General features: G+C 39.9%; 2 protein-coding genes across 2 annotated transcripts; both read left to right on the top strand.

Annotated features, from left to right (window-relative positions):
• Window positions 1–52,800: 52,800 nt before the first annotated feature.
• On the top strand, window positions 52,801–121,508 carry srrm4 (serine/arginine repetitive matrix 4). The gene is made up of 13 exons (XM_069139218.1): window positions 52,801–53,703; window positions 96,381–96,515; window positions 107,844–107,927; window positions 108,071–108,151; window positions 108,240–108,266; window positions 108,501–108,551; window positions 110,885–110,968; window positions 111,831–111,996; window positions 115,116–115,438; window positions 115,657–115,851; window positions 116,004–116,105; window positions 116,228–116,383; window positions 118,159–121,508. The coding sequence occupies exons 1-13, from the start codon at window positions 53,495–53,497 to the stop codon at window positions 118,415–118,417; spliced, it is 1,872 nt and encodes a 623-aa protein (XP_068995319.1). The 5' UTR covers window positions 52,801–53,494; the 3' UTR covers window positions 118,418–121,508.
• A 178-nt stretch (window positions 121,509–121,686) lies between these two features.
• Window positions 121,687–133,764, top strand: hspb8 (heat shock protein b8). The gene is made up of 3 exons (XM_069139219.1): window positions 121,687–122,339; window positions 125,455–125,518; window positions 132,121–133,764. Exons 1-3 carry the CDS (start codon window positions 121,931–121,933, stop codon window positions 132,293–132,295), a joined length of 648 nt encoding a protein of 215 aa, XP_068995320.1. The 5' UTR covers window positions 121,687–121,930; the 3' UTR covers window positions 132,296–133,764.
• Window positions 133,765–144,179: the final 10,415 nt, after the last annotated feature.

The raw sequence follows: 144,179 nt of genomic DNA, 5'->3' as shown, positions 1-144,179 counted from the left end.
AAGACTACGTTTTTGTTGTTGTGTTTTTTTCTTTTTATATTTGTCTTCTGCACTTCAGGGCTGCTCATTTTTGTGGTTGTGTCTTCTATTTGTTGTTGTGTTTTGCACCTCGGTGCCACCGTAAATAACACTCTACTTGGAATTATTTATCTGAAATCATACACACACAAAAGAAAATCCATATTTGTATTCGGTCATATTTATTATTTAATTCTCCTGTCATTTCCTGTCATTTCCTGTTCAAAACAACTATGACATTTATGGCTGATTTATTTTAAAATAAATTTTGCATTTAATTTAGTTTTGTTTTTGAAGAAAGTAAAATGTATGCAATACATCATTAAACAAAATCTGTAGTTATGATATACACTTGCATTAATAACCAAAAATAAATATATTACTTTTAATGGGTGGAGCACAATAATGGTGGGTGCTCATTTCAATCACATGAAGGTGGCTTCATAATCAAAATGGAGATGCTCCCCTCTGTTGGTCATGAGTCCTACGCATTTTATGAAATTAGGGATTATTATCACAAGTAGGAAGTATTTGTCAGATGATCACATGCACTCCAAAGCAACCGACCATATTGTTACAGTACAAAATAAGTGTCTATACTTGCCATATTACACCCTTTTGTGTAACCCCAGATGTGAGCTGTCAATCAGAGGACTGCAGGGTGAATGGGGGATCAAAAGGTCTGTGCCAGATGTGTCACAGCTGACAGACATGTCAATTTTTTCACATTTTGAAATAAGAATACACATGTGGTGCTGCTGGATGCTCTTTGAACGGTAACTCCACTGTATTTTTATTACATGCATACACTAACAGATAACGAAAATGAAAATGTTACTGATTCCCATTTCTTTCTTTCACACTTGCTCTCAAAGCCTCCAATCTAATTTGTGTATTCACTTATGCAGCGGTATTTGCATTAAAAGCTTTTTTCCTATTCCTTTTGAAAATGGAAATAGAAAATTCCAGCACCAGATGATGTGTACGCTACATGAAGGTAATTTTCGCTTGAGCTCTTGTGACTGTTTTCATGACACTCCAAGCTGCAGGGGATAATGAAATGAGGGAAGAGTTGAAGTGAAAATTAGTACAAAACCTTAAACTACACAATTTTTCAAGTACATTATTTCACCTCCAGCCTCTCACCTTGAATGTGTTTGTATTGTATAAATATGTGTGAATGTATCTTTCACTGCACTTGGTGTAGTGGACATGGACGGTTAGCGGGTGGCTGTGGTCAGCCATTAAAAAAGAAGCCCAGTGACCAGAACCACAAGAACCAAGAACCAAGAAGGTTACTCTGAAGCCTTGAGTTTGGACTTTGGCTTTTGCCAACTTGCTATTTTGGAGCCAGAAATGACCGTATTTGGACAAGCTGGTAAGGAGCAGGCAGTGCATTTAATTCAATATGCCCGCCCACCTACAGCAAAAACATGACTGCACCCCAGTCCTGTCAATCAGAGACACTCATACCGCTTTTTGGGGATCAATATCTAATCAATGATGGAATCATTTTCAGATGGACCACCAGAAAATAAGAAAAGTGACTTTTAAGGCACTTCCACATTGGCCTTATGTTTTAGACATGGCATCCACTTTAATGTGTTTGTTACTGTATATCAGAACAAGTTTCATTGTTATTCCCAACCCCCTGGTTACTATGACTGTGGACATAAAATATATCATGAAAGGAAAATAAACATGGAACTACAGAGAACAAGGGCAGAAAAATACTTACATAATACAGGTTAAATAACTTCAAGTCAAGTCAGATTCAAACATAGGTGCCAAAAGCTTCTTGACATTTTTTTTCCCCTTCTACATATGTTTAACAGAAAGAGCAATTCAACATTTATGTATATAATATTTGGTCATGATTATGATGTTTGCAAAAAAAAAAAAATTCTTTCAAAGTTACTCCTGAACATAAAGAAATCAACATTTACACATTTGGATCTCAATACAATAAACAATACTGGTTACATAAATGGCAATTATCTACATCAAATTTGAATCTTTCTCTAATTAAGTCATCAATCACTGTAAGGCAGAGTGGTCAGTTCTGACTGTGAAGTGGAGGCCCCCAAAATAATATTTGAAATGCTGAATGGCGCTGACTACCGCAAGCAGCTCCTCCCTGGTGACTTCGGGGTCTCATCCTAATGGACTGTGCATTAGGGATGACGATATGTTTTTCAGGGCCAATCAACGACACCGATAAACCGATATTTGAAACCGATATATATTTGCAGTAAAAATAAAAACATTTATGTCAAAATTTTGAATAACAAATTCTAACACAAAACTTAATTCAAACGAGTTTAAATAAATACATGTTGCCTCTATGTAATCTTATTATGAAGCCATATTGCAATTGGTGCTATTCATTGTCCCCTCTCTGTTCTGCTGCGCAGTGTCTGTGTGCGACAACTCTGCCCTTCATGATACACAGCAAACAGAAGAGCAGCACCACAGAAATTAGTGCAACTTTCAATGACAGAAAAATGCATGAGCGACCCTCAGACTGAGCTGAAATGAAGCGGGAGCACAGTGATTAAGTAAATACCACAATATCTTGTTTGGTTCTGGCGGGGCAGGAGGTCCCGTCGGCAGGGCTGCCCTCCCCAACAATGATAGGAGAGACACGGGATAATAAGTCACTACGGTGTGTGACCAACTTTAATGAAACACGTGTGTCATAAAACTGTTAAAAAGAGAAAGCAAATATGACATGATTGTGGTGTTTTTGCAACTTAGGCGTAGAGGACTGTGGTGTTTTCAACGTCTGCCGTGTCTACTGTCTTAACTTTGAAACACGGTCCTCTGAGCTGCTGAAGACTTCTCTGACACTGAAGCGAAGTGAGCTTCTCCTGTGACAGAGAAGTTCTCAGCGTTGATTGGCTATTACTCATGAGGTGTAACCAATCAGATAAAGTTGTGGGCGGGACATTGCTCAACACCACAGGGTGGTGTGTACAGACTGAGATGCTGCATCAGAGGCAATGCAGCACATTTGTTATTAATTGTAATACTTTTTTTTTTTCATCGGCGATTGAATAAAAAGAAGACTGATAATTGGAAAAATGCTCAATATCGGCTCAGATAATCGGCCGGGCCGATAATCGGTGGAGGCCTACTGTGCATCCCCAGGGTCTATGTCCTGCTGTATAAGGTCGGTCTGGCCTACACCAACTTCTGACAGTGAAAAACAGTCCTTGAATTCCAGCAGGAGTCGCCACAGCAGGTCTCAACTTGGCTGCCGTGACAACTGGATGACATGTCCATCAGGAAAAGTGAGAGTCCCTTTCTTAGTGTTAATCACACAGTCGAGTACCCCGAGGACCTTCAGCGAACCGACTTCTTTCCCACACCCAAGGTCACTAGTGCCTCTCCCAGCATGGGGGCCCGCTCTCCGGTGACAGTCTGGAGTTTCACTGTCGTGGGGAAAATGGTTGACTTATGTCTCACCACATCTGGTCCCACCAAGGTAGCTGAAGAGCCTGTGTCCACCAGGGCAGAGCAGTATCCATCCTCAACAGTCACAGGGGCATGCCAGCAGTCTCCTATCCAGGTCCAGAATTACTAATTGCTCCATCTGACCGTCTAAATCACCTCCTGCAGGAAGAGCTCCCTGTTGGTGTGCTGTGCTGCTTTTTTGCCAAGAAGGCATCGGGTCGCAGTGCCAAGGTTCCGCACCGTCCCAATCATGCGGCCCCAAGTCGTTTCCCTGATTCCCTCGAGTGTGCTTCACATCACAGACTGCAAGCATCGAATGGACCTGAGCCTGTGTTTCCTCCAGGCTGTCTGTCAGGGCTTCCTAGATATGCCTTATGCAGCACCTTTTCAATATTCTCAGTGAAGGTATTGTACAGCTCGTCATTTTTCTGCTGAAGTTTGCTGAATTTCAGATCCAGCACTTTGTAATCTAATTCCAGTTCTTTCAGCTCCTTTTTTTTTTTTTTCATCTTTTTACAGGGATCTGTTTTTTTCCGGGAAATATTGAAGGTTCCTCTCAATTTCAGCATCTTCCTTATTGACTTTTAAGCTCAGTGGGAGGTTTGTTGTCGTGCAAAACTCCTCGAGTCCTTTTACTTTCAGATTTTGTTTACCTTCATGTCTTCCTGTCTACCACAATTGCTTTCATTTTCTTATGAAGCTTGGTCACTTATTGTTTCTGCTCTTTCTGCATCCCCTCAGTGGAGACTAAAGGTCTGCTTCCAACTCAGAGATGGTTCTCTCTGACTCAAAGCATGATGGCAAACATAGTGCCAAAGCTGATACACTATTAATTGTAAAAGAAAACAAAGACCAACAACAGTTCAACTGTTTCACCATTTTGAGTGAAACTGTGATTGTGCTGTTACAATTCCTGGTTGTTTTGTTCTGTGCAGCACTTCTCTATTTTCTCATATTTATTTTTTAATATTTGCAGCGCATGTCTTTATGCCATATATTCATTGTTAAATTAGTGAACGTGTTCATTTGCTTTGTTCAACTTATTTAAATTTATTTCTACCATGCGCGTTATTAAGGTAGTGAAGATGTCTTCTATGTTGTGTGCGACTGTAGCCTTCCTTCTACAGACGACTTCAGATGGTGTGTGTGTACAGTACAGGAGGGTAATTTTCACTTGAACTCTTCTGACTGATTTCATGACTCCAAACTGCAGTGGACAATGACACGAGGCAGAGAGTTGAGGTGAGAATTAGGACAAAACCTTAAACCATAAAATCTTCCAGGCACTATATTTTGCCTTTCAGCATCTCACAATGACCGTGTTTGTGTGTGCGTATTGTATAAATGTGTGTAACTGCACAATTATCCACTGGACTCGCTATGGGGCTCTGGTCAGCCATTGATAAGGAAGCCCAGTGACAAGAACGGCATGCCACTTGTAGATAAAATGTAAAGGACAAAGAAAGAGAAAAAAAAGGGAAGGCTAAAAGACACAGATTTTGCAACCACGGCTACTCTGTCTCAGCCAAATCAAGGTTACAGCACGCAAGAGCAGACACATTTCCAGACACTGTAACAGGATTAGTTTCACTGCAGAGTTTAATGCTGCTTTGTGTGTGTTGCAGCGCGTGTTTGCCTGAAACTGAGAACGCAACCATTCCCGAATGCTCAAACAAACATACTCAATGCAATCGCATGACGCATCATACAACTATATGTGCTCTCATTTTTAAGTAATCACTAATTTGATTCTAATATGTGCTTTTACAAGTCATTTCATACACTGTGTTGGTTGATATGAGAAAAAAAAAAAAAACATAGAGGTAAATGCCACATTACCATTTCTTGCCACGCATTGATTTGGCTGTTACCTCCTCTGGCTCGGCTGGGACAGATCCAGACCGCTGGCAAAGAGCTAAACACATCTGCAGCGTCAGAGCAGATTAGAACAGTCTGGAAATTAATCATAACATACCTGGAAGAAATCTAGACTTAGAAAAGACATTTAAGTAATTCAGAGTTCTGAAGAAATAAACATTAGTTTTGCACTGGCTCCTGATAGTTTACGTGTGTGTGTGTGTGTGTGTGTGTGTGTGTGTGTGTGTGTGTGTGTGTGTGTGTGTGTGTGTGTGTGTGTGTGAGAGAGAGAGTTGTCATTCACAGCAATAGAACCGACTTCTACAAAGCATTGCTTTACAGCTTGGGTTTAGAGTTTGTGTGAGAATTATTTTGAGATTTAGGTATAAAGATCAGTTGAACAAGTGAAGAGTTTCCTAAACACATTGACATTTGTGCTTTTTACAATACCGATATGAGTAGTTAGTCATAATGTGCTTTTGTCTTTATGTTTCTGACCAGCACACACACACACACACACACACACACACACCATCTAGGTTACAAATTCTCTACCAAAGCTGTAAAAAAAATGTTTACCTTCTTGTCAAAGCTGGATGACACTTCTGGAACATCTGTGTTCCTGTTCAGCAGCATCACCTCATTTTCACAGAAGAATTCATCCCACGGTTGTGTATCTCTGTAATGCTGATGATATGCTTGTGAAGCAAAACTGACTGATGGTAACGTCGTGCTTGACTTGGGCACCTGTCAACAGCAGCATTTCACACCATTGATCAAGGATGGTAAAGTATTTGGGATTTTAAAGACCACCGGTGAAGCACAGAGGGAGAAAAAGCAGAGATATTAAAGCTTCACAACTTAGGAAACTTCGGAGTGAGGACTATAAATTCGACCAGTGCTTGCACATAGCCCCGCCAAACCAATACAGAGCAGCATATCACCAGGAGGAATGCAACCCCTCACAAATATCTTTGATCCCTCCTGCTGCCTCCCTTTTCCTCCCCAACACATCACTCAACCACCACCACTCTCAGACACTTATCACTCCTTGAATACTGTGTAAAGCTAACTGTTTACAGTGTATCTGCTCCATGCTGTTGTCAAGTTTGTCTCCTTCAAGTGATTTGCCAAGTTAGAGCCAGCATTATGTTTTTCAGTAGCCTACATTACAAATCGTTTCATTAACTTTATACAATTATCTGCCTTCATCAGCTAATGATAGCCAACGTCAGCATTAACAGATGTTCACATACCAGTCCTAGTAAATCTTGCGAGTTCTGCATCAAGCTTCATTCCTTCACTTATCAATCTCCTGTGATGGGAAGCAACACCTAAGTTAACTCAAACGTGGTTTCTTTCCAGGAGCGGTTGGTGCTGGTAATAATAGTGTTGGTTTTCCAGGACCTTCAGTCATCATTGCATTTACTGTAACATTCACTAACAACCTGTCGTTAAATGGTCTAACTGTGAGAATTACCCTCAACATGATTAACAGGAGGAGAACACGCCCTCTGTGCAGCGCTACTTCTTTACTCTCTCAATTTGGACTGAGGGGACACTGGATGTCACTGTGACTCGCCCTTGTGGCACAGTGTGGTATTACGAAATGGGAAGGGTGAGGGCTGGCTGGTTGGCATCGTAACCATAGATATCTCTATGATGCAGTACAAGGACTTTGGCATGATGTAAAAACATTTTTTTTCACATTCTGCAGATCATTTTTGTGGATTTTTGCATGTTTTAAAGACAAATACTTCATGTTGTCCCTTTTTAAGAGCAACTGAAATGGATCTTTTGAAAAGTTGATGCACAATTTTACAAGTTTAATGATTCAGAAATTTAGATGATATCAGTAGGAGTTGTGAGCAGTACTCTTGAAAATGCTTTGTTTCTTTAACAACACGTCATATTACGACATATAATGGACACAATGTGCAGCAGTAGGTGGTATTTAGTCTGAACAGTTGTGATTTAGTGAGTTGGTCTTTTTGCTAGTTTTACCTTGACCAATTTTTCATCAATGTGAATTATTGGGTTTGGGCAGGTTGCAAAAGTGTTGGCTCTTTTTAGACTGGGGTTTTATGTTTCCAGAGATATAATGAAGTTCTGTATAGGATGTCTAAACAAGCTCATTCTCAATGCTAGGAAGTCAAGTACTACCTTTTTGTCAAAGTTGTCACAGATATACACACAAGATGGCCACTGGCATTGGTGCCGTGACCACCCAATCCAACGAAGGAAGTGAGGTTACAGAGTATAATACATGACAAAGTACACGTAGCCAGGAGGTGGGGGTTGTTTCATGGATCAAACACAGGACTTTCACCCAGGAGGAAAGTGTGCGAGTCTGAGAGAAAGCAAGAGTTAACATTGAGTCATTTTGAGTACCTTAAGTAAATTTATGAGACATATTTAATGCACATAATGTACTTAATGTAACCTAACTTGCATGTTCTTATTATTTAGCTTATTATAACCAAAAGTATGATCTCTAAATAAACCTGATTAAGTAGTTTTGGTGCCTAAACCAAACAACATACCTAACCAAACATAAACATGTGTTTTTGAGGCGGGTAAAGACGTTGTTATAAATATACTCTAATTGTTACTGTAGTGTACACACACACACACACACACACACACACACACACACACACACACACACACACACACACACACACACACATATATGTGTATTTCAAAATTTTTACTTTATATTCTTTCACTTTAATTCACTGCATTCTCCAACTTGCAAGTTGCTCTTTAAACCTCCTTGTAATTCAGCAGATTCAAGTGACAACACCCTCATTTTGTTTATTCACTGAGGAGGCACCAGAGGACGGTGCCTCTGCAACATTAAGACTCTAAATCATATTTTGAAGGTAATAAGACGTGATAGAGATCAAATATAAAATCTTTTAAAGTGTGTAGGGAAGCAGTCCAGGCAGTGATTTTCTTTCTCTCCCCTCGTATTTCCAGGCAGCCAGCAGGGCTGATTAGGATTTGACTTGAGAGATACGGAGGTCCTGTCAGACAAGGTGGTAGAAAGCGCAGGAGGCCTTATCTTTTTTGGAAGAACTCCTGTCAAAGATACAACTAACTTGCTCCCACACTTATTCACTTTAAGAGTAATCGTTGGCTTTTTCACTCCAGGAGTGCTTCCTTTGCTTAAAAGAAAGTTGCCAATGACATTGTAAGAAAATCTTTTTTTTTTGTCCTTGTTTGCAATATCTTCTTAAGCATGGCAGACATTGCAAAACCCCTTTGAGCTCACAGTGGCAGGTAGAACACGAAGAAGCTAATCTGTATTAGAGGGTGGAAAATACATGTTTTAAAGCAGTGTGAGCTTGAAAACGTGAGAAAATCCTAACATTTCACATATTTCTTCACAATGTGGTGGGATCGGAGTGTGAGCTCTATGACTGATATAGTTTAACAAACAACCTCAACAATTTAAAACATTTAGTAATGCTTAAATCGCACCCACAATAAAAAAAAGTAATGTCTTGGAAAGAGAATTCCCCAAACTGAAAAATAGCAGCATTAGATATTTATAAAAATGCCCAAAACAAGGCTTGTTTTCCTGATAAGGACCTTTTTGGTTGCATCGGTGTTACTTTGACACAAACATCCAATAATCATGTGTCCGGGATTGATTGACTTGCAAAATCGAACCCAGGACCTTCCTGCTGTGCAACGATAGTGCAAACCGCAGTGCACATTCATTCATTCAGCTCAGAGAAATTAATCCAAAGACCAAATATACAGAGTTTAACCCTTTAAGCCTTAGAGGCCCCCAAATGGGGGCCAGGTAGAAGACTTAGCAAAACTATTATTAAAATATGGACATATATACTGATATTTCCACATCTGAACAAATCTTACAAGTGTTCCCCTTTATTATTAAAAATATATTTTTTTTAATATAATTTTTTATTGTGTTTGCAGAGATATATTCTTTTTATTATGGGTATGCAATTTTTGAGCAGAGGCCTAAAAAATAGGTGTGTTTTTAAAATGTTAATATCAGAAGACTAAGTAAACTAGCAATTGCTTTCATTTGGGGTGATGGATTTTTGCTAAAAGTAAATTTTGTTACTTGTCATGAGCTTCTCTTTCTAGCCACCATTCTGTTTTTATCGGTACTGTCACCATCCAATAAAATCACAAAGAAGTGTAAGACAAAAAAAAAAATCCACACAAAGAGTGTGTTTTGTAATGTTTCTGAAAACAACGTAGACAACAATGGTAAATTACAGACTTGATATTTAATTGAAACAGCATCGCAGAACACAATAACACCAAACAAAACAAGAATCTCCAATTGACAAATGACAGTGTTGCAAGAGGACAGTTGAGCCGTATTGGTTTTTGTCTACTTTTGGCAATGCATGTTTTTATTTCTTAGTATCTTGTCAATTCATGGCCTTTGCCAGCCATGTTCCAGAAGAAACATAACAAGAAAAAATGAACTGAGATTCAGAACAAAGTCAATAATTAATGGAGCGGACATGGAAGTAAACTGGTCTCCATTTGACAGTTCTCATGGAAAATATATTGCCTTTGTGATTTCACTAATTATTGTAGCAAAAAAGACAGAATGAGAAAGCCACACGTTCCACTCGTGACAGTCGATCTATACTCCTGTATGAGTTACTGTGTCTTTGGAGGTGGGAGGGGGCTGGATCGATCCGTTTCTGTCCTGTGATTGATTCTAATGTTGACCACCCCGTCAACTTTGCCCTTCACAAGAACAAATTGAGTGTGAAGGGAGTCAGCTCTTGGGTTCCCCTCATGATTCAGCTGAGGGATTCATTTTTAGAGCTTCTGTCATCTATGGTGAAAACATAGTCTAATACAGACAGTCCAGTGGCACTGGACAAGATATTTGCTCATCACTCCCCAAATATCTCTAATCCCATCAACGGAGAGTGATGAGTGTGGATCCTGGATGCAAAACTCTAAATATATTTTGTTGTTGAAATAACTCTGGTGGACTTAACTTGTTTATTAAGTGTTTGCAGCTGACAAAAAAAAAAAATTGGACAAACAAATAAGTGGAACCTATTCAGCCAAACTTTTCTTTCCACAAATTCAAAACAGTTTAATTTACATGAAACGGCACAATGTTTAATTTCTTCTCAGCTACTTCAACCCTTGTTTGTCTAAAAGGACATGTTCACGGCCCCTCAGAGACTTGTCAATTGGACTGCTCTTGTTCTTGTACCCTCAAGAAACAGGATGGTCACTTACTGGTGCCGGCTTCCCACCCCAGTTCCACCAAACTAAATATAAACAGCAGCAAATGCTTTTTACTGTGAGTATGTGCATTCTTATTCTGTAACCAGAGGAAAAACATATAATCAGACACATACACATTGGTTTTTATTCAAAAGAGGCTGAGGGAAACCTCAGAAAGTTGTTTGGACAAGTGGGACATGAGTGTTGTTGAATCGTGTTTCAATATCATTTGATACAACATCTTTAGTAGAACAGTAATGAGAAATCTAGTTGGCAAGCTTTAAGTAAGGTAAGTTTTGAATTAGTTACAGGCTTAAATCCCAAATGTTCGTATTCTACAACAGACTTAGTCTTTCTCCATCCATCATCTTCCGCTTATCCGGGGTCAGGTCGCGGTGGCAGCAGGCCAAGCAAGCTGACCCAGACTTCCCTCTCCCCTGTAACATTTTCCAGCTCAAGCTGGAGGATCCCGAGGCGTTCCCAGGCCAGCCAGCAGATATAATCCCTCCAGCGTGTTCTGGGTCTTCCCCGGGGTCTCCTGCCAGTTGGGCATGCCCAGAAAACCTCCAGAGGGAGGTGCCCAGGAGGCATCCTGATCAGATGATCGAACCACCTCAGCTGACTCCTTTCCTTAGTCTTTCTCAAAATGTTAAAACCTGCATTACGCATTTTCGTTTGAATCCAGTTTCCTCAATAGCTTTGTAAGTGTGAATGTATTACTAAATGACCAGTGTCTCTGCAGCACATTAAGGTCAAAGTGATTAACTTAAAAAAGTTTGTTGAAAACTGAAGAAATTCTTGGGGGTTAAAACTCACTCAAGTATTTGAAATTCACCATCCTGTTATGTTAATTAAGGGCAGAGAGGCATCTTATCTCTGTTTTAATTAACAGGAAAGATTCACAGTTTCTGCTCTGCAAAATTGAACGTATGAGTGTGTATGTGTACTTGTGCAACTATCTTTGTGAGGACCAGTTTTAGTTTTAAACCATCAGAGTGAGGACATTTTGACAGAGTGAGGATATTTTGGCCGTTCAATGGGCTGTTTAATGGTGAATACTTTTAGGGTTAGAGTCAGGGTAAGAGTTGGGGTTTGACACTTAGCTATGATGGTTAAGGGGGGTGAAGGGGCTAGAAAATGCATTGTGTCAATGATTGTCCTCACAAAGATAGCTGTACAAACATTTGTGTGTGTGTGTTATATGTGCCAGTGTGATACCATCATAAAATAGACAATTTGTCCCTTCAGTCCACTTATCTTCCTCTTTCCCCTCAAACCCAGTGGCTGTTTGTGGTGAACGTTCCTACACTATCACATACTGAAGGGGAATATATTAAGAGTTTCACTTTCAAAAAGTCACACATTCAATCAAAAAATGGAGTATCTACTACTTGTTACACATCTTTTCCAATTTTACGTGCACTAGCTGTCTGACAACTGTAATAATATGGATGTTTTTTTTTCTATTCTTTCAATCTGGTTTAATCCTATTCTTTTTTTTTATCTTGTTATCTCAAGATTACACTATGTTGTTATTGAGATAAACACATAATTAACTTAAATGCCTTATCTTAACATAAAGAGATACTATATACATTACATATACATTAGATGAGATGTTTGTTCTGTTAAAAATGCTCTTGGCTTCCGTATTGAACTATTTGAACTGAATCAAAAATTTCTAAGATATTACACTCTATCTGCAAAATGTTCCTATGGTCTTTGTTACTTTAATATACATCCATTTACAAAATAAATTCACAACACAAGAAGTATTTGGCCATGCCAGTGACTGTGTGAGGTTGCATTTTGTACCTATTAGCACTTAGTTTTTCTTTTTCACCTATTGTCTTATTACCATTTGCTATTTAGTACTTAACACAAATTACAGCAGAGGCTGATGAGATTAAAAATCAGGGGTTCAGTTTGACAGACAAACAAATTAGTCTCCATGATACATCATCTGGAGACCATGAATGTCTGTAAAAAAATGTGGTGCCAGTCCACTCAGTGTTTGTTAAGACACTAAATTCTGTAACACAGTTTTTCCTGATTGCAGTGTAATTTTTAGATTGTTTTCAATGGGAGCGCCACGTTTTTTCAAACGTTAGCAGCATGACGAGGCGCTGAGCTTTTATTCTGTGCTAAACGCTGAATATCTGTCTTTTTTTTTCTCATCTCAAAGAGATAAAATGTCCAATTTCGAGTAAAACACTACGCTTTCCACTATCACGTATTGCCCAACTGTCTAATCACAGTGAAGGAGGGAAGAGACAAATGCCACAACGATCCAACATCATATCTTTTCCACTTCTGCACACACCTCAGACAAATGGAGAGATGTTCCTCTGAACTGATGGCCTCCCAGTACCTTATCTTTTCTTGAATTGAAAGGTCTAATTTCTCAGAGCAACACTTCAAACTACTCCTTAACTCAGGCTCTGTCCAACTTAAGTTCTTGAACCAAACAATGGTACTCGCTGAGATGTTTCCTCACACGCAAAATCTTATAAAACCACAAACCATCCTCAGCCCGAAGGGAGAGAGGATGAGTCACTGAGGACGACTGAAGCCTTCCCTTGAATCCCTTCATCCAGAGCAAGTACTCTACTTTACCATCAGTATTTGTTGATAACAAACTATCAGTGGAATTGGGTTCTTGCAACACATAAATGAATCATTACTTCCACTGTTATTCTGTATCATAGCCACCTGCATCTACAAAGCTCTCACAACTGTTTTGAGAAGAGAGCCTGGTGGTTTCAGCTGGGAGACAGGGCCTAAGAGTCTCAGCTTGCACCAAAGCAGGACCTCCCTTTGGTCAAATGCAGCCCCAGTAATACACCTGCGCATTCCCTACTGTGACAAATATAAATATCTTGTGAAAAAGGTCTACAGTATATGCTCTCTACAAGGAAATAATATAGGACATTACATTGATGATTAATTTCTAACTTATTTTAATTTTTTTACTGTTCTTGTTATCATTTAAAGGATTCATTCATCTAGTACGTGTTATTTCTTGTGTGATTAATCAGTTTGTGCTTGCAGTTACTTACTTGATTTCGTCAGTCTTTTAGACCAATCATGGAAGGTATGTCCACTGTACTTATCCCGCCCTCCTGAGTAGCTGGAGGACATCAGTCACTGCACACAGCTCTCTCATGTTTACCATCTTGTTCAGTCTGCGATCACATTACTCCAAAGAAATGAGAGAAGAAAAAGACCCGACGTGGCTGAGCAACACTTCTGTGTTGTTTAGAAGACAGTATTTCTCTTGTAAGTGTCTCTACTGAGAACTGTAAAAACACCACACCATCATTTCGTGGAAGTGAAAAAGGAAGAATCAACCAGATTTCATTTGTTGAGGATGAAACATTTTCATCAGTTGCAGCTTAAGTTTCTGATTCAGTGGGGTGAAAGAACTAATTTTAACTAAACAAATTGTAATTATACATTGTATTTTATCACAGGATAAAACCATTGGGACAAAATGTATTTTTCTGAGGTTATCATTGTCACCAATGATGAGTTTGGTTATACAATTAAACTGAGGCTCATTAATGTTCCCCAAAAGTCAATATTAATTTCCTCTTCAATGATCACCACATGACCTTGCAGGGAGGAAGATTAATCTTCCACCACAGATTGTAACAGGGAAGTTCCCCCTTCTCCCAAAGTCACAACTACAGGTGCATGCAGTAAATACTGCACCTAATACACACAGGACACCTTATGTTTCCTCATATCAGTCAATCTTCTCATTTCGTGGAAATACTTTACGACCGCCGAGAAATAATAGGGATGGCCTCTGTGTTAATTGCATTTTTAGACCCAGAATTAAACAGCAGTTGGAGTCTGAATTAAGTTATTTCCAAGCAGCTACTGTGAGGATTCCTTGTGAATATTAAAAGATGGGGTTGTATAAAGTGGGACACACATGTGATGCATACCACTGGAAAAGGTGGGAGTGGGTGAAGTAAATGGTTCATACTGAGGATGCAAATATTTTCCTGATCTCTCCCTACCTTCAAAAAAGTGGATGTTTTCGTTGTAATTCCATTTTAGAGTAGCTGAAATGCTTTCTTAAAGGGGGATTTTTAAAACAAATGAATGTGATCAGTCATGCATCCTCAATTAATAAAGCTGTGGAAGAATCTTTAATATTTTTATTTCAAAAACACTAATGCAACACACCAGAGGATTTGTCCATATGCGATATGCTTTTAACACGAAAAGTAAACGTTTTCAGGAACTGTTTAATGGCTAAGTCATCACTGTGTTTTTTAAGTAAGTCAGCAAGTCACAAAATGTATATTTGTTTCTTGGAAAATGTAAGAAAAGAAAGCCATGGAATGCAAAAATGAAAGAAAAAAACTGTGAAGTGTTGAATTTAAAGCAGTCAGTAATGGCAGGTCACCAAGAGGGTATTATAAGCTACAAATGCTTTGGTGCTGGTGGGCACACAGGATGTCAAAATAAAAGGGAAGTTGAACCAGCAACATCACAGTTCATAAATCAGCTCAATAATAAGGCTTCGGAGTCATTTGCCACCTGCCGTCCCTGCTTCTGCAAACACATGACCGAGGGGGGATTGCAAAGCAAACTGGGAAATGCTTATTTTCCATTATCTGAGATTTACGCTGGGACAACAGTGAGGCGCTTCTGCCAATTCAACAGGCGCCAAGCCAAGGAAATGTCGTAGTGATAGTTGAAGGCGCAACCAAATGAGAGGATTTCCAAAAAAAAAGCAAAAACTGGTTTCTGAAAAGTCAGGTGGAATGAAAAAGACTTGGCAGAATGAAATATGCTGCAATAAAAAAATGATATTCAGTATGCATTAATGATTATTATAACCATGATTAATACATCTCAAATAATTAAAAAAACTACACATTTGCATAGACATTTCTTCTCGAAAAATGTATTGACGTCGGACTTTAAATGAAGAGTGTTTAAAGAACGTTCTACTTAGTTATCTACCATCAAGTAGAGGCCCTCCACATACAGGTTGTACATTTACTCTGGATGATTAGACATCTGCTCAGTTTGTAGTCAAAGCTATGCCGGGATTCGATAATCCAAACCAAAACAAATCAAATAAATGATTCATGGTGGTGAGACAGCTCCAATAAGATCTCAAAAAACAATAAAGCTTTGAAAAAAAAAATGCTTTCTTTGAGAAGTTCAATTGATGCTTGTGTGGGCATTCATTGCATTAAATCCTGTTAGTATCCTGTGGCTCACCAGTGACCTGAAAGTTCTTCTTACTAAGAAGAAAGCAGCCTTCAGGTCTGGGGACAGGGAGGAGCTCAGGAGAGTGCAGCGCCACCTGAAGGAGAAGATGAGGGAGTGCAAGGACTCCTACAGGAGGAAGCTGGAGGCAAAACTCCAGCAGAACAACGTGAGGGAGGTGTGGACCGGTATGAAGGAGATTACTGGGTTCAAGGGGAGAGAGAGACAACCAGGGGGAACCTGGAGAGGTCCAATGAGCTAAACTGTTTCTTCAACAGGTTTAGTTCACCACCCTCATCTGTCTCCTCCACACCTTACACCTCCCAAACACCTCTGCTGCCTCTCCCCCCCTCCCCCCTCTGCTACCTCCCCCCTTCCCCCTCTGTCCCCCCTGGTGAACTGCATAGAGCCCTCAATCTCAAAGGGCTCTTCCTCCATCGACACCTTGACCCCCCCCATCCCACTCTCTATGACGACTGGCCAGGTTAGGAGACAGCTGGAGAGACTCCACCAGCGCAAGGCTGCAGGCCCTGACGGCATCAGCCCCAGGGTCCTGAAGACCTGCGCCGTCCAGCTGGCTGAGGTCCTGCAACACCTCTTCAACCTGAGCCTGAAGCAGGAGGAAGTCCCGGTGCTGTGGAAGACGTCCTGCCTGGTTCCAGTCCCCAAGAAGACGACTCCATCCGGCCTCAACGACTACCGACCGGTTGCCCTCACATCTCATGTGATGAAGGTGCTGGAGAGGCTGGTCTTGGCCCACCTCAGACCGCTGGTGAAATCTTCACTGGATCCTCTGCAATTTGCGTACCAGCCTCATGTGGGAGTGGACGACACCATCATCTACCTGCTGCAATGAGCTCAGTCTCACCTGGATGGAACCGGTGACTCTGTGAGAATCACTTTCTTTAATTTCTCCAGTGCATTTAACACCATCCAACCACTGCTACTGAGTGAGAAGCTGCGGGTGGTGGGGGTGGACGCGTCCACCGTCTCCTGGATCACTGACTACCTGACAGGCAGACCACAGTTTGTCCGTCTGGGCAGTGTGCTGTCTGATGCGGTGGTCAGTGGTATTGGAGCTCCTCAGGGAACTGTTCTGTCTCCCTTCCTGTTCACCTTATTCACCACTGACTTCCAGTACAACTCAGAGTCCTGCCATCTGCAGAAGTTCTCTGATGACTCTGCAGTGGTCAGGTGTATAAGGGATGGACAGGAGGACGAGTACAGGGCAGTAGTGGAGGACTTTGTGGAGTGGGCGGGAAGGAATCACCTGCTCCTGAACGTAGCCAAGACCAGAGAGATGGTGGTCGACTTCAGGAGGAAGACGACGGCTCCACAACCACTGAGAGTTCTGGGAAAGGAGGTGGACATGGTTGAGGAGTACAAGTACCTGGGTGTGTCCATCGACAACAGACTGAACTGGAAGACCAACATCAACGCTGTCTACAAGAAGGGGATGAGTCGACTCTTTTTCTTGAGGAAACTTCGATCCTTCAATGTGTGCAGCGAGATGTTGGAGATGTTCTACCAGTCTGTTGTGGCCAGTGCATTGTACTTCGCTGGGGTCTGCTGGGGGAGCAGCATTGGAGCTGGAGACACCAACAGACTTAACAAACTGGTTAAGAAGGCCGGCTCCATCATCGGCTACAAACTGGACAGCCTGGAAAAGGTGGTGGAGAGGAGGACGCTGAACAAACTATTATCCATATTGGATAATCCTGTCCACCCTCTCCACCACCTGCTGCAGGGACAGAGGAGCACTTTCTCTAAAAGATTCCTCCAGCTCCGCTGTCACAAGGACAGATACAGGAGATCATTCCTGATACAGGAGATCATTCCTGCCCACTGCAATAAGACTGTACAATAACTCACCTCTGACAAAATCCATCACAGTACAATAACACTGTTGACTGTGTTTCTTGGTTGTTTGTATATAATATATATATATATACAGTATATACTGTATTGTATATACTGTATATACTGTGCATTTTATATTTTATATTTATATTTTATATTTTTTACTGCTATTTTATTGCTTTTCTATTATTCTATTATTATCTTATTGCTTCTGTATGCTGCTGTAGCGAAAAAAAATTCCCCTCGGGGATTAATAAAGTAACTACCTAACCTAACCTAACCTAACCTAGTAGAGGACAGAGAGATAAATCATGCACCAATAAGAATGATAAAAATGTAAGAGGAGAGTGGGAATGTGTGTCTTAGTTGTTAATAGTAGAGTCCTATCTGTAACTAAGGTTTGGTGTATCAGCCACCAACTCTGTTTGTCATGTTTTGTCAATGGATTACCACTTTTTACCTCATTTGTTACACATCACATGAAATATTAATGTATAAAGTAAAATAAGATAATGAATAAGAGTAAAAGATTAATAACATTATGTGTTTACATACCTGTTTTAACTGAATAGCCGGGAGATTCAATAGTTGACTTTGCTCATTTTGGGCCTTATGGCTCTGGATAAATGGATATATTTATGCCACATCCAAAAATAAATAACATATAGTCTTAGCATTATAAATTTACAAGATATATCAAAGTCAAGATATTTGTTTTTAAATTCATATAAATAAAAGAGCTAATTTTAAATGTCCCCTGAGAGAGCTTTTTTCTGATATGTTATTATGTCAATGATACCACTACCTCTGTCAGAGCAGCACTTTAACACACGTTACCTGCATTTTCATTGAAGCACATTTAGCCTGACTCATATACAATCCTTTCCTCGGTGTCAATGAAAACAGCAAACAAACATGATGAAGAAACCAAAGATACCAAAGAAAATTCCCTGAACTGTGATGACTCGGCTGGTCGATAAAGATAGATTAATCAGATTTGGTGTAGCGGTGGAGAAGGAAAGTCACGAATCTAAACCTAAAAGTGAAATCAAAACATTCATGTTGCAGTAATGAACATTACAATTTAGAGAAAACTGCCACCAAAAAAGTGAAAAATCTGTTAGCAGTGTAATTGACAGGAACTAGATCAAATGATTCAGTCTAACAGTTCATTATGGTTGGCAGTTTAACACACTAGTGTGGAGGGGCGTGTTATTGCATGGTTTGTTTTATACAGTCAATAGCCAAGTCCATCATTAATTGAAACCTCATACTTTTAGGTGGTTTATAGTTCCGTATCTTTCACATGTGCACAGCAATATTCTTGCAGGGTTGTCCTTTATTTCAGAATGTCTCTGGGATCATAAGTGCCTAAAAGTAAAAGGACTGGCTCATTAATTTCTGCCTTGCTGTGTGAGGTGTTTGATGAATAGCAGACTATCTGGCATGTGTTCCTGTAAAACTGCACACTTTCCAGACTTGATTCATGTATTGCTGGCCTCAAAGACAAGGCCACAGGATCCATGCAAATGATTATATTTAAGATCTTAAGAAAGCCAGGATGTGAAAAGACGACAGCACACGGATAACTTTCAGCAGACAAAGCATTTGTCTCACAAATGTTTGCTTTTCTTCTCTGTGTGAAGGTGGAACATTTACTGGGAACAGAATATTTCAAAGCCATTATGTGCACCACTTTTGGGAGTTCACTTCATTCACTGCTACCTGTCCTACATATAATACAGAAACCATTAAGGTTTCCAATAAAGAAGCTACACATCCTTTCACATCAACGGCTCACTCTACAGCCAGATAGGAATAACAATATATAACTAGTACACCACGAGGCAGCTACTTTCATAGCTGCAGTCTATTTGTCTGGTTTTGGTGGAGATCTGCAACATTACAGTGTTTCAATACAGAAGCTCTGTGCTGCTTTCACTCCAACATTAAATAAAAGTCTGTTTATTAGAAACTGTGTTCAAAAACACTCGAAGCTGGCTGCAAACTGTCGATACTCTGGAGTCTTTCCATATCCCACTCCACCTGCTTCATGCTGTTCCTGGTCACCTTAGTTCTCTTCCTAATTGCTGTGGTAGAGTAGAGACAGTAGAGACATATCTTATTTGCTATTTTTGTCTTTCCTTGATGACAAAAATCACTTGTTTTGTATTTCAATTATTTCCATTTATCTATTGTGCTTGCCAGTGACATGATATTTAATCAGCACTTGATATTAGATTTGATTGGTCATTTCATATTTTGACTTTGATGCCCCACAAATAGGGATGGGTGAAAAAAAATCATTCATAAAGGAATCACATCTCTTATTTTCTATGATTCTGGATCAATTCACAAAAGCCAAAATGTTTTTCGTAATAACCTTAATACTGTATGTGCCGATGTTTTCTAATAACAAACTAAAAGGCCAATCTCTGCAAAGTGCAGCACACACATGCAAGAGTTGTGTTTATCTAGCAAAAAATTGAATGTTTGGGTGCATTTCTAATTTAATGACTTAGTAATTAAGATAAAGCTTATTGCAACATTGTACCCCATTATTGACATGCATTGGTGGAGTGGAGCAACAAACCCAAGGTCTAACAAAAAAGACCTGACCAACACACATGGCAGCACTTGATTAAATAATTCATTTCACAGTCCATTTTAGACCTGCATTCAGTGTTTTAGAAAATGATGCCATTTTGCAGAAAGGGCAGCTGATTGGAAAAACACAACAGCTTCTATTTTAAAAAACAAAACATTTTTGAAGTGATGCTGGTTGGTGAATCAAACCTTTATTTTATTATTTTCATACAGGAGAAAGATTCTAAATTCATGCAATTAACTTGAATAAATAACGTAATAATGAATGATTCCAATCATTTCTCTCTTAGACAGTGGCCGTCATCATCTAGTCGCTTAACTGTGAGTTATGTTTTGTTTTCACCCCAATGGGAAAAGATCAGGAGTCAATGGTTTGGCACAAAGCACATTGAAGTGAATGCCATAATATAATGAAATGATTCAGGAACAGTTTTAAATTAAGCAATATTCCACGAGAGGGTGTGCTTCAGTGGTGCTTACCGACCGCAGCACTATAATAGTAGTATTGCAATTATACAACAAGTTACCATCTAAATAAAATATGTAATCAAAATGTATTCATATTGTGGGGCAATTCGCTCTCAAAATATACAACTTTTTGTTAATGTGACCGCTGTTTCCATGACAATACATAGGGTATGACTAACAACTGGAAAATTAGTTAAGTCAGTAGTTTATGTAATGTATGAAATGTTAACACTCCAAAAAGTAGGCTGACCCTGAGCAACGTCCCCAGCAACAGAGAGGATTTCTAGTCCGTCTTATTGCTTTCAAGAGATTGTTTCTCAAACTGAAGAAATACAGTACATAGAAACACAAAACTGCTTAGCTCGCTCAATGTTGTTGTAAGTAAGATATCCGCTGAAAAAAAGATATTGATGGAGTCGTGTATTTTTACGATTTTAGCACCGTATCATGTGTTAAAACCAAACTGGTCAAGCAAGCCGCCGCTAGGATTTAAGTGCGCAACTATCTGTGGTTTTATGGTACTGGTGCTCCGAGCGACAAATAAGGACCAAAAGAGACCTGGTTTCACCAAATGGGTCACATGTAAAAGACCTATAACAAGTAAAACAACAATATATTGCATATTATATGAAATTCAATTCTAATTATGAATTGCCATTGAGAAGGCAGAGTGATATTTCTAGTGATGAGCAGCTGTTATGCTGATTCAGTTCCAAATGTACAGTCGACCAAACAGATTGCTGGGTCAGAGCTACTTGTTGTATAATGGGGAATTGTTTCTGACTTAAATTATCACACCAATAATCTGACAGACTGACAAAGATTCCCACTCCTGCCGATGAAGGTTTGTGTCTCAAGTTTGTCAATCAAATTTACTCCTTGTACTTCATTACAGTTTGGAGGAAATCATTGATTTATTTTGCATTATGCCATTATCAGATTCACTTGCTACTAGGTATGTATTAGCTAACACTTGGTTTAAGACCACACAACCAAATAAGTGTTCATCCATGGACTTGAATGTCATAGAGTACAGATTTGTTAGTTTTACATTTAACCTTTCACCTTTTAAAGGGCTATTATAAATATGTATATATAGTTTACTTGTTATGTAAAGTGGTACTATAGAAGTACAAGGCAGTAGTAATAGTGGACTTAATCAGTAAACTTGGCTGAGACATAAATGTTTTGAAATGAATCAATTACAAATTGTAACTGGACTGAAGCCATATAGCATGTTTATTCCTTACTGGTTTACAAAGTGATTTGCGTCTATATCTGTGTTGCTTTACCTTTATTAGAGACCACAAGTCTGGAAGTCTCAACTTTTACTGCTTCAATTTTGACCATTCAGTTTTTCTGTCTCTTCGAAGTCCCCCCACCTCAATGGAAGCTCAGCGCTTTGTCACTGGAGTACTGCTTCACAAAAACCTTATCTTAAAACCTTGCACACTTTGTGTAATCAATGTCAAAGCAAGCAAGTTATCATTTCAGATTATAAATAGGTATAGACTGAGGAACTGAATACATTTATATTAAGAATGAAACAAAATGGCTCATTAAACCAAGGTTAATAATTAAAGTGATTGGCAGTGTTTCAGGCTGTCACCATTAGGAGATGCAAAACCGACTTTAACATCAACACCAGAGAGAGTAATCATGCAGGACTGTGTTAATTGTTATTTTGTTATAGCTATACAAAAAGCTTTTACAGCTGTTTATTGAAAACGGTGTTTTTTTCTTTACAGTCACACAGTGTGATTCTGTGGCCAGTGTTGCAGAGGCTTAATTAGCCAGGTCTTCAGCCGTGGCTGGTTTTGCTCTGGGCTTTGTCCAAGTTTAGCAGAGGTCTGTTGGCAGAGTGAAGTTTCTGGTTGTTTGCCACGAAAAACAGCCAAGCCAGAAATACAGCTGACAAATCAGTCTGAGGATGTGACATTCAAAAAGCATTCAAACTTTCATTACATCTAGCAGTAAGTAAAGAGTAATAAAAAACATATTTTGTATTTGCTTTGAGCAATATTATATTTTCTCTCTGATCTTTCTTTTAAATATTTGCTTTGACTGATTTGTGTCTAATGAAAATGTGACTTATTTTATGACACTGAAGCTGAAACAAATTGTTAATCAGTTGATCAACAGAAAATGAAACTGCATCCAATTAATATTTTAAGTCACTAAAAAATACACAACAGTCTTTGTTAGTTGTGATTTTAGTTGGTACAAATCACTGTTAAATTAAATGATGCAGGAGAAGATGACAAAAGAGAGAATTATAGTTATCAGTTCTACAAGTTGCCAATAAATAGAAGAGCAGTTATAGATCAATTTAACCTCAGAATAAATGACAGCATATATTCTTCCTTGGTTCTGCAGAGTAATAACCAGCACAATATACAACAACAAATATCATAGCTTTTGTTGTATGTGCTTTGCTTCCCCCTCAGCTCATTCTAAAATGTGCTGAGTGCCTGGGACAAGAATATTTATATGCACACTATTATTATGTATGAGAAGAATAGGCACCCTGCTAGTCTTCGGTATCTGTATTTAGAGCTCAAGTTTTGCAATTATATGGGATTGAAATAAGCAGTGCAGTCTTTTTTTTAAAACTACTGAGGCACTGAGGGAGGTGGAAGTAATTTATGTACACTGGAATTATTTTAAAAGTATTGGATATTTGAAAGGTATTGGCCGGACGAACAGTGTCATGGGCACTCTTCAAGTAATATTGCTTCAGGCTGTAAGCTGCATCCATCAAGTGCCTGAATGTAGGAGAGTACAAGGGCTCCAAATGCTGTAAGAGGGATGGGACAAAACTTTGTGAAGTCACGTTCCTCTGCAGAGCTTCAGCATGTGACCCAGTGAGGTGCAATTAATAGACCTATACCTACAGTATATACATGTGAAATTATCATGTTGTTTACGAGCAATGAGTTCCAATACCTGGTTCAAGTTTAAATCTGGTTGCTTGTCTGCATTATCTGATTCATTTAGCTTTAATGCTAATGAGTCTCATAAAACCTTTTCTTGCTTCTCACTCCTTTTCATCAGCAAACAACAAAAACAGCTTTACATTTTTGGCAGACTCTTCTCATCTCACGTTAAAAGGATACCATCAGAGGTAGGTGATTATTGTTAATACTGGAATGGCTGAAATCAAAAGTTGGTCTGCTCTCTGGTTAGAGTGCCCCTGAGGTAAAAACTTTACTGTTTGAGATGACTTGTGTTGTGATTTGGAGCTATAGAAATAAAATTGAACTGAATTGAATGTGCTCTCTGCAGCTGGTGTTTGTATTCAGTGAGTCTCCCATAAACCGTACATATCTCCACAGCACTCTGCCAGTGCTGGAGAATGGTCTGGCTGCACCCATATATCATTCTATTGAGGAAAAAAAACACTCTGGTTTGTTTGTATTTCTTCAAACCAACCACATTCCTCTCTTGGGGGGTACGGTGGTGTCGCCTCACAGCAAGACAGTTCTGGGTTAGAATCTCGGCGCTGTGGAGTTTGCATGTTCTCCCTGTACCTGCATTACCTAACAGGTGAATGAAAGCGTGTCTGATTGTCTGTCTGTGCCGTCCCTGTGATTGGACAGGCGACTTGTACCTCGCCTTCACCCAAAAGCAGCCCCATCATGATCCGGTTCAGGATACAGCAGGTATTAATCATAGATGGATGGACAGCCATCTTGGGAGGCAGCAAGATCGTCTATTCAAAAGGGCGTCGTGAGGAAACTTTGGTGGAACATTTGCATGTAGGAAGGCGAGCCATGGCAATAACATCACAAACTATACTGAAAAGAACCAACCATCTTATTGCAAGGCTATGTCTAAACGTGACATTTTCATCATGTTGGTGGCTCTTTAAAGGCGTTGTTGTTGTTGTTGTTGTTGTTTCCCATCTCAATGGGAATTTTGAAACCACAGATAGCAGAGGGGGAAGATCGTGTTGACTGAAATAGCTGGCCTGCAGCAGGTACTCATGTTTTTTAAGTAGGCTACAAATAGTGAAAATATTGCTTCATTTCTTAAGAGATTTTTTTTTTCTAACCATAAACTGAAAATCGTTGGGTTTTCAACTTTTGACTGTTTACAATAGTGCAGACCAGCGCTGTCACAATCAATAATTTTTTTTGGACAAATAGTGAAGGATAGTTGCGCTTGACAGTTTGATTATATTTTTCTGTTCATTCTAATTCGATTGTTGGCTTTTTGCTGCAAAACACACAAATCATCTCCTCCAAGTTATCGAACTCTCCTAACTCATGGATTAAAAGCAAAATGTTTCCACATGACGCAAACACAGTGCTGTAGTGTTTGACTTCATGATGTTCATGTCCACAGATACCCATTAAAATACAATTGGTTAAGAAGAAAATCAATGTTAAGTGCCTCAAGATAAACAGTTGGTGACAGTGGCACTCCAGTCATGTTCCATGAAACCACAGCAGAACAAGGAGAGTCAGGGTTGGTGGGGGTGGTGACATCATCAAAAGAGCGCCAGTGAAACCTGAAACGGTGAATTGCGTCCACTACACACAGCTCTTGGCTGTAATATGTTTTTACAGCATTGCCAGCTCTGATTCCCTGACAGCACGAACGTGTGATAGTCTGAAGTCTGTAAGGGCAAGGCAGATTGTACTTATTAATAATCTATTTCTATTCTTGAAAGAAAGTGGTCTCTGTGTAATCCTCTGTCACTTTCAAGGTATATTTCTGACATCAAACCTACCGTTTATTGTTTGTTTGTTGCAAGACATCAGTATACATCCTGTAAAAGTATTTATATCGTTGCCTTGGATTCAAACCGAATGAAAAGCAGTTAACAACAGAGCTATCCATCAGTGGAGAAAAACTCAAAAACAGCTCAAAAACACTCCAATTGCTCCATGCCCTCAGAGAACTGGGAGGCAATCTAAAGCTAATTATAATGAACAGCGTGCAACAATGGCATTAGAGTGGTGTTTTTTCTGGGAGCTACAGCATATCATTAATCCCATGGCAACCGATGCAGAGTCAATGTGAGGCTAAGCAGGTCCCCACTTGTGTCTCTGAATCCGTCGCCTCACAGCAGTCGTCACATCATGGCACAATGAACAAGTAAAGAGTTTTTTAAATTCGCACCAACAATACAGTACTGCTGGAAAAAAAATACCAATCATTTGGCCTTGAAGTGGAACAGAATTTTAAGTTTCACTTTTTAACTTCTGTCTCCTCCTGCCAGCAATAAAAAAAATAAAAAAAATCCTTTCAACACATGCTTAGGCTACATCATAGTACTTCACGGCTAGTGTTAGTGGTAGTGTAAAGTGCTGTAAAACTGAATAAAATGTGTATAAATGAAACCCCCGCAAAATTACTCTATTCAGAATTGGATCCAAAAGATGTGTGCAGAAAGTCAAAGAGTCCCAATTGAAGTTAGCATAGGGCTAAACTTGAAGTTTCAAACTCGGGCTCTGCCCGTAGAGCATTCCCAGTATGCATTTAACTGGCCAGCACAGGAATGTCTCACCAGACACCACATTTAAAAACTCTGCACACTGTAAAATACAAAAGGATTTAACTGGTAGGATTAATCAGCATTGTGTCACATTCCCCAAATTTGTTTTGGTCATGAATATAGTTCATGAGTGCAGGTCTGTTGTATGAGTCATGGACAAATAATCTGCTTTTCCACACACATTTCTACACAAATATTCTTTCCCCCATATGACTTCGATGTGCAGGGCTTACAAGGCTTTTTTTGTGTTCAGTTTTGCATTTGTATCTGCATTAATGTTTTGTCATTACAAGTCATTGAAAAATTCTCTCAATGAATACAGCAACCCAAAACATACATGTTGGCATCGAACATCAAGACAAACACTGTTATTTTCTACCAATTTCTGACAGCAGGTGCCTTTTGTCCAAATGTTTGTAAAGTTATTTTGAGTTTCAAATTAAGTGTGTAGAGTTGAAACCGGGATTAGCATTCATTTGATTGGCTGATTTTGTGATCACACTAACAATGTGGAATCAGTAACTTTATGTGCTCCTGCATTTTCCTGCGGTTCATATCACTTAATAGTAGTGTTGGTTTATCACTGGCAAAGTTTTCCAGGCAAGAGACCATTGTGATCATCATAAGCATGCCATGAACATGAAATATTTAATTCACTGAATTAAAGTACGTTGTAGTTTTAAAATCATAAACAACTGTTTCGCAAAGTGAGTTCTGCAGTTTATCATTTATTATGTTTTATTGTTTATATGATAAATTAAAAGCTGTATGTTCTGACATCATTGGTCCGTTTATCATCAGTTTATTCACTCCCACTACTCCGCTCCTCCTCCGCTCTCTTCACTGGTTACCAGTAGCTGCCCGCATCCGTTTCAAAACATTGGTACTTGCGTACCGTGCTGTGAACAGATCAGGTCCAGTCTACATCCAGGACATGGTCCAACATTACATCCCAGCCTGCTCCCTCCGCTCTGCTTCTACCAATCGGCTTGTTGCTCCCTCACTGCGAGATAAACACTCTACAAAATCACGACTGTTTGCTGTCCTGGCTCCTAAATGGTGGAATGAGCTCCCCAATGATATCAGGACAGCAGAAAGTCTGTACATCTTCTGCCGCAAACTAAAAACACACCTCTTCCGACTTTACCTTGAACAGGAAAAAAAAGTAGCACTTTTGTAGCACTTAAAATGGCACTTACTGATAGCATTTTGTAGTTTGGCTTTCTTGAAGAAATTGTATTTTCTTGATTCTTGTTGTTCTGGGTTTTGTACCCTCATGGTTGAAATGCACTTATTGTAAGTCGCTTTGGATAAAAGCGTCACCTAAATGAAATGTAAATGTAAAAATGTGTATATAAATAACAGAAGTGCAGCAAAAACAAAGGGACTTTTTGAAAAAGAAATTATGCATTTAACTTGGTTATCAGGATTTTGTTTACACTATGTTCCAAATTATCTAAATTAACTCACTAGATTACTGCAGCAGTTCACTGTGATCACAATTCACACTGCTGTTATATATATGTAACTGATCATGTTTTTTATAAAATCAACCAATTAGAACTGTTCATAAAAAAATGGCAAGACAGAAGAAGAAGAAGAAAGAAAAGACAATTTTGATGAAACACAGGAAGTAGCTGCATAACACTACAAAATATCACTTCCATCTATCATAGCACTGACAGAACGGCCGGGGATTTGTTGGGACACATTAGGTACATACACATTGAAGCATGTCATGTTGCTCTAAAAAAAAAAAAAAGCAGCCTGCACTCTTCCTTTCTCCCATCAACTTCACTGGATCATTAAAGCCTACTTTCCTCAAGCATGAGGAGTAAAAGAAAAACCTTAATCATCATTATACATGTTTGTTTGTCTCCCCCAGCTGGTAAGTACCTCCAATGTGAGAGTTAATGAGGCAGAATGATATCAGAAGTAACGATTCCACTTCATGGTAATTTTTAAAGCTGGTGATGGATTGGATTCCTTTGAAATGTTCCTATTATTTAGTCCACCTTGTGTTAATGTTACGTGTAAAAGAGGGCACTTCTGGTGATTAAAGAGAGAGTTCGAGGATATTCATGTCATAAATGTTTCATACAGTTATTTAGAGTTCGGGAGGAATTGGGTGTTGTGGGTGGTGGGTAGTTATTTGACTAAAGAAATATGTATTTAAACATGAATTTGGACTAATATAATGATAACATTTATCTAAAAAATATATGAATCACAAAACATTAGTAAACAAAACCTTATCGTGAATGGATTTGAGCAGTCAGTCAGTTTTATCTAGCAGCAAGTTGTAGGGACAAAATACAATTGATAACATTTTTTTTTTTTCAAGGACAATAATGGTATTAAAAACCCTGTAACTACACCTTTGCTTTCGCCAGGATGTTCAAATCAATGAGTATGTAAATAGTCCCCGCCTCTATCTCTACCCATACCTTCACTATTTAATCTGGGAGCTCAATGATATGGAAAGCCCTACACTGCAAGGTAACAGGACTGGTTCTTTAGGTATGTGATGTATGAAATCCCGTTTGTCTAAATCCATCTTTTTGAGACTGTCCTTGGTGCATTGCAGTTCCAAAGCGGAAGTGCTCAGCTATGGTGTCAATGATGATGTCTTCTAGCATATCAAAGGGACCTTGTGGGCATTTTATACAACTAAAGGAGGGTCTTTAATGACACAAAAACACACACACACACACACACACACACACACACACACACACACACACACACACACACACACACACACACACCTCCAGTGTCTTTATGATTGGTCGCTCAGAGTTTCAACAAAACTGCGGATAGATGATGTTTATCAAATGTTCAGTGCAGACAAGTTTACAATTTCAGAAACTATACAGTATCTTTTGAAAGTTAATGTGTTTTAGTGTTGCTTTTATAAAGGGGAAATGATTTCAAAGTTTTAATTTGCATCCGAATCTTCCCCCCCTTCTTCTCTGAGGACATAAAACCTAAAAATAAAAGTATATTGCATGAAATGTCCGTGACCATTAACATAAAATGTTAGATTACAAGTATATATTGTTAATTCCAAAATGGCCCAAATTGTCCATGTTTGTGTAAAAAAAAATTAAGTGTCTTTTTAATATATGTAGTTGTGATTTTCAGTTGGGGAGTGATAAAAAGTTCTGGGGCTAATGAAAAATGATGAGCACTTTAATTGCTTCCACAATTTGTTTTATTAAATGACTACAATTGTGTATTTGCTAAGCCTACAGAGAAAAATAGGTCTGTATTTGTAGTTACATTCTCAACAAGTTTTGCTCACTTTATTGTTCAGAAAAATGACTTTTAAACAGGCTAAATGTTAATATGATAATAGATACTGATGCATTACAAATGTAGTATGATGTACAGCAAGAGCCACGCAACTCTATTCCAGCCAATCAGAAGCAGTTGGCATTAGTGCTCGTGAACACGACGGGGAAGAAGAAGTTAGAAGAAGAGATAGGAGGGAAAGGGGACAGTGGGAGAAAGAGGGACGGTAAATAGGATACATGCTAATGTGCCGAATTGAACAACATAATCACGTCATGTCAAGAAGGAAAGAGACCTAAGAAACAGCCAAAGAGGATGAAGTTAGAGGAGCAAAAATAGAAAAAAAAAAAAAAAAAAAAAAAAAAGGCATTAGTTAGGCAAGAATGAAGAGTCAGGATTGGTATCCCAATGGTTGCGACACCTCCGAGTTGAAAGGCATGGATATGGACGCAGAGGTTGCTCTGTTTGACTTTTTTTTTTAAACACACGATTCTACAAAATAAATAAATTCAGTGCAGTGTAGGGAGAGGCAAAAAAAAAACATTGGGTTTATTTGAAGCCTCCACCCAATAATGTTAAAAATGAACAGTTATAGAAAATACAAAGTTTACATGCAGAAATAATATCGCTTAGTAAAATAATATCGCTAAATAAAATAATATCATCAGATAAATTAATAACAGAATATAGGCTACAACAATCACAGCAAAAACAATAGAGTCAAAATAAAAGCAAAGAGAAATGAGTATGGTGATGGATGAAAATATATATGCGGATGTTGCAGTTACGAAACAGAAGTTAAATGTTTTTTTTAAGCACCTTTTCAAGCATTTAATAGAGGAATAGCTTTTTGTCAGATGGGAGAGGCCGTTCCATAATTTGGTACCCCTGTATCAAATTGAAAATTGACCTCTGCAGGTGAGAAATTTAGGGGGATGAAGATCTGAGACTTGATGGGTAGAGTAAGAGTGAACCTGTGAATTTGCTTTAAAGTAAGTCTCAAACTGTTCAGGAATATTTCCTTCATTCAAGTATATTTTATAAATAGAAATACACATTTGAAAAACATTAATATCGTAAATGGCAAGAATCTGCAGTTTCTGAAATACAGGGCGAGATGGACTATGTGAATCTGATCGGGTTGCAATCACAAAACAATTTTGGAGGATCATGAATTTACAGAGGATTGTATGAAAAGTGCTAGCCCAAACTATGTTACAATATGAGAGATAAGGATAAATCAGATTATAATATAGAGTGTGAAGACAGTTTGTGGTGACTAGATGATTAACCTTCCTTATAATACCAATAGATTTATGGTCTGTATGGTCTCTCCAATTCCAATTCTCATCAACAAGGATTCCCAAAAATCTTGCAGACCACACTCGAGGCATCTCGACATACTCTATTATAATTTTAGATGAATCCTTAGAATATGCTTTTTTACCATTGACGATGACAAAAATAGATTGTTTAATATTCAAAAATAGTTTATTTAATCAAAGCCATATAGCGTAGACAGTTAAACCAACATTAGCATCCTTAATCAGTGAACTGAAATTTGAACGAGAGAACGAGGGTTGTCACATTTGCAAACATTATTGGAGAATTGGATATTTGAGACATTTGACAGATCATTAATACAGATAAGGAATAATAATAAGAATAGACCCCTGTGGAACCCCACATAGTAGTCTTTGTTGGAAAAGCAATCCTTTATGCAGACAAACTGTCTTCTGTTGGTGACATAATTTTTTAACCATTTGTATGAAGTGTCATGGAAACCATATTTGTGCAATTCTTCTAGTAGAATATGATGGTTAATGGTATCAAAAGCCTTTGAGAAGTCAATGAAAATACTGCAGGCAAATTCATTTTTATCAAGTTCAGATTGTCAATCAAGTAAACCAGGGCCATGCAGGTAGAGTGATTTTTCCGGAAACCATACTGATATTTATAAAGAATTTAATTGGAATCTTCAATATTGACTTTTTTTTTTACCTATTTAACAAGGAATTGCCATAGTTTTAGATAATTTCATCAATTATGTCACTTATTTATTGGACATCAGTGGGCTTGAATGAAGAGATAATAGGAAAATTACTTGGAATAAAATCCAATGGATTACCATGACAAGCAGGAATTTTGTTTGCTAATTCATAACCAACGACAACAAAACATTCATGAAATTTTTTGAGCTATATCGAATACATTATTCAGATAATTCCCACCATCATAAAAGCCGGATGATAACTCTGGGGTAGGCTTTTCCCTTTGCAGCAACTAATATATTATCTTCCATGTGGTTTTGATATCTTTTGAACGCTGACATATTTCTTTTTTGCAGCTCTAATGGAATGAATATATGTATTTCCATAAGATTTATACACACCATGGGTAAGAGGAGTAGGAGTAGAGACATATTTTCTGTAAAAAAAAAATGTCTCAATTGTTTCAGTAAATCAGCTGTAAACTAGGGCCTTTCAAAGTCTTGATTGTCTTTCTTGGTCAAAGTAACAATTGGAAAACAGTCATTAAAGCTAGAACTAATAACTTTAATAAAATTTTGATTAACAAATCAAAAATTTTTCCTCAAAAAGGAAAAACCATAGAAAACACCAACAATAACATTCTTACCACTAGAGACACCAAAGAGCCCTTCAAAGACAGACTCCACCTGACCCCTACCTGGCTTCAGAGAGATCATCCCTAATTTTAAATTCATAGTCATCATGGATAAACAGAGTTACTCCGCCTCCAGATCTATTCTGTTTTACACAGTGGACCAAATTGTGCTTAGGTAATTCAATGATTTCTTTAGAGACCTCTGTTAGCCATGTTTCTGAGAAAGCAATAACAGAAGATTAGGGTTGGGGTTAGGGTGTGTTTGAGTGAAGATAAATAATGGATACATTTATCATAGCTGCTAGGAAGACTTGTATACAGATGAAAGGTGGAAAAAACATTAGGAGGAATAGAAACACATAGGTCATTAAACTAAGATTCATTAAGATAACTACAAAGATTAGATGCATCAAATGATGAATACATATTTTGTAAGAGTCAATTATAGAGGGATCAAAGGGGTTAAAGGTCTGGTCTATATAATCCGATTTTTTTGTGATCATAGTGTGAGTAAAAAATATGAGTGTGGCGTGAAAATAAAACTGTCTCGATTGCTAGTGCTGGAGGTTAAAGCGTTGGTCTTCCTTTGTTGTGGTGGGTTTTGAGGAAGTGGATGAATAATAAGTTTGTCGTATCTCAAATATGTGATATCACGTCTCTCATGAGCTGCCTTCATCGCTGGGAGCAGTTCTTTCTGCTTTTGCCGGATAGCTTCGGGGAAGTCCTCATTGATAAAGATACCTGAGCCTTTCAGGTTTTTAACTTTATCCAGAACAGCAAGTTTGTGCTTCAACTGCAGAAATCTGACTCCAATGGGTTGGGGCTTTTCTGATGCTGTTGTTGACTTTCCAGTCTTATGTGTCCAGTCCAGCTCTATTTTCAAATGATCCAGTCGTAGTTTTTCACTGAATAATTTCAAATAGTTGGTGAGGCTCTTCTTACTTCAATCAGCAACAGAGTTTTTGAGTATTGTGCAGGATTCCTCAGATTATTGTTTTTGTATGGTATAAAAACACATTCATAGTGTGATAATGACAATATTCCGGCTTATTGAAGTAATGAAGACATATCTCTACACAGCGTAATACTATGATGTGTGTTACGTGTGCAACTAACACACAGCAACAACAAGTGTGATGGAAAATAGCTCCTTAGAGGAGTAGATTCAAAAAGGAGAATAAGTTAGAAGTAGTCTGGTTACAGATCAACAACGACCAAACCACAGAACTAGATTTGACTGAATATTTGATTTGATATTTCCCTGTTGTTTGGATTGACTTGTCTAACTCCTCAGCTCTCAGCATGCATAAAGAGCATCTCCACAACACCATCATTTGTAATAGTACAGTGGAACGTGCCATTCAAACTTTCGAGCAAGGCCACAATTTTCCCACATTCGTCCATGTATGTGTTCAGAAAACAATTTGCATTACAAGCAGGACCATCATTCCTGTGTAATACTGTTTATCTCTGCGTATTGATTATCTTTATACTACAGTGCCTCTTGCTTTTCAGCATCAACAAAATTGCTCTTCAGAATTATAAATCTTCAGATTTAGGAAAAACAATCAGACAAACAAAATCAATCTGTCATCTGCAACATTTTGTGAGTTTATTAAAAACAGAGGCAGCATATGTATTGTTTTTCAGCTTTTACTCAACATTGTGTATTGTAAAAGCATGAAGCATTGGAAGAAAATTGGTTAGCACACTAGTATTTTATAAAGTTGCCCTAAAGACCTGTCTTCTACAAAGTTTGTGCACCTCACTTTCTGTGTAGATTAATGATGATAACTGTATGTGTAGTATCTAAATCATCAGAAAAGGAAGTTGGAAGTTAATGTGAGGTACTTACATTCACACTGCACATTCTTCTTTTATGAATACTAGTTTAAATGTGGAAGTGGCTTATGTCAGGTTTATGCACGTACACGCTATCGATACATTTAACTTCAGGTCTCCATCTAAAATTGTATAAAATTGTCTGCCTGCATTAATCAACTATGCGGCACAAGAGCAAGTGATATAATGTCAAAACAATAGTAATGCAGAGAATGTTAGACATGTTGGCGGTGCTAGGAATGCTTCTGTATATCAAATTAGACAAGTAGATAACTGGCATCAGTCAGTTCTCTAAATCTGATGCACCTCTTAGGCCTTAGCATCGTTTTTGTAGTCTGGAGGGGAGCTGGTAGAGAATTTGCTGAACCATATCCTTCAATGCTCGCACCGCTCTGTTTTGCATGAATGAGGTATAATGCACTTGTACACAAAGTAATAAATCCTGCCTTTTAAGTGGTGCTTGAAGCAAAATAAAATACATTTTCCATCATAGACATTTCTCAAATCAAATATTATGAAGCAGGAAACCAACTTAACTCTGCTGGAGAACACCAGTGGGCACCCAAATCACATTTTTCCCAAGATATAGTGATAGGCACAATGTTGGTACGTTCTGTCAAGCAGACCAGCGATTAGTCATGTATAGCGGGTAAAGGCCATTTGAGTATAAAAGAACCAAACACCTCATTGCCCATGATGCATTTCAATGAGAAACCACACATAAAAGCAATTTGCCTTCAAATTATTTTTCTTATGGGGGCTGTCTTCTGTGAGAGTCCTCTCCCATTGAGTTCTTCTGCCATAAGAGCTCCATTACAATGATTTAGTCTGAATAGAACGAGAGTGCGCTTAAATGAGAGTGCGCACACACACAGATGCACACATCAGAACATACTCATGCCTCAGGCCAAGACAACCATCAATTAGAGTGGGTTCAGTCAAGTCATCATCATCCTCCTCTTTTCTTTTTTTCCTCTTAGTGCACAAAACTGGCACAATATGGACTCTCAACCCCTCTGAGCGCCTCAAATCTGGAACACTTGCATAAGAGTTTATTTTGTAGGCACGTAAGCAAAAATAAATCCCAGAATCAGTGAGGATATTGGGAGTGGATCTTGTTTTATGTCAAGCAGGGAAGGTGTGAAAGTCAGAAGGGTATTTTGGGGAGCAAAGACTGTCAGAATGAAGCTGAGGCCATCAGATCGTTCTCGTCTGCTGGATTCACTTGTGCTTTGTACCGCCGCTGTTCGCTGTCCTGGAGACGATGGCTGCTGTGCTCATCAGGGAGCTACCTTGTGCTGTCAGATGTCATCTCAGGAGGATGTTTGGCATGGCGCACACATACACACACCCTCTGCCCTCCCATAGCTGTATCTGATTTCAAGACCGATTTATTGTTTAAAAGCTGATGTACTACTGTGATTTGAATCTAAAGGTTATTTCTAAGTGATGTGTTATTTTGATTTAGAACATTTCAGCCTCTATTAGTCAGTGCAGGACACTGTAGATGTTGCAGTAGAATGTGAGGCTATACAAAAGTCAAGGCTGCACTGTAATGTGAGTACTACAGTGGGGTCCAAAAGTCTGAGACCATTTGTGTAGCTCCTTCTGAATTTCAGAAAAAGTAACGTGAATTTTAGAATATCTTAACATTTGGTATGCCTCCCATTTACTTTAAAGATGGGAAGCACCATAGCCTGTATGGACTCCATAAGTTAAAGTGGATAACCCGCGTCGTATATACATGATTCAATGTTTTCCAAGAGCCACTTGTGATGTCAGGATGCAGGAGTGCCACGCACTACCCACTTAAAAGCATTCAGTCTGGTCATGATTTAACAGAAAAAGCCACCTTGACAACAAAGTTCATATGTAAAATGTCTCAAATTAGGTTCATGTAATGGCTAACCCAGAAATAGTGCTGAATATTGTATACCTTCATTTTACATAACTTCTTGTGTTTTCCAAATTCTCAAACTTCAATTATTTCCAGGTGTACATGTTGACATATGTTTGATGTGGTCACAGACTCTTGGACCACACTGCATGCTAGCAGTGACATTTATGATCCCCAGAGGATGAAAGCTATTGACTTTGGTAACTTTTGTCTTGCCGCCATGAGAATGACATTTTGGTTTAGAGTAAGTTTAATAAAAATGGGCTGTTAGATGGATTGGCACGACACAATTACAAACATATAAATAAACTTTAACAATCCCTTTACTTCTTTAGTACTTTAGTACTATGTTAAAATTCCCATCCGTACTTTGTGTTTAGAACTAATGAGAAAATGCTAACGTGTAACCTGTTTAACTGGGTTTTTGACCTGTAGTGGTGCTAAGGAGCAGTTTATTTATATTCATTCATATTTATGAACACTTTCAAGAGTTACACTTATTTCTACTTTACCACTCATCTGTCACTGAACTACAACATTTTTTTAAATCAAACAAATGCAGGGTTGCACGTTAGTATGTACTGTCAAGGCAGGAAGCAATAGTGGAAAAATATACACAAAAAAGCAGCTTTGCAAACTTTTTATGATGAACAAAATTCATTCAGTGTGTTTGTTTGACCTCAAGGCTCCACACTGTGTTTTGATAGTAACAGTGAATGCGAACAAAACTTATGTTTACCATAAACCTTTACAGGGCACCTTTTTGACATGATCAATAAGATAATCATTTACAAATTGTCATGTTAACATTGTCTTTGTAGAGCATGTTAGCAGGTTGAGTTTTGGAGCAAGTTTTAGCCTCATGGAGCACACTATTTTCCCCACGCTTAACTTTCTTAGCCCCAGTAATACAGGTTGTTTTTAGTGGTGGAAAAGGGAGAAGTGACACACAAGTCATATTATATACCACACAGTTTATCATATTGATTTTTCTCCATTTAACTCATTTTAATTTATTAATTTAATTTAATTTTTAGTCTGCAGTTCATCCCAGATTTGTATTGGATTACATTATACTGAAAGGTGTTTTTTTAATACTTTCTGCTGTTTACTACCATTGATATTCTGCACTTGATGTTTTTTTTCTTAAAGCTTTACCACTTTCTGTGATTTGCAGCCATATAAGGAGTACAGCCTATTACTATAATGTCGATCTGCTTTCTCTGAGATTTAAACAGAAAGATCAATAAGGCTTTTGTGCCTGTCTGTCAAGTAGAGATGGAGCGAGGACATGGTTACAATAGCTTTCCACAAAAACTGCAAGTGGGGAGAAGCAGCAAACCTGGCTCTATCCAGCATTTGAAAAAAAAAAATTACCAACACATACTTTAACTTTCTGGTTCAATCCACCAGCAAAGAAAAATGCAAAAATTTAAATTTGTGATTTTGTTGTAGTCTGGTTCAGTTGTAGTTTCAGTCTTCACTGTGGTTTTAGTCTGGAAATCCTGAAGTCCAACATCGTTCCAACAATGGCAGGTTTGGTAGAGTTTTGGGACACAAGATGTAATACAAGGTGTGATCAATAGGCTCAAAGACTGCTGCTTGTGCGCGTGCATGGAGCACAGCACCGTGATGTGCACGGAGCAGGTGAAAGATAGAACCCTAATAAGTAACTGGTACAAATTCGGTCGCTTAATCGTCATCAGTTCCTCATGTTTTTGTGGGAAGTGGACCGAGTGCATCTGCGATTTCTTCATGGACATGACCAGAGGACGCATTCTGGAAATCCGCAATGGAAACCCTCACAATGCTTCAGGGGGGCGGCAATGAAGCAACGAGCCTGGAGAGGTATTTTGAGTTAATATTCGCGTATCCCAGGGGCGGAACGTCGCTGTCGAAAACTGAAAAAGGCTTATCAGGTCAGGCGCGCAACCAGGTGGGTTTTCTGTCTCATTCGCGGGGCTACGCACCGTGAATTTCTCCCCAGGAGGGTCACACTGTCACCACCGAGCTCTACTGAGACAGTGGGTGGCATCTGAGGAAATACGATGAGTGCAAATGAGCTAAACTGTGTCGCGATGGCATTTGGGTTCTTCACAATGACAACCCCAATAATGTGTCACAAACTTTGATGCGCACTCTCTGCTCAAGTTTTAGGTGTGTAAAACCATCGCAGACGCACCCGTTGTTGTATTCAGTTGCATGACTGCAGTGGGCGCTACAGTAGTCACATTCAAGCAGTCCTTATGCACCAGTGATGGTTGATAATAAGACTACATCAGGCTAGAACAGTGAATAAATTCCTTTTCTTAGAGCTCTAAACCAAAATGCATCCCATCAAAAAATTGTCTTTGTCCCGCACTGAGCCGTGCCCTTCCTGAACAACCTGTTTTGTAAGTGAATCCACTGATGGACTCTTCTTGCTCCAGGGTCAGAGCAGCAGCCATATTGATTTTGCTGTTTATAAAGACAGTGGCAAACAGGGCAGACTCTGAATGCCAACAGGAGTGACTTGAAAAAGACGTGGCCTAGGGGTATTTCTCTTTTTCCCTGTCGTTGCCTGCCATTCTGCTTACCTTGAATGCATTTCACTCTCTCTGCCTTTCTCAGTGTTCTCACCATCTCTGTCACTTTTCTGTCTGGGTCTTTGTCTTTATCTTCCAGCCCCATATTTTGTACTACATGGATGAGTAATTTCAAAGAAGATAAACACGAATTATGACGAGATGACAAACACAGCTGTTACAAAACTGACTTGTATTAAAGACGGTGTTTGTCGTGGGAAATGCTCTGCCATCCCGCTATGGATTTCTCTGACAAGTTGATAAGTAATGCAATTAAATGAACTGCATGCTGCAGAACAGGGATTATTTATTCACAGCTAAAGCTCATTAAATATTTGTTACAAAGGCTCCCTCTGAGTCTTTTTATGGCATGTGTGTTTCATTTTATCTCGGTTATGTGAATTCCTGAGGGTAATAGGCAGTATATAACATATAGTAAGATATGTATAGTGTGTGTTTGAGTGTCATTGAAAAGAGGCAGATTCGGACAAACGCAATACTCTTGCCCCACCCCCCCCAAAAAAACTAAATTAACTCAAAAAACCCAACTGTCATAGGGAGGGGAGACGCAAAATCATTTAAAATTCCTTGTTACGAATTTGCCTCCCATTTCATATTTGTTCTAATTAATTTTTGGGAAAAAGTGACAGCCCTAATACAGTATATGCATACATTCTTACACTGGCTACTGTATAATTTTTGTCTGTGTTTTTTACATTTTTGTCTTTTTAGAACGGCCCTCACTTCAAACCTCCAACATTGCATGTGTGCGTCTAAAGGATCAGCCAAGTGTGGTGACCTGGGACTTCAACAACACAAGTGGTTCCCCAGCCAATGTCAAAAATAACATAGGCGGTCATATTGGATGGAAAATCTTATATGGAAATCACTCTTTGAAGAATTTGGCAACAAAATTTTGGAGTGATCCAGTGATATCATCCGTGGGCAGAGACAGTAGGTGGTCTTCCAATAGGTCCTGAGGACGCATTGCGTTTCCACTGCTAAACGAACTTGGCCACAAGTGTCCCAGACCCCCTCTGAATCTGAATCCGTCCTGAGCAGATCCGATCTCAATGCACCTGGAATTTTGCCGGCCCGTTGTGATCCAATCTGGCCAGGAGGCATGTTGATACAAGGTGGAAACGGGGGTATCGCTCTCCCCCTTTCTCTCCCTCTTTCTCACACACACACACACACGCACACACACACACACACACACACACACACACACACACACAAGGGATGGGCATTTTGAGTAAAAATCTAAAAAATCCTTGTCAATATTTGCGGGAAACTATTTGACTTTAATTCAAAGACTCTCTAACTCTTATATTGGTTTTCAATATGTATCAGTTAATCCTTACACCTCTGTTAAGTATTATTGTGTTTCATTTGATGAAAACACCTGTTATTGGTGAACTGATAGTTGTGGATTTCATTAACTAAATCAGCAGGAAATGATGACCTTAATATTCAGAGTGCTCCACTTTCCTGCAACGTAACAAAAGTACTTGCAGCGCTGTGAGTAATAGAGACTTCGCCGTGTCACAGCAGGTCCTCTTGGGGCAGCAGGAAGTCTCACTCTGCAAATGAACATCAGAAACGTGGCATTGCCTACCGCCTTCACTTAACTACCAACTGTATTTATAGATAAAGGAGGTGCTGGAGGGCAGCACTACAAGTTGAGAGTAGCAACAATTGCATCAGCCGGATGTTTGCCATCAGTCAAATTAGTTTTCAGTGTACTTTATGCCAACCAGTAGCTTACATACATACATAGCAACAAATTGAATTCAATGAGACCTCGCTGCTTTCTTTTTTTCTAGATTATTATTTATAGACTGCAAGTATCCCGTAATAAATGCATGTGTTCAACAAGGACATATAGATTAATCAGACGAAGTCAGTGAACTTGATAAATAGGGATTTAACTATGGACCAGTTCAAAAGTAGCTGCTAAATATGCAAAAAATTCCCACCACACAGAGACGCAATTCTGCTGGAAGTCCTTCCTTTCTGGTTGAGCTTCACAACATGACTGCTGGCCTCTCAGATGGCAGCTTAGTCTATGAGATGACCCTCAGCTCATCTTTAGGGGCTCCGTGTAATGTTCCACCTCCTGGTGCAACAATCACCACAGATGAACATTATTCTGTATCCTCTGGGCCCATAAAAACCAGATTAGCTACGTCGTCCCCCAACCCTGCGGTTTGTTAATCCTGATGGAGACTCCTAATTTAATTTGGCAAGCGGGTGTCCTCTTACCCTTGTCCCGTGCAGCTGGGTGTCTCCTTCACACGGTCATCCCTGACCTCCTCTTCACCTGCCTGGCTGACTTACACTGTGCTGAGTCAGACAATAAAATATCTGCACATCTGTTATGTCATACCTTAATAATGTACATTTTTTGATGAAATTTCCATTTTCTATTGTGAGTACTGCAATTAAAAGTAGTTTCACTCTCTTACTAAATGATGACAGCTGTAAGTGTGCATGGCGAGGACAAAAAACTGTTGTGAGCCCACCTGAAAGACCTCACCTTTTTCATTAAACACATGATATGTGGGGTTCATACCAAAGTCATTTACTTGCTGATATTGGCACTAAGAAATAAAAAAAAAATTATAATATAGCTTTAAATCCTCAAACGGTCATATCCTTCCAATAGCTGCAGGGAGACAGAAGTTGTTGCTTATCAGGGGAGTAATATGTATTGATCAATGATAAAATGTATGCAAATATCCATCATACAAGGAGGGGAGATAATACTATTACAAAAAAAAAAACAGGCTTCCTGAGCTGTTTTATTGAACTCTTTTGGCAAAATGCTGCTCTGGTTGCATGTTTTTAAATTGTGCAAATCATTTTGTTTGACACAAGCGAGTTCAGAATAATGTTCATATCAGCCACAATAAACAACCTTTCTACTTTTAACTCTTGGTGTCCTCCTTTCTCCTGTTTGTTCTTTGGTTAAAGTACTAAAAAAAAAAATTCAATTAAGCTCCAAGTTTCAATGGTGACAGCCAACAGTGCAATGTAAAGTCAGGTTAGGTGTGAGAGATTATCTATATTTCATCTGTGCATCTAGAGGGAAGAAGAAGAGCTATAAGCTATGGCATGATGAGTAATTACTTTGGGACACTGACTGCTTTTCTGATTTTTTTTTTTCCAATATCTCTAAAACGGAGGCGTTTTAAACATGTATCCTTCCCTTTCTCTGTCAGTGCTGACAGCGTGTTGGGAATTCATTTACTTTCTGCATAAGAGCAGGATTGAGTGAAGCAGCATATCCCACTACATTTCCAGTCAGTCTGCACTGATTTTCTATGAAGCTAAATCAGTCATCAGTATAGGAGTGCTGTTATTTGTCTGTGTTTGGATGCTGCAGAACACTGTTCATTTTAACAAACAACAGCACGAGCTCCCTGAGCTTCTGCTTTCATTGTGCAGCAGTGTCGGTGTTTGAAACCTTCCTCTTTGTTAAGTCTAGGTTTATCGGACAGCCTCCTCACACCCTGGCCCCCTGGTGCCACATCCCACAAGAGTCAGACCAGGTCTATTTACTTTCAGGTACTTGGGGGAGGATCAAAATGTCATTTCCATGGAAGTCATTCCAAACGTGCAACAGCCTGAAAATGAAATATCTTATCAGGTTTGAGCAGCCTGAGCCAAAGCACCTAGAATTTGGGGTTTATATGTTAATGAGGGGATTCTGAGTAAACCATTAAACCTATCAGAGAGCCTGTGTCTTTGTTGGCAGCCATCCCACAGCACAGTAATAGTGCATGCTTTGCTTTCTTCTCTTGGTCTTACTTTAAAAAGTCATTGGTGGTTTATAATTGAAAACGAAGCCACCGAGTTTTATGAAAAGTAGATTTATTTTAGGTCTGTCAAACTTTTCAAAACTCTGGCAGAGTCATGTTGAGATGAAGGACCACCTTTACAATTGTTATGCATTTATTAACTGAAAAAATAATTCCATTATCAGTGTTGTGAACTAGGGCGGTCAGCCAGCCATATAGACAACTTGTGGTCAGGCCCTGGATCTGCAGTCTGCAACACTCAAACTGAGTTACAATTTGAACACTGACATTGACAAATACACATAACCCTTGGAATATAATGAAATCCATTTACTCAAGCACCTCATCATGTTTTATCATTTAAACTACACTGCAATTGAGAGACAAATGTTGTATTTGTTCCATTATTACATGTATCTATTTTAATTATTTGTGACTTCACATATTCATATTTATGCAAAATTTGATAAACAAATTAAGATTTATTTTTATAGTCTAAGATTAGCAAAGGCTTTTTTGAAGGGAAATGATATACTGCTGCTATCAAGCAAAAATCTGCCCCACCTTGACCAGTTAACAGTGATGTACCCCCCCCCCCCCCCCGATATATTTCACTAATATAATATACTGTATATTATTCTGAAATGGCTACTTCAGTATGCGATGCTACATTAAGTTACAGGGCACTTCCTCCATCACTAAGGACGCTCTGATGAAGCAGAAATAAGTGGGCCACAGATCCACTTTTTATTGATGTACACCACTTTTTGAACAACAGTTCTGTCTGCTACGAACAAAACAGAAAGAGAAAGCTGTTCAAAGTGTTTTAGCTTTTTGAGACTTGTTTTGAAAAAATACAGGAATAAAACAACATTTCTTGTGGAGATTGGTTTGCTAGAGTCCACAGTTACCCAGATAATTTATTGACGTGTGGATGTTGCAGAACTACACAAACAATAACATCTGTGAGCTTGCAATTGTCTGAATCATTTAAACTTACTAATATTTAATAATAGTAAGAATTATTAATAGCCATGTAATGATGGTCCATAACATTTTGATTGTTTACTACCTAATTCTTTCAGTCTTTGACTATAAAAAAAAAAACAACTATAATTCATTTTTACATTTCTATTTATCCCAAACTGTTTGTAGTTGTTCCCCTCTAGATTTGAGGCCGTCCTTCCAGGCATGGTATTTGTCCTTTTTAGTATTTTTATGGCACAGTTACCTATTTTATGTAAACAATATGCCTTTTTAATTTACTGCAACTTAATTCAGTGTCATCCAGTTTACCTCAGTTTGACATCTTTTGTGCGTTTTAACCTCAGAAAGAAATATGACAAAAAGTCATGCTGGTACAAATTGAGTTAAGATGTGGACTTCGTAAGGCAACAATCTTTCCTGGGTAGATTCTCAACTTCTGCAATCAAAACAGTTAAAATAAAGGTGAAAGTGTGCAGAAAGATTTAATTAATCATTCTGTGATTACGCAATGAATCAAAAAAATTAGGAAAACAGAAAATATTTAACATAAGGACTGCACATTTTGTCTTCAGGACTCATAAAATTAAATAAATGGAGTTCATGGCTCTGAATGAAGTTTACGTTTACTTCATAAACTTGTGATTTAAAAAAAATTGTACCAATACAGAAAATAGTACAGCCAAGACATGTTACTGTCACATCTCCTTCAAAGTGTAGAAAAAAGCTTGTCTGTCTGTCCTGAATGCTGTGGTGACAGCTCATCCCCAGATAATACCAGCAGTTGATTTCTCTTGAAGTTCTGTGGAGGTGTGAATCATGAAAGTGACAATGAAAAAGGAATGAACAATACCATGAAAATAGACACTGCTCGGGTTTTGAAAGAAGTGTGAAGTTTTGCTTTACTGCTTTTTTTTGCTTTTTTTTAAATTACGCAAAAGTGGCACAAAAACAATCGTATTGACTTGATCTCTCATTGGTAAAGAGAAAGAAACATTACATTTCTGAACAATTTGCCTTTTCTCTTTCTTGTTGAAAAGATTTGAGATTTAGAAAATAAAATCCATAGAGATGAATCCATCTGCTCTAACAACTGCAATTACTGTCAGCTCGAGATGTGAAAAACCATCCAGCTCTGCCGATAGGTTTTCATGTATTGCCTCTGCTTCTTTCTTTTTTTTTTAATCCATCTCATTTGTGATTTACTTTGACTGGATACACTTAATGCTTAGTTGTGTATCCGCTAACCCAGAAAATTACAGAGGGCAGTTCAGTTGCTCTGTTAAAAGGCTTCAAGTTGTTGGTGATTGAGAGCTGGATGCAAAGAGACTCAATCAGTAATTGAGGATTTATTGATGAAATGTCTTAAGCATGGAAATATTAAGTACCAATTATGATGAATCGTGCAAAGTCTCTTAGACTTATGGTGTGTTGTGTAAAACTTTAAAACCAATAACTGTCATCAGGTGAAATTTTCTCCATGAAAACACCAAGGCTAAAGCATGAAATGATGTTTTTCATCAAATCAATGTCTTTTTTTTCAGGTTTGTGTCCTTCCATATAAAACCACTACCAGCAAAAGCACTTCATAAAGATGCTCAGCAGGAGGGAGTCCAACCCACTGCCCTCGGCTCAGCCCTGCAATGTAACCTCGACTTCATCTCAGGGCAGAAACGGCTGTTTGATATTCCCGACCATAAATGAAACATATTCTGTGTTTTGTGGGAGCGACTCGTCTGTGCCCTCTGGTTTCATCTGAAAATACCTGTGCGCCATCTTTATGCAAAGCACACTGTTGAAGCAGCCACTTATCATTAAGTGGCTGGCGTTGTTATACATTAAGGTTTCATGTTATCAGTTAATATATGCATTATTAATCCAGACGAGGTACAGCACTGTGTCTGCATGCATACATATTAGAAAGCAGAGATATTAATTCCCAACCACGCCTACAACTCTTCATCAGGGGGAAGTGAAGTTAACATGACAATGTTGTCAGTATACAGTGTGTGAAAACTTTTGTTAATGACACCTTGTTCACTGGGAATGTCGATGTATTTTAAACCTGGCTCACCCTGAATTGAAACAAAACAGATCCTCACATGTAGAAATGAGCAGATTTATTTCAAGTTTGCAATCAGCATGTATAAATGACACATTTCACACTATGTCATGAAAACTTTAATTCCAAATTGTTGCCAAAATTCTGAAAATGTGATAATACACGTTTTTCTATACGTAGTGCAGGTGGCTGATCAGTGATGGAGATATTGGACAATATGGACAAAAACAACACATGCAATAGCAGTGGCAAATGCATCAACAGGTCTGCTGTGACATGGGGAAAAAAAATCCACAAGGAGTCATGTATGGATATATATTGCATCAAATCTTACAAAGATTTATAAAGAGTATTAAAAGAAAAACAATTCTTCTTTTTAATAAAATGTGTTATTGATTGTGGAATTTTTTGTGATATCTGTACTTATTACCAAACTTATTGTACAGCAAAATCCCTATTTGATATTAAGCATGATTTTATCTATGAACTGCAAAATATGTGTGACAGACATCTTTGCCGTCACTGTGGGTTCTATCGGCTGAACGCACCACGCTCCACCAAAATACGATGTTCCAATTTGTTTATTCCACACAAACGATCACTTTTAACTCTGGTGCTCTCCTGCCAGGCATTCGAGCACATGCAACACAACCTGTCCGCAGCCAGCCAACCAGCCTTCCTTTCCGTGTCCCTCGGAGTGAGAGAGCTGGTGTCTTGCTACTTGGGTTTTTAAGGGAAGAGAGGGACAATCAGTCATTGATTTCAGCTGGGGCTAATTAAGCCTCTTCCAGGCACCTTTCCCTGAACCACTCCCCCAATCAGTCCCTCCTGCAGCTGAGCCAAACCACGCCCCGCCACCACAATATGGTTTGTCTTGTGAAGTCCATCTTAAAATCAGTGCATGACTTCAGGGTACCAGTTTACATTGGTCCTTTGGTGTGAATATATTGGTTTAGAGATGCTCCGTTGGGAAATGTTCCCAGCATCCTACTGGGAAAAGACCTTGGGTTAATTTTGAAACTATTTGGGGAGCTTTTAACAAATCAGCAGTACAGCTGCACCACTGCAGCTACATTTAGAAAAAAGTGCTCAACTTCAGCGTCATCTCACTGACCCACTAACACTGGTCGCTGATTGGTCCGCCCTTTAGAGTGTCAGAGCAAACGTTAATGCGAAGAGGGTTTCCAGACTGGAATGAAAGAAGAAAACTGAAGCTGAGAGCAACAGTCTGTGAACACCATGCGACTTCGGTCCTGCCATCAGGAAATGAGCTGAAAAAGATGGAGGTTTAACAGACTATCAGGTTGTGTTTCGCTCCAACAGTTGTATTAACTTTATCTTTGCAATATGAAGAACAGGTGCCACAAAAAAAAAAAAATGTCATGATAATTTATATTTATTGACTTAGTTCAAAGTATTACAGAGCAATGATGGGAAGGTTCACCTCGTCTCCCTACTGAAAAGTAGACTTCTGGCATAATGAAGATTAATGACCATACTGACTGATCGGTGTAGAGTTAATATTACAGCTAGCAGAGCTTTTGCAGATGAAATGTCTTTGCGACTGAGCCAAACGTCTGAGCCTGTTCTCATCCCGCTCAATGTTGTCTTTATTATCTGTCTCTGATTTGTATGTCCATGTTCCTAACAAAATCCTACATTTCTGAGGTATTGCCCATCAGTATAGATGATGATTATGTTCACTTCCCTAATACAAAAGTGTAGATGCACTCTAATGTCATCTCTTCTCACAAGAAACATGAATTTGTTTTAATAGTATAGTATAGTATATATTACATTACATTACATTTCATTTAGCTGACGCTTTTATCCAAAGCGACTTACAATAAGTGCATTCAACCATGAGGGTACAAAACCCAGAACAACAAGAATCAAGAAAATCCAATTTCTTCAAGAAAGCCAAACTACAAAGTGCTAAAAGTAAGTGACATTTTAAGCGCTACTAAAGTTCTACTGTTCAAGGTAAAGTCGGAAGAGGTGTGTTTTTAGTTTGCGGTGGAAGATGTACAGACTTTCAGCTGTCCTGATGTCGGTGGGGAGCTCATTCCACCATTTAGGAGCCAGGACAGCAAACAGTCGTGATTTTGTAGAGTGTTTAGCTCAGCGAGGAGCAACAAGCCGATTGGTAGAAGCAGAGCGGAGGGAGCGGGCTGGGATGTAAGGTTGGACCATGTCCTGGATGTAGACTGGACCCAATCTGTTCGCAGTGCAGTACGCAAGTACCAATGTTTTGAAACGGATGCAGGCAGCTACTGGTAACCAGTGAAGGGAGTGGAGGAGGAGCGGAGTAGTGGGAGTGAATTTAGGAGGTTAAAGACCAGTCGAGCTGCGGCATTCTGGATGAGCTGCAGAGGTTGGATGGCACTAACAGGTAGACCTGCCAGGAGGGAGTTACAGTAGTCCAGACGTGAGATGACCAGAACCTGGACTAGAACCTGCGCCGCCTTCTGAGTGAGAAGAGGACGTATTCTCCTGATGTTGTGCAGCATGTATCTGCAGGAACGTGTTGTTGCAGTGATGTTGGCAGTAAGAAAGAGTTGACTGTCGAGTGTCACGCCGAGGTTCCTAGCAGTCAGGGTCAGGGATAACACAGAGTTGTCCAAGGTAATAGTCGACCCACCAGGTTGAGGGTGGAAGAGTCTTTCCCTGGAAGGAAGAATAGTTCAGTCTTGTCGAGGTTGATTTTCAGGTGGTGTGACGACATCCACTGAGAGATGTCAGTCAGACAGGCAGAGATTCGTGCAGCTACCTGTGTTTCAGATCGGGGAAAAGAGAGGATCAGTTGGGTGTCATCAGCATAGCTGTGGCAGGAAAAGACATGGGAGTGAATGACAGCCGAGAGAGTTGGTGTACAGAGAGAAGAGGAGGGGACCCAGGACGGAGCCTTGAGGGACACCAGTAGTGAGAGGACAAGGTTCAGACACAGATCCTCTCCAAGTTACCCGGTAGGTGAGGTCGTTGAGGTAGGATGAGAACAGGGAGAGAGCAGAGCCTGAGACACCGAGGTCCTAAAGGGAGGAAATAAGGATCTGGTGGTTCACTGTGTCAAATGCAGCAGAAAGGTCAAGAAGGATCAGGACAGAGGAGAGAGAGGCTGCTCTATCAGTGTGAAGGAGGGCCGTCTCTATTGAGTGGCCTGCCTTGAAACCAGACTGGCGGTCAAGAAGGTTATTATGGTGAAGATAGGAGGAGAGTTGATTGAAGATAGCTCATTTGAGAGTTTTGGAAAGAAAGGGAAGAAGAGAGACGGGTCTGTAGTTGTTTACTTCAGACGGGTTGAGGGTGGGTTTCTTCAGGAGAGGGTTCACTCTCTCCTTCAGAGAGTTCAGGAAACAGCCAGTTGACAGGGAGGTGTTGATGAGATGGGTGAGAAAAGGAAGAAGGTCAGGAGCAATAGACTGAAGAATGTGAGATGGGATGGGGTCAACGGGGCAGGTGGTTGGGGGGGTGGAGGTTACCAAGGTGAGAATTTGATTGGGAGACAGGGGGGTGAAAGAGAAAAGCGAAGGGGGTGAAGATGATGGAAATGTAGTTACAGAAGCTGGGTTTGAAAATGAGGAGCGTATGTCATCAATCTTTTTAGTAAAGTAGCTGACAAAGTGGCTTGGTAGAAGGGCAGAGGGAGGAGGAAGGGTGGGGGGGGGGTTAAGGAGGTTGGAAAAGATGGAGAAGAGCTTTTTGGGATTGGAAAATGAGGACTGAATTGTGGTTAGGTAGAAGGAGCTTTTGGCTGCAGAAATAGAGGCAGAGAAAGAGGAGAGGAGAGATTGATAGGTGAGCAGGTCGTCAGGGTGGTTAGATTTTCTCCATTTCCTTTCTGCCGCTCTCATGGTGGCTATCTCGGCACGCACCGAGTCAGACAACCACGGAGCTGGGGAGGACTTACGGGCCTGTCGTAATGTAAGAGGACAGAGAGAATCAAGAGAGGAAGACAGAGTAGAAAGGAGAGTGTCTGTGGCAGAGTTAGGATGCATGAGTGAGAAAGAGTCAGTTGAAGAGTGGGCAGATAAAACAGAGGAGGCCAGAGAGGACGGAGAGAGGGAGTGAATGTTGCGATGGACAGGATCAGAGTCTGTTGATGTGGTCGGGTTGTCAGTTTGAGAGAGTGGGAGAGAGTAAGTGATAAAGAAGTGGTCAGAGACATGAAGTGGAGTTACAGTGAGGTTAGATGTGGAGCAGTTTCTGGTGAAAATATAGTCCAGGTGGTTACCGGCTTTGTGAGTAGGAGGGGAAGGACTGAGTGAGAGAGCAAAGGAAGACAGTAAGAGCAAAAGGTCAGATGAATTCTCTGTCTGGATGTTAAAGTCACCCAGAAGGACAAGTGGAGGGCCATTTTCTGGGAAGTTTGACAGGAGGACGTCTAATTCATCCAAGAAATCTCCCAAAGGACCTGGAGGACGGTAGAGAACAACAATGTTTATGTTTGTACCGGATGAGTACGAACTGTCACAGCATGAAACTCAAAAGACAGTGAGGTAGGAAGTGGAAGTGGGTAAAGAGAAAAACTCCATTTGGGGGAGATGAGTAAACCTGTACCACCACCACCCCTACCAGTGGGTCTGGGGGTGTGGCTGAAGGAGAAGGCAGAGGAGAGAGCAGCAGGGGTGGATGTGTTGTCCGGTGTGATCCAGGTCTCAGTGAGAGCAAGGAAGTCAAGCGATTGCTGGATATCAAAGCCAGAGATGAAGTCTGTCTTGCGGGTAGCTGACTGGCAGTTCCAGAGTCCTCCTGTGACGAGGTGTTGGGTGTGTGTGGAACGGGTGGGATAGATAAGAGAGGAAAGGTTACGGTGTTGGTGTGAACGAGTGTGAGGCTTATAGTATCTACGAGTAGATATACGCACAGGTACGGAAAGTACACACATATTCAGATAGCAGTAGTTATACTCAGCGTCCCCCGAAGACTCCAACGAAAGACTCCTTTGTCTTTATCCTCCAAAAGTCAAAAATACACACTAAAGTTTGGCTTATGACACAGGGCTTTTATAGACACCTATCTCAGCTGGTCAGACCACAGCCCCTGCTTGTTAGGCCTCCTGTCACCAGGTGTTACAAATGGGCAGCAATAGAAACTCACCACTGATTTCTAAACAAAGAAAACTTTCACACAGTCTCTAAATTTTGTCACAAACTGGTCCTGGAGAGTCTTTTTACCTCAAACGGTAGAAAGTAAAATACAACTTAGTCCTTCATAGAAATGGAATAAAAGACCAGCAGTTTAACTCTAAACTTGTCCTCTTTGACTCTCAGTTACTTGAGTGAAAACAAGAATCCAATCACATACGATTCCAGCTACCAAAAACCAGACAAGCTTTAGCAGTCAAGATAGCCTAAAACAGCAGATGCAATAATAAACTTTAGCAGAGAAACGTATTTAAAGATTATACTTTGCCTTAGTTCAAGTGATCCAGCTGTATGTAATCCCCCAAAAGTAAAAAATACACACACATGAAGTGAAACTTGCTTGAGATCAGTAGTTCTACATTTGTTACATTTGTCCTGTGATAATTAGAAGTGTAAGAACATATTGATACACTTGAGTATTGCGATATTATGTTTTGATATACTGTAGATATTCTAAAAAAAAAAAAACTGCCCATTTTACAAATTTTTTGTACAAACTATTGAATTTAAGCTGTTGTGATACAAAATGTGTGTGAAGAGTATCAATTTGTTATTTTTCACATAAAATAAGCTTATTCAGCTGCTTTGGTTACAGCTCACCTGTGTGAATTTTTTTTTTAACTAAACATGAGTAACTCTCAGTGGAAAAAAGGTTGGAGACCCCTGCGTAGAATCCTAATTTTCAGGTAAATGTAGTTTCAACCACTTTCTCGATGCCACTGAGGTTTTGAGTGCACCATCCATAACAGTGTCTCTGCTCACAGCTGCTGTACCACATGACTATAAAATAAGAAAGATGCTTCATTGTTTATTGTGGTGGAGCATTTGAAGGCTAAGTGTAAAGTATCTTGAAATAAATGGATGCTGGTGGCTGTCTGGGAAATTGGAAATCAATTAAAAAATGTATGGTATGCATTGGAATACTTTTTCCAATAAGTATGATTTGCAGCTTGATTAAGTGCTAATGGGTTTAACAGGAAACCACAGATCTACAGTATGTCATATTATAAGCAGTTAAATGCAGCATAAAACTTTGACCTAATTGGAAAAACTGCATAAAAACAAATGTGTAAAAGCAATCAGAATCAAACCTCTAATGCGGGAAACATGTCACAGTGAACATAAACTTGTTTGACAGAATGGCTGTCAATAGATCATCCATGTTTGTTATCACGTGTCACAGCTTACAAGCAATTCCAAAAGTCTATAAATAGTATTTGATCCTTTGAAGTATTACATGCAGACTTCTCTGTTGTAGCCTGAACAGGGCGGCATCCCTGTAGTAGTCAGTAATCCCTCCCAAGATTCCTGAGCAGAGTCCTCAACGTTACAGCAGCGACAAGCTTCAGATGATATGCAGCATCATAGAGACAGAGAGGACAGGTTGTAGAGACGACAGAAGAGAGGAGAGGGGAGGAGAAGAGGAGGTGTCCAACAGAAGCTAAAACCCCCAAGGGGAGGTTTGTGTCAGCCACATGCTCCGGCTGGTCCTCACTGAGCCCGGCCTTTTGTTATGCTGATTTACTCGGCCTTTTGTCCAAGACACAGATGGAGCATGTGTGTGTGTGTGTGTGTGTGTGTGTGTGTGTGTGTGTGTGTGTGTGTGTGTGTGTGTGAGGAAAGAGAAGAAAGAAAGACAGACTCACATAGTTTAAAACAGACTGTATTTAAAGACATACTATGATCACATATTTAAAAGACAGAGAAAAAAAACAGGAACTATAGCCCTGTACAATGATTTCTCAATACATACAAATGTTTAGTTATTCATAAGATTGTGCAAGAAAGTTGTTCATGGACTCTAAAAGCATCAAGACAAATCAGATTGTGTCTATTATCTGATTTTTATAAGATGGACATGAAGATAGAATGTGAAGAAAGAAAAGCCAAAATTAAAGAAAAATCATTTATTGAGAACACCAGAAAAAAAAAACTTTACTTAATCAGTTAGCAAAAAGGTTGCTGATTAACTTTCAGTTGATCAATTAATTGATGAATTGCCTATTTGTTGTATCTCTTTTATTTACAGAAAGAAAGCAATGATGAATGAAAGGAATTACTAAAGTCACGATGGGATGAAGAAAGAAAGAAGAGGAGGAGGAAGGAAGGAAGGCAGAAACAAAGACACATAGTAGAAAAAGGGAGCGGGAGAGAGGGAAAGTGATGCTGGCACATGTCAGGATGAGAAGTGAACCTAATCAAGGGTATAGTAGAGTGAGGCGAGGGGAACAGGGAGAGAGTGGATGACCGAGGGTGGCCCTCCTTTCAGCGTCCAGCCCCCGCCCTCCCCCCCGCGATATTGACGTCACAGGCAGAGAGACACAAAACAAGCCGCTCTCAGCTGAGCACCTCACTCGGTTTTCTCAGTCACACACTCTGGCACACACACTCTCCCGCTCACACACACGCCTGCCCTCAGACACACGCCGCAACACTTGCCTCGACACCCGCTCAGCGAGTGGGCGCTCCATCATCTCCTCACCAAAACACTGCACTCTAAAGCCAGAAGACAGCCACTCCGGTCCCTCACTCCCAACGACTGAAAACATCCTCCAGCTATTGTGAAGGAATGCCTAATTTTGTGTGAAGCTGCCGACTTGGGGGGGGGGAAAAAAAAAAAAAAAAAAAAAAAAAAAGAGGAGCGCTGCGACTCCCAACCCCGACCCGGACCCCATCCCAAAGAGCAGCAGATGTGACAGAAGAGGAGAGGCGGAGAGAGAAACCAAATCTTCCCCACCCCTCCTCATCTGGGAGAACAATACCCCGGCTCCAGTTGGAGAGGGTCGGCTTTTGTTCCTCTCCCCACGCTCCCGCTTCAGAGTGAAGAGCAGACAGACGCGCTGACACATTGACCCGCTGCTGCGAGAGGAGACGGTGCAAAGCAGCCGCTGCACTCGGCTCACTTTGATTCAGTACTTGGACAGTTCCTGAGCGACAGCCGGCGGGAGTGTGTGTCTTCATGACCGCGTAGAGAGTCTGTCTGGCGAGGGACTGAAAGCTCATTTGGTTTTGGAGACCCCAAGCACCACAAATGCAGCCGCCGTGTTCGCTCCAGCTCGGCCCCTGTGGCCCCTCTCCAACCCTGGGATCACAGCAGGGCAGCACCACCTCCAGCCTCCAGCAGCTGGGGGAGAAGCAGCTCTTTGAGAAGTTTTGGAAGGGGACTTTCAAGGCTGTGGCCACCCCGAGACCAGGGAGCGTCATTGTGGCTAGCATCACCGCCCGCAGGAGAGTCGCTGAGTGAGTTCTCTACTTTTTCTTCTCAGTTTGAAACATATGTCACCCGATGGTGTCAGTGAAGCTTCTGTTTCTAAGAAAAAAAAAAAAACCTCAGTCAGCAACTGGTTGTGGAGACATTGCTTATATAGTTGCAACATTTTTCTGATGTACTGATCCCAGGAGCAACAAAATGTCGCTTGGTATCATATAGATGTCATTGTTGTGTACTGATGACATGAGCATACATGAGCTTTCATTCCCAGTCTTTTTTTTTTTTTTGCCTCTGCCAGTTTAATCATTTCACAATAAAAGCACGTTGACACAATTTTTGGTAATTTAACGGAAAGACATCTAGTTTTCAAGGGTGGATTTACCTGTGGGGATGTAATAAGAACCCGTGTGTTTGAAATATAGTCAGCTAAACACAGCACTTATATGCAATCTAGACTTTTCACCAGATTTCAGCCCAGTTTTGACCTTAATGAAACAGACATGACTTCAACCGCAGATCTGCATACTGTGATTCAGAATGAGATTTAAAAACTCAAAAATGTATTTTGTATTGATTTTTCACCAAGCACACAGGGCATCATCTTTCTTTGCTTATATATTCAGCCACATGTGACACACAGCCAGACACAGCTGGCCTGAGGACTGTGATCTTCAGTTATTTGTCCCCTTTAAAGGTCATGTGACAGCGTCTTCGTGCCACTAATGTCAGACTCGTCCCTTCCTCCCCCTGTGACATGGCGTTCTGCCAGTGTGTGTGTTGAAGGAGCAACACGTCATGTGTTTGCCCCCCCACCCCCACCCCACTTCCCTCCCTCCGACCAAAGGTTAGGTGGAGCACTTACAGCCTCTGAGGGGAGGATGAATGTGCCCTTTTCCTTCTCATCCCTCTTCCTATGTTTTTGGCCCGTCTTTGCGCCTGTCTGCACTGCCAACCATCATCTGCTGCCTTTGACAGCTTTATTCATTCCATCAGGCACTCTTCTGCCTGCTTTGCCTTCTTTCTCACACACTACTCTATCAGTGGCAAGAACCTGTAAATGCAACGCCACATATAAATATAATTAATGTAACAATTACAGAATCACACTTATTAAGACACATATGCACGCTTACTTATCTACAGCATGCTTGGGTGACCTGTGAATGGTTTTGACACCCACTATCAACTTTCTCTTATGTGAAATTAGCTATGTTAATGAGGATTAGAATGGGTCATTTCATTCTACATCAGCACAGGCGGTGGGGAGACACAGTGAACCAAATAATGTGTCTTTAATGGCTTCTATTACAGCAGGACCATAATGCCGCACATGGCCGGGTTATAAAGGATTTTATTAGTTTGTAGGGTACGATCAAGAGATGTTTTATTGTAAGAATATGACCAAATGTGCATTTGTTCCATTGTGGCTGAATTCTGCAATCTAACCAGATAACTGCACCCTCAATTTGTACGTCCGGTACAGATGGCAGATTCAAGTCTATTTGAGGCAAACTGGCAAAAAAATGAATTGTGAAACAATGTAAAAGGGCCCACAACAAAATTGAAATGTAATGTGGCTCGCTGCCACGAACTGAGCAGCCTTTTGGAAATAGCCGGAGACTCTGGAACGGGGCCCAGCTGTCTCTTCAACTTTAGCCTCTCTGGGAAGGAAGCTCTCCTCAAGTAGCTTTGCCCCTCCACGGGCTCCGTCCGGGTGACAGTGACGATGATGGCAGCATGGCAGGGGCAGGCGAGAGCGAACGTCCCCAGAGAGAAGACATAATGTTGCTAATTCGCCCGGGTCTGTTTGTGAAGAACAGCGGCAGCGTCCCCACGGCCCAGCGTTTGCCCAACGCCCTGCCTGGATAATAATGGGGAGGGAGAAATGCAGGGGGACTTTTGGGTGATACAGATTGTAAATAATGAGTAAACCACAATAAACAAACAGAGCACCCAGAGAATAAGGATGCAGGAGGAGGCTCGGGCATCCTGCCTCCCTCCCTGTTGATTCTGCCCGAGCAGAGTGTGGCTGGGGAATGCTTAGACCATCAGAATGCAGCGCCTCAGGCTTGCTCCTCTGCCTCGTTCTCTCCAAGAGGAAACATTATTATTCACCGTGGATAACTGAGGGCTGATGAACAATTGCAGGGAAAGCGAGAGGGCATTATGTACAACAAGAAGAGATGGGAAGAAGAAGAGGAGACAGAGGGAGAGCCACAGGGAGATGTTTCATGTTCATTCAGCACGAGGCTTTTTTTGTCTGTTTGTCTTTCCTTTCCTCTCTCCTTCTTCTTCTCTCTCCGTCCCTTTTACTCCTGAAATAAAAATGCTGGAGGGGCCCGATGGCCACAGAGGAGTAATTAGAGTTCATTGTTGTCCCTCTGTCCTCGCTGTCTCCTCCTCTTCAGGCCAGTCACACAGAGGGAGGGAGGAGTTCACTGGCTGTGCAGGGTGGGGTTTCGCTCCAAACCATTATGACCCTGCAAGCTGTTTTGTTCATGGGGGGCTCCTTATTAAGTATGCAGCCTGGCTAACTTCAGGTTGTGCCATGTTGTGTCTGTATGCGTGAGTGTGTGTGTGTGTGTGTGTGTGTGTGTGTGTGTGTGTGTGTGTGTGTGTGTGTGTGTGTGTGTGTGTGTGTGTGTGTGTGTGTGTGTGTGTGTGTGTGTGTGTGTGTGAGTGTGTGAGTGTGTGTGCATTCATGTGCATCTGTAGTGCCAATGTTTTCCAGCAATTGCGAAGGTTTGAAATGAGGGTGCAAGCTTGTATGTGTGTGTGTGTGTGTGTGTGTGTGTGTGTGTGTGTGTGTGTGTGTGTGTGTGTGTGTGTGTGTGTGTGTGTGTGTGGCTGCTGTGTTAGTGGGGTCTTGTCCAACTCTGGCAGATGGCAAACTTGAGAGTGCAAAGGAAGGGGGGTCGGGGGACGTATGCGGGTCTGTGTGTCTTGTGTGTGTGTGTGTGTGTGTGTGTGTGTGTGTGTGTGTGTGTGTGTGTGTGTGTCTTGTGTGTGTGTGTGTGTGTGTTTCAGGCCTCTTACCTCAGCAGATGCTGGTTTAACTAGGAAGAGAGGGAAAGGGTTTGGAGGGGCTTGTACACTGACAGCACCGGTGGGAATATACAGCAGGGCGGCCAAAATAACAGCAACACCTTTGAATAAAATGTAATACAATTCAGCTGCAGCTAAAACAAACAATTAAATGCTAATCTGAGTGACAGAAAGAAAACAAATCAGTAACAACAGATTCTCAGCTTATCAGAAGATTTTGTCTTTTTTTGGTCATAGATTAAACATCTAAAAAATGACATGATAAAATGGTAAATTCTATCAGTTATGATAAAACTTAATTTGCCAAGATGTAGGAATACACAAATGTCACTATAATGAAATCTGACCAGGCAAGGAGAAGTCTGACAGGATGTAGTCATCCCAGATAATCAGAGCCACGTGATTTCAGAGTAAAACTGGAGGTGAGTGCACCTGAACTGTCAGTAATGGTGTTGCAAAGCAGTTGGAGGTCGTGGTTCCAGGTTTAAAAGTCCCATTATTAATTTCTATTGACAGTCACGTGACTCACAGCTCTCTTGATTAAATCATTACTATGAAGAACAATTATTGTTTGAAAAACAATTTGGTTTCTTTGATTAAAATTCAAAGGTAAAACCTTGAGAACATAAAAACCAAAGACAAGAAGTTAGCTGAATCAAATCTTTAAATGATTTTACATGTTCTGTTACAGTTAGTCTGGTATTACCAGAGCCAAATCCACTGTGTTAATATCTGGGTCTGATCACGCTCCATGAAAGATTGTTTCCAGTCGTTGCATCCTAATATACATACATGCTATTGGAGCAGCCATTAACTGACTAACTTGTGCACCAAAATCTACCACCAACGCCATTGTTGGAACTACTTCAACGTTGTCGTACTTGGCTGCACCCACTGGTGTCTGATTGGTGTGCTCTTCAGAGTGGCCGAGCAAATCTTCATGCGAACAGGGTTTCCAGACTATAATCACAGCCAAGACTGAAGCTGTGAGCTCAGTCGGGTCAAGACAGGATCGCTAACAGTGGGCGGAAGCTAAAAATTACAGTGTTGTGAAAACTAAAATTCATTTACTTTTCAATTTTAAGTTAACTTTGGATGAATTCAGCATCCATGGCGCTGCATTCTTTTTCACTTTTTTTCTTTTTTTTTATCTAGTCCAATACCGATGTCAGGGTTTTGAAAAATATTTATTGTAATATCTCAGCCTACGGATTTTCTTTTAAGAAGAGCTGTGCAGTACATATTGAGTGGTTCTTGTCAGTGCTCTTTGGTGTTATTGTAAACCTGACTAACATTGATACCGCTATATCTGCAATAAGCCTGACATATTCACTCCCTCACACAAGTGAAGGTTGTAGTTCTGTTGTTTGTGATTAATTGACAGTTATCTTTGTTTTCTCTTCAAAGCTGGTTTGACTGTTGTGGGGTTTTGTTTAAAGTTTGTATGGTTGTCTGACCGCTCATATTTTGTGCCCCATCAAAGGTTTTTTTTATGGATGTTTTTGTGTCGACCCCGTAGTGAACAAAATGTCCTGGGATTAAATCGCCAGCCACCGCTGCCTCTAAAGAGCGCTGGAACACACAGCTTCCACACATATAAGCAAATACAGACATAAAAATGTACTGAGGTTAGGACTGAATGAATCCAGGATAAACAGGAGAGCCTCAAAAACATGAAGGAGCAGGAGTCGGATCTCCCCCTCGGACAGAGCTGCTCTCTCCTTCTCCTCTCTCTCTGTGAGGATGACAAACAGGATTTAGTGACGGACGCGGGGTTTGTCTGCCGTTGTACATCTCTGTCTTCCCTCTTCATCGCTGAGTATCTCTATACCCGACTTGTCTCTCTCCCCTCACATCAGTATCTGTCCCCATGCCTCTCCCAGTATCTCTTCAGCGAGCGTTAACTCGCCCTCTCTGTGTCTGTGTCATATTACTCAGAGCACGCAGGATGCGGCTGCTGAAGCATGCTGACAAGAGAGCAGGAGATGATACCAACTCCCCAGGCAGGAATCGGACTTATCACCAAAATTGATTCATATTTGATATCGATTGCCAAATCCATTTGAATTAAACTGTGACTCAACACTCGATGCACTGTTCCGGTGTGTCGTACAGCTGAGCGCATTTTGTATGTCATGGGAAGAGGAGATATAGCAGAAATAATAATTGGTGGACTGGATTCCTATTTGATTATTATATCCGCATGGCTAATCCATTTGAACCAAGTGACCTCATACACCATCATAGAATTTAGCTGTGCATTACGGGACATTTAAGGAAACCCGCATGAATATGTGAACTTCAGAATATTTAAGTTTATTTATATAGAATTTATGGAAACAAGAGACGATTGGAAAAAAAGATAACGTGAAAAGCACATGAGATAAATATGTGAGAAAAGTGAGGCATGGGAAGTTTAATCAGTTCACACATACAAACATACATGATGCTAACTGTTGACCAGTGTGAAACCATTAAAAGGGATTACTATAATATATATATATATTTTATTTGTTTGTAGAAAGCTGCCACATTATGTACAATTTAAATCTGTGAATTCTTTTTTGATTTATGGTGAGGACATCACAGTAATTTAACTGTAGCAATAAATATAAGCATATTTGATGGTCTCCGTGAAATGGACTGATTTTGCTCAAATTTGTTGTGAAAAACAAAATTGTAATTACAGCTAAAATGCATTTCTAAAGACTGGAAATAACACATCGAGATGTTTGTGAGCCTCAGTGTTGTTGGCAAAAGGAGTGTGTTAAAGTAGCTTAGACATACAAGACTGCTAATTTGTTGTTTGGAGGAAGACCTCATAAGCAAACATGCTTTTCAATAGTTTAGGGACAGTTGTTAGACATCAGGCATTCTTGAGTCTGCCCAATGGGATTTTGAAAGAGCTTCATGAATACTAAAACGTGTTGAACTTCCCCAATTTCCAAAGCAACACTGAGCTGTTTAGTTATCATAAACAGAATTTTATCAAAACCTCTCATATGATTAAAGGAACTGGTAGAGTGATTTATTTGCAAAGAAATGATTCTCTATTTAACAGAGGTCATCAACATGTCAAACATCTAATAGTAGATAACTAACAGACTTCATCAGAGTTGGTGCAGTAAATTCCTGCTCTGTCTTTGTCTCCATCGCTGAGAAGAATGAACCAAGAAAATGAAAAATGTTTCCTGTTTTCAGAGAGAAAGTACAAAACTCTTTTAGTTAGTCGCGGCAGGGATGTGGGTTTCTTTGGGTGAACCGCAACTGGACCTTTTCTGGGAAAATAATAACCTGCTGTGGATTTTGCTGCACTAGTAGACTGATTATTGCAGAAAATTTGCTGTAAGGAGAACCTTTTTTAGGGCCATTAAAAGTGAAGGTAAACAGCAGCCACTGTGGGTGATAGTAAATGCTAAATCTTACTGTAACAATAGCAAAAGTAAGGAAAGAGCCATGAAGTCAGTGAGCTGATTCAGTAATATATATTATAAAGCAGTAACAGAAACTTCAAAGTGCTATGATTGTGTTATGTTTTAATCTATAACAAATGATCCCGAAAAAGTGTCCGTTCGAGAATTTGTTCACTTTATCATCAAGTGCGAAAAAAAACTGACAGGTAGAACAGCATTACATAAAAATAGAATAAGACAGCCATTCACTGGCCCACAGCACAAGATGATTGAAATATACAACCGGGGGGAGTTCGAATGTGTTATTGATTAATGTCAATAACGCAACATTTGCTTCATAAGGTGATATTTCTGGCTTTTAAATCTCACTTTGACATTTCCAAATTTCATTCTCATCTCTGCATCTCAAAGACGCAGGCTAGCACCGACAGAAATGAGTTGCGCTTTAACGACGCACCTATTGATCCTGGCAGACGACGTGTGCGGCACTCGTGTGCTAACTTGTGATGGATGCATGACGGGTGTAATGGCTGTGCCTGAAAGCGGCGAGTCAGTATGAAAGGAGATCTCCAAAGACTCTTTGATATTTGAATTCAGCCAATCTCTTCTCTTTTGCTTTGTACTCTCTCACACACACACACACACTTCATGAAGTGATGTACGGCTGTGTGTTGGTTTTGGTTTTTTGAATCAGGGGATTGAGCTGCTGTGAAACCTTGTGGGCAGTGTGTAGACACACACACACACACACACACTCACTAACACACACACGCACACACACGCACACGCACACGTACGCGTTATTATTCCAGTGTACATTGTATGAGGGCGTCGAAATCCCTGAAGGCGTCAACATGCTAGCAATGAAGAGGAACATGCGTAAATAGAATCAGCATACGAGTTTTGTATTGTTTATTGTTTTACTCTCCAAGCCTGGCGGGCAAAATGAAGATACTGTAAGGAGGTGGGTGTCACACATATAGAAATGATATAAACTCAGAGTAACAGTAAGACTAACAATGGCTCAGTGAAATAGCGACGGAAATAGTTAATCATGTCCTCATCTAAAAACGTCAGAGTAGCTCTATTTCGTCATGGCAACGACTGTGTTTTTTTTTTTTTTTAGATTAAGGCACCAAAAGTACTTGGTTAGATTTTGGAAAAGATTGAAATAAGTATATTTGTTGCTTAAGTTACATTACAAATATTGTCACTGTTTATATTACTTAACTCAACTTCTCCTTTTGCGCCTGTCATAATTACTACAGCCACTAGAGGGCGCCCATGCAAACATTGGTCGTTTTTACCTACTTAAACAATCGACCAGTGTTGCGGTCGGGCTGGATCGTTTGGGTAAATGTTAAGGTGTAGAAACAGTTTGAATGACGGGACATAGACATCCTTTAATTTGTTCATCTTCACATTTTGATTTTAAAGAATTATGAAATGTTGCACCAAAGGATGTAAAAATTAAAAGGGTCAAAATGAGGAACATTTGATGTGGATTCTGTTTCTTTGCCCGTTTAAACCATGGCCATGGTTTCTCTATTGTTTCTCCTTGTGATGATATTTGGTCCTTACAGGTAATGATGCAGCAGAATACATGCACGCAAATTGATTTCATGTGCAGGTCACATACTTGAAGACAAAACACATATATAGGAACACCCATATGGAGACTCTGGGGGTGGGTGGGGGGTGGGGTGGGGTGGTGGAGGGGGTTCAACATGATAATTCCTCCAGTGCTGAAGATGAGCATTTTTGAAGATGAAAGCAAAGAGCTGAGTGTTAACCCTTTCCTTTAAACATCAGCTCAAAGCTGCTGTGAAATTCCCTCTCCAGGGATCACAGTGTGGTCCACCTCTGAGAGGAAAATGACACATGCAGCCTTATTCCTACAGCTGCTGGCTATCGTGAGGTCTCATAACCTAAGTAGCACTTATGTAATGTAACATGTAGTCCAGAAATGTTTTTCTAGTTTCAGGAGGAATATAACTTGGTTAAAAATCATCAGGTGTCATGGCAATCTGACAAGTCTGGCTTGTTTATAAGAAGCTTGTTGGCAAAATGCCAGACATCCACTGGTGCATCAGTGATCATTTATATGTAATATGAACTATATTTCACTTTACTTACACAAGTATTCATGTTATGAGTCTTATTCTGGTTGATATTCAGTATGCTTCCTGGAACCTGCTTGTTCATAAGAGGCTCCATGATAACATTATCTACATATATGATCTAAGCAGGTGGATGTTTCATTTATGTACTAATATGCAGGTGTTACCAGTGTCAGACTTTGCCTCCAGGATATCATTATCATGTTTTTTAAATCAAATATTTATTTTCCCTGTTCTGTTGTTCGTAATAGAACTGACAGTGCATACAATGCATACAATTACACTTTATATACTGTAGATATAAACTTCAGGTGTCAGTCATTAAGAAAAGTAAAAGCACAGTTTAGAACTAAATAGATTTGCTAAAAGTAAATCTATTGACTGTGAAAAAGAGCCCCTTACAGTTCACCGTCATGTAAATTTATTGGGCACAGAAATACACTTTGATTTTTTAACACTTCATTAAGGGATTTTTGATCATTCTTAATTTTACAGTGACTACATATTTACCTCATTTTGCGGAGACAAAACACATCTCAATTTTAACAATGCATCATATTGTATAAGATCATTGTGTATTTTCATGTAAAACGTTTACTCAAAGTAAATGTCTTGTAAAGTTTGAATTCAGTGGGGTAAAAAGTAGAAAAATACAGTTGAAGATGCAGTGAAACACAGAAAGCACTTGAAGGATGACGGCTTTTCAATTGTACCAAATGTCAAACATCTATATTCCTGCTCTGAGCACTGACATGTATGCAAAGATGTAGATGCTCAATCAGAATCAGTAAAACATACGGCAAGGATGTAATCTATCACGGTGTAAAGACACATTTTCTGCTCCAATGGTGGAGGCGGAGAACTGATTTTGTTTTTATGCTTGAAATAGTTTAATTTCATAATGATAACAGGAAAAAAAATTAAAAAAAACTTTAGCGCCATTTGAAAGTTAATGTCTCATTCATTTGAATTTGAAGTGTTTGTGAGCACAAATCCAGACTCAGCTAGAACAATATGGATCTACTCTGCACCTGCTGCACTTAGTTTATGTTAAACTCGAGTGCACTGACATTTTAAAGGACTCATGGCATTTAAGTCCATTAACACAGTAAATTGTGTTGCTTGTTCACAAGATGTGTGAGTATGTTTTTGTCATTTTGTCAGTTTTCTGAGTTCCGACTCTGCAAGAATAAATACAACAGACTGAGACATAAAGGCAGAGAATCATAATCAATGCATTAAAATCTCTGAAATGTAACGTTAGGACAGAATGCATTTTTGTATGTCTTTGGCTCATACAGACTCTGGATGTCTGTTTTTATTTTTTATTTTTTTAAGAAACTGTCAAAAACTGTTAGCTTTAGTCTTTCAAATCTCATTAAGGGTTTCTTATCTTTATGAGCCACGTCCCGATTGTATTGTGGCCACTTGACTTTATTTGAGGTTGTAACACATACAGACAGATGTTGCCATAAATACCTCAATGTACTTTTCAGCTTTGTTTCTTTTGGCGGCAGCATTGTCTGACCTTGTGCAAAAAGAAGATATTGTGGAGTTTTTTTTACATTAAAGAACCGGTACACAACAAGGTCAAAGCTGACATGACCGAATAAGCAAAAAGGGACACAGACTTTGTTTCTTACATTTTGTAAAAATATATACAGTGTTATGTGAAAGTAACATGCTTTGGATACTTAGGAATGTAGCAGCTTTATGTAATTTACTTTTTAGGTAAAGAGAGACAGAGAAATGAAAAGGAGAAACAGTTATTATTTTCAATAAAGAAGTGGGATGGAAATCAATATAACAGCAGTGCAAAGGATGGCTATAATAACTGTGGGCAAAAAAGAAGGAAGGACATAGGACAGAATGAAAGAAGGAAGGAAATAATGAAATAAAAAGGGAGTTTCTGTGAGTGACATTTTGAGATTGTCCATTTCAGGATTCCGGAGCAGCCAAGGTTATTACATTTTACTGAATATCACATTCCATCCCATGAATAGAAAATCCTTGCTTAAGTCTTGGCCAAAGGGAATTGAATTATATGTAGGCACATAATGTACAGCATTGAATAAACTCACAATGGACGACGAGAGGGAAAGTGAAAGTCTTCTTCTTCCTCTGCTGGCTCTACGTGAAATGGACAGTAGTAAATCTTTCAGACAGTAAGAGATGACCTGTTCTTTTAAACGATTCATTACCATGGAGTGTTGTACTGAGAGAGGGACGGCTCGCCCATTATGACCTATTAGATCTTCACGAACCGGAGATTTTCCTGGACAAGAAAAAAGTATGATCCAACTTTCAACTTTAACTGCTATTTATTTCTGCCTGCAGCAAAGAGGCACCACAACCAGGAGAAGTAAAAACAGATGCAAATTGTAAGTGAGCTGAAGACTTCTCTTCCTGATGTAAAATAGGAAATTATTATTTATATAATTGGAAGTGCACATGCACAAAGATCTGAAATGTAACCTCTGGATAGATATTATATATTTTTCTACTTATTACAGTGGTCAAAGACACATCCCCAATGACTGCAGCTTTTTTTTTTTTTTTAACATTTGATTTACATGATAACTTCATCTTGACCTCTAATTGGACAGTGAATCCACACAGTTTATTCAAGAGACATATTCATCATATCGACTACTTGCAAACGACCCCTCATTTGTGGTGCAGTTTCTACAATTGCAGAGCAGGGTTATACAAACAAGGCTAGTGCCACACAATTAATGATGTATAATGACTACCTCTGTGTTTGACTTTCTGGCTGTCAATTCCCTCAAATGTCAAACCTATCCTGGTATTACCAGACCCAAATTCCTTGTGTAAATCTGCTTCAATGAGGATTATTTCCAGTTGTCGTCTCCTAATGAGTGTGGGCCTTGGTTAATTTTCAAACATCATCACACTTAGCCACTCCCACTGGTTGCTGATTGGTCCCTCCTTCAGAGTGTTTTAACGGGAGCAGGGTTCCCAGACTGTAGTCACAGTAAAAACAACAGCTTTGAGCAACATTCAGACAGCTTGCCCTGTTAAACTACACACATTTCTTCACGAGTTTAACTCACCGCAACAGACATGGATTCACTCCCACCAGTGAACGCAACATCCAAAGCATGTTAACGCTGAATACGTCTTGTCACAGCTTGTGTCTTACCAACAGTAAGCACTGGTTACTTAAAACCATAACTACAAACGCCCCCAACCTAAACATTTTGTTAGTGAGGTACCTTAATGTGACATGTAAAACATTCACTAATTGTATGGAGCAGTTGTAAAGTGGGTTTTAAAGGCACTTCTTATTTCATCATTTTTGCATGAGGACATATCAATTTGAAAGCTGGTTGGTTTTGTGCTATTTAAAAAAAAAAAAAAAAAAAAATCTCTGTAGTTGTTGACATGTAAGTCTTACTGCCACTTTCAAAATCTGCTTTGGTCCAATTTGGATGGGAACTATAGATTAAAAGTTTTTTTTTTTTTTACCTTTGTGGTCTACAAAGATCTTTACAATGTTTTCCCCCCCATTCACACACACGCTCACACACCAATGGCAACAGAGCTGCCATGCAAGCTGCCAACAGGAGCAATTTGGATTTCAGTGTCTTGCCCAAGGACACTTTGGCACGTAGACAAGAGGAACTGAGAATTGAAACACCAATCTTACAATTAGTGGGCAACCTGCTCTACCATGAGGCACAGCTGCCCCAAGCTGCGTCACTGTTTGAATTGGTTGTTTTATTTTCTTAAAGGAATCTACACAACACAAATTAATCTTTTGCGTGATGAACTCCCAAGTACAGATCCAACATTTTGTCCATCAACTGAAGAGATATTCTGCAAAATAATCAATAATGAAAACGGTCAGTTGTGGCCTTAACCCAAGAGCTTCAATATAAATGATATACTGGTGTAAGTTTTGAATATACGGCAGCTGAAAAAGTCATAATCATAATAAGATCAGTGGTGCTTTAGGGGGTAGTCAGATAGTTATTGCCACATCCAACTGGAATGTGCCATTAGGTAGCACAATCACTCATAATGACAGTTGCTGAAATCTTTCTCACTCTAACATCACACTGAGGCAAAGGCCTCATTAAATATGCATGCACACCCCAGAGTTGGCATATTGGAAAATCTGAATATCCACATAATAGGCTGAAGCCCCTTTTCCCCCGGCAGCAAATTTAACTGCGGAGTCAAAAAACTCCCAGGAGCATCTTATTTACTGTAGGTCCACACATCCACACCGACACACTGAGGGCATTCAGATCGGCTTCACATTCAGTTTTGTCTCACAGTGGCTGACTGTCAGCCTTGTTGGTCTCTATTTTTTTTTTTTTTTTTTTGCCGAGTTTGCTACTTCTTTGTAACTGGACCCCTGAAGCGGTCATAGTGTTCATTATTAAAATGCAAACTTATCAAAGTCAACTCCTCATCGCTTAAATTAAATCATTTCAAGGCTGAGTGGCTCCCACGTCTCAGCCTCCTCCTCCATTTTTCATTTTCGCTTCTTGCCCATCCTCATTTGAGGAAGACGATCTGCCATTCATGTGAAATTGCCACCATTTGCATAACTGATGCAGGGGTAAGGGTGCAAACTGTGGCGGTGTTGATGTCCCAAATGCAATTGGAGATGGTAGCGTAGGAATTAATTGGCCCGCTGCATTACTTCCTTCCTTCCACCTCGTTCTCACCTCTGCTGTCGCTTCCTGACGTGAAATGTCAGACAATGACAAGCGATTCCAAAACTATGACACCTCTAAGGCTCTCGCCAGTTGAGAGACAAGTTAGCTTTGCGTTTGGTTCTTTGTAGAAACTTTCTGGTGAAGTTGCGTCAGAAAGTGAGTGTTTTGTTGAGAGTTTGAGATGTTTGCTTTCAGCTGCTTTTGCCCTTTTCAATCAAAGAAACTTTTCATACGGCCACAAAATATCTGCAGTACATTAAGAATGTATACCTCTAAACCTCCCATGATTCCAAGTAACAGAGCCGTTTGTAGGATTTAGTGGCATCCTGTTGTGAGGTGGTAAATTTGCAACCAACTCAATATCACTTGCCTCACATTTCCAATCGAAGTGTATAAGAGACCACCATGGCTGTAAAATTCACAAAAACAAACCTCGTAAGAACCTTTCTCGTGTCAGGGTTTGATTTGTCCCTTCTGACCTACTGTAGAAACATGGCGGTGCAACATGTTGAGGACCCGCTCCTCGTGTAGATAATGTATGAAGCGCTCATTCTCAGGTAATAAAAACAGGTTTCAGGTGATTATATACTATTGAAAATATAGTTGTTAATTATAAATGCATTTCTGCCAATAGATCTCCCTCAATCCTGCACACTGGACCTTTGAGTAGTCCTAACATGTTAACTTCATTAAGATATTATTTCTGTTTTCAATATTCAGTCATAGATAATGAATCAATTTTCCTGAGGGCTCTACTTTTCTTATATGAGCATAAAAATGCACCCACCTGCCAAGCCACAATTCATTTTGGCTGCATGCTTTCCTTAAAGCGTTAATTTTTACTGCCTCTTAGCAGTAAAAGGACTGTATTATATCTGAGGGGTTGACAGGGTTGTTGATCAATACCAGTGTAAGACCGTCCGAGCATATAACAACCAGTCATTAGTGCAGCTACAGCCACTCCAGGGAAGATTTGAGTGTACAGGGCACCCTGTCATAGAGGGAAGGTATGTGAGTGATCCTGGTTCAGTCTGTTTTCCGTCTCTTCGTAAAAGCAGCTGCAGAAGGGAAAGCTATCTTAACCTTATTACTTGTTGCATTTTTGTTTTTTCCTTAACGTCCTCTGTCAGCATACAAACTCTCAGACAGTTAGGAGTCAAGCTAGTGAGCTTGTTAACTGACAGCAAGCCAGTCGCTACTTTAGCGAGCTTCGGGAGCTATTTCGCCCTATTTAAACAACTCATCTTAAAGGTTTTATGCTTTTCTGCATTTTCTGTCCTTTATACAATACAATGTTGAATTTTGATAATAAATGTGGCCCAAAGATTCAAGTAATTAGTTAAAAGTAATTACTGTGAAAAAAGCTCAGGCTTCAGACTCCTCTGAACATTTGCTTCATCACAGCTTTTCTTTATCCGTGTGGCCACCTGTTTACACTTTGCCTCCTCCCGTTCTCCACTTTTTGTTATTAGTCATTTCTGTTGTGGTGTCAGTTTTCTGTTATCGTGTCAGTTTTCTTGGATCTTGTCTGAATCTTGGAATCTTGGTAAACCTCTACCTGCAGCTTAGTAAGTAAAGATTGCATTTTTTCTCCCGGCTCTGTGCAGTGCATTTGGGTCCTCCGTTGTCCACAATTAGCATGTTCAACTGTTTCCCTCTCTCTGTGGTTCACCAACCTTCCCTGTAAAAATGTCTGTTCAGAAGTTGCCTCTTTCTGGTATGACCAGACCTTAAAACTATTTATTTCTCTTTTGTCTAAATAATGTTTGGCTTGGACAAAGTAAAGTTATCCAGGTTTAAATCTTTTGCACTGCATATAAACTTTTACATTTACATTCAGCTGTGAGTTTAAACAACTAGATCCATGAAATGTTGCGGTTTGATTTTGACACGTTACAATATTTCTTGATATTAAAGTGTGCATTTCAGCTTTCAGCTCTAATTGCAATTTTGAATTTTGAAAAATTTCAGAGGCAAATGCTCCCTAATGTCACATCAGACAAACATAGATCAGGAAGGCCCACCCGACAATCTGATTCTGAGTGGGGGAAGATGCTGCCATGTCAAGGTCAACCTCAAGGTCAAAGAGTGACGGTGTCGCTGAGCAGAGAGTAGAGGCTCCAGACTTGTTGTTCAGAAACTCATCTTCCCAGTGTACTACTTCCCAGTGTGAGTGTTATTCCCACTGACATTCCAGTAGCCGGCACATCCCACTGAGGACTGATTAGGACAAATGGAAGTGACAGGTTTGTCGCTGTTCGAAGGAAGAGAGACGGGCTGGGAACTGGAGTAGAAATCTCCTGTTCTGTCAGGTCAAATAACACAGAGGAGAGATAGCTGAAATGATCCTTTGAGCAGAGCTGGGTGCTCTATGGTCTATATGACCAAACAATTATTATATATATTTAGACATTGTTAGTTATTTATCATGTCTTAACATTTTTTTAATGAGATTTTCAGTTGAATTACATTTAAATTCAATGAAATACAGTGTTAACATTTTTTTTTAAAAATATTGATAAATACATGACGTTACCAAGGTCAAAGAGTAATCGCATCAAATAATTTGTATCTCAATATTGACTAAAATCATTAAGATTATGATCTAGCAGTCTGACATTTTAGCAAAGTTAGTCATCTGTTTTAGAGAATGTGATAGTACAGTTTTTCAGACAAACCAAATGTCTCAGCCAGTATTACTTTTACATGACATCAGCATACTGCCCGGACACCACAAGATGTGTGATTCTGTTGCTGAGGTCTCTGGAAATGGCTCATTTCTTTCCTTAATTAAGTTTAGTAATAGCCTTGTTAACTGCTCCGTCGTTAGACATGTTAAATGTATTCAATGTGCCATTCAGTAGCTCTGGATGTCGTCAGTGCAGGAATGACTTTGCAGATGCAGTTCAGGAAATTCCTTGCTGGTTCATTCACTCATTGACCACTTTGTTTGGTCTGACTTTGTTAGAGTTGTTTGATGATGAACTTGTCTGCCAGGAGTATTAGTTTACTGAAAGGAAGGCTGCAGCAATTTTAGTTTTTTCCAAAAAATGATGTTGTATTCACGGTTGCTATGTTTGTTAGTAAAAGTTGTTTAGTGCTGGTAAGATATAGAACCTGCGTTGACTAGATATCTATCCATCATGTTGCAGCATGATGAAATGGCAGTGTCGGTTGAAGGCCCCGCCAGTTTTGTCCAGATTGAAATAACTCAACAACCACTCAGTGAATTGCTATGAAATGTTGTCCCGCGTGACTGCGGTTACCCCCTGACTTTTCCTTTAGCGCCACCATAGGGGTTTTATGGGCTATCTGGTTTTGGGTGAAACATTTGGTTCAGACATTAATGCCCCTTCAGAATCAGTTATCACTGTGATAACCCTGGCTCATCAAAAGACTTTACAATTCTGTCCATTTCTTAAGTTTATGCCAAATACCTGGAGTATTAATGAGTCCCACCAGCCTCTGCTACCAATGTAATGCTAGCAACTGTTAGCATGCTAACATGCTAGTCTGAGTTGTGAACATGGTAAAGATTGCACTTGCTAAACACCAGCATGTTCGCTTTGGCATCGTCAGCAAGTTGTCACACACTAGTGTTTCACTCACCTCACTATTGTGCACAAGTAAAGCTACAAGTATGGCTCCAGAATTGTGGAAAGAAATATATCAGCTCTTTATTTTTCTACAACTGTATTTTTTTCTTTTAACTGAGGTACCTTATTTTACTTTTAATTCTCTCAATAATCAATCAAACAATTAATGTCATAGTTGAATTTAGAAAATAGGAGCTATTTTCACTTTATAGCCCCCAAAGTAAACTGTATTCCTCATGGAGAGGTGAGCCGTTATATGTACAGTGGCAGTAATTCATTAGTTATAGACATCCCTCCTGAAATGAATCACAAGCTCATTCACTTGATGACAGATTTGCTCTGACAAATTCAGTTCAAATAGAAGTCACCGGGACAGTCATAGAGTGATGTGAATATTTGAGCATTAAAACATTTGAGCATTTATTTCACGAGTGGACAAAGTCAAGTACCTGCCTGTGAAATGCTGCTGTTGATCCATTTTTGACTTGAAATCTGCAATCAGCTTTATTTCCTGCTGTGGTGGGAATTTGTTTTGGACCACACCTTGACAGAAAACCATAAAAAATAAGACATCTACCGTTATCAGAAGAACTGCCTTATTAAGATATGGACACTGCACATGCAGCTGAATGTGTCCACTAATTAAATTTATCAGGCAGGGATCGAGGTGATCTGAGGATATTCTACCTAATTATAAGAAATATAATTAATGTCTCTGGCATGTGAGCTCATTTCAGTGGCTTCGTATCAATTTTGATAGAAGCGGGGAGACAATTTTTCAGTTTCGCATCGATGAAAGAATCGGTTATCACACTCGCCCTAATTCATTTGGAAAACATGAAAGCCTCTCCGATAGCCACATAATTAAACAGTTATTTTGGGGCATTCAATTTAAACTTGGGCTCAGCAGTGCCCTTGTAGGAGAAATAGAACTGCTTTGTCTCAGCATTTTTTTTTTTTACTCTGAAGACAGTTTAAGGAAATCCAGTCGCAATAAAACACCAGATCTGACTACAACTCGAGGCCCAGAATTAATGATTTGCCTTTGATCCGACCAGGGCGATGCACGAGTGCCTTTTGTCCTCATCTAAATGAGTTCCAAGTTCTTTGGAGGACTGCTAAATTATTAAGACTGTGCTAGAAGTTTGACTTTTTGATGTTTTTGCACTGCACTGAGGGAACATTTGGAGAAGAATTCAAAGGTATGAAATAGAAGAAAAAAATCAGAGCCAGGTTTGCAATAATCATGATGCCTCGAAGGGTGGAGTTATAGAACATCTGCCTAATCTAATCAACTTCCACATTAACCTACATTGTTCATACTTGGATATTGTTTCCGAACTTTCTGCAGTAGAACACAGCACAGTACATATCATGTGATGTACATCGAGTTGCCAGCTACAATTTGACTCCAGGACACCCTCATTCTGTTTGATATATTCAGCCAAGGTGGTGGTGGTGTGTGTATGTGTGTGTGTGGGGGGGGCTATCAAGAGATGATTTGCGTAAACAAATAGATCCTGACTGGTGGCATAATCCTTCTCATGATGGCCAAAGGGCAAACTTAATGCAAGGAGTTATCAACGTCAAAGTCAAAGAGCAGAATAGAGTCTATTTTTAATCCACTTATCTGAGTCCTTAATTTCCTGCACATTTGCTTCATTGCTGAGCCTGATTAAAAATGCTTTTGAAATGCAGTGCTCGGGAGATATAGTACAGGTGGTGCACATGAATCAAAACCACTGTGTGTGTGCTGATAAGGACATTTATATTAAACTCATTCTGCACAGAACTATCCAGGAGATATGTGTTCTGGTGTATTAATAAGGGTGAATGCTCTGAATGTAAAGATGATGGAGCAGAAGAGAGGCAATTGGCTTGTTGACTTTTTCCCCTCCTCCTCCTCAAGAAAACCCGTCAGCACTTCAAGTGATTGACATATTTACTCCTTCTCCAGCAGAGTCCTCTGCCATCCCTCTCTCCGTCTGTCACTGCCCTTAACAACACCTCATCCTGTTGAGAATGGGCCGAGAGACGCAGGAGATTATGGGCTAATACTGTATTGGAAAGGACGAATAATCTCACACACACCCTATCTTTTCTCAAACTCCGAGGCGAGGGGACAGTCCTCCAGCCTGAGTGACAGACTGGTTCACTCTTTGACTGACAGCCGCCAAGGTTAGAAAACGTCAGATTGGAGGAGTCGAGTTTAAATACCCGTTTAGGAACATACCGTCTTTGCCCTCTGGTCATCATTGTGGATGACCGTGTGCGCTATCAGCTCTAATCCTGGCCTAAAGCCTCGTTCCCCATTCCAGAAGAACCAAGATCACTAGTGCACGTGAGATGGTTTCCCAAGTAGTTCAAATTTCCCTAATAATTCGTAAACTTAAATCATCATTGCAAATGTCTGACTGTATTTGGATGAGGTTAGATGTCCCCTAATAACAATACTCTAGTGTATATTTAATTCTTCAGTATTTTTATTCTTTTAAAAAAAGACAATATCAACCTTGCAAAACAGAACATGTACTTTATTAACATTTAAACTAAAAGCAAGATCTTTCTCTTACCTTAACCAAAGTGCTTTCGTTGCTTAAACCCAGGCTACACTTCTCTATAACTCCAATGCAGTACAACGGTGTAACTCTTATGTAACTCATAAATGTTTCCCTCAAAACTTTATTGCAAACAAATTAGTAGTATATGAACATGGAGAGAGGGTTGTCTAGTCTGACTGTCATAAAAAAATGTTGGCAGAGGTCAAAACAGTTAATTAGTTTGCATACATTTGAGATATATAAAAAAAAAAACACATTTGAGAGCGTTGCTTTTTATCACTAATGTGTTTAAACTATGTCAGCCGGAAGGTCACTGGATGTTTCCCAACAACTTGCTTACAGGTGTGAATGAAACATTATAGATTTAAATTTTTGCAGTCAGGGATAGTGAGGCTGACGGGGTTATTTATTAATTGCATAGTTCTCAACAATACTGCGGTAATTTGGTTCTATGTGAAAAGAGCTGAAGTCACTTTTCAGACCTCTTCTGTTTTTCGCTCCAAACACGGCAGGATCCGACTCACCTTCTTTTAAACCCTGTCTCCTCCAGTTCCCCCGAGAACAGACAAGTGACTCCTGGGTCACTTTTACTTCGCCCTTCCCTCGCTACTATTTCCTCTCTGGAAAATGCGCCTGTAGGATTTCTGTGTCAAAAGGAAGAGATCCAAGTTTACTACTCAGACGCGGCAGCTCTCCAGTTCACCCATGAAATGGCGATGTTTGCCAGCAAAGTGACAAAAAACATGCTGTCAAGACGCTGGCGACGTTTGAAGCAGGTGACAGGCTTTGCGCTTGATGTCACATACATGTCTTAAGGGATTATTTTTGAACATATCTTATTTCCCAATATGTCCTGCACAGTGGAAAATGAAATGAAATATGCAATTTATAATATTACATTTGTTTACCTGTGATATGAAGCAGTGATGCCTTCTATACAGTCCTCAAAATAGATCATAATTCAGAATGCTCAGTATGACTACACTGCATATCCTGAAGCACTGATGGAATCTATTTTCACATTCAACCACAACCCAAAGATAACAAGGCAGAACTTAACGCTAACGAGCTTGACCTAGTTTCTGAAAGATTTTGACAACTCGGTTTTGGTCTTTTCGTGAACATATGCTGCGTTCAAATGGAATTCATCTGTAAGAAGTTGTACGCACCATGTACTTGTCATTTAGGTGGCTAAGTCGTAAAGACACCATTGCTAGGCAACATGGACGGTGTTGAGAAGTCAAAGAGGCTAACAATTTAGCAAGCCAACAGAAGGGTAACGTAATGCAGGAAATGCAAAGGCACGGAGGGAAAAGATAAAGCCGTTGGGAAGATCAACATTTTCCTCAGACATAGGCTATTATCTAAGTTATAAAGGCAAACTCGACATGAATAAAATGACAATATAGCCTTTTAGCTTAACAAGCAAAGAAAAACTTACATGGCCTCTGGCATTTCCATAGACGTCAGCAAACACATCAAAACTCGTGAACGCAAGACTTAAACTAAATTTTGAGTTCCAACGTCGTGAATACCTCACGAGGGAGCCGTTCATATGGACTCTTCTCGTGTACACGGTAGATACGATCCCATTTGAACGCAATGTTCTTGCCAACTAAAGCAACAGTTAGATATTTTGGGAAGAGAATGATAAAGTACAAGACTAATTCTTGGGCAGGAGTAGCAAAGATAAGACGCCAGGAATTCACTTTCCTGGCCAATAATAGCTATTGTTTCGGTGGAAGTCTTACCTTGTGAGTCAGCTGGATTTGAGATTACTAAAACAAGAATCCATCTTGTCTATCTTCAGGTTATTTGTCCAAACCAGCAGTAGTTTGGACCAATCAGCATCCTATGAAGACCAGCTGGCAGCTGCAAGTGGTTTTAGGTATAACGACCCCAAGAAGCAACTGTTTGTCCAACAACAACAATGGTCATCTGTTAGTTCAAAGTTGGCTCACAAGAAACTGTAATAGGTTCATCCAATCACCTGCCAAGTAAATTTTGAAATTGCTGGTCCAAACAGTCCATCTAGTGAAGGGTTAGCCAAAATCTACCAACTGAACCAATCACAAGACACAATACACCAAGCATACGTGCCAAATTTAGGTCTCAAAATAGGGGAGGTTTTTTTTAGCAGCTCGATATTGCTGCCTAGTGACATACGCCAGTTAGTCACTATATTTGTGACATCATCATGTCATACAGTATTTGCATTCTGCCTTGTGTCAGATGGAGTCCGCCCTTTACAGCTGATTGCTTCTCTCCTCCTGTTCACATATTCAGTTTTTAATACAGCTGAATTCCCCAAAAAGCTATTCTCATTGACACATTTTTTTCTGGTGTACTAAATGTGGCCCATTAAAACTACATTCAAACCAACAGTTAATTTCATGCCATTTCCAAGCTGCTGCTCTGCACTGCTTTTACAACTGCAGTTTTGTTTGACAAAATCACCAAACACATAGTTTAAATAAACTGACTGTGCTGTGATTCCAGCTGTATTTACATGTATAATAATCATGCAAAGAGAACGTTAGAAGAGACAGAATGTCTTTTGCACAACTCGTTTGTTAGTCAGCATCATTACATTACATTTCATTTAGCTGACGCTTTTATCCAAAGCAACTTACAATAAGTGCATTTCAACCATGAGGGTACAAAACCCAGAACAACAAGAATCAAGAAAATACAATTTCTTCAAGAAAGCCAAACTACAAAGTGCTAAAAGTAAGTGTCATTTTAAGCGCTACTAAAGTTCTACTGTTCAAGGTAAAGTCTGAAGAGGTGTGTTTTTAGTTTGCAGTGGAAGATGTACAGACTTTCTGCTGTCCTGATGTCAGTGGGGACATCCACCATTCCACCATTTAGGAGCCAGGACAGCAAACAGTCGTGATTTTGTAGAGAGTTTAGCTCAGTGAGGAGCAACAAGCCGATTGGCAGATGCAGAGCGGAGGGAGCGGGCTGGGATGTAAGGTTGGACCATGTCCTGGATGTAGACTGGACCCAATCTGTTCGCAGCGCAGTACGCAAGTACCAATGTCTTGAAACGGATGCAGGCAGCTACTGGTAACCAGTGAAGGGAGCAGAGAAGGAGGAAGAGGAGGAGGAAGAGGAGCGGAGTAGTGTGAGTGAATTTAGGAGGTTAAAGACCAGTCGAGCTGCGGCATTCTGGATGAGCTGCAGAGGTCGGATGCACCAATGTGCATCACAAATGTTTGGTCGCAGTGGAATTTAGGTTAAAATTGTATGTAGTGTATGGATCATATGTTTATATTGTGTTTTATTGACAACCTGGCAACTTGAGTTACGTCAGGAAAACATACAAACAAATTCTTCATAATTAAGTTAATTACCTGGGAGAAACTACAAAACAAAGAGGGCACCAGGAGATGGCCTTACAATACGGGAAAAACCCAAGAAAAAAATGGGAGTGTTTGCAGGTATGATACCAAGACCTAGGTGGCAGCACCATTTCCTAACTAATCATAGGAGATATTGTGAAACACACTATCATAAAAATATTTTTTCCAAAAAACATTGTTTTAACTGCATGATAGTGCTCAACTATGTGTTTTATTTGTTTATATTGAGTACTATTTCATTCATAAAACCTCCCCACAGTCGGTGAAGTTAGTTCATCATTTGTCATGGTCAGATAGCTGTGAACCCTACAAACTACATTCACTTGGATTCTATGGACTACAAAAAATACAAGACCATATGTGCCTGTTGCTTTACCGTTATGGCATGTATTACATCCACATCAGTATAGTGCAGTGCAGCCTGATGCTGCTGCGTGATGAATCCTTTTAAACAAAACCTTTGACATTTAGGGGGATTATCCTTTAAAAGGCTTTAAGTCAAATATAAGAATACTCTTTAATTAAGCCAAGGATTTCAGGCCATGTGACTGTGATACTTTATAATTAAATGTCATTACAGTTTTCAGTTTGTCACATTAGCCTCCAACATGGAAACCAAAAGAATATCAGGACAGAGCATCCATGCAGTTTACAGCACTTAAAGGTATCTACATAAAAATGACAAGTGACATTTGGTATGTTGTTTATTTATTATTTTATTAATTTCTGTCTGTTTTCAGTACAATAAATAGGCTGAAAGACAGAAAAAAATTATAATTTTGTAAAAATCTGATTTGGAGCACCTTTGGACAAGGTTAATCCCACATTAAAAGAAGATACAAGTAAGCATAGTAAACAGGAAGACATACTTATAATCAATTAAAATACTCACATGGAAGTCTGTTTGTCAGTTTTTATTTAGTCTCATTGTTTCTTCCTGAGGAACAGAGGTTACATGGCTAAATAAATCCCCTGAGGACCTTGACAGCGTTTGCTTCCCACGCATTAAAGATAATGGAATAATTCACTTGCCCTTGAGCCCCCTCGCGATGCATCCATACAGAACTTCTTATTGGGTCGTCGGCAAATTGAATGAACCTTCTTTCCATAAAAAGGTAATGGACTCTTTCAGATAGCCCTCTAAATAACAGGGACGGTAGGGGAGGAGAGATGAACCAATTTATTATCCGACTTTGAAGAAAGTGCGTGCGGAGGGTAAGGTCACGCTCTCATTGATCACCAGTTCTTCCGTAGGGAAATGATAATTATGTGTACCAACATGGGCTGAGGTCACCTCCAACCATCATCAGGAGCAGGTTAGGAACCCTCCAGGGAGGATGTGTTTACAGCCGCGCTGGAACAGATTCAAACTGGCATTTGTCACAGAATTTGATTTATCTTATGGTGATTTGTAGATTTTTGTCTTCATTAAAAAATTCAACAGAAATTGATTCAAAGAAAGCAGTTATTCTTTTATATGTAGGCTGGTTTAAAAGTGGAGTGATATGTTGGCATGGGCGGAGAAGATGCCAAAATATTCCACTTAAAAAGAAACACTGTTACTTTGCTGACATAAAATATTGGGTGTAAAAATGTGTCCGGCATTTCAAATGTAGTGACAGTATTTACCTACAGTCTGCATTCAGTGCAAGAGAACTAAGAGGTGTGAGAGGTTAAAGTAAAAGCTTTTAATGGGGCATGTTTCATATGAATTTTCTCCCTGCTAAAGGCTCCACATTTGGTCAGTTTGCTGTGCAGTGAGCACCTTTCTCTTTGACTGATCTGTGGTCTGTAGTATTGAAATGCATCCCATGTAGAAAAGGGTTTTCAGATGTCATGGAAACCTGCAATAAATATGTTTGTTATGCAAACCCAGTCTCACAAACCTAAATCATGGTGTTGGGCTGAAACACAAATCTCCCAATTAATTGAGAGGACAGACAGGTAATAAAGTTTCCATCTGGCATGTGTCTCTGCCGGTACAGCTTTAAGCAGAAGGAAAAAAACCAAAGCCTGTTATTTTATTTAACGATGTGGGGTGATTGTGAAAGCTGATAGAGCTGCAAATAATGATTACTTTCATTAATGCACAATGCATCTCTCTATGAATCAATGAACTGCTTGGTTCATAAATTGTCAGAAAATAGTCAAATGCATCCATCACTATCTCCAAGAGCTCAGGGGGTGTCAACTAATGTCTTATTTAGCCCAGGCAACAGTCCAAACACAAAGACAGTGACCTTACTGCCTCAGGAAGCAGAACAAGAAAACTTCACAATTTAAGAAGCTGAAAAGATTTATATATATATATATATATTCGATATATGTTTGTCCGACTTGTTTCAGCTTTACCTTAAACAATATTTCATGCAAGGTTTTCCACCTTAACCTACAGAATATATATATATATACAAAACAAATATATTAAATTCAATATAGTGATATTGAGATTAAAGGACTACATGAGTTGTCGAGATAAACTTTATCATATCCTCTCTGGCTAACAAATACTTAAACAATTTAAAGTAGACAACTCAGAAACACATGCACTGACAATAATTACATTTTCTGACTTGTAAACAAGCTAAAAAGAAAACAAGAAGTACTTATTTTAAGGTCACCAGAGGTCATACACTGTTGATGCCCCGTATCTCTCCAAAGCGTGTAATACACCCGTCAATCCATTAGAAGACACCGTGTCAGTGTCATGTTCTGGCTCGCTCAGGCATGAAAAGCACATGTATGACCAGGCTTGAAGAAGGGTCATGTCATAATGTACAGAGAGATGAAGTCCATGTAGGGACGAGATCAGGGGTGGCTGGACAGAACAAACACATGCCTGGTTGACAGACTGGGATTTAGTCTGTGAGAAAGCAAAAGTCAACATTTCTTTACGTAATATAAGTAAGTTACCTACATAACATACTTTAAGTAACTCAAGTGATGAAAAAAGGGCCCTTTTTTGTGCCTGCTTCTTCTTCAGCCATTAGAAACTGACAATACACTGCGCCACAGCGGTTTAAAGGGAATGAGAGGAGCTGATTTGACTGGTCATGATTAAAGTCAGTTGTGACACACCTTCTAATTATATATTCCTCCTACTTAACCACGGCGCCACACTGGGCTTGCGCTGCACCTAGGCAGATGAAGTTTATAAAAAAAATACTAATCCAATCCAAACAATGACCTTTTCCTAACCATAACAAGTAGATTTAGGGCCTAAACCTAACCAAACAACAAACATGTCACATGTAACCCGACCCATGATCATACCAACGCTGTTTTTAATGCCACATTTGAAGGGTATCTTGTATTGGACTGATGGGTGTGCTACACAGGTTGATTGCTGGGATGAAATGCTTACATAATAATAATGGTGCTTACTAGATGAGGGTGCCTCCTCCGATTATAGTGTATTGTGAATGCTGCTGTGCTTATCTTTTACAAGCTAAAAGGATTTCTGTCTCAAAATCAGATCAAGTCTACTGACAGCCAGCAGCTCCCACACTGATTAGCATCATAGGGAAGAGGAGGGTGGAGGAAGGGAAAGTCAGTGGGTGTCTTGATTGCTCTCTGTTGCAGTCACATCCTACATGCCCTGCTCCATTTTTCAGATGATTATTTTAGATGTGAATGTGAGGTTGCATAGCTAATGTCTCCTTGCAAGCCTAAATTGAAAGGTACCACTTGTAACCAACACCTTTACAGACATCTGTGTACATATGCATACATGCACAGTCATGTAGACTGGGTGGTATATGTGTTTCACAGACCACTGTCAGCCAGGGAATTGAGGATCGTCCCTGTGTGAGTCGTGAGACATGGCGAGGTGTTTGAAGGTGAGGCGATACGAAAGAGCACTGTGAGGGTAGTGCTACAGCCAATGTCTAACATTTGTTCTTTAATGGCATTGGAGATAAATATGAATGGAGATAAACTACATAGAGACACTGTGAGAGACAAAAGAAAAGCAGAGAGAGATGGGGAGAGAGATATTACACTGCGGATATGACATCCGTGGCCTCCAGGGTGTAGCGGTGGATGTGGGAGGAGGTCCTGACTGTGATACACCGCAGACAGCGGGTGTTACGAGACTCTGGAAGTTTACTCAGGAAAGTGAGACTCGGCTTCTTGGACGAGACTCAAATAGACAGAGACAGAAGGTTAAAGCAACACGGAAACAAAGTCGAACAAGCCTGGAGGTCTGATACAAGCATATGAAGAGAGCGGGGAGTTAGTTGGCTGGAGATTTCATGTGATGCCATCCACCGAGGCACATTTATAGCATCAAAAATAAAGGTGGTGGATCTGCTGGATCTGTTGGATGCTGTGCCTCCATCTGCCTGTGCGGCACACCTGGTAGGTGGCAAAGACGGAGCAGTAATGAGAACATGAGGACAGATCATGGGGATAGCTCACCTGCTCGTGTATCCATGCCAAAACCAGCAAGAGAAGACAGAGTGCATCGTGTGAAAACTAGAATGAGAAAAGGGAAGGAGAAAAAGACAAACGTCAGGTAATTCAAGCTTTATGTTTTGAAGCCTTTCTGGTGATGGTACTATTTTTATAACATTTTTTTTTTATATATAGCACACTTCTTTGTATCTGGCAAGCAGCTCAATTTCAGCAGATATTATGTTTCTGTTGCTGATAATAATGTTTTTGTCTTAACTTCAATTTAGTAAGATTTCAGAAGTGCAAAGTAATTTCAACCTTTTCAAAATGTAACTTTTATTCAGTGTCCTTCGTATTGGACAGTAGGACTTGCTGACGGTCATTCTTAATCTATTTCCATACTTCAGGAAGCAAAGGGCTGAGGGAGGCAGAGAAGATTTTACTCAGAATTGTGGAAAGAGACTTCGAGCTGTCAGGAAATTAGGTGGAGGAGGGCCAGACAGTAGAGCAAGAAGGTGGAAGTCCAGAGGAGGACACATCAGCTTTTGAGAGAGACTGAGCAGGGATCCGGATGTACTGGGTGGCGAAGACAAGGGTCCATTATGAGATGTTTTTTTTTAAATTACATTTTAGTGTTCAGACGTGTCTCCTTCATCGAACATCAAATTAACATTAAATTAAAATAAATTTGAACAGAAATACACATGAAAAATAATAAAATACCATTACGATCTGTCATCAACAGACCTGAAGAAAAAAAAAAGTAAAAATAGTATTTTAGAATTGTTTCTTTCAACCTCAATACTTAAATGATCTAAAAACATTCTAAATTGCAAACAATTTTTTCCTCTGGGTCTCAGAAGGATACAATCTTCCACCTCTTTGTTTGATGTTTTCTGGCGGGGATGTAATATATTATAAACATGACAATTTGTAATTATATCAGAGCAAAGAACGTGACACAAGAAAGAGTGAAAACACTCCAGAAACTAGCTGTTCCTTCATTCTTAAGCCTCACTCCTCCCTATATTAGACTGCTTCTACAGTATGAGGGGACATCAATCCACAGGGAGGAGAAAAGAAGGAAACATCCTGGTCCACTTTCTCTTCTATTGACATTGATTATCTAATGAGGGAACATATCTTGTGAAAGGCGGTCATAAGCATAAGGCTTCATGAATAATTCACACAGCTGTTTTGCATAAGAAAGGGATTCACAGCTGAGGAAGACGTCGAAGAAAGTCGAGGAACATGTTTTATCCACTCTGAACCTGTTGTCTAATTACCAGCATGCATCTAGATCTTGTCAGGAGTCTCCTCACTCTCTCTTCCACACCGAGGTACCGATGGGCCCGTTGAGCTTCATGCTGCCTGCTGTGGCCGGCTGCAAACCTGATATGTTTACTGACACAAATTAGGGTGGAACTCCGGCAGCTCATTAGGACAGAGGGAGGAGATTGAAATACCGAAGTGCAGGGTCCCAATCTGTTTGCCCGTTGAGGTCCGTGCATCCAGACAGGTGTGTGGAGAAACCATTAAGTTAATGCAATGAATTATTCTCACTGGGCAGCTACAAGGAATTGTGATGGCGGATAATTGGAGGCTGAAGTGGGGAATGGCAGCTCAGGAACACATGTAGCTATGGCTGCTGGTCTGTCAAAGCAGATTTTAAATTAGCTTCAGTGTCATTGAAAAAGTTATTTACAGTTTTCTTTGTTGTTGCTGGTAAATAATATTTGTTTAATTGGCTGATTAAGTCTCAGCCAGATGGCAGTTCTATTTCATTTCTGTTCTCTCAATTAATTGGGAGAGGTGTGCTGCAAAACTTCTCTGTTTAGTTTCTCATAGAAAACACAGTTCTTGCTCACAGACCCAAATTCACATTTAAAAGGGATCCACCCCAGAGCACATCTGTCAGCTGGGTGTTGGAGTGGTGAAATTAGATTTGCAGAGACAATTTCCCCCTAACTTTTTCTGAAAGACGTGACTCTTTGTCTTCTTCTTTGGTCAAACTCTGCCGGAGCGCCTCCTGCCAGTCATCCAGAGCCTTGTTCCTCGGCAGCTTCCTCGTGCTGCGTTCTTCATCTCTGGTGTCATAGTTGTGCTAATTAAACACAGGGTGCACAATGATTATTGCTGGCTGCACTCCACATACATTAGCATCTGCAGAAGCCTCTTCAGTAATCTCCTTCACACAGGAAAGAAGTGCAATGAGGAAGTGTGGCTCACAGGCTGCTAATTAAACCCAACTATGCCCACTTCCCTCCCTGCGCCTTTACACAAAAGAACCCTCTAATCACTTCTAACTCAATTTGGAAGCAAGTAATTGATGCACACGTAAGATTTATGATGCATGAAAGAGGAGAAGCCCCACCAGTTTAGATGTTAACAATCTGTGCCAAGGGAACCGTGTGACGATTCGGCTTCTGAAATAGCATGGTTGGTTTTGACCACGGCGGAATGACGATGAGGACAGGGATGTTGTTGATGATGGTGACAACAGCAGTAGGGTGTTAACATTCATATGAGGTTGCAGGCAAATCAGTTGTCAGGGGAGCTTTGTTGGGCATGTTGCTGTTTGCTGTTGAGCAGTCTCTATTCCCACGTTAAAACCCCTTTCTTTTGGAATTTACTGGCTTCGTCTGCACGCCCCACAGTGGAATATGCCTCGCCTGATGGGCCAAAGTGACTCGTAACAGGAATGAAATGTAAAACAGCGGCTACAGGGAGTGATGCCATCATCTTCACAGCTTCAAGCAGCAGCCTCCCCTTCGCAGGGAAAGTGCTGCAGCCACGTTTCACATGTCACAATCCGATGATACATTTTCTACTCCGATCACACTCAGCATGTCGTATGATGTTATTCAGCCGTTAACGCACCTCAACATTTCCTCCTACACGTTCTCCCCTCTGCTCAGCCTGAAGTCGCTCCTGTAATGAACCAAAGCGCTAACAGCTCTTGTGAATTTGAGCACTAACACTGTGGTTTGATTTGATTTTAGCTCTACAGAGAGAAGGCAAATAGAGAGAGCTGCCAATGCAATCCAGCAGGTTTACCCGTCAAGTGAAGCCTTTAGGCTATAATTCACTGGCTAAAATATTACATTTATTTTCATCTTCCAGTTGATATTACAGTTACCATTTACATAACTCTGGAGAGGAACAGATATTTTACTTTTAATGAGGAGATCTTTAGTACTAAAGCTGAGGATAGAGGGGTTTCATTTCACTGATGCTCCAGTGTTTTTTCGAGTAATGTTTTTTAATAAACTATAAATTATTACCTCCTTAAACTAAGGCTAATAGCTTTTTTAAAAAATATTATTTTGTATTACAATAGCCGGTTCTTGACTTAATGTGCGGTATTTTAAGATCATTCTTATCCACTGTCTGTTTTGACAGTGCTTGTATGGAGGAATTTCTGTAATGTTCGTGTTGTAGAATTTTCAAAAGCAATATGTTCTTGCTTACTTTTTATATGCCAAGTTTTAAGCCTCTGAAAACTTTTTCTTCAAATGAAATAGTTGTGGCTAAATAGGAATCAAGTAGGTTAAGACATCTTGAACAGCGTCCTAGATTGGTTTACCTGCACCCAATAGAGTAAAACTACTGTAATGTGCTTCTGATGTGTATTGAGTGAGTGTGTCTACTTTGTTAAAGAGTAAAGACTCTCAAACTACGTGTAGTATCACTTATGAGTACCTTTAAACTCGCAGAAGAACTCAACATTAATAACCAGTAGACATTTTTAAGGTTGTAAAATATCAAAATGTGAAGGTTAATTACCCAAAAGCAGGCATACACGAATATCAAAATCAAACCGATCAATTTATCTTTCGTACAAATACCAATTAAACAAAAACACCAGTTATATATTTTACTCTTTTCCCTTTTGAATTCGGTAATCTACTAGAAAACTAAATAGAGAGAATGTGGTTATTATTTATCAGCTATATTTGCTGCATTAATTTGTTGTGAGGTAGAGTATTTATCATCTAAGACATACAGTTGATTAAAAATTGTATTTGAGCCCAATTTGACTTGATCTTACACATTTATTTCAAATCAATGAGGCTTGTAACTAAATCCACACTGGTGGATGGAGGAAACCAGGTTTTGCTCCTAAAGAGCAGCCGTGTTAGGACAGAGTGCAGAGGTCAGAGGTCAGAGGTTTCGTTCTGTAGCGATCCAGACAACTTCACCTGATCTCAGCCATTAAGCTTGTTTTTATATTGTAAGTCTTTTAAGAATCTCTTGAAGGAGCAGTATCTAGCAGTCTAGTGGCATTTAGCTGTGAGTTTGCAGGTTACAACAGTGGAAAGTGGTCCTGGATGTGACTGGAGATGGTGGAGTGGTTAATATTCTGTATGATGACACTTAATTACAGCTTCACACTCCCACAGGTTTCCTGCTGGTTTGAAGCGGCCCGTGGTCGAGCTTGTTGTGAGATAGAATGATCGCTTTGGGTGTGTGAATTCACTCAAGTCCAACACAGCCTCAATCATGCTGGTGTTATAAGCGAGAATTCACAATTTCTATTAAGATTTCTGACATATTCAGAGCTTTCTAATCAACCTGAGTAACCTTTGCTTGGAGTTACAGTTGGGAGGAAAACACTTCCCTGGCCGGAGGTGGCGGTCTGAGCCAATCGACTCATTTGTTCTGTTTGAAAGTGATTGCTACCGAGTGGAGTCTGCTTTAATTTGATTGATGTGCGGTTCACCAAGCGGTGGATTTGGTTGTAATTACTCTTTGTGCTCACCGTGATAAGGAAATTAATCAAGCCATTATGTTGCTCCCATTTTATCATCAGGACACAATAATTGAATAAACCAACCTCACTTGTCTTCAAAGTCACTCCGGCCTGCACCATACTCACCCGCTGGAAAGGTAAAGGGCTCGCTGTTGCTGATTGGCTGATAGGGAGGCGAGGATATGGTGATGGTGACATTCTGATTGGAGTAATACACGCCTGTTCTTCTAATTTAATCACAAAGCCACGTTATCAACTACGCGGAGTGTATACAACCAAACAAGCCACTTTGTTTTTAGCAAAAATCTTTTACTTTATTGAGAGTTGTAAGTGGAAGTATCAACACCACACTGGAAAATTACTCTATCACAATGAATAAAAAACTTTATGTAGCTACTTAAAACTAGTAATAGTACCAAAGTATCAAGACTAAAAGCACTCTTTACTGACATGTTAGTATATACTACCTGTAAATAATGCAATATGTAGTATGTTCATAGTAATGCATCAACATGTGAGCAACATAAATCTGAGGGCTCGTGGCATAATTAGTAAGGTAGAGAAGAAGATAACAAACGAGGTTGTGCACACAGGTAGTGTTGTCGGACTGCCACTGCTTCTGTCTTTTTATATTATTTAACAAAGCATAATTATAATGAGCACGAGTTCCCTTTTTGAATGTTGTAAAATAGAAGTATAAATTGGAAATACTCAAGTAAAGCACCTCAAAACTGTATTTAAATATAGCGCTTGAATGAATGAATGTACAGTTGATCATCATTAACACTGTTCCTTCGCACACCGCACGCAGCTCTTCGGTGTTAAAATAATTCATTTATAGATAAATCATGAACCTTGAAATTAAAAAGAAAACATCTCATCGTTACATAATTGGAGCCTAATGTATTGTCAAAGCTCTGCGCTCAAGTTGGATGTTCGATTTCGGAGAAAACTGGCAAAGACGGAAAATTGCCCGGAGCCACTGATACCTCCTAGTTGGGACTGAACAGCCATTAAATCTTTGATGTTCACTTCTATCATTCTACCTTCCCATCATGCATTGTAAGCAAGAAGAGGCGGCCAATTTGGGAATGATCTCAACCGCCCAAAAGGATTTGCATCCATCGCTGCAATTTATTCTGGCAGGAGGAATGTCACCAAAAATCTATTACCCATCTGCGCACGTTTGGGAGAAAAATTGCTTCCCTTGGGACGAGAATACACGAAGTGATTTTCTTAAGCCCTAAGAAATGAAACAACAGTTTAATACGGACAGACATGTTCCAGGGGACATGACAACCCTCATAATGTCTTCACAAAAGCAGCTATGAAAACTGGATTCATTTCCTGGCAACATAACTGTCTTAGAGTCTAATATCTTATTAAACACCCCGGCTCATCCAGAAGCTAATTTAAATGAGTACCTCCCAAATTTCCAAATGTCATTTCATGATTCGGAAGCCTTTAGTACACAAACCTATTGACATTTTCCTGAAGTTCTGAAGGCTGTTCTAATGATCGAGTGGTTGGAGCTTTTGCTCATGTGCCTAATTGATTGAGACTGCTTAATTGCAAGCGGTGTTTGTGTGTTTCTTCTGCTGAATGACTGCCTCAAAATCTCTTAACATTTAATCAATAACACTTGAACTAAAAGGATCCACTTCCACATTGCTCTGAAAAGTTTAATCAGGTTCTGAGTGCCCCGAGGCCGAGTGAGCAATGTGTTTCATTCACTTTGTGTGTGTTTAATTGCTCGCTGGTGTCCTTTGGGTGGTGATAAAGTTGGTCTTGACTCCAGTCTGAAACTTGGACAAACACTCGCAGTATAAATTAAAGCAAAGTGACTTGGGACCACCCTGTTGGGATTATAATTGTGGTAGTATATCAAATTTTTTTCCCAAGTAATTATCTCAACTATCATGACTCCTGTAATAATGATAATCAATTGTTCCTGGTCACTCTGACAGGGATAATGAAAAGTTTATTAGCCTCCATGAACCTCACGAGTGGCCGGGAGAACTCTTAAATCATCTGCGGAAATGAGATGAAAACAAAATAAAAGCATCCCCCTTCTGCACTTGTACTGATTCTTGAGAGGATGAGGGCCTTGCAAGCTTTCCCTTCTCCATTATCTGCTGCAGTAGGCTTGACATGTTTACAAGCTAGTAACTTAGAGCTCATTTGGTGGTAATTTTCACAATTTGTCGACCCTCCACTTTGAATAATCATGATGCTTAGGTTGTTAGACAGAGTGCCACTCCACTGTACAGAGAGAGGACACTGAGGAAATCCAATATACTGAATGTCGAAGTAAAGTTTAAGAGGTTTGCACATCAAGTCAAAAATTCAGTGATTACTGTCAAGAAAGAAGCCTAAATGTTACATTTATTTTCAACATGACTCTTCACCTATAATAAATCAAGATAAAACGAATTAATAGTCATTTTTTTGTTAGCTTGTAACTTCACAAAATGACCTATCATCCATCTAGTGCCACATGTTGTTTTCCTGTTGTTGCTTTAGCCTTAGCTCTATTGATCCTTCCAGGTCCATCCCCTAAATTGTTTGCCCAGTTTGTTTTTCACTTGCTCCATTAACTGCGAGTCTTCTGGACTCACTCACTCAGCAGGACGGAGCACCCGTGAGGATGCCATGGCAACCAAAATGACAAGTAGGGTCGACTACTATGGATTTCTCACAATAAGAATCTGTCAGTATATCAAGGTTTCATACCACCATCAGTTTGTTTTTGGCATGTTGGTTTAAACACACCTTTTAAAACACCACAAAGAACATTACACAAAGACATAATGTTGCTCATATAATCAAAACTAATGAAAGTCTTTACAATGAACAAATCCCTTATTTCAGTAATACAAAGATATATATATATAAAGACTTTATTCTGTTTGCATTCAGTTCTCTTTTTTTCTAATTTAAAATTCAAAGTGATGACGACAATTCTCGAAGTCATGGCACTAAGCTAGGCTGACAGGCGACCGGCAGCAGCTTAATATTCACAGTAAAGTAACGAAAGAGTGAAAACAATTTTATCATTTAACTATTTGGAAAAGCGAATGAGCTTATTTACCAAACAGCAGAACTATTCTTCTAAGACTGGAAAAATCCATTTAGATAGTCAGGGGTTACCATACCACCTTAGCATGAATAATACATTTTCACAAATTAGAATTAAAGGCACATGGACAATTAAGTGGACATATTTTTTATGATTTTTTTTGTTTGTTTGTTTTTTTATTTTAACATCCAGCAGACCCTGTCTTGTTTTTTTTGGCCGCATCCACTTGCTAAAGTTATGATGAAAATAAACAAATCAGAGTTTAATGGTATTGTTGTAATTGTGTGTTGTGTCAAACTCTCTTTCTTTGCTACTCACTCGCTGAGCAGATGTCTGTGCTGCAGAGGAAAATAATTGTGACTGGCCCTGATAGATACACTTTTCACGGGCTCCTCCCCTCACATTTCCCAGCATACCTTTTTCCCTCTTAACGTTTGACAATAAAGTAACTAAATGAAATAGGTTTAAGTAACAGAAAGTGGTTTACACAATTCACATACAAATAATAAGTGGTCAGTCCAGTATGAAGCAATGTTTAACAGATAATATAGAACTAAATTGGTCTTAATGGTAAAAGACCCACCTTGAAACCACACATAAGCTCCTGACTGCTTCGGCTCTGGCTGCACTGGTGATCATAAAGCCATGGCACATGTTCGCTCAACCCCACCGGACCCGACCGGTGGGCGGGTGGTTCTACTGCACACTATGAAATATAGTCCTGCTGGTGCCGCTGCTTGTAAGCAACACTTGCAAACATGTATAATTAAAGATTAAATGAACTAAACGACCTTAGAAGCAGGGTTTGTGAAGGTGCTCTGGTTTACTGAGCGTGCATATCACAGCTGAGAAGGGAGTGCCTTTCTTTATTTGTACTTTAAAGAATAGATAGGGTCACAGATTTGAAAATGCACAAATGCCCCTCGAGTGTCTTTCAGCTCTCTCTTGTAAGATCTCTTTCTGTCACAGTGGGGTATCTATACACAGGAGGGTTAGAAGGAAGTGCTCTGTGTTTCGTTGTGTCCCCATAGAAGCTTTAGACTCATTGAGCTTTGCACACTCTGCATCTGCCAGAAGGCTCGCTGAAGCAAACTGTCAGGCAGTTTTCTTCACACTCTTCAAGTAAGCACTTGATTTGAAATAGCGTGGTGCAGATGAAAATAGGAAAACATCTTGCTGAATAGGGGCGGCTGACAATGCAATATGCATTCATCGCCAGTGTGTCTTTTTTTGTTAATATATATTTTGGAATGCAGAGCTGTGTAACAGTGTTTTTGCTGGTTAGTTTCATGGCTGCCTGTGTGCTTCCTGCACACCTGTATGGTATCAGTTGATGTTGTGAGTTTGAGCCCTCCGACAGCAAGCCGGTGTTGTGCAAAGCAGCTGGCAGATTACTGAGCAGCCCCTGGCAGGTACTGTAGCAGTTTATCTCAATTTTACATCGTAAATGGGGTGTGGACAATGAAACTGTACACAAACTATGATGATCCTCCTGTGACTCTGGCAGTCCATGATGTTCTAGCTCAGCACAGAGCTGGACGCTCAACAAACAAGCAGATGGTTAAAAAGAAAAGAAAAAGAGGTCAGACAAAAAGGTCAGACAAATTATCCCAGTCCTGCACACATGTATCAACTCACTCTGTCTCCTATAAATTACACTCGCATATGCTGCAACTAATAGTTATTTTTGCTATTCATTAATCTGGCACTTATTTCCTACAAATCATCGATAGTCAACAAAATGTGAAAAGGCTGAAAAAAGCGTGACACCTTCAAATTGCTTGTTTTGTTCAACCAAAAGACCAAAATTCAAAGATATTTCATTAATCATTAAATGAGCAAGAAAATTATGAAAACTGCTTAATGAAAGAATGATTATGTTTCAGCTTGATAAAATGATTTTGACGATTAATCAATTACCACAGTAGTTGTTGATTAGTTAAGTAATTGACTGACTGATTGTTTCTGCTCTAAACAGATTTGCAGTAACATATTATATGAAGAAAATATATTGCTGCATTGATTGTGCTTTTTTTTTAAAAGTGATGATGTTCAAATCAATGCAAAATGTTCAACTGGACAAAATTTCTTCATGTTTGTTTAACATTTTTAATTAATTCTCCAAAGAGTATTCACATGTATGGGTTGCAAAACTGACACATTTAGGTAAGAGCATTGCCAGTTATTGAAATGAAGCTATTATTAAAATAAATGTGCCATAAATTTTAAGAATTAACCATGATATTTTTGTGACATGTTTTGGACATGCTATATTTTAGTTTTTGTCAACAAATTGCATATAAAAATGAAAACCAACAAGTTTTAGTTTGTCTCAGCTGTAGCTTCAACGCTTTTATTGTTTTTCTTCAGTGAACTTTGGTACTGACTCAAAATAAACCACTGAGCTCATGTTCATTGTGCAGACTTGTGACTGTGTGACGTGTTGATATTTTTTGGCAACAATGGAGCACAGACCAATGAGCTATATGAGCCTTCAATTATTTATTTTTTTTAAATTGTAGGATCACATCATTTGTGATTTGAGTATTTTCATGAAATTTGTTGACAACTAAAAAAGAAAAAGGTGGTAGCATACAACTCACATCTCACGCACTCCAGGCATCAACACCAACCTCCTCCCTATAACTGTCAAAATGTATTAATCAAATTAGTAGTGTAAAAACACATTTTATTAAAACCAGCATTAGCGCACGCACACATTTCTCCATCTAGATTTGGAAGCGCGCAGAAGTGGAAATCACATCATCACCGCCTTTAAGAAAGCTCTGTCGTCCTGTTTGCAGCATGTTTTTGTGCACCATCTGTCAGTGTCAGTATCAGCATCAGTGGTGTATGATGGAACCGTGGAGCCCCATGTTGAGAGGAGATAGACGCTCCCCCTGTGACAAAGACTGGAAAAGGAGGTAGTCACTGCATGGTTACTGCTCCCACCCTCCTGCAACAGAATTATCATCACCAAGGGAGCAGTGCTCAAGCCTACATGTGCAATATCAAAATATGAAAATGTCAAAAAGTTAAGAAGTGGGATACTATCTGTATCTGTAGTGTCTGTGCAGATAATGGTTTCAATCAGTGGCATTCCAATCCTATATTTCAGAAAGGAACATAACGGACCTGATCTCTGCTGAAGTCTCCATTTGATCTGTTTTATGGTAAATAAATGCTGTAAACATTTCAAAGGATTAGTTGCTGCCTTTAAACAGAACTCATTAGCTCATGGTTATGACATGGTAAGTGGTGTGCAAAGTATGCTTGGAGTTAAAGTGGTTAAATCATGAGAACGCTGTTGCTAGACAACGGCAACATGGACAGCATCCAGAAACCACAGAGGCTAACAATTTAGCAAGCAGGTAATGTGATGCAGGAAATGTGAAGGCATAATGACAAACAGAGAAGATGAGATTATAAAGAAAGCCTCTAGATGGCTAAATTAATGATACATAAACTTAACATCCAATGAAAATGACCCTCCATAGCCTCCGTCATGTCTCTAAATGTCAGCAAATATGTCACAACTGTTGAACTCTAAGCTTTTAGAAAATTCTGAGGTCGTGAAAGTTGTTTTTCAAAGGCAGGGGACACAAATGCACGACAAGGTAACAGGAGGTTTTGTGTAACAAAGGCTTTAATCACTACAGGCAGGAGCTGGATGTCTCCATACAAATCCCAAATACGAAATGAAACACAAACAGGCAATCCAAAACTCAGTGAGTCAGCTGGGACTGGATCCAAAAAGGAACTAAAAAGGCAAAATCCAGAACTAAGACACTAAGGCAAAGAAGAAGTGACAGGGACACAGAACTTACTTGATATGATCACGCACAGGAACAAACAGCCAACTGAAAAGAACTGATAAAGAGGGAAGGTAAGCACAAAGAGTAAATACACCGGGGAGAGAAGGACAATGAGGGAGAGATGAAACTAATTAGGGAGGGCCAGACAATTTCACAGAAGGGAAGTAACCAATACAGAGGGGGTGAGTGACTACAAAGTAAAACAGCAAACACAAAACCCAGACTAGAGCAAGAAAGGCATCAAGTCCTGAAAGGGGAAGGGGAGGGGGGTATTAATGGGATTAAAGCCTCATATCATTTAGAAAATAGACCTGATGCGTATTTTTCACATGTGCCGTGCCAGAAACGATGTGTGATCACGTGCACTGTATAATCATGGCAAAAACCCAGCGGAGGCGCTAATTATATCCTGGTGATACTTCACCAGATGAAGGGTGTCATTCCCGCCCTCTCCTCCTCCTCCTCACTGTCAGTATGAGAATCACGTGCTTGCTTTTGGGATACAATTTAGCACTTGTCAGACCTCAAAAGTTCAATACTGATGACCATTATCAAAGAGAAACGGTGATTCAACGGTAGGACCTGCAGCCGCAGCACTGCAGCTGACACGCAGCCGGTGTGAAAACACGCACGCAATCAAGCTGCAGCTGCGCAGCGTGTGTCAGGTAACTAACACACACGCCAAGCAGGCAGTGTCCCAAACTAAAGAAATGGAGAAGTGCTATGTTTGAGATGGGTAAAACACATTTTGCTGTTGACCCGGTCCATAGCAGTGCATTGCTTAGCCTTATACCGGTATGGCTGCAGGTAGTAATACATGGACTGCAGCTGAGCACTTCGTTAAACCTCACTTCAAAAGATTTGAACTGTCCCTTTAATCCACACAGTATTTGCATTAATTTAAAGCTTGTTACCAGTTTTTTTTTTCTTTAACTGCTGCCTGGTTATGAATTATGAAAGCCCGTGTCTTAGAGACGGCGAGTGGACATACGTGTATGTGTGTGAGTGAAGAAGCAAGAGGTGTTGTTTGACAGATACAAACAGGCTGCAATAAATCCAGGCGCTCATAGCTTAGAACATTTTTACGCCATAAATTGCAGGGCCGGATCAAAGAAACATACGTTTGTGATGGCAAAATCGATTTCATTTAGAAGTCATCAACCGCTGCTCTTACAGTAACAGCAAATTACAAAGAAGCAGAAAGGGGGCCAGTGAAAGAAGAGAGCTTTGAGACACTTTCCACTCCGGTTTTACTCAGGGACACAAAGCGGAGCGTTCAACAGTGCAAATGTTTCTGCCTTTTCTTCTTCTGTCTCGTGTAAATTGTGTATTTTGTTCAAATCTTCACAGAAAGCATGCCGCTTGTATTACCACCGGCTGGAACTTCATTATATTTAGTCAAGCTGAACATGTTCATTAGCCAAAGATCTCTGCATGCAATCAAAGTTAGATAAATTACCATTAGAGAAGGAAGGTTCCATGGCAACCAGGAAAATGTAGATTCAGACTGTATAATGTTGTTTTTTTATGAAGAGCTAAAAAGTCTGCTTTATATCTGCGAATTGACTGTGATTTTTATGATACATCCGACCGGCACAGATTGAGAGGAAATACCAGTTTGAAGTGTTCTCGGCCTGAGTGGCCTGGACACCTACAGAGTGAATGACGTTGAATCAAATCAAATCAAATCTGGAAAGGTTGATTGTTTTGTCAGATTGCACAAAACACCTGCTCAAATTACCTGTTGGATTTTTGTTTTGTTTCATATATCTGAGCAGGATACGTGTACATAAAAACAAACACATTAATATGTATTAAATCTAAATGGTAATTTTGTTCATGAGAAAGCAGAGGCGGTGGAAAGAATTAGAGGGCTGACAGAGGCTGTAGTGTTGTGCAGTACTATGCAGTATAAATATTATATATATTTGTTTTTTGAGAGGGTAGCTGTTTCAAATTAGATTGAGTCATACATTCATGTCATAACTTGCTGGTCAAGTGTATGTCAGCTAACACTTGGGCATATTTCATCCTTCTTCTTTCACTTGATTGTGTCTGACACTCATTTTGGTTCCCAGCAGCCAAAGAATGTTATGGAGGTAAACCACAGTGGACATGTTGTGTATTTGGATTCAGATATCAAAGATGAGTTGTGATCATTTGTGATTGAATGACACAGCATGTTTCTATTTCTGCCTGCCCTACCAAGATGTCCCGTTTTTACTTTGTGTATGCTTTTTATTGGCTTTATAGTTGATGAAATAGTTACTGCAGCTACTTCGCCAAAGATGTTTCACTTTGCTACATAAGTAAATACTTACTATTTGTTCTTTTTTTTGGTATATAAAATCAATAACAAAATTTGTAAATTCCCAACATATTTGTTTCCTCGTAAGTGGCTGTTTTGTTCAACCAACCGTTTTACTTTTTGGAGATTTTAAATTTGTTTTGTTAACTTGGAAAACAGCAGTTGAAAAAATAGCATCCATTAAGTTCCGCAGCTTTAAATGATATAAATTCTAACATAATTTCATGTCAAAATACACAACGGCATATAACAGACAAAAACAGCACATCATCAGATTTTAAGAAGTCTGAAAAAAATAATGTTTGATATTTTTAGTTTAAGATTAAATAATTAATCTATCAAGATTCTTAATGATATATTTTCTTTTGTATAGCTGTTCAATTGTTTCAAAGAAATTTAAAGTATATGATCTAATATCAGTTTGATTAAAGCTCATTTTTCAGTCTGTCCAACATTTTTAATAACACGAGAGTGTAAGCAGACGTTTCCCGGGTTGTCCATCCACACCAGCAGATAATTAGCCAAATCACCAGGTTATTTAAAGGTTCCTTTCCCATCAGCCTCCTTCATCAGACTAATCATTTTCTGGTGGCTGTCTTTATTTCCCCTATCACCTTTCACACACTTGGTCATGTTGGAGCATCCAGTCTGCCGTTTTACATTATTAGTTCCCTGTCAGCTGAACTCCTTCTTGTGCTGAGAAGCTGAGGAAAGGAAGGTGAGGAAGATAGAAAGCGACGGCTCCTGCCTTCTGGTTGCTGGGGGAAGAGGAGGAGGCGATGTTGACGGCCTAATCTCTGGCTCTGATTATCTTCTCATTACAATCAGACAGGAGCCACTCGATGAAAAGGAGAATGTGTAATTACGCTCAAATCTCCCATGACTAAAACAGAGAATAATAAACAGGGCGAGAACCGTGTCCTCACATGAAATCATTCCGTTTATTTCGTCGTTCATTCTGTAGCTGCATTTGACATAGGATGAAGATTGGCTGGGGGCTCAGGTGGTTGAATAAGGAAACACCTGACTTATAGCAGCTTTATTTGAATACCAGAATAATTTGCCTAATTTTTAAAACCACAGAACAAATGTATAAACATGAGGCTGAGCATGTGACTTCTGGTGTTTCTTGATTTTGCTTTCATCTCCTGAATATACGGTGTGTGTCAGAGATAGGAAAAAAAAAATTCAAGAAGAACTATTCTAATGACTTTGTCTGCATCTGCCCGGCTCGTGATAGAAAACACCATCTTCCGAAATGTCAGGGCAACTGAAGCATGTAAATAACTACATTTCCATTGACACATTGATTTGAATGGAAATGGCTGACCTCCAATTTTCATAGAGAATGGCTGGCAGGAAGAAATGGAGGGGAATAAAATACGTAGCCAGTAGACCACAGGGGATAAGGCTAACCAAGCATGTTAAATCCCCCGCTCACTATTGCATGATGGAAGCGTTAACTGTGTGGACAACTACAAAAATCACTCTGGGAAGTTCTAACCGAAGCCTCAAGAGCAATACTAAATCTTTCTTCTTTTCCTTTGTTTTCTTCCACCTCACAGCTCCGAAACTACAACCTGCCAGCCGCTTAAGACTGATGACAAGAAAGCAGTGGACACGAGGGTGGACACCACCGACAGAAATGGCTGCATCAAAGGACGCAGGCGTAAACACCACAGCCATCGCAGGGCCAGGAGGTGAGTTAGTCTTTCTGCTTTCACAAATGCCACGCAGCAACGCTTCAAAATCAATAAGAAGGTTTTCTGAGCTCAAAGAACAAGTGCTTGTAAAGAGATGAAAAAGTGGAGAAATCAATATCCTTTAAAGATGTGGGATAGTTGATTAAAAGGAAATGTTTCTGATGATGAATGGTTGAAGTTTTGTTTTTGTTTTCCGAGGTGCTTTTGTAGATCACAGTGCTGATGATAAAGCCTTTTAACAGCACACCAAAACTCCTCCAGGGCCTTACTCTCAGTGAGAAACCAAGCTAATCTCTATATTCTGGTGCTGGGAATGTAAACAGTGTTATCAGGTCAGGCTCAGTGGAGAAATACAAAGATGTTGTGAGGAATTCCACACTGTCATTCAGATCAACTCTTTCATCAAAAACCTCCTTCAGAAAATAGTTTTTAGGCTTCTTATTCTGAAGTGAGAAAAATTAATGCAAGCAGAGTTTTATTTTCAAAATAAATTCTGAGGAAACTTCTTAATTAATCTGACACCTTCAAAGCCTTTTTGCAGTTACGCAGGTTTTGCAGGGAAACATCCAGCGATATGTAAAACCTGCATCTGAAGTGTAAGAGAGGATCCAAAACACAAATTGCTTGTCTTTGGATGAACAATACCCGGTGGCTCTTCCCTTCCCCTTTGTTTTTAAATTTAACAGAGAGCACAGAGAACATGGAGGCATGTAAACTTCTGATCATCATTTTTTTCTGGTTGGTGCATGAAACAAAATGCATCCGATAGGAAAACAGCATGGTGAGAAAGATTTATAGTGTTTGTTATCAAACAAAGTCATTTGATATTTAAGTACTCAGTAAAGTGTACGTAGTCCGCCCAGGATCATGCCAGAGCATGTAATACACCTGCCGGTCCACTAGAGGATACAGTGTCAGTAAAAATTCACACATATAGGGCTATGTCTAAGGAGGTCATGTAATGAAGGTCATGCAAAAAAGTTAAAAAAAAATGGTGAAGTGAAGTTCAATGAAGAGAGATCATGAGGAGAGGAAAACAATTTATTGAAGTAATGACAGTTTGACTTCAAAATTTTGGTGGTTGGACTCCGACGATGTTGAGGTCGCCCCGTAGAGTGATATCCCCGATGGATGTAGTAATAGGACCAGAAACAGGACCCCCCCCCCCCCCCCCACCCAGGTTGTTCAGGTAGTGCAAAATAACAACACAAGATATCTCAGCGCACTTAACAAAGGAACCTAAAAAAAATCCCACATTAGCAGGGTGGGAGGAAATGACACAGGAAGAAAACCTCATGAAGTGGGTAGGAAAAATGTAATTTTTAACAGGAAGAAACCTCCGACAGAATCAGGCTCAGAGGTGAGCGGTCGTCATCTGTCTCAACCGGTTGGGGAGAGGGAAGATCGGAGGCGACTGACAGGAACTTTGATAGAGATTCTTAGGAAAACGAGATGTATTAGGTGGTGATGGAAAGGAGGAGTGCTGCACATTTGGAGGTCTGAATGAATGAAAGAATTTTGACAATATTTAAAGAAGAGGGATGAGAAACTGATTGGCTTAAAAGCGCGGGCAGAAAATCATTGGGAAAAATATGGTGATGACAAGGATGGTAAAGTGGAAGTGACCCAGAAGATAGCACAGCAGGAGTAATTCACCAGGGTTGGAATTAAACCATGATGCGAGGTTACAAATATTCCTTATTGAACTTCCGTAAAAACTCAATTAGAAAAAGTAATCAAGTCCAAGCATGGATGCAAGTTGTTGGAGGGAGCAAACCAAAGACTTTCACCCAGAAGACCAGGGTTTGAATCTGTGAAAAGGTAACATGGATTTCTGTAATACAAGAAAGTTACTTACATAATGTACCGTATTTAACTATGTAACTTATTTCAACCTAAACCATGACCTTTGACTAACCTAAACCATGTCGTTTTTTCTGAAACCAAACCCCATGGTTTTTGGTGGCTCAACCTAAGGCACCTCACTTTTCACGTCTAGGAAGCAAAACGTGATACTGACACGAGGCGTGACACACAGTGGACACAGTAAGACCAGTTTTATTCCAGACAAAGGATGTCAAGGCCATACCATAGTTGTATCTATTTACCAGATGATTTTAAGTAATCACCATATGCTTTCTAATATAGCAGTCCTGCAGTGTATCCATCTCATCTGAAAGTGGCAGAGATAGTCTTGATGCAGAGATGTCAGAGATGGTCAGATTTGAAGCTCCCACTCTAACATGCTGTTGGAAACCTGACGTTTACTCCATATGATTCGGTGCGATTTAGACTGATAATGCGATGCACGGTGCTGCGGCGGTGTAGCTGCAGGCGCTGGTGAGACGATGAAAGGAAGTCCAGTTTGTCAAACATATCCATGGATTTGAAGGGTTATCAGATGCCAAAACGCCGCACAGCAGTGTATAATCCTATGAGACAGGATTTTACTGCATAACGTTTTCACAGTTGTCATAGAACTGAAACTAAGCCTGACACCTAACACTTTAAGAATATACCAAAATAAAAGGACTTATATCTCAGAAGGATTTATAAAAGCTTTATCTTCAGCTACTGTGACAGTGTCTTTGTTTAAAGGTACAAACCTCAGCCTCACCAACATGTTCACCATTTTCTTTATAAACCCAAAAATATAGTGCAACAAATGTGTACTTGGTATGACATTGGTCAATGCAATGCATTGCCAGATGATGTAACACTGCACTGCTTCAGTATTTGGGAAACTCATTAATTTGGCTCCACTGTTGTATTATGTCGTGCGAATGCAGCGGTCGCATTAAAATCAATGAAGAACCTGAAGTATTATTGTTAGTTTCTTTACCCACTAATAGTATAAAACCATGAAGACAAGGAAGTGGACATTAAAATGTCTGAGTCTGTTTCCTGGAAGCTAGATTTACTAACATGGAACAGTTTTGTGCTTTATAGAAATACGATGTAAGTTATTATGCTTTTATCAACAAAACATTTGACATGAACATACTGCAGCTGAAAAGTGCCAAAATGTTGATAGAAACATAGCTGCTAAATATTAATTGACAACATATTCTTGTTTACCTATGATATATGCTCATGGCAATTAAAGATTACATTTTGTTTTATTAAGTTTATGTGCAGGCTCACAGCACATGGTTAATTTTAGGGAAAGATCATGGATTTGGTTTTATACCTAAATGTCCAAAGTAACCTGAAGCAAAAGACACAATGTTGACAACCAACTAAGTAAAAAAAATTATCTTCTTAACCTCAACCAAAAAGCTTTTGTTGTCTAAATCTAAACACACAAGATATTCAGGACACAAATCTGTTCCCTGGATTCACAAACTTGATTGTCATGGCCGCAATTTTATAAACACTTCGCCTTTGCCAAGATAATCCATCCACCTGAAAGGTGTGTCATATAAAGATGCTTATTAAACAGCTTGATTCCTCTCTAAAATGTACAGTTTAATCATACAATACAATGCCACAGACGTTCCAACTTTTGAGAGAACCTCCGAACTGTTGTCCGTAAAATGAATGTTCATTTCACTACTGTCAAGACATTTGAGAAGAATTTAGCCGTCGTCCCTAAGTGGATCTTAAGCCGACTGCAACTCTTGCATCACAACTGACTTATGTGGGAAACGGTTCTCCCTCGATGGCATCTGGCACTCCGGAGAACTGTTCTCTTGAATTTGAATGCACACAGATACCGTGATGAGATCCCGAGCCTCATTGTAATGCCATTCATCTGCTGCCATCGCCTCATGTTGCAGCGTGATAATGCTTGTCCCATGTTGCAAAGAGCTGTAAAGAATTCCTGGAAGTCGAAAACATCCCCGTTCTTTCATGGGCTGCATATTCACCAGCATATACGATAGTGTGTTCCAGTTCATGTCAATATCCTGCAACTTCGCAACAGCTATTAAAGAGGTTCGGAGCAGCATTCCACAGACTGCAATCTACAACCTCATCAAAGCTATGTGAAGGAGATGTGTCACATGCAATGCATGAGGTAAATGGTTGGTCACACCAGTTACTGACTGTTTTTCTGCTCCACATCCAAAGAAAAAATGCAAATCTGTACATACTGTGCATTTATTAAGATAAAATTGCACATTTTAGGGTGGCCTTTTATTGTAAGCAGTCCAAGGAACACCTGTGCAATAATCCTGCTGTTTAATCAGCATCTTGATGTGCTACAGCTGTCAGATGGATGGGTTGTCTTGGCAAAGGTGATGTGCTTACTAATACGGATTTTCATAAATTTGTGAAGAATATTTAAGAAAATTTTACATTTTGTGTAGACAGAAGAAGTCTTAGACCTTTAACTCAGAAAATGAGAGCAAAAATAAGTGTTGCATATATATATATATATATATATATATATATATGTTTTTGTACTTTAAAAAAAAAGTTTATATTAGATTATATTATCATATCATATATTATAATAAATATAATGTTATAGACCACACCATGTTAAATAATAAGACAAGCAGACCAGGCTGTAGAATGATCCACATGAAATAGGCACGACCAGTCTCCTGTTTAACAATATTAGCAAAACTTTTAACCACAAGGTCAGCAGAGCGGAGGGATGGTGGAGGAGGAGATGCCGCCGCTACATCCAGCCTCGGTGAAGGCTCTGAGGAGGCATCGAAAATACCCCAACAGCCACCACAAGACAATACATGAAAAATATTGTTTGTTCATTTCCATTTACTAAAATGTGGCTAATGAGCTAGATCCATATCCAAATACTTTGTCTCAATTACAAAGCAGTGCCTGAGAAAAGACTCCTCTGTTGAGAAAGACATTTGTTCTTTGGATTCTTATCTTGCTAATTGGCCAACAGCGCCCCAATTCAGCAGAGAAACTAAATGTTAATTATAACATGAAAGCACAAGTCACCGACACTGGGTTCCTTCTGGAAACGGTGCGTTGGATATGGTGAGGGAGTTTTAGAAAGTAGGCCGGGCCAAACTAGAAAAAAGAGGAAAAATCCATTCATTTCTGTTTAATAAGTTAAAACATTTAATTACCTGAAAACCCTGAACTTCACTAGAAACACAGAAATCCACCACCACTAAACATACCAGAGTGCCTGACACCAAGCAAGTAATATATTTTTTTATGCAATTAAATATCGAGGATGTGTTCACGTGTATGCTTTCATGGTGTTCATGCATAATTATGGGTGAGAAAAAAAGCAACACACTCCCTCATTGAGCATATTCTCATCAAATGTCCCCAAATCCCCTTTTCATATGCCATTGTTTCACAAAATCACCATTCCCAGTGTAGCTGACTCTCATTCCCCCCTTTCATTCTCCCCACCTCATCAAGAGAAACTGTGTCTGCTGGCAAGACGAAATGCAAAAGCTTGCGTTGTGCTCTCTTACAAACCCAGAATGGTAGAAGTGTTAATGAGTGACAAAGCGTTCTCATTACCAGGAGAGGGTACTTGGGCTTGGTCTGTCTAATCAGCCCTAATGCATTTCAGTTCCTAATGCTCCCAAACTGCCGACTACACCAAGCAGGGCCATTTATTATAGGAAGACACTCTTCTGCATCCAATGAAACAGGCACATAGTCTCCAGAGCTCTGTGGTCACATACATCAAGCAGGAGTGCAGTTTGTCACTGTCTGGATCCGTCCTGATCACACTCACCTATGTGCATGACCTTCTGTTTGTGTAACACGGAGGTACATTTCTCTGAATCTGACGTATAAATGGCAAAGATCATTTTCTGTTAGCATGTTAGTCACTAAAACATCTTACACTGCTGCTATTTGTAGGCATTTTGATATATTTTGATAAGTTTAACCCTTTAAGCCTTAGAGGCCCCCAATTGGGGGCCAGGGACTAAACTATTATTAAAATATGGACATATATACTGATATTTACACATCTGAACAAATCTCACAAGTGTTCCCTTTATTATAAATATTTATTTTTATATATATATTTTATATATATATATATATATATATATATATATATATATATATATATTTATTTATTTTTTATTTTTTTATTTTTTTTTTATTGTGGTTGCAGAAATATACTCTTTTTGCAATTTTCGAGCAGAAGCCTAAAAAATAGGTGTGTTTTTAAAGGGTTAATGCAGTGCTATTAAAATATGATATGGATATTGAGAATTTGATTTAGGAAAAATAGTTTCTCCTTAATTATTACTTTTATTCACAAAATCTTTGTTTTTGGTTTTGTCTTTTTTTGCTTGTAATCTCGCGCTAAAGAGGCTGCCAATTTAACAATTTTATTATAATTAAGATGGAAATTCATTTTTTAAATGATTATATTTCAAAGCACATTAGTTGAAGGCTTGTGCCTTGTTGACACATACTGATTAAACATGGATGGCTCTCTCATGGCTCTAATAAGCCTGAAGCTTTGGTGTCTGATTGCATTGAGCGATTTAGTTTCCGTACATTCTTTTCTCTCATTCAAGCCCCTGTAGCTGGTTAAAGTTAGATCACAGTGAAGTGGCAACTCCGTGATATTAATAATTAGCTGTTCCTCCATTTTGTTTGAAGTGCTTTTACATTGTTGGGTTGAGTATAAAAACAGCAGTGGGCTCTTGTTTCATGACAGACTTAAGCACATCACATGAAATTTGCATTTACCCAAGCCTCTCCCACGGTCACGGTTTGTGGTGCCATATGTTTATTCGAGGTTTAATTCTGAATTAACGCTCTCTTCACATCTCCTGCGTTTGAATTCAAGCGTGAACAACCCATCAGATCTTTCTCTTAAAGATAGCAATTCAGAAGTCAAGTATTGCTTTTGTGAACGGCTGTTGTCCCTGTTGTAGGGTTGAAATCACTGTAGCCGAAGATGTGATGTATGACCTTACCATTATTTTCTATTCGGTAGTTGATGAAGTATTTGTATAATGATTTAGTCCATAAAGCATCAGAAAATAGTCACGAGTTCCTGGAGCCCATCGTGATGTCTTCATCCTCGACATGCTCGCTCGCTCGCTCTCTTCTGTCTTTGCTTGTTATGAATTTCAGTCACTTCTGTACTTAGAAGCCGGATTCTGTGAGCCTGAGGTGCTTCAAAGGCCTTCATCTCCTCTCCCAGATCAGTCATTTTCAGAGACTAAATGAAGTGGACCTCTGGACGGCAATCAAGCTGCTCAGCACATGGAATCTGACCATTTTCTTTTCAACATAATGATAAGTTCACACTTGAAGTAAGGAAGAGGGGAAAAAAAAGGATGGATGGCTACAATATCTCAGGCTAAAATTTGAATATTTCCATGCACATGAAAATGTGCACAGGCTTCTGGTGTCTGTGAAATACAGGAGAATGCAAATGTATTACAAATTCCATTCATTCGTGGCAACGGAGATCCATGTGAAAGATCAAAGAAAGCCAGAGTGAAACATGTTTTTTTTATTTGGAAACTATAAAGTTTGAATTCACCACCGCTGACTGTTATACTCATGCATCACTGGTAGCCCCTGCTCAAGGAATACAGACGGAAACTCGCTTTAACATATATTTGGTACAATAAGGGCCTGATTTACTAAAGGTTCGCATGTAAAATCATGTGCAAACTCCACACCACCCGCAACAAAGCAGATTTACTAACGACGTGCAGTGAGGATTGCTTCTTTCAAATGTGCAATTTAACACGCTTTGCCCATTTTGTGTGTTTGTCTGCATGCATATGTAATATTGGGCGTTTCTACTTGAAGGTGTAAAATACTGGGAGGGGACATGAAAATATAACAATTTAGCACCCGCAACGATAATGACTAAACCTGAAAGTAGAAACAGGAGAAGTGATTGCGTGTGTATTTTAGTCCGACTGAAAGGAACTTATTAATCAGATCCGCAAATCTGGAGAGACGGCTGCTGTTATTGTGGTGAGAAGGAGACGCAGAGAAACTAAAGAATACGTAGAGAACGTGGTTTTACACCTGTGGAAACATTTTTGGGAAAAATTATTCAGACATGTCGTCTGTTCAGCGATGACATTTCTGAGTTATTGAATGAACTGAATGATGATTGACAGCCAATAACAAGGAGGAGCCACGAAATACCAGCAATGTCAAAACCTTTTACGACTCAGCATTTTCCTGCCTCTGGGTCATTCCAGCGTATCGCTGCTTGGATATCCCACCCAGTCCCGTTATTCAGGTGTGCTGTCCCAAATTTAATTTCAATGGGATCAGATTTCCTTTTCCTCTGTTTTCCATTGCTGGAATCACTTTAACACACGAAAAAACCCTCATTTAACTACAGCGATTTGCACCTGATATCAGTGACGCAATTACTCTGAGTAAATCAGCTGCAAAACGGGTGCAAAATAAATGTGCAAACTTTTAGAAAAAAACACACAATTTAGTGCCCTTTATTTGAGATCTTAGTAAATCAGGCCCTAAGTGTATTGTGCATCATCCCTGTTAAACAAATATTAAATGAATAAATAACTATATCCCAAGAGAAATCACCCACTGTGAGAAAGCAGTCAGCTGTTGAGGAGGCAGGCGCTGCTTCTGAAGAGGAGAAGTTTGTTTGTCTTTGCCTTTATTTGATAGTAACACTGGAGAAAAGACAGGAAATGTGCAAAGGTCCGGACAGACAGGTATCGAGCCTGGGAGTTGCTGTTCAGGGAATTAGATCCCAAGTGATCTGCTCTCTAACTCGACTATCGAGATGCCCCATGCCATCCTTATTTTTTTTTTTTGTCTTAAGCTCTTCTACCTACTTTCTCCTCTGAGTGCAGACATGTTGCTGTCACTCGTGACTTGAGTAAAACTCACTGGCACGCGATGTATTTTGTGCTTTATACCAGTCTGGATGGGATTTTTATCATCCTGTTGTGATGGGATCATCTCAGGGACATTTGGCTCACAGATAATCTTGTTTATGATTGTTGTGAGAGAGAATCAGGATGCATTAACGTGCAGTTATGCGATGCCGGTGATGAGTCATGTGGATTATTTTACCCCACCCATTCTTTTAGGGTTATTTGTCTGCAAATATTGTAGAATAAAATTATTACAGCAAATTCCCAAAGAATATATTTTCGTAGTATTTTGTAGATTACAATTTAAACGAGTCCCATTTTGGACTCCTATCATCTAAATGTTTGCAACCCAATCCGCAAATAGTGATGCAGGGTTTAAGAGACCTTGTAGGCTTTAAGAGAGGGAGTTTCACACTCGGCATGAATTGCACAGAAAAAACAATAGTATAACACTTGTGTGATATCAGATGGTGAAAGGAGGTGAAAAAAATACATTTCACATTTTATAATAATGTACCAAAGTGTACAAAATACATCCTTTGGGAGTCCTCTGCACCGCTTCTCTGATTTTAAGCACTCACCAGTTTGAACTTGAAGCTGTTAACATGGTTAATGTATGTCTCTCAGTAATGCCATATTGTTTGGGTAAATGATCATGTTTTTGTTTTATTTGTCGAGGTTTTAATATTTTCTTCCCTTGGAGTTCTGCCTCCACTTTAATACAGTGAAGATGAATGGCAAGGATCCAAAAAACATGCTGTGAAATGTTTGCAAGGGGATTATACAAACATTTTGTTTATCCATTGCCATTGTTTTTAATTTCTTGCTTTCAATATATGTGCATGGCAGCTCTAGCACTGTTTATATTTATGGTATTGAGGTATGGTTGAAACAATTTGTCTTGATGACAATGTAAAACGTGAAAACAATGTGATAATGTGAACAGTGTTTCTTGTAGTGGTGAAACTACAGAGAATTATGACCTGAATCTGCAGCCCCTCTCAGCTTTACAGAACCTATGAGGACTTACAGCTCATTGTTCAGCTTTACAGCTTGAAACATTATTGTTTTGGTTCACTCTCACTGCCCTCCAGGTGCCGATTTTGGCTGCAGCAGACAGCTTCCTGTTTTCATCAATACTTTTCTAAAATCCCACTGTACACTACCTGCTTGGCAGCAAACAGCACACAGAAACAGTTTGAGATGAGCTGGTGAACATAATGGAGCATTTAGCAGCTAAGGTGCTAGATATTTTCCCCGGGAGGCGGTGGAGACCAAAAGCAGAGCTAAAAGGAAGCGAAGGTTGGACTTGTATTCATCAGATGGAGACAAACACATCTTTAAATGAATATAAATGTTTCTCTGTAACTGCTGGATGTGTAATAATCGGGCGACCAGGTGTCCCACAACTGCACGACGCATGTCTTGTCCAGTGTTCCACATATTGGGACGACTCCACACATTTTTCTTAGGTCTTTTAAAAGTCAACACTGCAGATGACACTTTTCTAAAATGTGGCCTCTCCGAAAGCTGTGCAGGCAGCAGGGAATGCTGATATTATGTGTCTGTGCACACTTGGGTCAAGTGCAGGTTAGTCTGCCACCATCTTTGCTGCCAACGCTGTACCCAGTGGGGAAAATTCAGAGTCACCACAAAATCCCAATCATGCAGATTTCTGCAGAATATGATGGAGAGTACCACAAAGAAAAGTGTGGTACAGAAAAGTCTGGGAAACTGCTTTTGACTGGGTGAAGCCAGTGGAAGGTGATTCTCAACAGTTTTTGTCTTTCTTGCCAGAGTCATGTCTAAAATTCACAAGTGAAGCAGCATAGTCTCAAAAAGAGTTGTCCTGCTGTGTGGATGCATTCCCACTGAAACCCAAAGATGATCACTAGACAGATAAGGAAATAGCAGCTAAAGTAGTGAGCTGGCACCTATATAAGTCAGTGTGAAACTTCTGTTTACGCTTACTGTATTCACTTAGTGTGGGAGTTCTGAAAATACAACATATGTGTTTACTCCTTCACATGTAAAGGCCTAACCTGTAACCTGCATTTTATATTGTATGTGATTTTTCCAAGTTGGAAAGAAATCTAAATTTTAGACAGCCTGTCAGCATCGGTAACATGTCCCACATTGTCCCACACGAAGATACTTTTTGCCCCACATTTGATTTGTTGGGATCAGGTCACCCAAGGAAATAGGCAACTGTTAGCAAACAAGTTCTCCATATAAATTTATTGTAAAAGGTGATGACGTGTTAATATTCTGTTCACAGCTTGTTTGTAGCCCCTTTTAGTAAAACAAATAAATGGCAGGTTGAATGTTTTAAATGTGTCCAGTATAGACGTATAACTCTTAAGGATGTTGGACTGTTGAAATTCAGTTTGCCTCAATTATGTGCATAGGCTAAAAAACACTCAAAACGGGGTGAACTTTTGTAACTCGAATGTTGCTATTGAATTGCTGAGAATTTGCATGTTATATCCCAACATAACTCTGAATGTCCTCTGCACTCTGTCTCTGCTTTCAGACCCTCCTTTGATGAGGAAGCCTCCCCTCGGCCGAAGGGGAAGAAGAAAAAGAGAAAGTCGGAGCGGAAGAGAAAAAGGAAAAGGTCAGTTCCCAAAATTGGAAAGAGTCTGCGGTTTGATGTATTTTTGGACACCCATGTGAGAGTTCCTGAAAAAAAATAAACTGAGACGTGAACAGATTTGTTAATGGTATTTATTTTTTCTTTGACATTTTTTTTCCCTTTAGGTCTCCTTCCTACAGCCTGTCGCCACTGAGGAAGAAGAAAAAGAAGAAGAAGAAGAGCTCAAAGAAAAGCAAGCGCCATAGGTAGTTCTTGTTTATTACAACAATACTAGAAAAATGGCATGACGTTTATTTTAAGGTGACCCAAATCATCTTTTTCCCGCTATTCCAGGTACACCTCCAAGAAGTCAAAACACAGGTATGATTATAATTTTTGCACAATTTCTGCACACCTTGTGTTGGTGTGTGTCTCTCATTTCTAAAGGTTAAAGTGTTTCTGTGTAACAGTTGGTGGCTGCTTTCAGAAGGAGTGCTGGATTTGCACCTTAAAGGACGATTCTCTTTGTGTATCGGCAAGAAGGCAGCTGTGTGTGCAGGCTTTGTCAGTATTAATACCTCTCGCTCATGACTCTATTCTCTTTCATCCCATCAGTTCCTCGAGTTTAAAACATAAGAGAAGGGATGAACGCAAGCACAAGAAAAGGTCAGTGTGTGATTGTTGCATCGGAATAATGTACTTTGTTGCCCCTCCCCCTCCGACCTCCTCGTTGTCCCCCAATCGTAAGCCGATCGACCCTTTTCAGAGCACCCATTGCTGAGGAAGAAAGAGACGATTCTCCAAAACGCTCTCATGTAGGGGCACAATGGGTGAATACAGAAACGCGCAGCTTTTATTTATTTTTTTGAGCAAAGCATGAAAAAACCCTTGCAAAAAGGAAAACTGATAGAGTGCTTGAGCCACAAAGAGAGGGAAAAAGGAGTGTAAGAGGGTAAGAGAAACCAATTTCATGCTGTGATCTCGCAACATTTTATAATTCGACTTTGGATGAGCGCGTCGTTGTTTGTACGCACGGAGCCAAGTTCAATAGCTGCTTACTTCAACAGAAACCGCTGCTTTCCAGCTCACTGCAACTCTTTATTCTCATTTCTTTCATTCTGATCCCTTCACTCTTTCATGCCTCTGCCATTCCTTTACACTCGCACCTTCTCTGATGTGCTCTCCTACTTTTCAAACATGGTTCATGTACATTGGTAACCCTCACTAAAAAGCTGGCTGAGAAAATATGAGGGGAAGATCTGAATTACCCTTGAAGTTATCCAGGCTCAATATGAATTGTGCCTTTTAAATGCCGTACACTGCAGCTCAGAAAAGAAAACCTAAAGATTTGGCAGTGCCAGCACGTGCTCTACATTGCTGAAAACAACGACCGTTTTGATTGTTGAGTAATCTATCCATCGTATCCAGAATAACAGATTATTTGTCTGAAGGATGATTCCAGTTTATTCAGCCCGGTGTCACATGAAAGCCTGTAATACACTCGTCAGTCTGCTAGATGATGCGATAAAGTGTCAGTATCCTGTTGTGTGGCATGAAAACTTCGGTACCTTAAGTTTAGGTATCAAAACCCACACGGTCAGATGTAGGGAAATAAAATAGTTTTGGTAAAATGTGAAGGAGTTGCAGCTTGGTTGTGTCTAAGTACCGAAACTACTTGGTCAGGGTAAGGCACAAAAATGACTTGGTTGGGGTTGTGATCATGGTTTGGTTTAGATTAAGCAATTTCATGTAAGTAATGTTACATATTGTAAGTTCATGTATGCTATGTAAGTTAAGTAGTTACGGTAAGTAAGTAACTTGCGTTGCTTAAAAAAATATCCATGTTTTGCTTTTTCATGGGTTGAATAACAGTCCCCTGTGTCTGACCTCCTCCCCACATGGACTTATCCATCCTTTTATGGGCTGGTCATACATGTGTGTACTTTTCACACCTCAGCGAGGCAAAACGTGACGCTGACACATTATCTTCTAGTGGACTGATGGGTGTATTACACGCTTTGGTGGGTGACAGGGATGATTTATTACTTCTTGAGTGCATTTTATTTTCTATTAGGCCTCATTCCTTACTTGAACTACAACTATCTGTACTGCTGCATTTCTGTAACAACTCCTGTTAGGTGAGGAACTACGTGAGCATGACACCAGACCAGAGCTCATTTCTGTGGTCTGTGAAAGTGTCAAACACAAGCGTTTGACACTTCTTAAGCTACTCGATAGCTGACAGAAAACCCAAGGAGACCAAGATGGAGAATGATAAACAACTATTGAATTGTTGGGAATAAACATTGCACATTGTGGTTTGTGGTTGGCATATTAAACCCTCAGGAACTCCAAGTTAGCCAAACTATGGAGGACAAAATATGGGTGCTTGAAAAATCATTATTTATTGTTTAGTGTAAACTTGTATCCGTTTTTTAAACTTTGTAGTTTAACTTTGACTTGTTTTACCTTCCACTGATGTGCACACACAGTTTACCTGTGTAATGAAGGTTTATTACAGACATTTTGGGGTGTACCTAGTTTCAATTGTACCTTCTAATTCAATAGTACAGATAATACATACTAAAATACAAAAAAAAAAAAAAATTAACTGTTGCCTCATTGCAGCAATTTATTTTGCATGGAGCAGAATGTTCATCTTAATCCATAAAATCATCAGAACAAAAAATACAATATTGTGAAAAAAATTAATAAAACTATAATTATATTTTGTTCTATTAAATGCTAACAAATGGAACAAATGATGAAAATTGTTTTCAGTCCCCAAGGTGGTGTTGTTTTGTTGGTGTATCATTAAATACAAATGTAATCAATTCACAATGGTGTACAACAAAGAGAATCAGCAAATCCTCACATTTCAGAAGATGGAATTTGTGCTTGGTAATTTATTTGGTACTGATTAATTGCTGTCAATGAACTAATCATCGTACTCTTTGCTCCTTATCCAATTGTTTGTCTTCCCCTGTGCTCTCCTCCAGTTCACGGACTCACTCACGTAGGAGACGACGCTACCGGAGGTCAGAGTCAGACAGTTCCTCCTGTCAATCTTCCACAGAGGACAGGTAGGGTCCTCCCCCCCCCCCCCCCCCCCCCCAATCCCCCCCCCCCATCCCTCCTCACCCCCTGCTCCCTTAGTTTATCTTATCAGCCAGAGGTGTCTGCCAAGTTCTTGGTCACAGCACAGCGATGACTGATAAGGCAGAGGTGACTTCCTGATCTCGGGCACGAGCAGCCCTTATCAGAGCCTCGCAGGAAACAGCCCCAAATTCACTCCATAGATAAATGCACTCAATTATCATAACATATAGCAAAATATTGGCTGTGTGATGATATGAAAGATGTTGTTTTTGACAGCTTTTATGGATTACACTGTGGATAGCAGAAGGATCGCTACTAACCTGTGGAATGATTTGATACTGGTGATAATTAATCCTCAAATAATCATTGATAGCTGTTGAACGCAGAGGATTGCATTTTGAGTCAGAGTGGCATCCTCAAGAACAACTCAATCAGTGAACTTTGAGCCATGAGAATAGGTCAAATTCACTTTATCTTGAGCTGAAACTGAAACAAGCGTAAAGAGCAATACAAATCAATAAATGTTGAGCTTTAAACTATGTTCTCCCAACATGTTTGTACGGATGAATTTCAGTTCCTCATCAGTTCAAATTTTCAGGTGGTTTCACACTCGAGAAACTATTTCTTTACAGTTTCACAACCAATTCCGATTTATTTTTCAAAATGGCAAACAAAAAAACAGAAAAAATGTTGCTAAAGTAAATTAAGGTGTTTCATTGGCATCAAATGTGCATGAATATAACTTTTTATCTCATTGTCTGAGGTGCAAAATTGGCTGTAATGGAACACGAGCATCTCCGTCACGGTGCTGTGCCATGAAAACTAAACGCACCATTTTTCCCACAGACGGCATCTGCAGAAATCTGTGGTACATCAGCCCTACGGAGATCTGGCAGCTGTAGGAGAGGAAACCAGCGCAGTGCTCAACCACGTGGACATGAAGTGGAGACCTACAACCAAATCAGTCTGTAAACCGGCTCCAAAATATCGCTCCATCCTCTCAACCGGCACCGTAAGTACTCTTCAGGACTCTCATGACGCTGCCACCAGTTCAGTTTGATTTCTCAGTTATGGCCATGTCAAACAGCTCGTTGTCACTCAACATGAAATGCCTACAGTTGTGAAGCAGTTCCTTTGGGTTTGGAAAGTCATTCTCAGAAAAAAGAATTTTCTTATTTCGACCACTGTTAAAAGAGATCCTGGGTTTGAGATATTTTCCCATTAATATTCAACTGAAATACAATATACTTCAGAAAATGATTTGTCGAAACCCATTTAACTGCTAATGGATGAATATTTAGAAAATTGAAACAACTGTTCATGGCCTGACTCTGAGCTCATTTTATGAATTCTTTATTTTTGCAGCAATTTTGTCAGTTCTTGCTTCTCTGTTTTAAAAAACTAACCCCATTAATCATGTTCATATTTGGTAGAAAGGACTCCCCACAAAATAACTGTTGGCTAAACACGCTGGCTAAATTATAACACTGTCTTATTTTCCCTTCTGTCATGTCCAGTTAAAATGTAAATATTATGATGATTAACAAACGCTTTTTCAAGTGTCATTTTTCACAGGCAGATTTCTCTATTTGTACGTATGTAAAGAATTCAAACAGAAACTTGAGAAGGAAAAGTTGTGCAAAGAAGCCTAGTTTAGAGCCAGAGACGACAAACAAATTGCCTGCCATTTCCCCTGAAGCTCTTTATGTTAAACGTTTCCACGTTAACCCTTTTTAGTGTGAAGCTGCAGCGCTGCATGGGATAATAATATTTTAGAATCAAAAGCAATTATAAAAACAATGTCCTTATAATTGCCTTAAACCATGATCGTCATCAAAAGTGGATGAGACTGCAGTTGTGTTGAGTCAACACAAAGAATTTTAAGAGATGGGGCAGTTTGAGAGCATTGCATGGAAATCATATATTTGACATAATCAACAGGGAAACGGGTTGAACTAGGAGATATAATGGAAAACATTTCAATTAGTAATCATTAGTGGTTTTCCCCTTGCGCCTTTGGAACAAAACAAAAACAGAAAAACATGCTAATAGCCTTAGAGATCTTTTGTCAAATAAGACTCAGGTGCAAGCATGTTTTTACCTTTTTGTCAATGGCCTCCATATCCTTGCATACTAACAATCTAACAAAACATAAAAAATGTATGTAATTTTGCCAGTTGAGCCCCTCTCAGTCCCCTCCGGTCACTGCATCTGTTTTATGTTAGACTTCCAGCTGTTCCAGTGGCAGACCTGACCCGAGGCTGAAATGAAACCATGAAAAAAAAAATAAAAAAAAAAAACTTAAAGTATGATTGGCATCTTCTAGAAAAGACATTTTGAACTATAAAATAGTTTATTGCAGCTTGATTTTCAGTTTTTTTTCATAAACACAGCTATGTCCTTAAACTTATTGTCTCTTGCTTATTGGGGCATAAATACATTTAATTTCTCTCCAGCAATCATTAAATTATGCTAATTGCACAGACAGATGTTTTTAATTATACACCACAGGGTTTTAATTGAAATTCAATAAATTAATCCATATATCGAATCGTGCCTGGCATTCAATTTCCCTAAGTCTTTCAGGAGGACTTCATAGTTGGTCGCTGACTTACTGTCAGAATTACTCAGTTGTGTTTTATTTATGGGGTTTAATTTGGTGACTAAAGGCACAACATTTGAAAGTAAAGCAGGATGATCTTTGCTTAATATTTCTTTCCCAAAAAAGCAATCCATAAAGGGAGAGGTAGGTATGAGTGGACCAAAAAACCCACAAAAACATGTACAATCAGTGCGATTGATTATGAAATATGTCGGCCTTTACTGTAATAATGAGTGGGGAATTTTGTTGTGGTGGTGAATGTTTGGGGCAACAACAGGAAAAGAAAAACACACAAGAACTATGTGCCAGAATATCAAAGCAGACATGAAATGTTTACTTAAAGGCTGCCTTGTCAAAAACTCTTGAGGTGACATTGAAGAATGTATTTGTTTTTCTGTAAGTGAAATCTTTTACCCCTGAGTATACACAGATTGTGTGTAGAAGCGACTGTTAAAGACGATGGTAGAAGCAAAAAAGATGTGTTTAAATTTCCCTCAGGGTCGGCCTGTTGTGTTGACTGTAGACTCGATAACGGGAAACATTCGGTAGGACCGGATGGATTAACGTTTTATATGCGTCTCGCAATCAAAATCAAAGTTTAGTTATAGCTATCAGTTTTGGCGAGCTAGTATCTGTTTTCCATCTGTGGACGCTTGGCAGTAAAATAAACTCAGTGTGCATTGGTTGTACTCACTTACAAGCACAGGGTTTAAGTCCTCTCGCTTCCCAAAAACTCCTCAATAATACACCACTGAGGAAAGAAAAGGAAACATGCCAATATAATTCTAACTGGCTCTGGGTTTGAAGAGAGGGTTATTGTCTTTTTCTTGCAATTTACGACTCTAATGATGCACTTATGTTGCCCGCTCTTCCCTTTTTTTTACACCTTACCTACTTAAGGAGGAAAACTTGATTGGTAAGTCGATGCTATCCGCAGATTTAGGGATTTACTTGTAGGTCGGTGCAGGCTAATTGTTTACTTCTTACAGGAGAAAGAGCACAGTCATCTGTCCTATTCTGAGGTTTTTCTTAGTTAGACTGATGGGATCTCTCTTTGTCTGCAATCCTTTTCATTTCTACATAACACCCATTTTTGTGATGTTTGTTCAATGTTCTTTAAATGAGGCTTTTCAACGGGGACTATTGTTTACTCCTTTTCTTCTTCACTGGAGTTAGAGCCAGTAGATCTTTCCACGCATTCGTTTTTCTTTCTTCTCTGCTCTTTCGTTGTTCCTTTCATATAATTGTTTTAGTGTAGACTTACTTTAAAATTTGCTTTCTTGTTGATTTCTTTGACTTTAGTTGAGTTCAGACTTTCTTTCGAGGTTAATCGCATGCTTCAAATTTGCATGATGTCTTTATCTTTCAAAGCTTTCTGTCCAAGAAAAAAAAGAAATCTCTTCACAGTTTTTTTTTAAGGGGATATGTGCCTTTGTACTAGAGTATTCACAGTGCATCAAAGCAGGTAGCAGGTTCCATTTATCGATACACGACTGGTTTTAAGCTGCAGCTTATTTGTCTGTTTGCAGATTTCATCGTCAAAACCTGGAAGCGAGCTTTTACACGGAAACGGTTCTCAGCATTTATCGAACCAGACCGAAAGGCCGCATGATTATGATTCTGGGAATGACACGTCTTCGCCGCCATCGAGCAAAACTGGTGTTTCTCGGGCGAGTGTCACTGACAACAAGAGGAGCCACTGCCAACGTCTGGCCTCGCCAGAGAAGGTGAAGTTCACTGACAGAGACAATGCCTCTGATTCAGGAAACTCAGTGACCAGCTACGCGTCCTTGTGCAAACCTTTCGGGGAGGACGGCTTGTCTGCAACCCTTTTCAGTGGAAACAGCAAGAGGTAATGTTGTGTTCATAACAAACAATCCATCTGAATGAACGCTTCCAAGGAAAATCTCAAGCTTGTTTATCTTCCGTTTCTACGCTCTGTTTCCTCAGTTGAAATATTCATCTCTTGAGTGGAGAATAAAGGACAGCATCTTTTAATAACCGACCCCGGCTACAGTTTGGGCTTTATCACTCAAAGCAGTGAGACGTCTGAATGTGTTTTCTTTGCAGAGGACAGATAACCTTGGGGTGCCGGGTGGAGGTTGTGAGATCCCCAAAGACTTCCAGCTGTTCGCGGAGGAAGGGCAAGTCATCTCGAAGGCGAGCGAAAACTCGGTCATCCAGCAGCAGGAGCAGGAGCAGATCCTCAGGGAGTTCCAGATACTCGGGACGCTACTCTCGAAGCCCCTCAATGACATCATGCAGGTACGTTTTGTACACCATTAATATCTAATAATAGCCAAGTTACACTGACTGCTTTTCTGTTCACTTCTATTTCAATTTACATATGCCAAATTTCAGAAATTTACAATCAAATTTTTCCAATGTTTTATGGAATCATTATTTTCTCTTTGCAGCTCGTACTCCCGCTCACCGAGTAATTCACCTGATCTGAGGCAGAGAGGCAGCGTGGCCAGCCTGAGCTCCAGAGGAAGCTACTCCAGACACAGTGCTGACAGGTGAACTTTACAAAGTGTTTCAACTGTAAATGACTCCTCATTATTGGCGTATAAGAGTAAAATACACCGTATATTGACATCGTTGGTGATTAAAACTTCACCCTGCAATGTCTGCTTCCCAGACTACGAGACAAAAAGAGAACAGCAAGCTCCAGAGAAACAGATGTGAAGCACAAACATAAGGTTAGCGGGAAGAGACAAAGACGCAAATCCTACTCTCCGATGAAGAAAAGGAGGAGAGACTCGCCAAGCCATCTGGAAGCACGCCGAATCACAAGGTACAGCTTTCCCTGTCTTGTCATTTATAGCTATTGTATGTTTTTATGCCTAAAGGCAGCAAAAATGCACTGCTGGTCCCACCCTCCTCCCCTGGAATTTTTCACTCGTGTTGATGACCTGTGTACCATGAAATGGCATTTAGCCTAAGGATGAGATCACTGTTGGCTCTAAAGCCACCACAGGCGCTGAGGAAACAGATGGTGACCATAGGCAATTTAAAATGTAAAAGAAGACGACAGTCTGATGTTATCTTTTTCAATAGATCAGGCCCACCACACAGGAAGCATGAGGTTTTTTTTTTCTCATTTCACACAGCTATTTAGAGACAAAAGATATACACTCCACTCAAAAAATAAACAAAAGAGCACATGCAGCCACAGAAAGATTACAAAAATGACCAGATTGTATTTAGGTATTCTTATATAGCTAAAGCTAGAGAATCTAGTTTCCCTCGGAAGTTGAAGGAGCACAAAAAAGGAGGATGAATATTGGGTAGATGTAAAAAAATAAGCACAAAACTACGGGAGCAAGAAAGCATAAAGTTAATGAGGTGCAATGTTGGCATATAAATCCACAGAGAGTAAAAGAGAGGAGAGGAGCTCAGTGCATCGTGGGAGGTCTCCCAGCAGCCGAGGCCTCTAGTACAACTCAAGGATGGCTCAAGGTCACTTGAGCAAACCCTATCTATATACTGCATCAAAAAGGGACGTTTTAATCCCAATTTTAGAAGTAAAGAAGGCGTCTGCCTCCAGAGTCCAAACTGAGAGCTGATTCAGCAGAGGGGCCTGAAAGCTGAAGGTTCTGCATCTCTTTCTACTTTTGGAAACTCAAGGAACCCCAAGCAGGCCAACTTTCTATGAAGTTCTCTATTGGGATAGTAGGGTACTATGAGATCTTTTTATAAATCATGAAAGGAATATTGAAATCAATTCTGAACAAATCATAATTTTGTAATATTAACATCCAGCCGACACAGCAGCATCAGCATTCATTTAGTCTTTTAGCCGCCTGATAAATTGAAGGCCTGCTTTGGTCTCAGCACCACTTAATGGTAAAACAAACCAGTTGCTTTAGCTGCTACATGCTCCACTGGGTTCACCAGCTGGTTGCTAAATTTGTCTGTCTGCTTTTTTGATTTTGAGAAAAATTTCATCTGAAAACTAAAACAATTAAATTGTTGTAAAACCAAAACAACGTGCTAAAAGATGCTAAATTGTACCGTAAAGATGAAGGGAGCTAGAGAGTAGGGTGATAATTATAGCTCTTTCAGCTGAAACATTTTATATCCTGTTCGTATGAATCGACAACCAGCAGTCGTTATGAAGCCTCGAGTTCGAAATATGGCCGACGCCATCTTGCCAGTTCGTAGCGGTTTGGAGCCGGTAGTGACCATATTTGGGCGAGCTGGGGAGGAGCGAGCGGTGGATCTGACTCAATCTGATTGGATACCCATTGATACAACATCCTGCCCACCGATAGACGTAACCTGACTGCACCATTGGCCTGTCAATCAAACACACACGCCCCCAAAAACCCAGCTTTCTGAGGCTTATTTTATGGTTAATGGCGGTATTATTTTCAGATGGACAGCGGTGGACTGGTGGTATCACAGTTTAAGGCTCTTCCGCATCTGCCTGGTTTTTCTGAGCCGGAACCTACGTCCATTTTTATACACAGTCTATGGTTCATATAGAAATTTGTTTTGTGCAGCTTTAAGGTCGAGGCTACACGTTGCATCTGTCACTTTCTTTACACATCTTCTTGCTCTCCATAGTGCCAGGAAGCGACCCATCCCTTACTTCCGACCCAGCCCTTCCTCCAGCAGCCGGTCCACCAGCGTGTCGTCCTGGAGCAGCCTGTTCACCCGCAGCCGCAGTCGCAGCCCGATCCACAGCATTAGCCGCAGCCGCAGCCGCAGCTACTCCTCCTACAGGAGCTACAGCCGCAGCTCGTCATGGAACTCAATCTTTGGGACCCGCAGTCGCAGCCGGAGTCGCGGTTCGTTGAACAAACGCAACAAAACGAGGCATTAGAATTTCTCAAGGAACATTAAGGGACTGAAACCGCGGCCGTGTTTTCAGTTGAGAACAGTGGATGTCGAAGCGATCGACTGTGTGCGTCCCCGCGCTCCGCTTTGACGCTCGAGTGGAAATGTCCCAGCAGTGGTCTTTCACTGAGGCCGTCTCGTTCACTCCCGCCGCCCGCAGAGACCACTGGAGACTGAATGTCTTTTTGTTTGTTTTTTGTTCCTGTACTGCATCCTCTTGCATCAGCACTCACAATGGCCTGGGACTGTTCATCTCTTGGATATTTACAATAGAAACTGCACAGAAGAAAGAAACACTATTCCTGTATTTAGTCAGCTACAATCTCTGTTCCATTTCTCCCATTGCACACATCTGTGCACTTCAAATTAATCTTGCAAATGCTTTAAAATAGTTTAACAACCTTATATTTATTTCATAATTGATGGTACATAATGTAGCCTAATCAGAGGTCCAAGAAGCATTGAAATAACTCCCATTTTGGTTTTCACTTTCAATAGCTACAATGTTTTGGCCTTATGCAAGTACACATGAACTAATTCCCAACAACTCATCAGACATTCACTGTCCTGCGTCAGGGCTGTACGTCCTCGATTCTGCACCGAGAAATTAAGTATTGAGATAACGTTCCAACCGTTTGATCCGAGTGTTTACAAACGGCTTCACAGGGATCGTTATCGGGAAGTAGGAAAAGGTTTATTGGTCTGATCTCAGCACTTCACAAGGTGGAGAACAAACATGTTTCTTCAGCGAGGGTGGCCTGACGGAGAGCAAACGGCCTGTCAGCTCAAATGCCAAATTAATTTATCCTCTGATCAAGTGGAAAACAATTGAAATGTCAGTCCATGTAATACAAGAGAGAGCGATCGAAACGTCGGGGGGTTCTTTTGACAAAATGTTCTCGGTATCAGAGGAGGTATTTCCCTTAACAGCTCATGGTGAATGAAACATCCGATGGATTTGTTCTGGGAAAAGGGTAAAGATAGCGAACTTTTTATTTGCTCCAATGCTTAGATTCATATTTTGAGCTGTCCATAGTTATTTTACTGAATGAGTCAGTCTCTGATTTTTGTTTATTGAATCATTTTATTTAGAAAATTAGGCCCAGACAGAAAAGGCTGTGCCTCATGTGACTGCAACGTGCTGAAATGACATCTGAACTCATGAATAGCATTGGTTCTCAGTTTACTTGAATAATATTTTCTTGCTATAACACTGGAATCAAACCAAACTGTTTTTGAGTTTTATCTTAACAGAAGGTCAAGTTTTGAATTGTGCATCACCATGCATATTTATTACTTATTTAATATTTATTGGTTCGTTGTCTCTCTCAGTAGTGGTCAGTCTTTCTATGCAACATTGTCAATTCATAGTTTTTATGACACTGCTTAATTGACAGCAAATTTTTGGTTTGTTGTAAATTATTCCTGGGTTTTGCCATCGTTCACGCACATGAACCTTGAAGTAGAAGCAGATGTTCAAGAGACAGAGGAGCAGGAAAAAAAAGTGGAATGGCAGAAAAGATCTGTTTTGTCTGACCTTTCATTTTAGATACTTTTTGTCTTTTAAAAGCAAAGGTTAAACATTTGGGGAGAAATGCTTATTTGCTTTCATATTAAGAGTAAGTGGGGAAAAAAATCGATACCACTCTCAGGTCTGTTTGCCAAATATGAAACTACAGCTATGAGATGGTTTTGGCTTTGCATAAAGACTGGAAACAGGTCGCCTAGCTCTGAATAAAGGTGACAAAATCCCCCCACCACCCTCTCTAAAGCCTCCTTATAAGCAAGTGACATGTAATTTGTACAAAATTGTAATTTCATTGCACCATCCAAGAAACATGTTTAGTCGTAAGTTTTAGTGGTTTTGGTGGGTCTGACTCCAAAGTTTGAAACTGCCTTTTTTGCTTGTAATTAAGAGTTATATTTCTCGAACATTTTAAAATCCATCTTCCCATCTGTGTTACTGCTTCAGGGCAGATAGACTGCTCTCTATGCACTCAGTACTCTCAGCTTATTTATCTGAATGTCAACTAAATTGGACGAATGAGGGAAATATGGCGCGGGAGTCATCCATAAACTCACAAACGAATGATGGCTAGTGTGAACCAGTGTCATCGAGGTGCCGGTGGGAGATTTGTGCAGTGATGTTGATAGACTTTCTAGATGGTCACCCAAGGCAACGCCCCCCCACCCCTCTCCATCTCCCAATGTAAAGTTTACATCAGTCCTTGTGCAAAATGATTTTGAATGTGTCAGTACTGTGGTGTAAATAGGCATTTGCATTGTAAAAAATTATACAGAAGGTGTAATTATTTGATTGACAAAATGTGATTGGGGCCTTGTTGGATGTTTAAAGGTTTTGGATAAGATGCATTGATCAGTGAAAAAGGAAATTAAGACAATATACAGGCATTAATTAGCAGACTCTAGATGTCCTGCGTTCCCTCTGATCATGTCTTCTGTTATTTAAAAAAAAAAATCCAATAACAAGGTCATATAGTGATCCAGTGTTTCAGTGTTAAATTATGCATATTCTCCCTGTTTTCCATAAGCGAACATATTGAAACCGCAAATATTCGTCATGCTGTCACATTCGATCTCGTGTCAGTGTGAACTTCACAACGTGTCACCTAGAAATTGAATCGTCCCCACTTGAACCCCATGAAATCAACTTTCCCTTTCACTATGTGTTCAGAATAAGCTATATAAAATCCTGTTCTGAATAAAGTGCCATCGTCTTCTTTTATACTTTAAAAACAGATTCGTCACAGTAAATAGATGACATCTTCACAAAGTTGACTTCTTAGCCGGTTTGTTTAATCCGTACTGTGACATCAGTGTGTTTGACATGAAGCTCTGCGTTATCTTCTATTAAAAATCCTGAGTCACCAAGAGGAGGGAGCTCCAACTCTGTATGAGTTACAAGTGGACACTGCGCAACTTAGTTTGGTCAAAAGTAGGCTGGTCCTCGGTCAGCTGGTGCTCCTCCACTACAAGAAATATCCACACCAGCCACTCATTAAGTCTTCATTTAAGAATTTACATGTCATTTGTTTGTAGTAACCATCTTAAAAAGTGAATTGGATTGAAAACAAGACAGTATTAAATTATAATTTCCTCTCCATTAAAGGTTTTAAGATTTTGTGTTAGTGTAAGAATGCATTTTTTGCAGTGGGAGTGCTCTCCAGATCCTCCCCGCACTTTCCCAACACTTACCCCGAGCAGCCTCATCGTCTGGGAAATCTCAGTCCAGTATAAAACCCACAGGCAGAAGAAATTAGATCAGTTCACTTAGAGCTTTAAAAAAAACTCAGTGCCCACTTCAGATTTGGATCAACAGTTGACTTGTTGCGTAACGGTGATGTGCGTAATTCTAAAGAGATAACGTTTTGATACACCAGAGGCACTTCTGTTGTTACAAAGAAAGAGTTTTGGGTTCGTTTTTTTTTTTTTTTTACACGAATAACAGAAAGTTTTCTGGCTCTGAACTCAGTTGGACATGGCTGAAGGAGACTTTTACACGATGGGAAGCCGGCAGAGGTTTCCCAGAGATCCGTTTGGAGAGTCGCCGTTCAGGGATCAGCTCGCATCTCGGTTTATGGACGACGACTTTGGGATGCCCCCTTTCCCCGATGATCTGGCGATGGACTGGCCGGGATGGGCACGGCCGGGCCGGCTAAGCACGCGCCTCAACCCCTCGCCCTTCAGCAGCAGTTTACGCACAGGTTTCCCCCCTCGTCAATCCACGGGAGGCCCCGCGCTGTACACCAGCAGGTACGGCGAGCCTTCCTCCAGGAGCTCCCCCGTCACCACCGGGGGGGAGCCCTGGAAAGTCTGCGTGAACGTCCACAGCTTCAAACCAGAGGAGTTAAACGTGAAGACGAGAGACGGGTTTGTAGAAGTGTCAGGTGAGTTGCTGCAGACATCATAACAAAATTTTGCCTTTCTTTTCCTGGAAGATAAATGTCGTTATTATCAGGTTGATTTGGGAGGAAGGCCTTCAGGGGTAGGAAAACTTTTTACTTGTCGTTTTTGTGACAGCTGATAATGAGTGGCTGGAGGTCAAACTGTCCCATTTCCCATGACACTGTACAAACCATCAGTTTAAATTCCAGAAAGTCTACCTGGATGATTGCCCACGCATCAAGACATCAGTTATAGTCAAGACATAGTCAAGTCAGGTTTATTCATAAAACAAATTGAAATACATCATCTGCAGGCCTGTACCCTGGCCAGGTAACCAGTTAAATAAGTTATGTGAGGCATATTGCACAGGCAACACATCAAACAGAATATGGACATCATAAATATATCATGATTGTGTAATACAATAATCTTCAGAGCCGCAGCCGCCATCAGCACACTTGAGGTCATGGCCTCAATATTTTCTATGGGAAATTAGTATGATAAAAATCAATCGATTATTTCTCCTGAAATATCATTAGCTGTGTGGAAAAGATGAAGAGATAGTTAGACTAAAAGTTAAGGAGATACAATTAAGACGATAGAGTGAACAATTAGGGTGTTTGGAATTAAATACATTTTAATGTAAAGGCCTTTTTAGAAGCTAATCTAACATTTGTGTGTTGGTGGGATTATCATGTGGAAACTTGAACTCGTGGCCCGAGGTCTTCAAAAATCTTGGCAGTGGCCCTGTTTAATCATTCAGTATTTTTTTATTTAAAATTAATCTTTTAAACGTAGACACCATTTCAAGCAACAGCTAAGACAAAGCAGCATGAAAAAAATTCAAAGTTGTGTACAAAACCACTTCCATCCAAGTACATGTACAAACACATTTAAAAATCATAAAATAGAGCGTTCAAAAAGCTGCAGTCCACACAAATCAAAGGACAGAATTCACCAGATTTTGATTAAACAAAACGTTAACAACACCTCCGTATCTCTCAGGATCCTCATGTCAATCTGGTTGAGAGATATCAGCTCTTTGTAGCACAACTGATGGGGTAAAATGAAAACACCTCATTGATATATTATGGTTTCAGCTTTAGTGAGTCTTGATTTGGAAACGTGGGATGGATTTTGGGGACTGGGACAAGCAAGTTGGCAGGCAGATCCTCAAGCTTAGACACCTGTTTCAGATTCTTGGAGAATCGCTCCCTCCACCACCCATGAGCTCGATTTAGATTTAAGGCAAGGCCCGTGACAACAGTCTCTGTTTACAATAAGACATGCCGCCCGCTGCCGTTAAACACCGGAGAGAATGTTCTGGAAGCACAAGCTCACTTCTCCACAGCCGTCCTCGTGCAGGTTTTGTGTCTGCTGATGTCACGTTTGAGCTCAGACACTCATCACGGGAGTAAGTTGTACAAATTGCTTCCTCAAATTGAGGTTTGGGAAGAGAGATGGATTCCAGGGATACCCAGAGCAGGAGAGGGCAGAGAGGACAGCAGGCCCCCCGGCTCTGAGTTTTTTATAAGCACATTGTTGGTATGCCAGTTGGGTCATTCAATCAGCGCCATGTTGAGCCCGCCTGCCACAGTGACTCAACCTGTTCTAAAAGTGGGACGGGGAATGTGGTGCAAGCATGTTCGAGGTGTTCAGTACATGAATGAATAAATCTTCACAGACAAGTGTGTTTCATCTGGTTAACAGGTTACTGAAAAACAGTGAAAAGTGGGTGAAGTCCAGGAATAAGGACACAGGACTCTTTCTGAATGCATTCTTTTTTTAAATATCTGAATTTAATTTGACCTACTCTCACAAGGCTCATGCTGTTGGTGCACATCTCAAAGCAAAACTCCAGTTGATCAAATTACCACAAAGCAGCTGCAACCCAATGAATATGGGGCAAAGGCAGACGGGGGGTTTCTGGGCTATTGCTCTGAAGAGCAGAGACTGCTCCCACAAGGAAAATAACAGCTTTGTTAGAATGCTTAAAATGACTACTGACTGTTGGCTCAAAAACTGCTCATATGGAGAGATTTGGAGGACAGCAAACCTTTAAAAGTAGCATTAAACTGATGGACATTTAAAACCAGAAAAGTTGAACTTGCTGAGGATCCAATACTTAAACAAAGAAGACAGAAGCAGTGCTAAATAGTGATGTGATAGATCAGCGACCTGTGTCCTCACTGCATTTGAACAATGATGCGATTGTGTTGCTGACACAGCTACAGTAGTCAGTGACCTGAAATCTTTGAGATGAATTGCTTTTGAAACACAGTGCATAGCCATGTCATAAGAAGCTACAAAGTTGCAAATATGAAAACTACAGCCCATCTCTTTATACTTGTGGTGATAGAAAAATGTATCCATCCCATTTCAACACCACAATCATCCCAAAACATTCAGTCTAACACATCTGGAATTTAACATCTCTGTCGTAAGAGCCTTGAAAACAAGGAGAGGCAACTCCCTGCCGAACCTTCGTTATTCATGAAATGTCTCTGGGAGATAATTAAGGGACCAGTTTTACTTCTTTAGTTATGATGAGGTTTTCATAACAATCCTCTGACTTCATTGGTGCTCACTCCTCTCCAGAGCCTCGCATGTTCCATCCTTGATCTCTGGTAGAAGTCCAGCACTTTCTGCCGGGGAAAGACGTCATTGCGGGGGGATAGGGTAGCACATAGTCGAGCCTGGAGTGCATAAGGGGATGGAGGGCGTGGAGGGACGGCCATGCTGCTGGCGGCGGCGGCGATGACATTTAGCAGCGCGGCAGCAGCTGCTAGCGAGCCCGACAGACAGACCGACCATAAACAGTGAGGGAGAAGCAGGAGACAGACACAGACAGAAAAAGAAGCGGAAAACATTTCAATATGTTCATTGCAATCCACCCAACAGGTCAAAACAAACACACAGCAGAGATTGAGCAATGGAAAACTGTGAAATGTCATTCGAGCTCTCGTACATCAACACCTTGTGATGGGTGTTGTATGATCAGTGTCCTTGTGATAAGGACATTCATTTATGATCTATCGCATGCTTAATTATTGCACAATATGAAAGTCATTCATCTCTGAACCTCGCTCACTTATTTGCTCATGTCTTTCCAAACAGGAAAACACGAAGAAAAACAGGAAGAAGGAGGCATAGTGACAAAGAATTTCACAAAGAAGATACAGTGAGTATGATTTCAGTGAACTCAATAATGGCTGCATCCTTTATTCTCTGGATTTCTGCACACCATGTTTCAGACAACGTTTATTGGAGAGATGTTTGTTAAACCACTGAGCTGTTATGACTCCGGGGTGGTACAGGTTCGTTTTTGTGATGGCATCATTAAATTAAAGTAACCTTTCTACTATGTGCAACTGCAACGAAATCATACATTTCCCATCAAATTCATGGTGGAGGCAGCGGGTCAAGTACCAGGGAAGAAAAAAAAAAAAAACATACAAAACTCTCAGTTTTTTAGATTTTCCTTGATTGCATGTTTAACAGTTTTACCTTTTCAATTCAATCTATCTTCAACTCCACTACTGACTTTATTGGCACAAGTAGGAGGCACAAGGAGGGATGGCTTTATATTTAGGGGAATAGAGGAGGGGTCTCCAACCAAGTAGCTTGTGAGCTTTGACCTCATGCGAAATGATCACGACCTCTTAACACATGTTAAAATAACGTGCCAGTACCACGGAGACAGTGCCGATGAGAAGTCATTTCCTTTGTCACTAATGTGAGACAGAACAACGACTCAGTTTCGGACGATGTCGTCTATATTGTGACTTTTTCCTTGTTTGAATGAGGCGGATTGAGTGGATGGTTCAGCCGACGTGTGTGCAGGAAACAGCTGTTTGCTTCTCGTTTCCAACCAGTTGGGAAACTTTTTTGGGACATTCTGTAAAAAATGTATTTACTGTTGCCGTGACAGCAAAGGTTTCATAACTTTAAGGAAGTTGTAACTTTAACGCACAGCACATTTCAAGTGCTCATTTTAGCCCAAATCATTACATTTCCCTAACAAAGTGTTTAATGTACTTAAACAGGGCCGAGGGTGTTGATTCAGGAAACACTCCGGTGGGGTGTATTTAGGGGGGAGGAACAAACGACCGACATGGTTGTATAGTTTGGAGGACTTGTTGGTAGGATTTTTGATTTTAATCAAGCTTTAGAATTATGGACAAAAAGGCCAAGAAACATTGAGAGGTAAATACTAATTGATAAGAAGATAACCTCAAAGAAGGAAAGAACTTAGATTTTTTTTTTTTTTTTTGCAGTGAATTGTACGCGCAGATGTTCAGATATACTTTTCTTTACTGAACAACATGACAACATCCTGCTTTTTGTTATCTCTGAAGAGTGTAAAAAGTTCCTTGATTCTGCACCTCTCACTCAGAGTATCTTTAAACAGCTGCTACAGAGTCACATTCAACTCTCCAGGCAAAACTTGTCATCTTCAAACAGTACTGGAAACCTGGAGCCAGCCCTACCCAGATGAAGTATTGGTGTGGAGAGCAGGAGAGTTTTCCAGAGAGGAATCATATGTAAGCCAAACAGGCCACACAAAAGTCTCCGCAGCCTCCACGTCTGTGCACCTCTGCCCCTTTAATTGGGCACGAGGAAGACTCCCAACAGCAGCGATAATCGCTGGTGCGTATCGCCGTCTCGCTGGCACGTCAGTCCCGTTCTGTTAATTTCCTGTTGGCTAATTAAGCAGGTGCCCTCCGCCAGCACTGCTTATATCACAATCATTTTAATTGGAATGGCTTCAGATCAGGCCTGTGCTCCTCAGCAAGGCAAAACCGAAAATCAATGAAAGACTGAACATATAGAGAGGGGGGGTGGGTAAATATATAAATAACCGCACTCGATAAACAAACCCACTGGCTATATGAGCGAGAGAGAAAGATAGCATAGTAAGCACATGTCTTTTGCATGGGTCGTGTGTCTGAATGTGCTTTTAACTGAAGGGCTACAACTTTTTGTGCTTTCTTCATCTAACAGCAATAAAGTGTGTGTCACTTTTTAAAAAGAAAAAAGCATAAGGCAGGAAAACAAACTTCACCAAGATGATGCACTCAAAATGGTCCAAAATTAAAACGTTTAACACTGGACACTTTTCACCCTAAAAAGTCGCCATCTTGGCTACGTAGAGGAAGGGGCGGGACAACCAACATAAAGTCTGAGGAAGCTGCAGCTGTTCCTGAACTCAGCACACAAAAGTGTGTATTTTGCACTTCTGCTGCTGGACAGAAGCCATCAGTGTGTTTATCAAGTGTTAAACAGAGGACACAAGAGCAAGTTAATTTTTAGGTGAAATAATTAAAGCTGCAGATATTTCAGCAGGTGATGTATTTGCAGGCTGAGGTTCTTTGCGGTCAGTGCAGAGCGGCAGTGTGCAGTTTGAAATAACACTACCCTGTCAAAATTCCTGCACTACACAGATAAGAGTCCTCACATGTAAGAGTGCAATTTGTTAGTTTACTAAGGGAAGTATGTCATTTAAAACACAGCATAAGTTGTTTAGTTTTGCCCCATCTAAAAGGAAAACTGACAGAACTCTCGACTATCGAGAAAAAATGGTTAAAAACATAAATAATCTGTAATCAGAGATCTCTAAATGAGAACAAGATGTCCCTGTTAGTATCAGTGCGACCTCTGATTCAACATAGTCACTGATCAATTTATTCCTATATTGGGCTGACATCAATCCTTGACTTTAAATCTATATCTTTGGTGATATCTTTTTCAATTATCAAAAAAAATTATCACGCTGGCTGACAATAAAAACACTATTAAGAATAAAGAAGCAGAATTTGAGTCTGATCTCCAGGCGTCAACTATTTAACAGCCTCATCTCCTTCACTTCTATTTGCCGCAATACATGAAGTAACACAGTACTTAAGTGTAATTTCACAGCTAATGTACTTTATAAATGTTGCACACCGCCTGTGCTATAAATAAATGGAAGGAGTTTGTGCTTTGGGGGAAAGTACATGCTCTTAAAAAGCAGACACCACAAACTGATTGATGTAAAGTAAACAGTGCTGCCGAGTCCAAGGGTTCATTCTTCTGTTAGACCATCCGATCCAAACCAGGGAGAGATGTGTAAGTTCTTAACCAAAAATGTGGCTGCTAAATCGGCTCTGAGGGCAAAGGTAACGTTCTGACCTCAGGTCACGTAGCAACACAACAACCCTGATCTGTCTGTTATTCAGACATGTCTCCTTCTGCTTCCGTTTCTGGTCTCATGAGACACATGATGCTGCTGGACTGACTCAATCCAAATGTGTACTGTGTCTGAGTGAGTGGGAAGAAGCATAGGGGTTACATGTTCTACACACACACACTTCATGAACACACACACACACACACACACACACACACACACACACACACACACCATGTTCGGTCTCACTGTCTTGTTTCTCTGTGGCTCAGAAACTCTGCAGCATATTGGGACAGTTTTTTGGCAGCTGTACAAAATCAATGCCTGAGATAAACTGTACGCTTGCCAAAGTTAAATAAACTCCGCGAGCTGGACAGATAAGGTTTCTGCTGGAGTCCCATGTAACAGGCCGACTGAGTCATTTGACTTTGTCGGAAGGGGCAACTTTACTTCGTAGCAAGTGGCTCTTTGAAGGAAGGGTTGGGACCACAGATATATGAAAATGATTCAAGATGAATTCTGGCTTACACCAACTTTAATCAGTAGCTTTAAAATCCCCCCCCTCTTTATTTATTTACGCAGTCTGAATTACATTGAACAATAAATGTAATTATTATTGGCCACTGCTGAATGGAATATCAGTCAGTCCACCACTTTAGTCTAGACTGAAATATCTCAACAACTAAGAGATGGATTATCATGAATATTGGTAGACATATTGTTTCATCTCATACGATCTATTATAAGAGCAATATTGATCCCTGACTTTTCATCGAGCAATGCCATGAGGTTGAATTTTGTGGTTCAGAGACAAAAATAATTCAAAGGAACACCTGCAGGTCAAAGCTTTCACAATTTTACAGAAATATGTCAAAATCTACTGGATTGGCACAAAACGTCTAAACAAGCATTCATGGTTTCCAGAGGAATCCACTGTCTTTCTCTGTAGCGCCACCATGTAGTTCACATTTGTGGTTTTACATTAAGTGAATAACTACTGGATAAAGTGCATGAAATTTGGTACACATTCCCAACAGGATCAATTGTAATGAATTTGGTGAGCCCTTAACTTTTTCACTGTCGAGCCACCGTCAGTTCAAAATGTAGAAATTTCAAATACTCCACTACTTTACAACCTAGCTGCAAAATTGATGATCTTCCCAAGAGCCTCAGCAATACTTTTTGATGGTAATTGAATGTCAAATAGAATGTAATATCAGTATGCTATTGTGCTAAACTAAGTTTCTGGTGGAAAAAAGCGCAATTGCAAAAACAAAAAAAGATAAAGCTAAAAACAAATAATAGAAACACAAACTCCAACAATCGGATTATACCTAAACATCAACATGTTAGCATGCTGGTTTAAGCATGTAGCTACCAGCTGCACGCTCTTCATCTTTTTTCAACATTTCAACTGTAGATGTTCAGAGGCAGGAAGGACCACAACATACGACACGCGAACAGGAGGTTTTATGCAAACAAAAAACTTTAATAATCAAAAGCCAAAGCTGGATGCTGATGGGAACAGACTGGCCACTGAAACAACAAAGTGACAACAAAGAAGGGATGGGAACACAGATTAAAAACACGAGGAGGACAATGAGGGACAGATGAAACTAATAAGGGCAGGGCAGACAATCACAACAGCAGGAAGTAAAGTCGACCAAGGTGGTGCGCTAAAATGTAAAACTCGAAACCCAGACTGAAAAAGAGAAATTACAAAATAGAAATCAAATGCAAACCGTGATGGAAGATACATTACATTGCAGTTTTAAAATATTTTTCTGCAATAAAATCAGAAAAACTAAAAATGTCCTCAAAATAGCCAAGAAAAACTGCTGACATCTGATTCTGAAAATTATGTTGAAGATGTTTTGATTAATCAATAACAAATCAATAATAAATAACACAAAATAACAAAACTGGAATTTTCTTTTGAAAAACCTGCAATGAAAATGACAGAGTTCAATGCCGGCGTCATCCAGCATAGACAGTAATCGACTTTAGTTCTGAGTGTTTGTTTTTAAACCTCTGAGCCTCCATTTACCACCTGACCCCACAGCGCCCTTCGCCTCGCAGCTTATCTCTTCAGACCTATTGTATCGGTCTTGTTCTATCTAAATTGGATTTACTATATTCCCACTGTTGGATTCTGTATTTTTGTATTATAGTTACAACGTTCTCTCTATTTTTTTGTAATTGTCGTCTCCCCACCTATTGCATCCTTAGGTATCGATTTTGTGTTTCTTTTCTGTGTTCTTTAGTTTTTCTTTGTCTTGATCTTTGGCCTAAGAATTGTTGTTGAAGCGATCCTTTTAAATCTCAGTGACACACTGTAGGTGATGTCTGTGTACACAAATAGACCTGACTTACCCTCTCTGTGTGTCTGTCTGCCTCTGTGAGGTTCTTCAGTCTGTTCTCACTTGTATTTCACAGTAGAGTGGGAAGCCAGGAGAGTCCTCTCTAATTAAATGGGGGGTAGAACCAAAGTCTCCTCCTCTGAACCTGGCAACCTGATGTTTATATTAACTCCCAAAAGCACTTGGCTGCTCATGCAGAAAACCTACTGTACTATACCCATATTTGGCCACACTGTTTGACAAAGCATCTGAATGTGTGTCTGCCTCTGCAGCCACTTTTAGCGTACTTTCATTCCAACGGGAGGATGTTACTTTCAAAATAAACTAGAAATTGATATACTACCAGAATAGGAAACTTGTGATTTAAAATTCTGAAATAGCATTGCGTCTAAACAGTGTAAACAGTTTAAATGACTGAAACTATTACAGCTCTGGCTGGTTTTCCATTAACACTTGGTGTCATCCTGCAGGTTTTAGAGGCCAATTATCCCTCTCTGCTCTGGAAGATGTTATAACTGCAGCATGAGAAGTGTCAAAAAATAAAGCAAACATTGGGGGAAAAAAGCCTGACACAAAATTAGCTGTTTCCTATATGACAGATAAGAGCTGCAGATTAGGAAAATATACACTTGTGGAAATGTGCAGGTGTTAAACCTCCGCAGACAGACAATTACTGGAATAAGGCTTCATTTTTGGAAACCTCACACCTGGATCGACCTTGTGTTTTCTCTCTCTCGTCTTTGTGGCAGAGCTGGAAGATTTCTAATGAAACTTGTGATGGTTTTTGCTTCTTCTCCTGGGTAGGAGATTGTGTGTGTGTGTGTGTGTGTGTGTGTGTGTGTGTGTGTGTGTGTGTGTGTGTGTGTGTGTGTGTGTGTGTGTGTGTGTGTGCTACCCAAGGAGAAATCCTGAACCAAGTCATTTTTTTGTCCTCCCACATACAGCACTAAAATCATCCAACTTGAGCTGTTTACAGGTATTGATGAAGTGCCAATGAAGAAGATCGCGGCACTCAACCATGTCTTTGCACCAGCTCTTATTCAGGATAGTCACAGACTTTTGCACGACCTCCAAACAGGAACTGAGCTGTTTCTCTAGGCTGTTTCTCTTCACTGCTCTCCTTATTTTCTACCTCCCACATATGCTTTAAAACACACTGAACGTCCACAGCAGCTTAAAGCTTCTCTGCCAAGAAAACTTCTTCCCCTAAACTGCATTAAAAGCGCTCGAACCGTGTGCTTTCTCTTCCATCAGGGTTCCCATAGACGTGGACCCTCTGACAGTCTTCGCCTCTTTGTCCCCCGAGGGAGTCCTCATCATCGAAGCTCGGCAGACGCCTCCGTATTACCTCTTCAGCAGCGAGGGCTCCCAGGGTGGAGAAATGCAGGAGGTGGAGGCCCCCAAGCCCCAGGAGGCCCCTGTGGTCTAAAATCCCCACCTCTTGACTAACATGACACATCATCTGGTGTTTAACACCAGGAATTAAAATGTATGGAATATATTAGGAGAGGCCAGATACATTTGATTTTCATATGAAAGCTGTACACGGCAGTGAATAAAATCATTTTCCTACAAACAATGATACTGTAGACTTTTCCCAAGTTTGCTTTCATGAAACTCTGGTTCACTACTCTTTGGGAATGTAATTAACAATTGTTATTATTATTATTATTATGAGGAATTAATCAGACAGTTATTTTTTCATTTAATGTTTTTGTTCATAAGCAGTCAGAAAACTGTAAAAAGTACAACATAACACACTTTTAGTGCCCATAGTGATATGTCCAAATAGTTAGAAAAACAATACAAAACATGTCATTTCTACTTCTCTTTTTAATTCAATTTTGATTTAAATACAAAACACAAATGTCCAAAAGAAGCAGGACTTTTACTTCGGAACGTCTTTGTCTTCCCCAAAGTATATTTCATATCATAAAAATGACAGACCAGCTGGTTTGGTAAATATGACCTTGTTGTTGACATTTAACTGATTTCATGATAAAGATTTAAAAACCTCAAACAGTGGCAACAATTTATTTGAATTTGTCCTCTTTTGCATCTCCAGGTGGTATATAATCATTTAAGAAATGGTTTATACCACAATAATGATGTTGTAAACTAAAAATCGACAATTGTTAACGGTTTGTTATTACTTTCATACGACTATGCAGGAATATATACACTATGAATCCTTCTGTGAAGCATTTTTAACTGGTGTACGTGCTGTGACCCCAGTTGTTAGTAGAAATCCAAATCAAAGACCAGGAATCAGCCAGTAGGAACAAACCAACTAACAGGAGAACACATCCGATTGCCCGGCCACCAGGAATAAAAGTCTGGTTTCATTTAATTCAGTCACTTCACACATTATTATTTGTCATGACATTGTCAGGAGCCAGTACGTTATTACGTCTCAAGAGTCAAATTTATATTTGCATTAATTTCATTTGGTTTTTGCATCATATCATAGGTAAAATGGTGGGTTACAAAGTGACAAATATCCCTTTATTTATTGGAGTGTCTTGACTTCCTTCACTTCCTACAAGTTTCTACTTTCTTAGTTTATGGATGTCACTTAAACAGACAAGAAACCAAATGAATATTGTGTAGGGGTGTATACTGACGGTGAACTGAGTGCATTAATACTGTATTCTACCAAAGTGTATTGTAAATATACTTTAATATATGCCAATTTATAATAAATATTGACCTGAAGTGTTCCACATTTTACAATATGGTTTGCATTTTTCTTTTCTATTTGATCATTTATGAAGAGGGTTGCATGATTGTTCGAGCGGACCGACTGACTTGTTGGCCAAAGACGTTTGTTTCCTGCCTTCTTTTCTGTTGATGTCTTTGTATTGACTGATGCAATAAAAATGTCCAGCCAATCTCCCAGTGCGCCTTAACATCTGTGTCTTTCATTGAGAGCCGGGCCACTCTCGGGCCTGGCTCCAGGGATCGAGAGAGCCTGTTGGATAACAGAAGGAATTGGGCAGCAGATTAGCGTAGGGTTTAGTGCTGGGTGAGATTGGCACCGCTGCGTGCTGCAGAATGGGCCGAACTCATCCAGGCAGCCCTGCCAGAGCTTTTTGAATGGGAGTGCAAAAAAATTGGGGCAGTTCCATTGCATGTTGTGTGAGGCAAAATAATGTAATCTTCTCTGTGTATTGGAATCAAGAGGGATGATCAGTTTGAATTTAAAAAAAAGTTTCCAAACTGGAGCCGCATTGTGGAAAACAACAAAAGGCTTCTGCAGCTTTGAGTTTGCACAGGCGCAGCTTTGTGTGATGTGTTAGCTCACACGAATGCTTGCATTTAATGGTATTAGATCATATGTGTGGACTTCAATTATGCCATTGTCATGGTAACTGCAATATTGGAAATGTGCCAGTTTCTCCTTGGGCAAGTTATTCATGTAGAAGTGACTAATGTACAGCTGTGCAAACATATAGTATTTGACCAATGTCAGAAGCACTTTGCTGCAACAGCTTGATAATGAGTCACTTTTTTAAAATGCTGCACTCGTGTAGTTTAGGGGGAATTGTTAATATGATTCTCCCAAATGTAACCACTTAATATTCATAAACAGTCCTGAGTTCACACATAACTAACTACAACTCATTTTAAGGTATAAACACAACACAATATTTAACATTTTCTCATGCTAGTGCTTTATTGGAGCTCCAAATACAGCATTGTTATATGGCTGTTATATCTATTGATTAACATGCATATGTGGAAGCGATGCAATGTGAGCTATATGCAGGCTGTTTCAGTGTTTTGTCAAGGTGATATTTTGTTTGTGTTTATTCTGTGGGTTCTTGTTTTTTTTCTTCAGCCTCCGGCTCCTGGCTCGGGTTTTCGCTCTGTGGACTTTCGCCCAGCTGCAGCTCCTCAGGCTGGGTGATCTCCACAGCAGCCTTCCCTGAGCCTGCCATTACCTGGATCTCTCCATCCGCGACTGCTTCTTTGTGTTCCGGCTGTTTGGATGTGTCTTCATCTGGGATTTCTTTGCTTTCCAGGGTTTCACGGTGCTTATAAGAATCTTGAAGAATCTCCGTGCCTTCGTCATCTGCAGGCACTGATGGGTGGGACTCTCCAGCTGGCTTTTCATGCATCTCCTCCTCCTGTTCCCTCCTCTCTTCATGCTGTTGAAGCTCAGCTGTCACGCTGCCAAGTTGGACCTGATCTCCATGGAGCTCCAATGGAGACTCTTCCCCATGATCCTCTGGAGACACAAACTCTGGGTGGTCTGTTTGAGGGACTTCATCTTTCTCAGGTTTTACTGCCTGCTCTCCAAAACCATCAATCTCCACCTGCAATGTACAGAAATATGGAAGAATAATTTAGCTTTCTTAGCCCACCTTAATACTGAATTTTGATGTCAGTTCTTTCACAAGTGGAAACTCTAGAGGGATATTAAGTTGTATGTGATCTGAAAATATTGTTCGGAACTTGTCCTGGAAATCGCCGGTTTAAAGGGATGATTTCATTTTTGGGGAGATTTGTACTTTTTATTTTATTCTTGAGAGTTAGATAAAAAAAAATCAATACCACTCTCATGTCTGCCTGTGGTTGTATTTCCTCTTTGTTGGCAGCTTTCAGTCAAGATAAAGTTCAGCACTTTAGTTTTTGACTAGATTAAACAAATGATGAGCTAGAGTCATGTAATCAAATTAAGGCTCATGTTCAAAATGTTGGTGATTACACAGGAGATACGTCTGAATAAATTATTTTCAGTAAAAAAATCTTTTATGTCGAATAAAACAGTCTTTCTGCTGCTTTGCATCTATTTTCCATGCAGGAATCTTCTGTCTACAGTATGTGCTTAAATTTTGAGTCTTGCTTTTGATTGGTTCTCTCTCTCTCTCTCTCCAGCCACGCCTCATATCTTCCAATCAAATCAATGTGCCTTGCTCTGAGCAACCACGCCACAGTGGTTGGCCATGTTGTTGGATACAAATATGATAAACTTATCACATTTTTAACAGGATAAAAAAATCATCTGTAAACTATTACATTTTGAATGTAATCTTCCTAACACCTAGCACCTTATTGAACTTTAGAGGTTTTGGGAGGCCGATATTTTTTTCTTTGGATAGTCAGGTTAGCCCATGTTTAGTTTTTCAGCCTAAGCTGAGCTAACTAACTGCTGCCTCAACACGATATCATGGAAAAGTATGAAAACGACACGCTCATCCACTACAACAAAATGTGAGATAGCTATGCTTGCCGATGTCTTGCCGTGAAAGGTACAGTTTTCCTGTCCTGAATGCATGTGTCTATTACATGCTTTGGCCTGTAGCAATTCATAGTAAAATGACACCTATAGCATGGTGTCAACCATGTGACTTACAGGAAAATTAAACTATGAGCAAAAACATATGGTTGGAGTCAGGAAAAAAAACTAAAGGACAACTTTGTCACCTCTTGGATTTTAACTCCATCGTGCCATATGGCAACTGTGACTGTTGTACCGCAGTCACGTGAGCCTTTGTCACGTGACATTTAGGTGCATGTAAGTTTTACAGTTGACAGATACACCAGTGGTATTGAGCCCCCCTAACTCTGAGCAAGAAATATCTCTACCAACATTCATACTTTTCCTTTGAATGTAAATAAACTTGTGGGTGGTAATCACCTTTATTGGAATGAGGAAGGCTGCAGGAACAGAGGTTTCAGGAACTGGGGCTTCCACAGTTAGGATGCCATCGACAGACAGGGTGGCCATAATTTTGGTAGCATCCATCTCAGCCGGGAGCCTGAAGATGACACAACCATGTTTACAATGTCACCCCATACAAAGTGCAACTACTGAAACTAATGTACGTAATATCTCATTTTTCAGCTCAGTGAGCATTTTAGAAATTGGATCCTGTCGGAAACATACCCTCAGTGCTGCACGCTTGGCTGCCGACTGGTGTTCAGAATGACTTAAACTGTGCATATTTCACCATCTGCAGGTTGATGTCAGTGTTTACTTTACATACCTGTATTTCCTTGTAAAACATCTGGCAATAAATCCGTGCTCGTCTGGCCTCTCCTCGTGTTTCCCTGGGGACGGATTAACGTTTATGGGGAAGAATGTGAGGACACACAGAGGAATCAAGCAACACAGAGAAACCACTCAACACAGAAATTAATTTCTGCCACAGAGCTGTGATTTTAATTTCCCTAAGCACATTATTTAAGCAGCTTTCTAATTTTGTTACATTCAGCTTTCTTTCCATCACTGTTTAGTTTTAAGGGGTTTATTCTGTGAACTGTGAGAACATTCTATTTAGATAACTCTGTCAGCATTTGAGATAATGATATTAGATTAGATTTATTAATACTTTATTCAGAGCAGAAACCATCCTGTGAGTAAAAGCAATTAACAATAATAAAGTGAACTTTTTGAGCTGTTTAATTAACAGAGTTGTAAGCCAATGTTCGTTACCTTCAACCTCCAGGAACCCGCCTCTGACACCGAGAGAAATCTCTGTGGGGGAGAAGTGAGCCACATCCATGCTCACCCTCCACTTACTGATCTTCTGGCTGGGATGATGCTCCGACCAAGAGATGTAGGGCACAAACAGCGGAGCAGGTAAGTCGCCCGGCCAGGAGCAGGCTGCCAAACTCCTCTGGAGTCCATCCGCTTCCAGCCTCCGAGTGTCCCCCGGCTCCAGGAAAGGTGGCAGGCCAACATCTTGATGGAAAAGCCGGCTGGACTGCCACCATTTTATCAAAGGGTACCAAGGGGCAGCCCTGCTGTACTCCCCACATGACATCTCTGTTTTGGCCTGTTCGCTCATATTTCAAGAAAAAAACAAAGCAGCCCTGTTTTAATGACAGTCAATGAGTAACTTCTGGACTCTTGGGGTTGACTCACTGAAATTAGCAATTAAAATCGGCCTAATGAACGAGGGAATGATAAAAGAAAGATTCGCCAAAGCTAAGTGGTGAGACAGAGAAAGTCTCAGAGGGGCCTTTTATAGTGCTCCTGTCTTTTTTAGCACTTATTAAGCACTCATGCCGATCCCATGAGAAGGGTGTATAGGAATGAGGTGATGGGTGTGAAGGGGTGGCTGTTACCTCTTGCTGGCCTGAAGAAGGCAGCGGACTAATTAGTTGTATTTATAACTTTTGAAGGTGTGATGGCAAATAGCGAGCAGTTGGCCGTGGCTGGTTTGTGTGAACTGTTGCATCTGGTGCCTGAACACCGCTCCTCTCACATCCCGGTGAACTCCACTGTCAGCGGTGACAGGGATCCTCAGTCTTGTCATGAGCCCGTTGTGCTGCCTCGTCCCGGTGTGTTTCACCCCTCAGAGGACACACAGTTGCAGCAGTTTGTCTGGAGCATGAAATGCCTCTGCTACAGGCATAGAGGGACACAAAATGCTCCCTTTGTGTTTTCTGAAATATTTCCATGGCATGTGTGTGTATTGAGTGTACAAAGCTCCCCACCACTTCATTTTTCCTTTTTTTTTTGCTCGGCAGTTTCAATAGGATTATTATTGTTCCCTCTTTTATCAAGTGTGACAGACTTGTCAGTGCTTCATTTTTAGAGCCGTGCGCCCTGAGATCCTGGTATACTGTCCATTGGAGCACAAAAAGATTGAACAGATGTTTCTGACACTTTGTGTGATACCTCACCCACAGATTCTGTCGGCAGGATACGCTGTTAGAGGTTAAATTGGGATTCTCTGCTGCTGCCGTTGCTGCTGGAGTTGCCTGAAAAATTGGCTTCTCTGTTTCAATCATCATTAAAGATTTTCATCTCTTCTGCTGAAAAGGCACATGGTGCAATAAGGTGCTCATGCTATTCTCTAAAACTAGTTAGGGAAACCAAGGGAAAATGTTGCGGTTGTGAGCAACGATGAAAGTAGAGTGATTATATTTATTATAATTTGATTTTATCCCGCAGAGAATTGAGGTTTAACAGAAAAAGATCCGTTTAAAATGGTCTTCATCTGAGGCTTATCTAGTTGATTTTTCTGCTACAAAGAGGCCTGACTCTTCACTGCTGTTTTCAGTGGGGCCTGTCTAAAATCAAGATAGCTCAGTTATATTTCCAGAAATACAGTGAAAAGAAAATGCTGAGAAAAACTGCTGCGGATTACTCTTTAAAGTAAATACTATCACATAGATAATCTCCCAAAATATATTCTTAAATCAGATTTTTACCCTTATTTTTGTTACTTATCTTCCCTTCTCTTATCTCCGCTTTTCTTTGTGCTCAGTGAGGTTTATATTTTCTGTATCCGTGAGCTTGCAGCTGTTTGTAACAGAAAACAACATTTCAACACTTGCTCGCCATGCACATGCAGGTTCCAACCAAGCACCAGCAGCTAATTTTGCTGATTACTTCCTCCTCTCCTCTTCCTCTGGTTGTTAATTACTGGCAGAGGGTCGAGTCAGTCTCGCTCAGCAGGGTAAACTCTGGCATTTCCTGTTTAACACTTTTCTTTCCTGCATCATGAAATATATAATTAGATACAAGGTGATTAAAGTGTAATTTTTATAATCAGCAGGTTTTGTTTTCTAGGTTAAACTCAGGGCTGCATGGACTGAAACGATGCTGAAGAGATGGAGCATGAAAAAGTAGATTGATGGGCTGATTGTACAGAGATGGGAAATTATTATGGATTATCGTTATCATTACTCTGATTTATTCATTTAGATTGATCACACATAGAAGGTGATTCTGACAAACCTTTCACCAAAGCTTTGGTTCACTTGAGCCAATATAATCACAGCACTCTGACTTGTGGTTTGATAACGTTTATAATTTCAGTGGTGAGTGATATAATGTTTTCAGGTTAGTCTCACAGTAATAAGAGTGAGGCAGCAATCAGGAGACGGGCTGTTTGGTGGCAGAAAAGGAAAGCACGTTTGCTAAATCATAAAATTAAAGATGGCTGAGTTTAATCTATAAGGCCTCTGTGTCCTTATTTTGACTTGTCACTGCAGGAAAACCCAGCTGTGATTATTATTAGTGGAATCAGAGCTGCACCGATAATTAAGTTCTCATTGCAAAAGCCCTGAAGGCAGGCTAACGGTGCTGGTTGCCTTGTAGAAAAATATGGTGACTACCTATTTGTGTAAATTTTGAGTTATGGCCTGAATTTAACATTTTCAAATTTGTTTTACTGTACAAAACATTTGCAGCTAAAAAGTGTAGTTAGTGTTTCCCCAACCAAAGCAAGAGAGCTAAGTGCAAGCTAGCAGGTGAGATGGCTGCCCTAGCTATAGCTAAAACCAAATTACCCCCCTGATTTCCCATAATTGGTACCTGTTATTGAAAAATATCAGTTGTAATGAACGTCATCTTGGTTTCCATTAGTTATTAGAATAAGGATTGATTGTAAATGTTCGTCTTCACCTTCGTTAATCCGGTCTGGTCTCCAGAGACACATGTAAGTTCACAGAGAAACAAGCTTAATTGATAATAGTGTTTTTTAATAAAACCATACGACACTGAAGGATACGAGCTCCCTACTAGGTCAACATTCAATTCAATTCAATTCAATTTTATTTATATAGCGCCAAATCACAACACAGGTTTATTTCATGGCACTTAATACATTTAAAGTTCTTACAGCAGAATTTTACAACATCTGATCGGCATGGGGCCCCTCTCGCTGCCCTGGGACACAGACTCTAGGTTCAACCCCCACCCTAAAACGCTGCACAAGATCTAAGGCACACAAACACAGCAACCATTTCAGACAGCTGGGTCAAATCCTCTTAACCATTAAGGGGGGCGGAGGGTCCCCTTAGCTGCTTACATTGCCCCTTTGGTGCCCTCTATGGGGTGTCAATCTATTCAAATTCACTTTCTAAAAAAAAAAATACAGTGCATATTAAAGAACACTAAATAAGACAATACAAGAATATAACAAAAAGGTTGTTTTTTTTTATCAAGACTCATCCCGCTCGGTCCGGCAATACGATTTTGTGCCGTTAAGAAACCTTTAAACTTATTAACGTGTAAATGAATCCGGTAGAAAGACTTTTTGCTGTACACAATTGTCCGTAGACACAACTGTCCACATACTTTTCACCACATAGTGGAGCTTTACCTCCTTCTGGACTGAGCTGCTACCTCTTGTTAAATAGGGAAATAGTCTCCGTCTCATCTTTGTATAAATGTATTTACTTATTGTTTTACTGTCCCTGGCTTCTTTGTTTCTTAAATCTTTATCCTGATTGGTCAAAATTCGGGATGTGACCAGAACCTTCTGTCCCAACATTGAGATGGACTCCGAGGGGAATCATTTCTGATAAAGAGAGACCAAGTGAGGAGCCTTCACATCTGGAAACCAAACAAATGATCCTGAATATGGAACAATATCAGAAAAGTAGTTCAGTTCTCCATGAACTGCATGACTACAATCAGATTCAGTACAGTCTATGTTTATGTGAATGTAAGGGAGGATGAGAGGCTTCAGAATATATTCTCTCAGATGAGTTTCCCCACACCCTGTAAACACATCATCACCAAATCATTTTGATGTCTTGAGTCAGGATTAACTTCAAAGATCACTGGCAGTTGATTCATCTCACCCAAAATGAAAAATGTCTCTTCTGAAGGAACCCAAACTCTCTCTTTCTCTGTTTTTTTTTTTTTCTTTCTGATTTCCAATTCATCCCATCTGGCAGCTGCTAAATATCAGAAGCTCTTCACAGTCCCTCCTGTTTTCCTCCGAACTGCTAATACCCTTCTCAAGTGATATTTTTATATCACTCTGTGTATATGATTCCTTTCATTTCATGGCAGGGCTTCTATCTCTCAGTCATCGCCCCCCCCCCCCCCCCTCCCCGCCATCCCAAACCACTCCCCACAGGCTACACAGAGGAGTCTCATCCAGACCTGTCACTTCATCTACTTTTAATGGACACTGAGCTTTCTCTATGCTTAAGCACATCAAGTGTCGCAAAATCAAATTTTCTGGGCCAGATGAAAACACATTTTGGACTTGCAGTCAAACGACGGAAAACACACCCATGACCCAGTTTACTTTAAATCGGCCTCAGAGTGATTGGAGTTGGAGGGGATCTCTAAAATAGCTTTGAAGGTCCAGTGGGTCACTTTTCCTAATCGGTAACACAGATGCTGCGTCTGATCCCACAAAGCCCGCTTCCACCAACAAACACATTTGAAGTAAGACATTAGCATTTGTAAGATGATTGCAGTCACCTATGCTCAGGGGAGCGCTCGGCAGGGGCCAGTCACAGCGAATCACAAAGCTTCAAAGAGCTCGCCATGGATCCACGGGATATTAGCAGATAATGCATCAAGGGGGATGAAGTGTCAAATGGCTGGTTTGTTCCTGTGGACACTGCATTCATCATAGTTATTGTGAGGCAGGCTCAGTCGCCGCAGCAGGCCGGCTGGCCGGCGAATAGAAAGACGTGGTCTGTATCAGAAGTGACACATCAGGATAGAGTGGCTTATCTATGGAAATATATTTTTTGAAAAGCGTTTTACAAGTTATTGCATTCAGCGGAGAGTCAGCAATAATATAGAGCGACAATTGAACTATGATCGAACATAAAACAATGCTGTTGCTCAAAGAAAATTCATTCTCTGAATTAGTTTAACCATGTCTGTTGCCAATCCATTGTCTCTATGACTACAGTGAACAAGAATAGGCCCAAATGCACTGTAAATCACCGAGGAGGGAAAACAAGGCAATCTCATCTTCTGCACTTTCCTGCTCTATGTTATTGCATTTACAATGCTTTTGATTCAGCCCTCTGCAGTGCTGTTAAGACAAATGCAATACAAACAACATTGCTCAGTGTGTGTGTGTGTGTGTGTGTGTGTGTGTGTGTGTGTGTGTGTGTGTGTGTGTGTGTGTGTGTGTGTTCCTCCTGTGGGTTGCTGGAAATGCACAGACTAAGAACCACTTCACAGACCATTTCTAAAGGGATCCGTGTTTCAAACAGTGGAACATGAACTTCGTGTGTGCGTTCATGGATGCACATACAGTATTCATAGGCTGAGATCTCTATTCTCTGTGCCCACTGAAGTAGCAGAGAGGCAACAGCAGTGTCCCGGTTTGACTCGGAAGAGATTTGCAGCAAATGAGCTCATCCATCAGCAGTAGCGTGTGGGGACAAGGGGATGATGAGGAGAAGGAGGGTGAGGAGGAAGATGAAGAGCGACGGTGGTGTGGGCCAGAGGCCGAACAGAGGCAGGGCTGCTCGTAGACGAGCCTCGCGGTGAAATGTGACGACTGTGGCATTTCCACGCCCTCCAACAGCTTCTCTTGTCCTTTGGATGCTGCAGTTTGGAGACTAGAGCTCAGCTCGGCCCTCAGATCATCTAAAGATTCAGTATAGATCTAAAAACCATGACATTTAGTAGCATTTCTAACCATATTAGTCACCAACAAGTCGATACTTACTCTCTCGAACTTGTTTCTTTGACCAGTCCAACTCTTCATCAAAGGTAAATAAATGTTTATTTACACCGACTGAATTATTCAAACCCCAGACTGTTTTTATGGCTTCACCACTCAAACAAATGGAGCTATTTTAGATGTCTTTTGAAAAGATTTATGCTAAATGATCACCTTCTTATTTTTTTACTTTACAACTCGACTACAATTTGAAATAAACTTGTTATGCAGGTTTGAACAAAGTTTGGCTCCACAATATAACTGATCTCCCATAAAGCCCGTGCAGTTTAAAGGATTAATTTTGCATAGCAACAAATACATTTGAACCAGTATTCACAGTTGAGAGTTTTATCACTCAGCGACAACATTTGGTTGAAGTGGAAGGTGAATCTGTGGAGGACTGAATAAAAATAAAGGAGAAGAGCGACTGATGCCTGCCCCTAGAGGAATTTTAGGAATTCGAAGTAATCTTTAGAAGAATGTTCTTTGACGGTTATTAGATAACTAATTAAGCTAACATTAGCTCACTAAATTGATGGAAATTGCTGTCTCCATCTGATTTCTCATGTTTTCAGCCGACTCATTTTAAAACAAGAACATAAAAAGAGTCTTAATATGTCTGCATGATGAAGGTAAAAGACTAAAGCCACATGTCCGGCAAAATGTCCTGTAGAAAACAGCTTTGTTCTTGTATTGTCATGTAGAGCTAGTTAGTCCTAGAATTGTAGATATGATTATGGCGAAAAATGGAACATGAGATTGTTATTTTCAAGATTAATATTTTACATTTTGTTTTGTTTTTTTAACATAACAATTAGTAGTTGTGTTTTTATTCTTACCTCGTATAGACATACACGCTCAAGCAAACCTACATACAAGTTTGTATATACAAATTCCAAATGCGCGAACTTAATCTTAATC

This window comes from Embiotoca jacksoni, unplaced genomic scaffold (genome assembly GCF_022577435.1).
Source record: "Embiotoca jacksoni isolate LCO1_2020_lvr unplaced genomic scaffold, fEmbJac1.0.p SCAF_8, whole genome shotgun sequence".
NCBI classification, from domain to species: domain Eukaryota; kingdom Metazoa; phylum Chordata; class Actinopteri; family Embiotocidae; genus Embiotoca; species Embiotoca jacksoni.
Note: the sequence above shows the minus strand (reverse complement) of the source record. Positions and strands in the feature narration are given on the sequence as shown.

What these genes read in the sequence shown, in the direction of transcription:
- hspb8 (XM_069139219.1), top strand. Translation starts at nt 121,931, where the DNA reads ATGGCTGAAGGAGACTTTTACACGATGGGAAGCCGGCAGAGGTTTCCC. An exon ending in CGGGTTTGTAGAAGTGTCAG is followed by an intron (nt 122,340 to 125,454) that starts GTGAGTTGCTGC and finishes CTTTCCAAACAG; the next exon opens with GAAAACACGAAGAAAAACAG. An exon ending in AATTTCACAAAGAAGATACA is followed by an intron (nt 125,519 to 132,120) that starts GTGAGTATGATT and finishes CTCTTCCATCAG; the next exon opens with GGTTCCCATAGACGTGGACC.
- srrm4 (XM_069139218.1), top strand. Translation starts at nt 53,495, where the DNA reads ATGCAGCCGCCGTGTTCGCTCCAGCTCGGCCCCTGTGGCCCCTCTCCA. An exon ending in CCCTCAATGACATCATGCAG is followed by an intron (nt 115,852 to 116,003) that starts GTACGTTTTGTA and finishes TTCTCTTTGCAG; the next exon opens with CTCGTACTCCCGCTCACCGA. An exon ending in GAAGCACGCCGAATCACAAG is followed by an intron (nt 116,384 to 118,158) that starts GTACAGCTTTCC and finishes TGCTCTCCATAG; the next exon opens with TGCCAGGAAGCGACCCATCC.